General features: G+C 37.1%; 1 long non-coding RNA gene across 2 annotated transcripts; it reads right to left on the bottom strand.

Moving 5' to 3' along the window:
- Window positions 1–36,072: 36,072 nt before the first annotated feature.
- On the bottom strand, window positions 36,073–138,179 carry LOC128102228 (uncharacterized). Of its 2 annotated transcripts, none has more exons than XR_008215359.1 (4): window positions 136,241–138,179; window positions 130,294–130,420; window positions 101,252–101,408; window positions 36,073–37,738 (listed from the first exon to the last, which is right to left on the bottom strand). It is a non-coding gene; the product is annotated as an uncharacterized LOC128102228 (long non-coding RNA). The 2 variants fall into 2 exon arrangements; XR_008215360.1 differs by lacking the exon at window positions 36,073–37,738 and adding an exon at window positions 47,243–49,652.
- Between the last annotated feature and the right edge of the window lie 6,000 nt (window positions 138,180–144,179).

The raw sequence follows: 144,179 nt of genomic DNA, 5'->3' as shown, positions 1-144,179 counted from the left end.
CCTCTATGTTTAATATTGTGGCTACTCTGTTCTCTGACCCCAGATAAGTTTATTAGGGTGTACAATATTTTGGGGAACACAATATCACCACATTTCCCCTTTTTTGTATGAAATTTAAAAAAGCTTATAACTAATACAAGAAAAACTATATCCAATAAATATATACAATATATACAGTCAAGAATTACATTAACAATGTCTAGTCCATTAACATTTGACAGATTCAGATAAAAACTCCATTAATATATATTGACAATGTCCAGTCCAGTAACATTTGATAAACTCGGACAAAAAAACGTTTTATTACTTAGCCTATGTAAAACAAGTAGTTCCTTTTTAAAAGTATTTTTAATAATTGACCTTTTATGTTATCATATTCATATTCTTTTTCTTTTCATAATAGATTCAATAATCTACCTTTTGTCATTTTTATATCTTCCCCTTTTTCTTTTTAGAGTAGATTCAATTATCTACCCATTTATCTTATTTCTTTATCTTTTTTTCTCAGAGTAACTCAATTATCTATCTCATATCTATATTATTTTCTTTCTTTTTCCTTTTTTTTTAAAACAAAATCTCTGTGAGTTCGAGGCCGGCCTGGGCTACCAAGTGAGTTCCAGGAAAAGGCGCAAAGCTACACAGAGAAACCCTGTCTCGAAAAACAAAAAACAAACAAACAAAAAAATCTCTGAATCTAATCTCCATGTTCAGCTTTTTTCCTGACCATTAACAATTAACAACTTGTAACCAACCATCATAAACAATGACAATTATCCATAAGCCATTGAACGACCACAAAACACCCACCCCACCTCTTGGGAATATGGGCATTGTTTTCTTAAAAATACTTCCTGCACCGGGCGGTGGTGGCACACGCCTTTAATCCCAGCACTCGGGAGGCAGAGCCAGGCGGATCTCTGTGAGTTCGAGGCCAGCCTGGACTACCAAGTGAGTTCCAGGAAAGGCGCAAAGCTACACAGAGAAACCCTGTCTCAAAAAACCAAAAAAAAAAAAAAATACTTCCTGCTTTCTGAAGGTGAAGACATCTTTAGGGAATCCTGAAAAAATAATTGGGGGTTAATTGTCAAGTCCTGAGAGAGTTTGCTGTATCATTTGTCCAGTCTCTGCACAATGGGAAAATGTAGGGCTTGTCTCAAGTCCTTGCTTGAGTAGTCTATGAATCTGGATCATCTCAGCTAGCCATCTTGAAATTGTCCTGGGCAGTTTGTAGTCCAAAGCCAATCTTTCTATGGTGTTAATCAGTTTAATGGCTTTACCATAGTCCATGTGGAATCATCTTTGTGGGGTCCTATTATCCTTTTGAAGATTTCAAAGTTGCTGTTATGTGTGGTCATAGCACCCACGGCTGTCTCTCCAGCCACCTTATAGATATGATAAGATAAAAAGGTCAATTATTAAAAATACTTTTTAAAAGGAACTACTTGTTTTACATAGGCTAAGTAATAAAAATTTTTTGTCTGAGTTTATCAAATGTTACTGGACTGGACATTGTTAATATATATTAATGGAGTTTTTATCTGAATCTGTCAAATGTTAATGGACTAGACATTGTTAATGTAATTCTTGACTGTATATATTGTATATACTTATTGAATATAATTTTTCTTGTATTAGTTATAAGTTTTTTTAAATTTCATACAAAAAAGGGGAAATGTGGTGATATTGTGTTCCCCAAAATATTGTACACCCTAATAAACTTATCTGAGGTCAGAGACAGAAAAGCCACAATATTAAACAGAGGTTAGGAAGTGGTAGCACACGCCTTTAATCCTAGCATTCCAGAGGCAGATGTCTACCTGGATCTCTGTGTGTTCAAGGATACAACCAGGCATGGTGCCTCACGCCTTTAATCCCAGGGAGTGATGGTAGAAAGCAGAAAGGTATATAAGGCGTGAGGACCAGAAACTAGAAGCATTTGGCTGGTTAAGCTTTCAGGCTTTTGAGCAACAGTTCAGCTGAGATTCATTTGGATGAGGGCTCAGAGGCTTCCAGTCTGAGGAAACAGGATCAGCTGAGGAACTGGTGAGGTGAGGTAGCTGTGGCTTGTTCTGCTTCTCTGATCTTCCAGCATTCACCCCAATAACTGGCCTCAGGTTTGATTTTATTAATAAGAACTTTAAAGATTTATGCTACACTATATGATTAAACAAGCACAGACCCTCCCTCTATGGATTCCCTATCTCCCTTCCTCTGCTTTATCCCTGTAGTAATGTTGAGCCAGGCACACACTTATTTGTAAATCTTCCCCATTTCAGCTGAATTGAGACAATCCCCCAAACTCAAGTCATTCTCTTGAACTCAAGAACTCAAGTAGCCCATTTCTCTGCCTCCTTGCCTCCCCACCCGGTCAGAGAAGGCACAAGAAACTTTAACCTGTCACCTGGCTCCATTACTTTTCAATCACCTCCCCTAACCTTTTCTTTTCTTTTCAATTAGTGAATCTACTAAGGAAAGTCCACTTTTCAAACTACATTGTTTACCAATTAAATCCCACCTGCAGTTTCACAAAAGAAATGCAGTATGCAGTACATGACTAGGCATGGTTTCAAAACAGAAACGCATACATGAAAACTGCACTTCTATATCCAGACTTCCCAGTGTCATTGCCCACAAAGTCTTCTCAACATAGCATTCTACACTTACCTTCTCTCTCTTTTTTAACCTTTGTATTTATTCTTCGTATCTTTCATGTCATGCATCTCGATCCCATTCATTTCCTGTCCCTGTGTATCTGCCCTCTGTCCTTGTAGCCCCCCAATAAAATTTAAGGAAAAAAAAGGGAGGGACTCTCATCAAGGAAGCTGTAGTGTGACACAGTGAGTCATGCAGTAAACCATTTTGTCCATAGATCTTTACTTGCAAATGTTCATTGCAAAGAGATATTGGTCTGGTTCAAGGTCTCTGGTTTCTGCCACACTATCAATGCTGGGCCCTCACTGAAACTCCTCTTGGTTATCCTGCTCTTACCTTGTGCTGTGGATATCCTGCAGCTTTGGCAGGACCAGTCCCTTCACATGCTCCAGCAGATCAGCAACAAAAAGTTCTCTGCTTCCTTATAACCAAAGATGACTTTTCCTCCATTGCCAAGTGCTCCTCACTTCTGTTTGAGACCTCACTAGAATGATCTTTACTACCCACATTGCACTCACGTTGAATCTACCACCCGGTGGCCCGACTCTAAGAAATTGGAGCTTTTGTTGTCAATGATGGTGATGATGCTAGCTGCTTTGTATTTTTCAGATATAGTCTAATTGTGTACACCAGACTGGCCTCAGATTCAGAATCTTGCTGACTTGTTTTCTATCTTGGGCCTCACCAGAACCAGATCCTCTATTCAAAATAGATCCTTGAAACTTGAGGAGAGGCGAATGATATAGACAGAGCAGTGTTCTCTATCAACAATGTCTCCATTTCCAAAACTCTTTGTGACACCATGAGTCGTTGATTTATTCTCCCAGCAACTATTTTTGAGTAGCGTTTAATCAGACTTGTGTGGGAACTTCATATATACACCTTATAATGAACCTATCTTAATTAACTTACATTATACAGGATGCTGGGTTGGGGACCCAGAAGATTAATAAGTAACAAGTAAATGGCAGAGACCAGTAGCTATGGGGAAAGCATAAAGCATGGGAAATGGAGGGATGATATCAACGGGTGCCTTTGGCAAGGTACGGTAGAAAAATCCATGAGAGAAAGAAAGAGCAAGGAGATAAGCCCAGTAACTACATGTAGTTTCCTGAATGAGGGTCCAGAAGTTAGCTTCAGAGGAGCTTTTTATCCCATGGTTCACAAAGGATATCCTCCTTGAAGAATGTCCCCTAGATATAAAGACCCAAGTGTCTAGGAGATGATATTTACTGAGCTCTACTTTTCCCTCAGTGATAACAGCCAGTGGTCTAATACTGTGAAGAAACAAAAGCCACTGTCTTTTTAGATGCTGTTCATGCTCCAGTGGCAAGCAACCATTTCCTCTGAGCCTCTCCACTAAATTATAGCACGTCTCTGACTCCTTGGGTCTGGATCTGCTTCTGAAAGATGTGATCTGTGACAGAAGAAAAGAGAACTTCAGGTATGGGCATGCAGGTAAAAAGCCACAAAGGAGAAGTATCATTTCTATGTCTAAGATGACACGAAGAGGTATGGCTGAAGAGTTGATTCAATGGTAAGAAGTGACAGCATCCACCTGGGTGGGTGTCCATGCTGCTGAGTGAGACTTCCCTACTTTTCCTAAACCCACCAAGCCCTACCTACCCTCTGTGAACCTCAAGACAGTGGCTGTATCTTATTCATTCTACCAGTTCTAAAGCATGTATTTTTCATATTATTTATGATATGAAATATTCATAATATTTACTAATTTTATCCTTTCCCTTTAGGAAATGTCTCCATTACTCAGTTTTTTTGTTCCTATAAGAAAGTACCCAAGAGAAAAGATATTTAATCAAGAAAAGAGTTACTTTGGCTCACAGTTCCATAAGTTTCTATTGGTGGTCACTTGATCCATGTTTCTGGGCCTATGATGAAGCAGGATATCAGAATAGAAGAAAACTGTGCACATTATGGTACCCAGGAAATGAAGGACAGAATTGTCAGAAGAGACTGTGTTAAGATACACACTTCCAGGGAAAGCTCTCAATGACTGACTTCCTTGACCTGGTCCCATCACTTGACGTTTCCACAACCTCAAATAATGCCACCATCTGGAGAGTATAGCCATATCACAAGGACTTTATGAGGTATTTTGGGTCCAAACTATAATGATTATCTCATGGCTATTTATTTGAAGTTACTGTCTAGATTCTCATTCTGGTAACATCAACATTATTTCCCTTGATGCTTTATGAAATTTTACAGTTCTAATTTTCATAATTAAAAACATAAAAGACTGATAGAGTTGAAGAAATATACAGGCTTAATTTCAGTGTAAGAAGACTAATAGGTTTGATAAGGTAAATAAAATCTGAAAAACCACATACATGACTAGGGCATTCATGTTGTATAAATTAACACAGTGTTAAAAATGTCTTGAGTTTTCCAATTGTGAGTTTCTTTTTCTGCCCACTTAAAAAAAACTGTTAGGTTTTTATTGTATCTCCTAATCATTTCAAATTCATGATGCAATGAAGCAATATATAAATATTTAATTAATTATGCCTGTCTATGTTGAGGTTTTAAGAACAGATACTAACACTAAATATTTCAGCTCAGCTATGTCAATACAAAGTCACAGTTTAAAATGTTTTAGTTAAAAATAATTCCATTACCCATATACACAAAAATTAAAATATTTTCAAGACCAAAAAAGACTTCTGTGGGTGAACATGTCTGTAATCAGATAGGTAGGCTGCCATGGATAAAATGAATCATTAAATATTAATAACTATCAATTTCCTGTAGAGCTGTCCTGAAAACACTTACCATAGCTCATGAGCTCTTTGCCATTGCCAATGAGTCATGTCTAGCTTCTGGCTTGGGACCGGATCCCTTAATTGAGAACACAGCACTTTACCTTAGCGAAGCCTTATCCTGGACGTTAAATTGGATGCTTAGATAAGGTCTGTGAGATATTGGCTTCTCAGTGATGCTATTTGTTCATCTCTCATACCCGCCCTGTACCCAGACGTTGGCAGCTCTTCTAAATAAAATGTCAAGATGCATCATTGAGCATCATTATTAATAGCATATTGTATTAGTCTTCAGAACTGCTCTAACACACGACTGCAGGCTTGTTGCCTTAAAACAACAATAATTTATTCTCCCACAGCCTTGAAAGTCAGATGTACAAAATCAGCTCCCACAGCCAAAATCTAGGTAATGGCAGGACTGTGTTCTCCCTGGAGGCTTTACAAGAAATATGTTCTTTGACTATCTCTTTTTCTGATGGCTATTGTCATCCCTTTGTTTCTTAGCATCATTCTTACTTTTATTACATTTATTTGGAATAAAGGCAAGGTTGCCAGGGCATCAGTGTGGAGGTCAGAGGACAACTTGTGTGAGTCAGTTGGTACCTTCCACCATGTGAGTTCCAAGTATTGAACTCAGGTCACCAAGCTTAGAGACACTGGTTAAACCCACTGGTCTCTGGCTGTCTTTCATGACACCACCATCCCATCACCTTCTCCTCTGTATGCTTCAAAATTCCAGTCACCTCTATCTTTTGAGGATCCATGTGATAGGATGTAGATCATCCAAAAATACTGAATAAGAGCCTCCTCTCAAGATCCTTAATTTAATATAGCAGAAACTCTCAAAGCATAAACACAAATTAAATCCATTAGTTGTTGCTATCACTTCAATTGTTTCTATCAGAAAACTTAAGAGATGAGTACCAACTTGTCTTTAGTACAATGATGCATAATTATGTATTCTTAAATATGGTCAAATTGTTGTCAGAATGGAACAGGCTATTCTTTTTTCTGTTTGTTTGTTTGTCATTTACTTTCACATTAAAATAGATCTTACATATACTTTAAAAGAGAGCAGGTAAGAAGACACAGTTAGACATATTTTACTTAGGAAGTCTTGTACCTAAATAAGGTAATTGGTATATTTGCTCAGCTGAAAATGAATTGAAGAGAAAACACAGTAATTTCTAGTTACAAACCTGAACAGCATAATCTAAACTTATAGATCAACATACTTCCCTGTATGAAAAAAATGTAAGTTGGTACTAGTGCCATAAACCCATAAGAGAACATCTTTTCCATAAGGAAATCTGAACATAAAGCCATTTTCTCAGAATTTGAGAAGTAAGGTTGTCCCAACATCAGTGAAATATCATATTTTGCTGCAGGGGAACTATACAGTTCAAGAAAATGCCATTAGTGTACTCTCATGAAGGTTGCTTATAATAGTGTTTTCTTAGATCTAATAAAAACAAACTTCTTGATAAATCAATGTGTATATAAAAATTAAATATTTGTAAAATAGTCCACACCTCCTTGGTACCAGCTTCAATACTATGCTTTATATTTTTAATACACTTTACTGCTCTGGGCACTCTGTTTTCCTTCCTGGGTTGAGCGCTGCTACACCTTACCTCGGAGGATACATGTGGGCCTACCTCTGCAGGCAACACTTCTTTCACTCTGATACAGGATGAACAATGAACAGCACAGTCAAAGCGTGCGTCTTCAAACTATGCAAAGTAATGAGACTGAGCAGGATGCAGGAATTGACAAACTATGTTTAAAACAAATTTCTCATGTGATTTCATGATTGCTTTAAAAAGTTTTTAATCTGTTGTGTAGTGCTTAGGATTGATCCTAAGGACACATGTCTGTAGAGAAGTGCTGTACAGAAGGACTCCTCGGCCCTGCCATGATCTCTTAATATGGGCACTTGTCTTTTGACTGTGTTTTCACTTTTCTTCTCACAGCATAGTAAGGAGAGTTCATTTTCCCTAGTGTCCATCACAAGAAGCTATCCTGGACTATGTCACCAAGAGCTGGAACTATGCTCTTTGGGGGATCCAAGGAGCATATGTTTGTTTTCCAAAACATTTATTTAAAATGCTTAACGCAGGAATGGTTAGAATGAAAATGGAATGAAATGCCTGTTACAAAAAGGGAAGATCTCCAGAAGTGGAATAGGATTCATATATTATGCCAACCAAGGTCCCTATTAAGATCAAGTAGTGTGGGCATGGCCTCTGTACATATATGAAACAGACAGCTAAATGCAATGCATAGATATTTAGTGAAGTATTTCATGGTTAAGTCTGTAGTCACCTGCATTGGAAACTTCTAGAAAAAAAGCCAGTGAATTTTTTTTTAACAAAGAAAGGCAGTCTGTAGCTGTGGAATGATGTCAGTTAACCATGGCCCACTGAATTATTTAGTGGATATATCTACACACCAAGCACTTTGTACTAAGAGTGAGTTGGAGAGCATTCTTGTTTCCCCAGGACTATGTAGAACCTGAAGCTCACATACATGAGGCTTATATGTACAATAATTGCCAATCTCCAATAATGAAGAATAGTTATCTGCCAAAGATTTTGGTGAGTGAATGTCAGGATCTTGAAACAAAGCAAAATGACATGACATTTCTTCCCACGCACGACAAGGGTCACTTTTGACCAGCTCCATTCACAAGCACAGAGCTGGCATGGCATTGACTAAGACTCATCCAAACTCTGATCTTCTCAGTTGCACAGCTGGTCCAACACTTCCATCTCTTCTGCAAGATTTTTTGAGTCAGATTATTGGGCAAAAGCACAGGGCTTGAATTATTCTGAAAAAGTATCAGTGTTTTAGGATCTTTATTATAAAATAAGAGCAGAGTTTCTTAATCTCAACATTCTTAATGTATTAGGGGGCTCTTTGTTATTGTTGGTTTTGTTGATAACATGGTGTAACTTCTATAAGGTGGTTTTAGCTTCTACCGTCAAGATGTGAGTAGTACCCTCCCCTCTGTTATGACAGCAAAAATTCTCCAAACCATGTCAAATGTCCACTAGGGGGCAAAATCACCCCAGTTGGAAACCAATAGCAGAGCCCTTACTACATGGTTTAACTCAACATGATTCTAAGTTGCATAGTGTATAGTGTGAGCATTTTCAGAATAACATGTGAGCTACAAAAGTCATACAACCAGCTTTATTAAACAGATACTAGAAACGAGAAACACACTCTAGGGGAATGAATTACAAATTATTCTCCCTAAGAGGGAAAGTTGGCTGTACATAGAAATACGATTTTCAATATGCTACAGAGCACTGGCATTTCGGAGTCGGGGAATTAAGAGTAACACTATAGGTAAAACTTGGAAAAGAAAAATCATAGTTTCATGAGTTGTTTTAAAGCAAAGTAGGGCAGTTAAGAAAACTGTGCCATAGATTCAGCTAAGAAAAACTATTACTCTTACTAATGTGGTTTAAACTTTCATTATTAGAATCATAAAATTTTAGAGTTTGAAGGGACCTTGGAGATCACCTAATACCATCACCCCACCCCTGTTTCACATAAGAGAAAATTGATTCTCTCTTCACTTCCGTGCATTGCAAGCAGATGTAACAAAAATAAGCAAGAAAAATCTAAGTGAGTGTGAACAGCAGCAGACGGTTGTCCATTTATACATTACTTTTAGAGGGAATAGCATGAAGGCTGACCTCCTAAATTCAGAAGGAACGTCTAATAGTACAGGCTAGTATACTGCACCACAGATGAAAACCATATTGCCCTAGAGGGAGTATGGAAATCTTGAGTGGGAAATTCAGTGTATGGGAAGGCGTCTCCTAGTCCTGGGTCTTTAAACATACCCTGAAATATATTCGGGGCAGAGGGGAGAAAAAGAAAATTGTATATAATTATTTGCTCATCATACCCCCTCTCTAAATTTTTTATCATATAGTTCTTTAAAAAGAATGGTGTAAACTATACTCACCACAGTGTATTTTAAATGGTCAGATAATTTCCAGAGCAAAACCTTTCATTCTGCTACTTACAGCATGTGAGACCCACATCAGGCTGTCAATGAGGATGATAATTCCTCTGCTGTTTGCCTGTCTAACTCAGAACCACAGGTGGGAAAGCACAGGTGTGCTTCTTACAGAACTCAGGAAGTTGTGTTTCCTGGTTGTAAAGGTACCACTTTATAAAAAGCTTTTAAATATGCAGACATTAAGATGGGGGTTATGGTACGAGAGTTGAGGAATTTTGAGAATTGAGATAGAAAGGCATGTATTTTAACTTATCCATGTCATGTGACTGTGTTGTGTTGGTGTGTGCACTCGCGTGTGTGTGCATGTGTTATGTATAGCAGATGGCAATGTTAGGTGACTTCCTCCATTATTTCCCACCTTATTTCTTGAGACAGAGCTTCTCAGACTCTAGACCTCACCTCATCTGGACTGACTGGCCTTAAAGCTCAAGGGAAGCTGCTTGCCTCTCCAACCCCCCGGTGCTAGGCACACAGACATGCTCTGCCTTGACTAGTGTTTGCATGGGTCTGGGATGTCCATACCCAGGTACTTATGCTTGTGCAGAAAGCACAATGATGATTATGCCATCTCCCTAGTCCATAAATTATTCTTATAATAAAAGACTTTAAAGTGTCTATACTTGACAAATAGCATATTTACTAACTAGTGACCCCTTAAAAGGTATCTTCTAATATTTAAACCCAAAATCTTTTGCAATAGGATAATATTTTAAGTTATTAATAAGTTATTAAGTACCAGTTTGTGTTTGGGGCATTTCCTCCTTTTCTCTAGCAATTTTCTGTCCAAAGGAGTAGACAGTTTTCACTATCTTGAGTAAAGGTAAACTGAGAGAGAAGGAGAGAGATTGAACATGAGCACTGATTATTGGGTTAGAATTTCAGTGCTCCAGAGCAGTGAACTACTAGACTTTAATTTGAGTACATACACTAAAAGTTGAGTAGATTAGAGGCAGGTAAGATGGGTCTGACCTCTAGCAGAATAAATTCTCAGCCAAAATTCCACCACATACACCTCCACTTATCAGCAACCTGGAAATACACATCCAGGTAATATCACATAACTTCAGTGCATCATTCTGCTTCTGATCTTTTACGTGTATTCTGAAGGCACCACATATTGAGGATTTGGTAAGGCTGGTGTGACAATAGCCTACCATTATACAATCAGCTCTTAAGGATAAAACTTACAACTAAAACAGTCAAAACTCTTAATGCTATCATAATAATAAATAATTCCTAGTTAGAACTAGGGACAAAAAATTTCTACTCTGAGGTACCAACCCAACTGAGAAAAGCCCACACTGGACAAACTTGTATGAGAAACAGAAATGAAGATCTCTGCATCTTACATACCTTGCAGCTTGAGATGACTATTGTAACTGAATGGAAGCTGATTTGTTATGTTCTTACACAGGTAGGTCTGAAGAAAGGCAGGGTAGAGAGTCAGGGGAGGCTACTCACAGTATACGACTCACCACTCAAAGTGGGTGACATTTGGAAGAGTGAGACTTGCTATTATTAATGTCAACAGTGGAACAAAAGCAATTTAAGGTTGTCCCAGGCAAATATATGGTCATCCTAGCCACATAACTCTCTTTTATTCTGTGTCACCATATACTGTTTGAATGAAAACAGACTCAGACAAAATTCTACTAAAAACAAAGTCATATTTTTATAAGAAGGGAAGCCTGCCATCTTTGTTCCCAGATACTACAGCAAAGTCTTTATATAAACTATCTTTTCTTTTGAGTTAAATAAGACAAATTTCTCCAAATCTGTCTTTCAGTAAAGAATCTAAGAGTAGAATATATTAATTCTTTTTACATAAATGGAAATTATAATAGACATGTTTTGACTTAAGTAAAATCTCAGAATTATCTGCAGTTTCCAAATTAAAATATGTCAATTTAAATATTAAGAGCAGAACAGTAATTTTCCTTCCACAAGTTTTTAAGGTTATTGATTATATTTCACAGGCTGTGAAATGACCCTGAAAGTTTCACATATTTCTTCAGGGATTTCTTTTTACAAATATTTCTCGAGACAACTTTATTAACAAAGGGTAGAAATAAAGGATTGGTAGTTGGTTTTCACGGTCTCCACAATGAACAAGGGAGTAAGATTAATATTGTTGTGGCATTATCACCATGCAATTTTATTAAAACTAGTTTTGTGGCACCAGAAAGAATAACTGTTCTTCTGCAGCTATTGTGAGAAAGGAAACAACAGTGACTTTTTTTTTGCTATGAGACATTTGTCTTTGCCAGAAAATGAGGACAAATTTTTAAGGAAAATTACTAGAATATCATTAGTTGTCAGTAAGATCAAAATATGAAAAAATGGGTCCCCAAAGCATGAAACTTTCCATATGAAGTATGCTGAAGGAGATTTTCAGAAAAAATGGGATCTAATGTAATGCATTCTTTAGAATCTAACATCCTAGGGTAGAAACAGACATAGTTTGGTATCTATGAACTTGTACTGAGAAGAAATTGTATAAGTTCAGGGCCAAATGCACGGTAACTTGAGGATGGCCTTTAGGGACGTTGTGATGAATTCTATTCATTCAGGAATGGTACCCAGCCATGTGATAATCACCAATTATTTTACAATGAAAATTCATGCTTATCTCTTTGCATAGATGTTTGTTGTAGTATTTGAAGTATTTATGTAATTAACTTCTTTTTAATTCCTGGCAATATTTTAAATGCAAGCTGACTACCTCTAGCATATGTGAGATAATATTAATCAGGAAGTATTTTAAATTTATAAACATAAAGGCCATAATCCATCAATTCCAAAGGTTATCTCTGTTCTAAGACCATATCAATAAAATAAGTCCACTTCAGCCCATTTTCTCCTATGTTATAAAAAAAATGAAAGTCAATTACGACACCAAGTTATCATGCTAGAAAATAGAAAATATCATGTAGAAAATAGCACACAACCACTATTTTCTTCATGGCATCTGTTAGTATGAAGGGAGATACAAGCCAAAAATGGCTGTCAGGTGAAAAGAACATGAAAAGGGTTGCCCAGGGTTTTTGAGGAACACTGGGAGTCTTTTTTGATATGGAAGCTAAATTGTGGACAACAGGCTCATGTCAGGAAGGCCTTGATGTGACTGTTGTTTTTTAACAGTCAAACTTTGGGTTATGATTGCCTGTTGTATTCGGTAGCACCTCAGATAACAGTGTTTCCTTTAAAGCTTTGATCAGAGGCCAAAACAACAAAACCCCTTTTCACTTGATGGATATATAATTTCATAATTTCTGAATAAATTTATTTCTTATTTGGTTAACATTAAGTCGTGCTATTTTGGGGTGACATTCACTATGCTTCCTTCTCTCTAGCCTCCAGGGCATCCACAGCTTTTGGGCTTGTTTCCTTTGCTGCTACCTCTCACACACAGTTCTTCACTTCAGGAATCTGCCCCCTCTTTCATCTAACAATCTCCTCTGCTTTGTGAAAGCAAAGCATTCCTTCTGTTCCCATCAACACTTCACCACTGCTCCTCTGTGCAACCAAACACCACCAGAATTCTACAAACTTCAGCCCTGGAACAAGATGCACTCCTGATACCTTTTGTTTCATCTCAGTGCTATTGTCATGGTAATGAAAGAAATAGTCTCAGCTGCCATTAAACAGGAATTGGCTCTTCAAGGAGTTTAGATTTTATGCAGGGACTGACTCATCTTTGCACCTTCACTGAGTGTTTTGGAATCACTACAAACGCTTGTTGGCAGAATCTTTGAAACTTCATTGTTGAAGACACATTACTGATTCCTTAAATGTCACTTGTAAACCCCATGCTTCCAAGCGTCTTAATGACAGGACTTTAAGCTCTGTAATATGTACTCTCTCTAAAATCTACTCTCCCAAATAAATTGATCAGGCAGCTTAATGGATGTGCTATTTAAACTTGATTTAGCAAAAGTAGAACTAAGAAGAAATTTAAGGTTTTTTGGATATAATATTACACATACTAGGGTCACTATGTTTTACTTTACAAAATATCAAAAGGTTACTATGTTCAAGCGTGATTTCTTAAATGAACACAAAATTCTGCAAGGCTCAGAACTCTTCTGCCTTCCAATGTTATGTAAGACCATGAATAAGCTGGAAATTTTGAGAAAGCTTAGGCTTTCGAGAAAATTGCTGTTAATATGTATCCTATGTGAAAAAGCTTTTCTGATAGTTTGGATGCTTAATGGGTTTAGTTGAAAAGTAGACTAGTTTCATAAGTGTCAAAGTGTGTGGCAGGGAGTACGGAGCAAGAGGGAGTTTGCTATGGAATAATCCTTTTGTATACTGTAATGATTTGTCACTCAAATTGTTTAATAAAAAGCTGACTGGCTCATAGCTAGGCAGGAAGTGTAGATGGAACAACAAAACTAAGAATGCTGGGGTGAAAAGGGGTGGAGTCAGAGGTAACTAGCCATGAGCCATGTGGCAGAGGGTAGATAGGAAATATGGATTAATTTAAATGAAACAGTTATCCAGTAAGAAACCTGAACTATCAACCCAGAGTTTACAATTAAGTTTCTGAGTGGTTATTTGGGAGTGGCTGCTGGCACAGAAAACTCTGCCTCCAGGAGTCTTTACCTCCCTCCACTTTACTGGATCAGTTGTGACTTTTATTAAATAGTCACCCAGAGCCCTTCCCACCACTGCTGGAAGAAGGAACAGCCTGCCGCATTTGGCCAACAAAAAATACTTCTGATATTTTGGTAAGATGTCCTGCTTTTTAGAAGGCCATGGATAGCATGCAAAAAAAAAAAAAAAAAGGCTGCTCTAAACTCTCCAAAGAAAATGTTCTAATCTTTTAAAATGTAACTTATTCTTCTTCATATAAGACTTACATATATACAGAATTTGTTGACATATAATAAAGCACAGTTAAAAATCATACAGCTTGGAAATGCCATTTGACAAAGAAAGAAAATTAAGTCCCAGAAAAGCAATGCCTGTGGGAATGACTTCTAGAAATGGAGCTATTAGACCATCTCCAAAAGTGACATTTCCACTCATGAACAATGGGCTAGAGAAGAGGAGATGGAGCAGCAGTCCATGAAGAGGCTGATTATAAAATTGAGGGAATTTGTCATCTATAATTGGTGTGTGGAAGAGAAAGTATGCCTTATATGCTCAACTCACACAAATGCTTTAGAAGCTAATATAATGCCTATGTTCATAAAACGATGTATAACTGTAAACCTTGCAAACAAAAGTAATACACCTAACATCATTCAAAACAAAAAAATGAGTATCATAAGAAACAACTGCCACAAAGAGGTGCCAGGCCAGATTGCTCATCTCTCAAAGCCTCACTCACACAACAATCACCACTCTGTGCTAAATTTCATTCCTCACGGAAGCACAAACGTGCTGACAGTTATACATATTCTAATTGATATTATTTCTAGATATTTTTAAGCACTTCAGATGTCAAAGTTGTGCAGTAAATGTGGCATTAGATATTGTTAATTAGATGTCTTGGAATTAGTGTTGCTCTTGAGTTGAACGGTCAGACTATCATCCTGTGGTTGTTGGGGTTTTAGTGTATTGGTTAAAGGAGGGGAGGGGAACAGAAGGAAAAGCTACCCGTGCTCAGCTTTTACGATGAAATAACTGCTTTCCTACAAGCACTTGACCATTTTCTGTGTGCACTAAGAGTGTGAGTGAACTGGCAAATACCAAGTGTGTGAATAAACTGATAAATGCCAATTTTGTACAGCCTGGTCAGAGACGCTAAGAATTTTCTACCCCAAGACAAAAGGAGAAGGGGGCTGTTTTGTGTGATCAAACTTGGTCCTGTATTAACTGTCCCAAATGTAGACTTTACCATTGTTCTTTTAACCCAGTTCTAATAAGAAGCCTGCTCAATTTGTTTAGTGAGAGTCATTCATCTGTGGTATTTAATCAAATTCCTTACCTCAATTTGATATCATTCTGTAATGACACATCTTTAGCAAAAGAATCTGTGAAGTCAATTTATCCAGAATTTTCTTTACTTTGGATGTTTCCTCTTTTTAAATTCTGTATATATTTGCAGCAACCGCCTCCTCAGCATCAACCTTTATTACCTTGCTGGATTCAGGATTAAATCTGATCTCTCTATCCACTACAGAACCCATATGGAGTATCATCTCCTCTCCTTGACTGAAATCTGACTTGCTATTCTTTAACAAAGTAGAAGAATCATTTTAACAAGTGTATCTAATTTGAAAATTCATAACAAATACCAAATTCTGAACATTCAGACATTATGGTCTACTTGATTGTGCTAAGTGAGCAAAAGGAAGCATTCTGTCAGACTACTCAGTTGTTTTGTTTTGTTTTTATTGAAAATAGATTCTTCTCTCACGCAATTCATCCCAATCACAATTTCCCATCCTCTGCTCCTCCAGCTCCCCCCATGTCCCCTCTCCCTCACCTCCTCCATTTCTTTTCAGAAAAGAGCAGGCATCCAAGAGACAACAACCAAACAAGACAAAACAAGATACAAAAAGACAAGGCAAAAGCCTTTATGTCAAAGCTGGACAAAAGACACTTTCTATATTCCTGTCACAGCTACATTGGTGCAGACTCTCTAGACTACTAGTATAGTTAACAAACTAACTTCTTATTTTAAATAGATAGTCTATGTTAAAGTTAAAACATGGCATCTTAAAATATCTTTTAAAAAATTGTATATATATCAACATATAACTATGGTGCACCAAGTTCCATACTACTGGGCTTAGAAAGGGTAGGTGATTTCAGTATCCTACTATCTCTCTGATGGGAAAGTCTCTGAAAAAGAAATAAACAGAAAAACATTAAAATGAAATAGCATTGTACATATACCAAGGATAAACCAAGAAGGAATAAACAAGTTAAACAGACCCATAACAAATAAAAGATTGAAATAGTAATATAAAATCTTCTGATTTTAGAAAAAAAAAGTCCAGGTCAGATGGATTCAAGAAGAATTCTACCAAACTTCAAAGAACAATAACCATTACAACTCAAATTATTCTAAAAAGGAGAAAAAGAAACAGAAGAAACTATTTTCATGAATCTTTCTACAAAGCCAGTCTTACTTGAATACCAAAGCCTATAGACAAAGACACAACCAAAAAAATAGAACTGTAGGTCAGTCAATATTGCCATGAACACAGGTGCAAAAATGCTCAACAGAATACTTACAAACTAAACACAGACATATACTTAAAATATCATCCATCCTGACTTATCTGCCTTTATCAATGACATTCAGAAGTGTTTCAACAAACATAAACTAATAAATGTAATAAAACATACAACTGTACTTAACTATAAAAATCACATGATCATTTCAATGGCTGATAAATAAAATGACTTTTACAAAAATCCAACCTTCTTCCCAATAAATGTCCTAAAGAGACTAGGCCTGGTGGGAACATTTCTCAACACAGCAAAGACTATATATGACAAACCCATAGATAACATCATCCTTAATACAGAAAAGGAAAAAAACAGTCTCATCAAAGTCAGGAACAAAACATGGCTATCACTATCTGTTCCTTTTTCAATATTGTCTTTGTAATAGGACAAGAGACTAGAGCAATAAAACGAGAGAAATTAAAGGAATACAAATATGAAAAGAAGTTAAATAATCTTTATTTGCAGATGAGATGGTATTATAATAAGGGATTCCAGGATTCTACCAGAAAAATTCTAGAAAAGACCAACACTTTTACAAAAGCAGTAAGATACATCAACATCTTACTCAAATCTGTAGCCCTTCTCTATATTAATAACAAGCACACTGAAAAGAAATCATGGAAACCCCCATTCACAACAGCTTCAAACAAACAAAACAAAAAGGAACATCTAGGAATAAAACCAACAAAGGTTTTTGGCCCTCTGCAAATGAAAACTTTAATAAATCTCTGAAGAAAGAAATGAAGAATGACACCAGAAGGTAGAAAGACTCCCATACTCACAGAATAGCTGAATGAGTGTTTTGAAAATTACTTTCTTAACAAAAACAATTTGCATATTCAATGCAATCTGAACAAAAAACCATGTGACATTCTTCACAGAAATAGACAGAATAATCCAAAAGTTCAAAGGGAAACACAAAAGACCTCAGATTGCTATAGCAATCCTGAGCAAAAAGAACAATACTGGAGGGATTACTATATGGGATTTCAAGTTTTATTACAGAACTAGAGTAATGAAAACAGCATTGTGCTTGTGCAGAAATAGGTATATACGTCAACAGAATAGAGTAGAAGACTCAATGTAAGCCATTTGATATTAGACAAAGTTGCCAAAATAACCACCAGAGGAATGGTAATGAAAAAACTGGGTGTTTAGAAATTAGTCCCATATTTATTGTTCTGTACAAAAAGAAAAAAGAAAAAAACCTCCAAACATATCAAAGACCTCAATGAAAAACCTGCAACTTCTTTACAAAAACATAGACAGCATTTACCAGATAAAGATGCAGGAAAGAACTTTCTGAATAGAATTCCATTTGCTCAAGAATTAAGGTTAACCTTAACAACTGGGACTCCATGAATCTAAAAAGCTTCTGTACATCAAAGGAAATTATCAATTGAGTAAGTAGAAAGTCCACAGAGTGGAAGAGCATCTTTACCATATATATGTCTGATAGAGCATTAATATCAAGAATATATAAATAACTCAAAAACAAATAACAAATCAATAAAGTAAATGCACAAAAGTGGGGCATGGGATCTGAATAAAGAGTTCTTGAAAGAAGAAATAAAAGTGATTAAGAAATGTCTTAAAGGGTGTTCAACATCCTCAGCAATCAGGGAAATGCAAATTAAAGCTACTATAAAAATTCGTGTTAACCAAATCAAACTTACTAGGATTAAACTAATAACTGACAAATTCTGGTGAAGATAAGTGGGAAGGCAAACCCTCATTTACTGTTCCTGAGTCCTCAAACAATCCCCTATGGAAGTCAGTGTAAAGAATCTTCAAAAAGTAAAATGTAGATTTACCACATGACCCAACTATGCCTCTTCTTGGCATATGCCCAAAAGCAATAAACATCTCCCTTCACATAGGTCAGAGGGGTCCAAGACACTCAAAGACAACATAGACTATTGCCATTTTCTTTGTTTTCCTTATACAACTTGAAAGTTAGACACCACAAACTTGGATCACAGGTCTTGGAGGAATTCAGCTGTTACTGACAAGGATGCTTCCTCCCTGAGGACTGGCTATCATAATAAGATCTTATTCAAGCTGGCAATGGAGAAAAGTTATTAAGAGTCCTATCAAGTAAACCACAATGATGTGCCCAGGAAGTGCAATAGTGGTGTTTTTATCTTCAGGGTAACTGTTCTCTATTTTTAAAAAATTTTTCTCTATATTTAAAAATATCCACTCTAATATCTAATGAGTGAGAAAGAATTCATGTCTGGTAGTGTAAACCTGACCAATAATTGTGGCTCAAGAAGACATAAACCCTAAAACAGAACCTAATATTTCCATTTTCTTAAGTTATTGTAGCCTCCAATTATTCTAAATATTTTTCTCATACTCTTAGATAAATGTGGTTCTCACCCATCATTAAGAAGTTCTGTTATGCAACAGATAAAGCCTATTATATGAATCTATAAATGGAAAATGCATAAATAGTGACCATGAGATTATTAGCCCCAATTGGAACATCAACAAACAACTCTTATATCTAAGGCTCAAGGTAAATCATGTACTGGGGATGTCTTTCTGTATGCTGTGAATGTGTTGCTCTGATTGACTGATAAATAAAATGCTGATTGGCCAGTAACCAGGCAGGAAGTATAGTATAGGCAAGATAGGCAGAGAGGAGAATTCTTGGAAGTGGAAGGCTGAGTCAGGAGACACTGCCAGCTGCTGCCCTGAGAAGCATGATGTAAAGTACTGATAAGCCACAAGCCATATGGCAACTTATAGATTAGTAGAAATGGGTTAATTTAAGATATAAGAACTAGATAGCAAGAAGCCTGCCATGGCCATACAATTTATAAGTAATATAAGTCTCTGTGTGTTTACTTGTGTCTGAGCAGCTGCAGGAGCTGGGTGGACACAGAAATACATCAGCTACAATCATGGAAGAAGTGGAGAAAATATTATAAGATGCAGAGATATTGTCTTTTATGCATGGCAGGGATACTGTGCCTATGAAGTCTCAACAATATGGTTCTTCACATAAGACCTGCACAAGATCAAATGACATGTCAACATGGATGAGAAATTCTTTCACAAGCCTCTATCCCTAGATGAAAAGCTACAGGCAGTCAATAGCTGCTGAGAGAGGGAGAATATTTTTTCTCCAGAGATGAGAACCCTGATATGAGAGAGACTCATGCAGTGTTTTCTTTCTTTGAGATTGGGTAATGTCACTAAATATTCTATTAGGATAATATTAGGTGATAAGAAAGGACAGAATGCAGACAAAAGGATACATGAGTTACAAAAGTTAGTTGCTCCCCTAGTTGCAACTTTCTCATGATTTATTTCTTTTTTGTGGTAGACAAGTACATAAAAATGTAACTGAAAATGAGAGAGTACAACCCTAAGCAAACCTCCATGGCTTCAGAATGGCCATTCTAAGCTGTGTAGAAGTTAACTGTGGTATATGTGTAGGGTTTGGGATTGCGCAGGTATTTGAGTGACTACCTCAACTTAGCTGTGCAATGTTTTTCTTCGTTAGTTCATTACAATAAAGTGATTTTTATTTAAAATACAATATGTACTTTAAAATATTTCTAAAGTCTTTAAAAATTCCACACAATGTATTTTGATCATACTCACCTCCAGTTCCTCCTCTCAACTCCTCTCAGATCCAGTCAACCTCACTGATGCAACTAAGTTCGTGTCTCCTTTTTTATTTAATTACCTGTAAATTCCAATGTGTGCTGCCCATATACTTCCAGTATGGCACCATCCACTGGAGTGTGGTCAACTCTACAAGAAGCCACTTCCTCAGAGAAAATTGACTTTCCCTCCTCCATGCTAGAACCCTGACTGGCTTGATATTGGGCAGGTCTTATATACACAACGACGGCTGCTGTGAGCTCTGTGTGTTCATTAGTCCTGTCACATCTAGAAGACACAGTTTTGCTCTGCCCCTCCCCTGTTTGGGGCTCAAATCATCTTTCTGCCCCTATTCCTGAGGCCTGGGGAGGGATATCATAGAAATGTCTCATTTTGACTGAACATTCCAAAGTCACCTAGTCTCTGCACTGTCATCAGTTGTGAGTTTCTATTAACAACCATCCACTGCAGCACAGAGAAAGTTCTCTGATGATGTCTGAGAGCTCCACTAATATAAAATTTTAGAGAGTAGTTCGATACTGTGTGTCCATGTAGCAAAATTACAATAGTATGTTCACCCCTGGAGCCTGTGAATTCCCCAACCACAGGTTCCTGCCCAGTTTTTCTGTACCAGGCACATGTCTCCTTCTATGGAACAGGCCTTAAATCTAATCAGAAAGCAACTGTTTACTCCCGTAACGTTTGTGCCACTGTGGTATCCATGAGCTTAGTTTTCCATGGTGATTTTCATTTCAGTATTCAGCATTCATGGCTGGGTAAGGCCTCTGGGACTCTGTGTAGCTCCTTCCATCTCTGTGAGAGCTAGTCACAGAGAGGAGGATTCCTACTCAGTGGCCAATGTGTGTGGTGTCTTCCTCATTAGGATTTTACCCATCAAGTTCTGGTAGGCAATCAGAAGCAATGGTAATATCCTGTGTTATTTTGGGGATATTCCAGAATGTCTCTGACCAAAAACTTCTTTGTTTGAATGGCTAGCTTAATCTTGAGGAGATATGGCACACTTGGTACAGGGCTTTTAATTTGATAAACTATGGTGTCTGAGATGAATACGAGTCCCCAATGTATGGTAATTCCTATTAAACTTATTCATATATTATTTGAAGCTTATAGATAAAAGGCTTCCTTGTCGTGTTTTCAAACATCTGTCCTGTCAGTTACACTTAATCCTCCCCTCTGTCCCACCCTCCCATCCCTTTACCACTTAAACACCCTTCTCTATTATTGCCCTCTTTCCCCTTCCCATCATGCAGGTTTTACTATCCTCTCCTCCCCAAAGATCTTTCTTCATGTCAATATATTTTCACCAATATGCTTTTACATGATAAACTGCTGCAGAAGGGAAATCTATATTCATCCAGCAAAACTAAGGGAAGGAAGGAAATCACAGAGCACCCAAAGCAAAACTTCCCTAAGAAATGCAACAGATTAAAAGCCAAACCCAGTTCCTCCCTTAGTGTAGCCCACCCACTGGTCTTCATCAGCAGGGGAGAGACTGATTCTAAGCAGAGACAAGCACCACTTGTGGAAGGAGGAATAGGCTTTGGGGAACTAGAGAAGGGCTCGAAATAGGGCCTCTGCTGACATTTAAGATTAAAACTCTCTGGACATTCAATTTTCCAAAAATTCTTGAAGCGTTTCATTAATCAATACAGCTTCCTGGCCTGAAAGCAAAGCATTGATATGTGATTTCATTTGGGAAAACTAACCTAGGCCAGGACTCAGAGTTTCTTTTACTACAAAACACAGAAAAATTAAGCACTGCTTCTCTTTCCTCACTGTCTTGTTGGCAAGAACAAATGCTTGGTATTCTTGGCATTGGTAAGCAATCTCAATAAGGAAATTAGATTTCCAAGCATATGCCAGAGACCCCTGGAAGCTAATGAAAACCAATCTACTACTAATATGTGTGGTGTGTGACCTGTTTCATAGGACTTTTGCCCTTACACGATTTCAGTGCATAAAACTTAGGAAATTGACCCCTTGATTTATATGCTTCCTAAGGAAAACTTAGATACTAATTTATTAAATTTAGCAGCAGATTTGCTTCTAAAATGGTTTAGTTAATTTTATAAAAGAATTGGACACCCAATATATTTTAGTATATAACTGATGAATTGCATTGGTTGAGCAAAAGTTCAAAAAAAGAAGAAAGAAAAAACAAAACCCACGGTGTTTGCCATTATTAAAATGTAATTCTTTTGAACACTGAGCTCCCTAACCATACAGCACACAGGGAAGGCACTTCGAGCCCACGTAGATTTTATGTGAGTCATCTAAGCTGGACTCTCCAATACCCTATAAGTTTCATGAGCACATTTGCTAACACTGTTAAGAAAATTCAGAGTGAATGCTGAGTAATGGAAAGCAATGTCAGGAGCAAGAAATGAATATTGACTTTATTGCCTTAGCTCCTTCAGAGTGTCAGAATTCTTAGTGGTGGTACCAGTGCTCAACGTTCTGAGTGCAGTCAGTTCCTGGGACCTCTGAAAGAAGCCAGAGCTGATGGAGAGTCACTGTAACTGCTTTCCCACTTAAACCTACTTTCTCTTCCCATTGTTAAATCTACCCTTGGTTTCAATCTAACTCTATTTTTCTAAAGTGACATTTCCACCAATAATGCATTGACTCTAATTTCATTCTCCCTTTTTCTCATTCTGAAAACTGTCAAGTCATTAGAAACTAGATCAGAAAGTTTATCTATAAAACCAGAAAGCTTGGGCTCTAAAGTAAACAATGAGGAACTTGATCATATGAGTAACACTGAAAATTATGAATGTAGGTCATGAACTCATTGAAGATGCCAGTGAGGACAGATATTCTCGGAGAGCAGACATGTGACTTTTCCAGACAATATTTCTGGCTACAACTCAAATATCAACAATATTTCTCAGACTAATTATCTGTATAAGTGGTGATTGTTCTCCAATTAAAGAAACTTGGTTATCATTACCAAAATTACTCCAAAGGGGCTTTTAAAAATGTGAGATATCAAATAAACTTATGCTTTGTGCGATTTCAATTTCCTTCCTCTTTACTGATGAGAGACAAGGGAGCAATAAGACTTCAAATTGTGTATTTACTACAATTACCACCAACAATACCAACCTGATTGGTTTCTAAGAATCATTCATTTCATCTTGTCTGTGCCTTCTGTCCTGGCTCATTTTGATAATGAACAAAAGATTCCTTAAATTCAAATAATGTGTTTTGATAATCACAGACTAGTGCCTATAGCACCCTTTAAATGCTGAATTTCACCGTAAGTAATCTTTTCTTATTTATGCAACCAATTTTTATTGCTTTTCTTAGACATGGCATAAAAGCATAGTAAATGAGTGTCTGCCCTTCAAATCCAGAGTTCAGTAATAGGACAAAGACACTGTTATGAGGAAGCCCCATATATCTTTAAAAGAGCCATCATTTTTTAAAATTGTTCCTTGTATCCTACATGGAAAACCACTGTCATTAATTTTGACCCAACCCCTCTCTCATTTATATCAATAAATCCCTGACAAGCTCAAAAACTTTTTCTACCTTTATTGTCTGACGAAGACAACCCACTGTGAGAAATAATGATGCTCATAAATGGGAGGCAAGGAAGCAATAACAGCTTCACTTACAGATCATTAAACAAGAAACCTGCTCAGGGAGAAGATCTCTGTTTAAGGCTCTGGATGAGGCAAGTAGATTCCAAATGTGCAAAGTAAGAGAAATACCTCACCATATCCATGAGGAAATCTAGAGGAAAGTCTCATCAGTGACAATGATCTATGATGTTCACCAGCTATCAAGATGCTATGTGACTGAACTCTGCCCTTGGAAAGATCTGAATGTTTTCATTAAATAATAAAATACTTGTTTAAGTTACTTTGTCATAAGTCCTACATTGTTTTTAATCAATTTTAATGGGCAAAAATAGTCATGTACATGTTTTACACCCACATACATTCTTTCTTCAGAAAGAGTTGCTAAAGTAAGAAAAAGTAAGACTTTCCAAAATCTGTTACTACCATTTCTGATCCCATCAAATTCAAACAAATGTATTTTCCTAAAGTAACTCAGATATGTTGCCAAATCGATCACTAAGTTCTTCCTTCATCTCCTTCCTGGCTCTCACTCAGGATATCCTCTTAGGCAGATGTCACATCTTTAGGTATTTTTCTCAACTTTGCCCAAAATCCTGTCCTTTCTACAGCCTTTCCTCTCTCAGTAAATAACTAATTCATTTTATTCATGTTCACTGTAGATAAATTCTGCCTCTTCCACACTTTAAAAGTGTATCAAATACACACACACACACACACACACACACACACACACACACACACACACACACACACACGAGATCTGGAAATTGTGGCTCAAACATAGTATTTCGGGATTTATGTATATTATTATCAGAATTTTGTTTTCTTTAATTTCTATGTACTTTCTTATAATATGGCATCTCTGGTTTGGGATCATTAAACATTAAGTTACTGAAAGAAACATTATTTCTATAAGTCATCTTTTAGAGCCTTCTTTTTGCTACACTTAGATAAATATCTATGCATGCACGACATGGCTGCTGTGGCAGTTGTCCATTTAATTCTGCTCAGTATCAAATATGTCATTGACAGGTCTGCAAAACTGTCGCTGGCCCTGTACTTTATTCTTTGCTACCTATCATGATGCAAACCTTATCATTAGAAGGTATTATGGAAGGAAAGGTCATCCCTAGCAGGTGTATGGGCCTCTCCTAAAACTCTCAATGAGCACACAATTTTTGCATCACTCACTGGCAGTGACCCCATCACACCTTTCTATAAACCAGCAGTTCTCAACCTGTAGATCTTGACCTCTTTCACAAGTGTCGCATATCAGATATCCGGCATATCAGGTATTTACATTATGATTTGTAACAGTAGCAAAATTTACAGTTAGGAAGTAGCAACAAAAACAATTTTATGGTTGGGGAATCACCAAAACATGAGGAACTTATTAAAGGGTCTCAGCATTAGAAAGGTTGAGAACCACTGCTACTGACTGATACTTTCCCTACCAAGTATTATGGATGTTGTTGGAGCAATGTGTTGCAGCACAGAACTCTGGGAGGTAAGAGAGCTTCCCTTGACATTCCAGGATTCACACTGCCAACAAGTTCTTTAGCCAACCATCTCAGCTGGCTTCTCAGCATCCTGTGTTCACGCTCTACTACAGATCAAATTTAGTATCTCAATCTAGGGTGAGATGGGCATAGGCATTTGTGGCTTCATTTTGGCCTCAGGAGGAGTGCTTGGTCCCCAAGACACTGTTTCAACAAGATAGAGGAAGGAGCAGACTCCTGATGTTTTCTCTCGGACTTTCACATGTGCAGGATGGTGTGTGTTGCCTCTCCCTCCACATATCACACCTCATAAGAACAGATAGAAGAACTAATTAATTAGATGTTGAGAATTCATATTTATTCAATGTCAATTTCCACAAACTGTCTGTGCTTCTGATGACATGGGCAAGTGACTTTTTTCTCTCATATTACATGTTTCTTAAAAGTGTTTTGGTTATCCATGGTCTTTTTCATTTCCATATATGTTATTTTCATCTTGGCCATTTGTACAGAAAGCTCCCTGAAAGTGTTAGTGGAGTTGTTTTGCTTCTATACATTATTTGAAACTGGGACAACTGAAAAATATTGATTCTTCTAATTTATTAAAGTGGTGTATTTCTCCAATATTTCAAGTCATATTAAGTTTCTCTCATCCTCTCATCAGTGATTTTAAGTTTACAATGTACAACTCATTCAAATATTGCATGCTATTAAATTCAGAACATTTCTACCACTTTTATAAATAGCATTTTATTTGATCTTCAAAAGGTAATAATAAATATAGGGCAATTGGATTGATTTCATGGTGATTTTACAGTGTAGAGCCTTATCAAAATATTAGCCCTGATAATTATATATGTTTCTTAGAATTTCTGTAGCATACAATGAAATACACAGACAGTCTTGCCTTCTCATTCCGATCTGTATTTGTGCAACTTATTTCTTCCTCTCTTTTCCCTGAGGACGACTTCAGTGTGGTGTTACATAAACAGTGGTGAGGAGTCAATGAGGAACTTGTATAAATGTTCTTTACAGGGTAGAGAAACTCTCCATATTCTTAATTGTCTGGTATTTGTTCTGTTTTGCTTACACAGTGGGTCAAATCTGATAAATGTCTTTCTGCATTTGAGTTGATCGTATGAATTTCCTTTCAGGGCTGGAGAGATGGCTCAGCAATTCTGAGTGTGAACTGCTCTTTCAGAGGATCCAAGTTCAGTTCCCAACACCTACATCAAGCCATTCACAACCACCTGTTACTCCAACACCAGGAGATACAATGCTGTCTGTCCTCTAAGGGAACCTGCATTCACATGCGTCCATGTGTGTACACAAACATGTGCACACACACAAGTAAAATTAATTAATTAATTTTCTTCTTTGCTTTGTTAATATGGTAAATTATACCACTAGATATATAAGTGGGAAGCTAGAACAGCTTTATTCTTCTAGGATAAACTTTTCGTGGACCTGAAATGTTATTCTTTGTAAATGGTACTGAATTCAACTGACAGATAAACTAAATAATTTTGTGCCTGTGTTCCTAGTATGTATAGTAATAGTATAGTAATGTACTATTTATTTGTTTCTGTTTTTTTTTTAACTTGTTTTTCCTATGTTTATGTTCGGTATGGGTATCAGTATTGTGTCTCATAAAATGAATTGAGACATGTCCTTTGGGGTTTTTTGGGGGTTTTTTGTTGTTGTTGTTGTTGTTTTAGTTTTTGTGATATTGATCTCAGATCTTTTAAAATATTTAATATGAATAGGCAGCAAATTCATGAGGACCAGTATTTTTCCTTCCCAGAAGAACTCTTTTCTTACACATTCCATTGTGTTGATGACTATGTTGGACTGTTTGTTGTCAGACTAGATGATTGTTCCCAAATAAGGCTGGAAATACACATGGCACGTCTCTTCATGTTACTAAACTGGCAAATACAGGAAATGCATGAGCTATAGAAATGTGGATAAAGTGACCATTATTTACCTAATGAAGATGTTAGACAGTGTGGGTGAGGATCTCCTTGAGAGGCACAGTCTGTCTTGATGCTTTCTTCTAATCATCATTTCAACTGCCCATTAACTACTACCTAGGACTATATCAACAGCCACAAAGCCACAGGGGAGGAACCCAACAAAAGGCACAGCCACTGATCCAGGGTTGACTGTTTTGGAACACACAAGAGCTTCTGTGCAAGCAACAGATGCCATTCTTCTCCTAAGTTGCCCCTGGATGTCCCACCTCATAGACAGTCACACACTCCTTGACTTCCTGAGCTTTACCTCGGCCCATGCAAATGCCAGAGGATCTTCAGCACTCTCCCTGTCACCTCCATCCTCAGACCTCCCAGAGCTCTGTCTTCTGCTTCTGCCACATTTTATAAATTCTTTTCCTAAAGTCAATATTATACACTGATAATTTTAGTGTATTTATTTTCTGACATAATTCTAATTCATAAATTCATTTTGTGCATTTTAATTGCTTCTGTTGTATAACTTAATTAGACTTTTTGGTACTTTAGCACATTTCTCACTTGACTTTCTGTGGATCCTCACCAGCTTTGGCCCTTCAGTAGTTATCTCAGTCGTGATTACTGTAGATGCTGTTAGTGTGGACAACAAAATAACTCAGGTCCTCTTAAAGAACAGTAGGACCATCTACTGATCAAGTAAGCATTTTAATTTATAGTGTAGGTGATCTTTATCTCTCTCTAACAACTCAGAAACCATCCAACAAGAGAGCAAAAGCAGACTATATATATATATATATATATATATAGTCTGAACTCCATCTACATTTTGTTTACTAGAAGAAAGAACCAACACATGGGCCACAGTTTGTCAATTCAACTCTTAGATCAATGTGCAAAGCATGAAAATGTCTGTTCCTTGAAAGTTTAATATTACTAAGACACTTATTATAAAGACAAACTTTGCCCTGTTTTCTGTTTGTATTCTTTTATTTTTGCCTCTTCTATTTGGTAGATTTTTCTGTTTTGTTTGGGTTTGGTTTGATTTTTGAGTTTTGACACATGATCTTGTTCTACAGCCAAAGCCAGCCTGCAGGCCCCAGTTCACCTGCTGGGTTCACAGGTTGGCAGCATCACACACAGCCTCTTGTGCCAGATGCGACCTCATATTACTTTCAACCTCATTATACCATTTTGGACTTTTGTTGTTATTTATTTCTCCCAGTGTTTTTGTGTAGACAGTGTGTATTTGGATTTGTTTTTGATCATTATTCAAGTTGGGGGATATCTAATTGCACCAAAAGTACGAGATGTTTGATTATATTCTTTGAAGAAGTTATATTATGAATACAGAATGTAAGTGAGTACTAGATAGACATTTGTATTTAATAATATTGGACCAACAGTTATAGCCATTGTTAATAAGTAGTTAGCAGAAAAAGACTGAAAAAAACAAGTATAAATAGTAAATAAACACAGAGGTAATCCATGAAAGACAAGAGTAATGATTTTATTTCTGTTACTATATGAGTCAATAAAAATGATCTAAATTTTTCAACTAATTAGCGACTTAGAGTTGTGAAACTCATTTGTGTTTTTAATACCAGATAAAAATCTTCCCTTTCTTCTTTTGTACACATTGAGTATATTGTATTGGACTGTTCTCTTCCTATTTAAAGCTTTATAGTAACAGAGTCATGAGGGTGACCTTAAGAGTAATAGTGCACTCTAGGCACAGATTTAAATGCCTTAGTAAAAACATCACTTTTCCAAAACCAAGAACTAAATAACAGTCATACATGCATAATGTAATGTTTGTGTCACCAATAATAAAACATGATACCTTGGGCTTTACATTCTCCAGTGAAATAGGAAAATAATTATTCTTTCCAAAACTGCAAAATTATATAAATATAAAAATATACACATTAGAAATCCAACTTTACAATTATAAATTATCACACAAATATAAAATCTTGTTGAACTGAGTTCTCAGTCATCTGTTCTCACTGATGTTATTTCCAAGATATTTTATGATGATATTAGTGGATAGAACTATTTCTTCTTGGCATAGTTGAAGTTCATGAAGTATCTAATATTATATTATCTATTTTTACATGAAACTTCACTATATTTTATTTTTTATTTAAATAGCAATTTTTCATTTATTTTACATACTGACTACAGTTTCCCCTCCCTTTATAATATCCATTTCTAACCAGTAAAATAGCCATTAGGAAAAAGAATAATGGGAAAGGTTTATGAAGGTACTCAATTAGAACATAGAGGACTGACCACTTAAATAATGTATGTTTGTGAAAGAAGAACTACAGAGGGTAACAATACACTGAAATTTAACCTCAAAATTCCAATCACATAATAACAGAAACACATTCTTCACATCCAAGGTGATTCTGAGGAATACATGAACTAATTAGTGAACAACTAAATAAATGAATGGATGTATAACAAATAGAGACAAACCCAGAGACATCACAGTATATTTTTTTTTCAAAATATGCCACAAAGTTCTAGTTGCCAAAGCAGCATGGTACTGACATAAAAACAGACAGATCAATGGGACAGCAAGCAGACATCAGAAATTAATCCACACTCGTACAGCCAATTGATGTTTGGCCAAAAACATACTATCTAAAAAAAGAAAATATCTTAAATCTGGGAAAACAGAGCTCTTCCTTTCTCTGCCCAAAAACAACCTCAAAGTTCTTCAAAGACCTAATGTAAAATGGGAACCTATAAAATTACTACAAAGAGACATAAGACAACCACTTCAAGACACTGCTGTGCATAATGAGTGTGTTCCTAGTCAGGTCACCAAAGGTATAGGCGACAAAAGCAAATTATTTATCATAAGGAATAATGTCCAAAAATCATAATGAAGTAAAGACACTTATGGTGGCTTGGATAAAAAAGGCCCTCATAGGCTCATATGTTCATGAATTAACCCTCTAAAACTGTAAGCAAGTGCTCAGTTAAATAGTTTTTTTTACAAAAGTTCCCATGGTCATGGAGTCTGTTCACAGTAATAGAACAGTGACTAAGACACCGCTAAACACCAAAGAAGTGAATAATCCAATTTAAAACAGGCTGAAGAATTAGGTAGACATTTCTGAGAGGGAAACACACAAATGACCAACAGGAAAATTAAAACTATATACATTCTCATTAATCATCAGGGGAACAAATGTTGAAACCAAAATTAGGTATTTCACCCTAGGAGATACCACCCAAAAGACAAGATCAATGAATGCAGACCAGGGTGTAGAGAGGTGAGAACTCTTAGGAAGTGGGTAGGAATTTAAGCCACCACAAACATGATGAAAAACAATATGAAAAATCCTCAGCAACAGAGAATTAGCAATGATCTAGCAATTCCACTACAAGAAGTCATTATACTAAAAGGAAACATACTAAATATTATTGCAGTACTATTCATAAGAGATAGAATATGGAGTAAATTCTGGTGTGCACTTATGGATAAGAAAACATAAAACTACGCATGTGTGTTTATGACTATTATTGACAAAAAAATGAAAGAAATCCTAACATTTGCAAGAATACAAATAGGATGGGGGGTCATTAAACTAAGTGGAGTCTGACAAACAAAGAATGACAAATAGCATGTGTTTTTACTTCTTTGTGGAAACTCATATGTTTCCAACTTTTTTTACATCACTTTTTTGATTGGTTACTCCCACAAGCTTTGTGCCATCATTGCCTTAGCATATCTTTCCGGCAGTACTTCACTGTAGACAAAAGGCTTGGGGCTGGTTTGGTGTTTACATTTCTCTTTTGAGAGTGTGCCGAGTCTCTTTTTGTATCAAAGACACTGGAACATAGGGGTGAAGCCTCTACGTAGGTACCAGCTCAACATCTCCATCTTCAATTCAACAATAGGGCCTTGCTGTCAGTTTGTGGAGAGAAATCTATAGTTTTGGCAACAGCCTGTGTTGTTTGGAGATTCCCATGTTGTCCCTTTGCCAACAAATCAATTAGATGTAGTATTAGAAGTTTTGTTTGATGACAAGAGATAGCCAGGTGGGATTCTGTCTCCTCCAATATTTAGTGATTTCATTTAGATTCCCTTCATATAGATATATATTTTGGGAAGTTTCTACTGTATTAGGTTTCCAGCTACATCTCAAATGCTCCTTAATTTTAACTGTCTCCCTCCATAGTCTCTCCTACAAAGGCCTTTCTCCTCCCTCTCCTCACTTGATTCTTCCATTCCAGCCCCTATATCCATCCATAAATATGTATTCTATTTCCCTTTTCTAATGAGACCTATCTGTTCCTTCTAGTCCCTCCCAACCAGTGATGGATTTGACTTAAGATCCACTCCAAGAGTTGGAAGCCACACATGACACTGCTTGAGTGACCAAGAACATGAGAATAGATTGCGTAGGTATCTAGAATAAAATCAAATAACACTGGTCTAAAATCATCAAAAAAGATGTATTGATAAACTGACTCCTAATGATATTCTGTTATACTCATACATTAGTGCTGTTTTCAGTCATCATCATAGAAGCTTCCTCCTGTATCAAATGAGAACAAATAAAGAAACCCACAACCAGACATTACATCAAAAGTGAGAGACCTTATAACACTCAGCACTAAGTGGAATATTTTAATCAAATCCCTCCACTCAGAGTTCAAGGAACCCCACAGAAGAGAAGGTGGAAAGAGTTTAAGAGCCAGAGGGGATGGAGGACACTAAGAAAACAAGGCCCTCTACATCAACATGATCAACGCTAACAGGAACAGAGACTGAAGCAGCATGCATAGGGTCTTTACAGGTCTGCACCAGGTCCTCTGTGCCTATATAATGGCTTCCACTTTAATGTTTTTATGAGATTATGGAGTATGCAAATGAGTAGGTCTTTAATTCTTGTGTCTTCTCTTGTACTGTGTCCCTTATGTTGGTTTGTCTTATCAATCTTAAATGTGATAGTTTTTGTTTTATTTTATCTTATTATATTTTATTTTGTTACATATTTTTAAATGAATTAATGAACAAAAACCTAGCCACTACGGTAAAGGCTAACAACTGAACTGTCACTTATACCTGCTGGGAGAGAGAAAACCAGTTTTTTCCAACTGGGTATATCATCCACTCAAGGATGGGCCTCATGTTCAGGAATAGTTGATCAACATATAATGGACTCCACAGGACTTTTTATGTGTGTTTTTATTTGGTCACAATTTGGTGGTGGTGTTTTTCTTTTGTGTTGGGTTTGATCTGTTTTTTTTGGTTTTTGGATTTTGTTGTTGTTGTTGTTGTTGTATTGGGCTTTTGTTTGTTTTTTGAGAAAGAACTTAAAGTTGGGTGAGTGGGGACAAGAGAGGACCTGGAAGAACTTGTGGAAGGGGAAGAATATGATAAAAAAAATTTAAATTTAAAAACTGTTTTAATTAATAAAATATATATTAAGTTATAAATTACTTTTCTATGTACATGTTCTGTGTATACATATGTGGAAGCTGAAATACAACTTGATGGAGTCAGTTCTCTTTCCTACATGTTAAGTTCAGGGGTCATATTCAAGCTGTCAGACTCCTTTATGGGTTGACTCATATTGCTGGGCCAAAATTAGCAAACCAGTCTTATAGCAGAGTGGAATAGAACAGTAAAGTTGAGGGACTGGGGAGGAGGGTGTAGAAAGAAGTTCAGTAAGGAATTCCAAATCACAGGAAGGGCACAGTTGAATGGATGTGGGATCAAACAATCTCTGATAGATTCCCAAATGTCTAGAAAGTGAAATGTTCAACATATGAAATAACTAAATTTTAGAGATAAAAATGTTTACTACCCCTATTTGATTATTTTATGTTTTATGCTTATGTTTAATTACTAGAGCATACTCTGTAAAGATGTACAAATATTACAGCTTCATAAAAATGCCATGTAGAAATTCCAAGTAAAATGTCTTTAGTTGGAAACCTGAGTTATTACTGAATAACAAGATATATCTACAAAGCATTCCAAAATCTAAATTTCAAGGAACATTGCAGAAGATAGTACAGAACGGTGTTAAGAGCCAGAAGATCAAGAAGTTTGATTTGAGATTTTATCTCCTAGTAAACCTAGAAGCTATGCCCATCAAGTATCATCAACATAACTGTCTAAACAAGACCTCAGCAAGGACTACGCCAACAGACTTGACAAAATGGAAGGGTGAAAAGCCTATGAGTCCTCAACCCTACACAAAGAACTACAGGCAACTAAAGACTGTTGAGAGCAGGAGAAATATATTCCCCAGGGAAAATCACACCAATTGGCTATCTAATACTAAATTGTCAGCCTGACAATATAAATACATGAACATTATACAAGCTGAGCAGGCTATATTTAGGAATATATCGGTATATGCGTGTACATACATGCAGTTAGTAACAATTAATGAAAAGAAAGCCATGACTTTGAAAGGGAACAAAGGGTGCTGCATGGGAATGGTTGGAGGGAGTAAAGGGAAGGGAGGTGTAATTATCTCAAAAATAAAAAGATTAAAAAACACAATAAAATTTCCTTAAAGAACAAATCAATATATTCAAAAGTGATCTACCCCTTCAATTGCAATGCATCAATGTTTTCTAAAATGAGTTATATATAATGACATATGATCACTGTTCAAAGGTTAATAACAAGGAAATGAAATAAACTTCACTAGGATTCTGCCTTTGTCCATCTCTCTTCTCCTTCTGAGATTCTACAACTCATCATCTTCATAGACAATGTTTCTGTTTTATGAAACAGACTGCTACTGAATACACCTCCTAAAATAACCCCTAGCCATAACTGCTTGAATCTTCAAACTTACCTTTCATTTTCCTTAATATTTACCATCCATCTAAATTTACAGTGCTGTAGGAAGATGAAGATTAGAATGACTCAATTAATGTCTCTCATCATAACAAATGACAGATGTTTAAGCCTCCCCATGAGTTTTGCATTTGTAACATGAAGCCAAGAATTCTCTGATGATTCTGCAGCAAATACTGTTCAGATATTATGACTAAGAAGAATTAGGTTTCTAATTAAGATTAAGAATTTGGGGTGGGGATGGTGAATGTCTATCACCAACCATTTAAATTATGAACAATAAATGTGCCTGCACGTCCATATTTCTTATAATGGTCATGTGGACCCTCCCTCCCTGCATTTGACTTGAGCTTTATGAGGTAGATAAAAGTTTAGATTTCTTACCTTCAAATAACAGAGACAGGTAAATAACTGACTGTTTTGATCTGGCCCAACACATATCTCCCTGCAGTCTTTAAGACATGTTTTTTAATCAGTATACACTGTGCTGAGGAGTGACTGCATTCTGGAACATTTACATCACTTGGGAGCAGTCAGTTAGTCAGGGCAAACAGTACTGCATACCTTAATGATTCTTAAGGGCATCTTTCTAATACAGTGGAGTACACTAACCAGGGTTCATTATGATAGGTCTGAGTCATCCAGAATGGGTAAATTATGCTCTCCATGCTCTGTTTCTTGAGGGATGCTCTTCTAAAAAGATGTGAAAAAAAAAAACTTGTGTAAAGCAGAGAGAGAATCTATCTTCTTTGTTTCATTACTCTTAGCAATACTTTCAAGTTCTTTTGGAATAGGGCTTGATTTAGGGACATGTCCCTGATCATTATGAGATGATTTCCATATATGCAACTTAACACATTCCAACATAGGACAGAGACTAACAACTCTATCTTCAAGAGCTACAAAAAAAAAAAAAAATGTTTCCTGAACCAGCAGGGCAGGCAGGTATCAGGGAGAATAAATTTCCTTCAGATCTATCAATAGTCAAATAAATGGAACTTGGGGATCAAGGTGAAAGTGTTTGAAATCTCTAATCCCTCTCCTCTGCCAGCCCATTTTCAGCAGGTGTGCGTAAGCTGAAAGGTACAGCAACCAACCAGAGGAAGAGGTTACATTAGTATCTGTGTAAAGGTGCTCATATCTTTTCCTGTGTTTTCTGACTCATGATACACACAACCACAGTCAAGTCTCTTTAATACTGAACGCTTTTCAATAACAATTAGCTTCTTTTATAATGAATTACAAACATTACAAACAGAAGTCTTCAGATATTCACAAGTATTACCTTGTGGGGAAAATCTTAATTTTTTCTGAGAAAGAATCGTCTCTTTGCTGTCTGCAAGCTTTAGCTGAACTTTAACCTCATTCCCAGCTTTTTAATCAAAAGAATAGTACTGATAATTTTCAATGTAAAATTCATTTCTAAAAAATATAAATAAACAGATAAGGACACCAAAATGTTAAGCAAAAAAAATAGTGTTTTAAAAAAATCTTTAAAGAATTCTCTGTAGCCTATAAAAAATAAACATTGTATAACTTTGACAAAATAAACTTCAAACAACTCATTAAAATTCATGTAAGATTAGAACAATACAACAAGGTACAAATCTAATATCTGTGTGCTATAAAATAGTAAAAAGGCTAAATTCAAAATCAGTCTTCCCCTTTTTATTTTGTTTTTGAGATTATAATTTAATTACATTTCTCTTTTCCCTTTTCTTCCCCCCCACCCAGATACTCCCAAATACCCTTTACTACTATCCTTCAAATTCATGCCCTCTATATTTTTTTTATTAATTCTTATTGGCTACATATATATATATATATATATATATATATATGTACATATTTGCATTCCTAAATATTACCTATTGAAAGCTATAATACATATGCACAGGACTTGTGAAGACCAGTGTATGCCCCGTGCTTGCTGCTTTAGTCTCTGTGAGTTCATATGATCCTTAGTTGATTTAGAGGGCCTTGTTCACCTGCTATCCTCCATTCTCTCTGCCCTGTCACTATTGATACTCCAGCCCTGTGTCCCAAAGCTCATTCTCCCACAACCACTCAGGTTTCTTCTGTGCTTAGAAGTTTCCTCAAAATTGTCTTAATTGAGCCAGTAGTAGATGAACAGTCTTATTGAATAAGAAAAACAGAGCTAATTGCAGATTTAAAAGCCCAAGATGTCAGAGCAGTAGCTGAGAGCTAAAACTTAAAACTGCCTTTCTTACCCTTAGCTGCCGCTGTCATCCTTCTCCTCAGAAAGAGACCTACTTCCTGTGTGTCTGTCCTTTTATTGACTTTCTGTTATGCCTTCTCATAGACCTCCTCGTCACTGCCTGTCTGTACAGACCTGCAGGTCTTCTGTGGTTGGTATTGAGATTAAAGGCATGTGTCTCCATGCTGGCTGTATCCTTGAACACACAGAGATCCGCCTAGCTCTGCCTCCCAAGTGCTGGGATTAAAGGCATGTGCCACCACCGCCCAGCTTCTGCTATGGCTTGCTATTAGCTCTGACCCCTAAGCAACTTTATTTATTAACAAACAGATAAAATCACATTTCAGTACAAATAAAATATCACCATAGCCAGTTGATACTGAAGTCTTGAATTAAGATAGGAATGATAAAGAAAATGATAACCCCCAAAGTTAGTCTAAATTCTAACTCTAAATTGAGATATTTCTAGCCTGCTTCTCCAGCAAATAGGACAGTGGCTGGTACAAAGTGAGTGCCCAGTAAATACAAGCTGCCTGAGTAAATGACCCTTATTCAGTCATTAAAACAATGATAGAAAAAATAGGAACAGTAGGGAATCCATTGTATACATATTTGACTATGCATTCCTTCTTAGAAAAATGTTAGATTTTTACATGTAGCAGGGGTGGTGGGTGATTGGAGAACCCTACCTGTCATAATTACTAACCACGTGTAGGGTTCTATCATGTCTCTGTTGTATCCACTCTCAGCAAACATTTTACTAATGCTTTCCAGCTTTTCACAACTTTTCAAAATATATATCAACATATTACAACCAACAACTATATGGTATTATACATTGTGATTTACTAATGGTTAAATGGACATTCTAGACATCTTATGAAAAATCAAGTGTCTGTGGTTGAAATTTTAGGTAGAAGAGCACATGTAAGAACCATATTCAGGAATCAAAGCAAAGAAAAGCAAGATGCTAATGGAGAACTCTGATCAGTCTGGACGTCCATCTCAGCGGCCGTGGGCTGAATTACTCTTTTTCTTACGTTTCTCTTGCACATGTAAGTGCTTATTTCTTCCTTGAGGTGATGGTGACTCGTGGGCTCCAAAGCAAACGTCCAAGCCAAACCTCTCTTCTACTGCTTTCTATCTCATCTCCCACGTTAAAATGAGTTAGGTTCAGCATACTTCCATCTCCTCTTCTACAAAGCAGGGCTGATAATTGTGGCAATCAGAGACCATTTGGGGAATCAGCACAGCAGCAGTCAGTGCTCACAAAGACTCATTGCTGATACACTGTGAACTTGGCAGCCACTGTTCTCTTGTATCTAACAGAAAAATAAAGTACATTTTCTTCTGTAAGCCTCATGCCTCTCATTTTTAATATGTCCTTTCCCATTTTGTTCTATAGACATCTTAAAATATGTACAGTGTCACCTTTTTCTTGTTTTATGGCATATGGATGCAATTTTGTATGTTATTCAGGAAGAAACAAAACATATATTCATAAAGCAAGATGAAATTCTGCTAAATTATAGACAATGTTTGGATATGTTTGAAATGAATTGCTTTTGGAAATTCTATTACCATAAATAAGTATGGTTAAGAGGAAAGTTCTAAGGGGCCAGATAGATGACTCTGTGGTTAGAAATCATGCTGTTCCTAAAGAGGATTCGAGTTTGGATAACAGGTATCCAAATCTGACCCTCAAAATCACTGGAAATTCCAGCTCCAGAAAAACCAAATACCCTTTTCTGGAATCTGTAAATATCCATATGCTCATGCACATACAGAAATACACACATACAGTTACATAAAATAAAAACAAAATACAACTTTCTTCAAAATTTTACAAATTAAGCAAGTTTAGTTGAAATCAATTATTTAAATTACAATGTGCATGAAATATGTGGTGAGGGAAGGTATCCTATCAGTGTGGAGAGAGTATTCAAATAATGCATAAAAATAATACAGTGAATTCATACTAAAATAGTGTATGTTGTGTATCATTGTCACCAAAATGCATGCAACCATATTTGCAGTTAATCTTCATGGAAATAGCTTGGTCTTCTATTGGTACTTGATAATCTGACTCTCTTCAACAAAGGCAAAGAAAATTTGTATAATTAACAAGGCATATAACTGTAATTGTAGGATTTTGCTAACCGTGAAAAGTTACATATAGAAAATTAAACAAAGCCCTGATTTTAAAACTGGATCAAGAAAGAAGTCAAAGGGATATCTAAAAATTGGAATGATCTCTATGAAATACTGGAATCTTTTTAACAGAAGTATAAAATATTCATCCTAAAGCAAATGTGATCATATAAAGGGCTAGACATTTTTGAAAAAAGGACAATGTTGCTGAGAGAAATAAGCTCCTTCCAAAAAAGTTATTCCAGTTAGCCTTAGAAAAGACTATGTATTATCTGAGTTCCTACTGTTAGTCTTATTATGATTATTATATTTTTCATGAAAATAATAGTTGAAATTTTACACAATAAGATCTACAAACTAAAATTAAAACTCTTATCCATGTTTCACCAGACAAAAACATTATCTGACAATGTTATTGAGACTTTCTGTGGTGTCCTCACAGGGTAGAAAAGCTGAAGAGACTTTCTGGGGTGATTTCTAATAAAGCCACCAGTCTCATTTATGGTGGATCTGGCCTCAGGACCTCATCTCTTTCCAAAAAGTCACTTCATAATACCACTGCCTTGATAGTTAGGATTTTGACATGTGAATTTTGGAAGACAAACACTCAGTCCATTGACCCATGAGTTATATTGATATACGTGCATAAACTTCTAAACATATAACTTTAAACATTTTAATTCTGACTTATAACATTCATTGTGCTTTGGATGTGGTCTGTGTATCAGTTCTTTGAAATTTATTCTTATCTTGAAAATGGAATGTGAAAATAAATCATTTAATTTTTCATTTTAAATCCTTCAGAGAATTCTATCTGGTTCATTCTTTCCTTCTATGTATGTATAGAAGCTTGACTGTAGTTACAAAGACAACCAGAATCCATAATGGAACTCCATCCACAATTTTTAAAACTATTTATGGAAATGGAAGTTTTCATTTACTAAAAGGATTGTATACATATAGAAGACGGAAACACTAAGACTAAGACTTGTAGGTTAAGATGAACTGTTGGAAGCTTTCTAGGGCACTGATGTGGGGGAAATATGCACTAAAATGATAAGGACTTACCTGGGGTTTAGGAGGCTCAAACTTATTTCAAAGTTGGGCAAGAGATCCTCTGAGAATTTAGCTGGATTCTGACTCCAAGAAACTTTGGACAAGACCTCAGGGATGGATGCTCTATTAATTGGCAGATATGACCAGATATAAGGACCATGCCTACTTTTTAACTGTCACACTTACACATCAGGATGCTAAGGCTGACTGTGCACTCATTGAGGTCTGTGGAACAATCACAGTGGCACCATCCACTCAAGTCTGAAAACCAATAGTGAGAGAGGACTGGCTGCCAAGAAACCTAGGCGACCAGGAAAGGCACACTTCAAATCCAGAAGCTGCCGTTGGAGCAGCACAAGAGAGGCCTCAGCATTGCCTGCGAGCTCCTGTACTATGCTTTCTACTCTCAAGCATTTACTAAAGTAGCTGATCCCAAACACCACAGATACTAAATGTGACTGAAATTTCATAATTTTTTCAACTTTCTTGAGGCTTCAGCATGGTCTAAAGAAAAAAAAATTGTCCTATTATTTTTATAATCCTAATTCATAAACGTATACAGTCAGTGAAATTTTTAGAGGGAAAATGTTTCAATGGAATATTATTTAACTGATCTGTTAAGAAATTATGCTGTAGATTATGGGATACATGAGAGTCTTTTATTGGTATAAGACAGGGGATGTTTTTGTTCACACATTCTTTTTGTCTTTGAGAAAAAGAAAGAAGGAACAGTAATTTCAAATTTCTATTTCATTTACAATTTTACTCATAAAACTAAACATTATGATCTTTAATGGCTTGCTTACTCTTAATACTATCAATTATTTTTAACCTCATTTCTCTTGCCTGTATATGTACACATGTGTTTACATGTTTGTGTGTGTGCTTGTGTGTATGCAGATACATCTGCATATGTGCAGAGGTGGTTATTGGGAGTATTCCAAAATTTCTCTTTTCTTATTTTCTGGGACAAGCTATTTTACTGAACCTACAACTGACTGATTCAGGGATACACCTGCCTCAGCCTCCCTAGCACTGGGGTTATAAGCAAGACCAGCCTTTTTTTTTTATATATAATGAGTGCTGGAGATCAAATATAGGTCCTTGTATCTGAGTGACAAGCTCTTTGCCAATGGAACCATGCTTCTAGCCCTTGATTTCATTTTTGAAGAGTAATTATAGAAGAACGCAACTGTTCTTTCTACATTTTGCCATCATAAGGAAAAAGTACCATGCTGCTATTTTTATGTGCTTTGGACCATTATAAACTTCAGTGAAAGGACTAAAAAGTTGAAGTCTGCATGAGAAATTAATTACAAATGTACAGAAAAAAGGTTTGTCCAAAATTACACAATCCCAAATGCCAGATTCATTATCTCATTATTTATAATACATGCCAATCAACTTCTAATGAGAAAATAAATAAGCAAAATTTTGGTCAGTCTCCAAGAACTGAAATAATTATCTGAATACTGAACAGCGGCCATTTTGAAGGGTGCACACAGAGCTTATCAAAAACCTAATGGTAAAGATAATGGAAATCAAAGTCACCAAATCTATTTAAAGGTGAATTATGTATAAGCCATCTTTTGTCCAGCTCACTGTGGCTTACATTCCAAGCCTACTGAAATCACAGGGCAGAGTGATGAAAATTAATTTATGGTGTAGATTTTAATAACAGCTGGTGCACTATAGTGTCAGCTGTGTTTCATCCTTTGAAAAGGACAAAACTTTGTAACCTCTAGTTCTGAGCCCACCACTGTAGTGCACAGTGCTGCCACCCAGTGGCACCTGAAAGTAGAGAGCCTTTCATTGTACCTTGTACAAGGGTTCTCCTTTCGTGGTAGATGAATTCTAAACCAAGGTTGAAAGTATTTTTTGTCTTGGAAATATTTCTTCTGTCTTAGGTTGCTTTTAATTTTGTCTTACAAGGCGAAACAAGCAAACATATAAGCTTTCAGGTCATTGCCAACATTCACCATCCTTCATTCACATCAGGAGATATTCTAGAGATTTCTATCCAGAGGTACTACTGGTAATTGGCTATACATAAGAGGAAGGGGAGAACAGTAGACAGCATCCTCCATGTTTGCTGAGGCTGGACCTTTCCTCCTTTCTGTCAATGGGAACGCCTCTTTGGCAGCTTCTTGAAAAATGCACCACACAAATAGGATTAAAAGAAATATGTGGAGACAATCTATAGAGGAAACATCATGGTTTACGAAGCCATTGCTGTCATCTGGTTCTTCACTATCACTGCCTGATGTCTTCTCCCACGTATGACCAGCTTAGGGGTGCTCCTCTTCAACCAAAAAATACTTAATAAACTTGCTTACAATTAAGGTCTGTGGGATTTTATTAATCAATAATCTATTAACAATCAAATGTATTTTTTCTCTATTTGAGTAATATGTAAGTTTTTTTTTCCTCTTTGTTCTTTGGGGACCTGCCACCCAGCTCCCAAATAAATACACAAAGACTCATTCTTTCTTCTTCTGAAGGCGCAGGCTTAGCCTGGCTTATTTTTAGCCAGCTTTTCTTAAATTATCCTGTCTACCTTTTGCCTCTGGGCTTTTACCTTTCTCTATTCCATATTCCTTTTTCCCTTCTTACTCTGTGGCTGGTTGGGTAACTGGGTGGCTGGCCCCTGGGTGGCATCCTTCTCTCCTTCCCCTTCTTGCTCCTCCTTTCTCTTTTGCTCTTCTCTCTCCTTCTATTTATTCTCTCTGTCTGGCAGACCCTCCTATTCCTCTTCTGCCTAGCTATTGGCCATTCAGCTCTTTAGTATACCAATCAAGTGTTTTAGGAGAGCAAAGTAACACAGATTCACAGAGTTAAACAAATGCAACATAAAAGAATGCAACACATCATTGTATCATTAAACAAATATTCCACACCATAAACAAATGTAACAAATCTCCAACTAATATTCCACAACAGTAATACATCAGAATAACCTGGGGTACTGTATTATACATACATATAAAATAAGTGGATTACACATATAAAAATATGTGTCCTCAGTATCTCTGATTTGTTTTCAGGATGAGATTAAGGCATTCAACTTTTGAAAGGCATTTTGACTAGATGTGTTAGTGTCACAAGCCATAACTGTGGGGCTTGGAAGGCAGAGGCACAGAGATGTGGAATTTGAGCCCAGACTGTGTTATATAGAGAGACATCCATCTCAGAAACAAAAAAGGAAATAAATACATAATAAATACATAATAAAAATCTTTCCAGTTGAACTTTTTTCAGCTATGGTTAAGAATCTAATCCAAAATGTATCTCCATCTAGTTTATTAGGTCAGAGAAAATTATTTCCGAGGAATGTATTTCTAAGACGATTTCCAGCTGTGAGAAAGACTTTTTTTTTAACATTGAAAAAAAGATGGTTTTAATCATTTTAAAGACATACAAGTACACAACATTTTAAGAATATATCCAGGGTTGGGTATTGGTGAAATTATTAAGGCCATTCCACGTAGTTAAAAGGGAGATTTATTGAGTGGCGTAACTTACAAATGAAGGGATAAATTATAGGGTCTGGGAAAGACGCAGCGCAGTCCGATGGTGTTCTCTGGAGAACTCTGCTAGGTCTACCTCCAGCATCCAGGGTCTAGGAAACAAGAGAGGGCAGTGCATCCTGATCTCGGGTCTTCAGGGCCCTCTCTTGGCCCCGCCTTGTAGGCATGATAGTTACCAAAGCCTCAATGGGGGTTGGAACTTCCAGACCAAAGCTGGAATGGTTAACCACTCCAGTTGGGGATTTAGCTCAGTGGTAGAGTGCTTGCCTAGCAAGCGCAAGGCCCTGGGTTCGATGCTCAGCTCAAAAAAAAAAAAGAGAATATATCCAGACTTGGTAGTTGTTATGTAGATGTGAAATCATGTTAATGAATTTGACAATTGGAAAATGCTCACTAACTTTTACATATGTTTAAATAGCATGTTCCATATCATAAAACTCAACAATCAAATGCCTGCATATCACTACACAAGTCATAAGACTTTTGTGGTCACATTAGTTGACATTCTCTAGAAGAGCACAAGGGTCTGGAGATAAATTTGGTTCATAGTCCTACTCTGAAAATTCCTAGTTTGAAAAATTCAAGCTATTTCATCATCTTGCTGACTTGATTTTCTCATGCAGAAAACTTCTTTGGTGTCACCCATCTTATAATGTGATTTAGAAATAATAAATTAAAAGCCTATGAAGTAGCAAGAATTCATTGCTAGCTCCTTTTCTAACATTAATCATTTGCTTACTTGATAAGTAATTAGTGAGGATCTACAGTACATGCATGCTCTGTTCCCTCAAATAAGTTAACCTTGACCCTCTCAAAGATAGTACACAAAGCCAGTATGGTGAAGCATGGTTGTGATCCCAGAACTTGAGATAACTGAATATGAGAGCCATCCTGAACTAAATATCAAGCTTTGGGCTAGCAGGGGCTAGGAGATGCTGTTCTAAAAAGAAGTCAATAAAAAAAATCAGAGGTATTTATTATTTTTACTTTTCATATTCTATTAAATCTCCAATTAATTTCAATTTATTCTCTGCATTGTGTCATCAGAACAAATCACTAAAGATATCATTGACATAAATGTTATCAAACCAAACCAATCAAAATATCCTTATCAGCTGGGCAGCAATGGTACACACCTTTAATCCTAGCACTTGGGAGGTAGAGCCAGGTGGATCTCTGTGAGTTTGAGGCCAGCCTGGTCTACAGAGCAAGATCCAGAACAGGCACTAAAACTACACAGAGAAACTCTATCTCAAAAAATCAACAACAACAAAAAAGATCCTCATCTTTCTCAGCCACAGCTGATTTCTCAAACCAGCTTCTCTTCTTCATCTTAGCATTTTAAATTTTTTTAATTGTTTAAATTTTCAGGATTTTACCTTGATTTTCCTACCCAGTTAACTTTTCCTTTTGCTTGCCCTAATCTACATATATTCATCCCATCCTCAAATGTGTGTAAACAGCATCCTGTGTCACACCAGCATCTTTGGGTGTTATAAAAGAGTCTCAGTCTCCACAGGTGCAAAACTGTGCTCATCCTCCTTACTTAGCTGGTGTGCCATTTTCTCAGGCCCCAAACTAGGGAACTCCCTATTGGCCTATCACTCTCTGTCATCTTATGCTCCAATAATTTTTTAGTCACTTCAGTTTATTTCCTAAATGTTTTTCCAACACATGACTTCCCTTCCCTCTCTACTGTCCTTCTCCTTCCCTCCTTCTTTACCACATTCAGCAAAGACCAGGGAGACATCTACTGTCTGAGGTTCCCATATGAAAATACTTGCTGGCATTTTAAGATAAACAATAAAAAAGTGATAGACCAAAATATTAGTTACTTTACATGCTCAATAAAAGCAACTTGGGAACGGGAAAGGTGTGCAGTGAGAGCTTGAGGTCATGCAGGAAGCTTCGTAGAAAAACAGAGAGAAGAAAAACTGGTAGTCATCTCACTTTCTCATTTTTATTTAATCCAGGGATCCAACACACAGACCCATGCTGCCCACAGTTAAAATAGATGATCTCACCTCAATTAACCTAATCTGGATAACTCCTCACAGGAATGCCCAGAGGCTTGTCTTCTAGGGGATTCTAGATCCTGTCAAGTTGGCAGCCAATATTAACATTTGCTTCCCATAAGGAAACCATTTTCTTTTTTTGGTGGACAATTTTCTTACTGTCAGATTCTTCAGCCTTACCACACATCATTCTTTTCTCACTCCCTTCTTTCAGTTCTTCTAATTAGATGATCCCTGTCTACCTCTAGGTCTTAAATAATGAATTGCTTAAAATTATATACTCTGTTCACTCACTTCTTCTGCCTGCTTATACTGTAATTGTCTTTCAGATGTCAGTTCTGATATAACCTCTTCTGATAAGACCAGGTTCTTTCCCCCATTTTATGATCCAATGTACTCCATGCATTTTCTTCTTTTTCTGTAGCATGAATCTTAGAAGGTCTTATTAATAAAAACAAACCTGAAGCTGGGTATTGGGGTGAATGCTAGAAGATCAGAGAAGCAGAACAAGCCACAGCTTCCTCACCTTGCCAATTCCTCAACTGATCCGGTTTCCTCAGACTGGAAGCCTCTGTGTCCTCATCCAAATGGATTTCAGCTGAATGGCTGCTAAAAGCCTAAAAGCTTAACCAGATCTAGTCCCTGGTCCTCAAGCCTTATATACCTTTCTGATTTCTGCTATCACTTCCTGGGATTAAAGGCTCACTTCCTGGGATTAAAGGCGTGAGTCACCATGCCTGGCTGTTTCCAGTGTGGCCTTGAACTCACAGAGATCCAGACAGATTTCTGCCTCTGGAATGCTAGGATTAAAGGCATGTGTTACCACTGCCTAATCTCTATGTTGAATATTGTGGCTGTTCTGTTCTCTGACCCCAGAAATGTTTATTAGAGTACACAATATTTTGGGGAACACAATACCACCACATTTTTCTTCACTACATTTTGCCAATGTACACTTATCCATTTCATTGTTTTAGTAATTTTTTCCTTTGTAAATTTTGTTAAGGATCTGTCTAATAAATTGATAACACAAAAAATGACTCATAAAAGGAAGTAAGTAGAGTTTATGCTAGAAATGAATGGACATATGGGAGAATAAGCTCTAGAAATATATAGAGACATATTTTATAATATATTAATAATATGAATGATATATTAACATTATTAATATATTGTATATATTCCTAGGGATTCTTGTATTTAGCATGCTGTAAACTGCCAAATGATCTAGACAAAATCAATCATTTGATTAGCTAACAAGACATGCAGAGAATGAGAGAGAGAGAGATACAAACAGAGATAATTCTATACTTTGAACCTTACCTGTACAAGAACTTTTTCTATTTGCAGTAAGTTACCACTGGTATTTGTCCAGTCTGGGAAGTAAGATTGATCCTTCAGATAACTTTGTGCTCAATGAAACTAGGAGGAGATGTTTTATTTTGATCATATTGATGTATTTTGCTTTTGAGTCAGGGTCTCACATGTTGAGGCTGGCTTTAAAATCACCATATAGCCAAGGTTGGACGTGCCTTCCCATTGTCCCACCTCTATCATCTTCCATCATCCCACCTCTATCATTTTCCATCATCCTACCTCTATCATCTTCCATCATCATACTTCTATCATCTTCCATCATCCCACCTCTATCATCTTCCATCACCCTACCTCCATCATATTCCATTGTCCTAACTCCATCATCTTCCATCATCCTACCTCTATCATCTTCCATCATCATACTTCTATCATCTTCCATCATCCCACCTCTATCATCTTCCATCATCCTACCTCCATCATATTCCATTGTCCTAACTCCATCATCTTCCATCATCTTACCTCTATCATCTTCCATCGTCCTACCTCCATCATCTTCCATTGTCCTATCTCTATCATCTTCCATCATCCTACCTCTATCATCTTCCAAATGGTGGAAATTACAGGTGTGCACTACCACAGGCAGCTTTATTTTTCAAACATTTATTTGCAAGATTGCAGTCACATGCATGTAATGATTTCTCCAGCAGTCAGCTGGGCATTTTCAAACCAGTATATCCACCCACTGTAGAAGTGTTTTCCATAGTACATTCCCCAAGAGAGTTGTAGAAGAAGAGTAATGCTTCATTCTTTATCAATTGTGGAAGCACAGCATTTTTTTTATTTTTAGAACAAAACAGTTGTATTTTTATTGGACTACCTTATACAGAAGAGAGTGTGGCATGGATGGATAGTAAAAATGACAAAGGGACAAATATATTTCATTTGAAATAAACAAAACTGCTTATATAGTTTTCATTTGCATGCAAACTCCAGATTGACTGGATTAATGAGCAAAAAAAATTTGAAGAACCCACCCCTCTGTTTCAGCTTTTATTGGGGGACAGGAAGGAAAAAAAACTACTGGAGTTATTTTTTTAAACTGAAATTCCCCTAAGGTCTGGCCATATAAGTTTAAACAATGTAAATAAATCCACCATTGCCAGTTGTCATTGATCATATTGGCAATTTTTTAATGTTGTAAACTATATATTTCTTTGTGTTGTTAACAGCCAATATTTTCTTCCACCCCTGATAGTTTGTATTACTCTGTCTATTTCCTAAAACTGGTTTCTAGTTTTGGAATTCTCTTTTTAGAAAAAAAAAGTGATGGAGGGAAAAAAATTAGGTGAACAAGTCGAGATATTCATTCCACACCAAAGGTAGATCAAGGACAGAGAAAAGTCAAGGAACTCTGAATCTATTAGCCCTGAGGACTTAGAAAGTAGATAACCAGGGACAGGAAGTTGACAAGGAGGAATATTAGTTCATAATCCTAGTTTTGATGATTGCAAGTTCTTACTGGAAAGTTTGGCTCTAAATCCATAGGCAATTTATATACAAATGGTATGCCTTAACCAAGAGCATATTCTCATCAATCATATAGCTTCACTAATAAAATGATTATGCCTGAGGAGGAAATCAACTGAGCAACATTACGGTCACTGTACTTAAGAAGCCGCTGATACATTTCAAAGAAATACTCCACAAGTCTAAAAACAGTAGAAGGTAGCAGTTAGAATCTGATATAAGCAACATTTTATTTGTGTATTTTCTAGTGCCTTGTCAGTTGCATATGTATTATAAATATGAATTATAATTTAGTGCATTGGTATTAAATAAATAAATTACACATATTAATGAGTCACATTGTTAAAATTTATACATTAAAAATGACACTGTTACAAATGGAAAAAATAAGAGTGGAATTTTTGCCAATCTTCTTCTGAAGTTTTCACTGATATTTATTTTAGTCTTAGCTTCAAACTTTGCTTCAAGGTCTACCTAGAATTAAACACTTTTCCAGGATCAACAAATTCAACCACAGTGAAATGTCCAGAGATTTTGGACAGGTATTCAAAACATAAGTATTAATACAAATATTGACTTTATATTTTGTTGAACATCTAGATTTATTATCTCTCAGGGCAAATATTGACTGTATCTTCCAGGTCGATAAATCTCTATGTTCACTGGAACAAAGTCAATACCTGTATCATATCCATTTTCCCAGATGATAACTGCTTCTATTTATGTTATACTGTTTAGTGTTTCAAAACTTATGTTTATTATATGGGAAAAACATTAATAAAAATGTTAATTGGTAAATAAAAGCTCAAATTTTGTTGAAAGTGCATATAAATAATCCTAAAATTAATGAAAGATGCCTGAGCACTCATAGCAAGAAGTTATACTCATAATTATTTTTTCATAGGAAAATAAAATCTGTTAGTGATTAGTAAATGGGGAGGGGAATGAAATATTAATTCTCTAGTCTTGTTTTTCACAAATTGGTTATTAATTTTGTTTGGCCCCAAACAACAAATCTCTGGGAATTTTTTTCCCAGCTGTATATCTTAGAAATAAATTTTTGTTAAGCATGGAGAGTCACTCCATATATCCAAAATAATGGATACTGTTTTGGTGACTTTGTATAATTTTACTTTGAGTCTTTTGAGATTTGATACTTTAAAATAAGAAAGTTTGTATTATATATTCTGGGAGGAAATCAGAGATCCTAATTTTTTATAGACGGAAATTATCGAAATGAACAGAGATCCTAGTGGTTATGTTCTTTTTAGAGAAAGGAAATTTGAATGGCCCCTGTGACCAACAGTACTTTCTTGCACAGGAGACTGCTGGCATTTTCAGGGAATGCCTATTGTGAAAGCTGGAACTGTTCCCTGATATCTCATGTCTAACACTGTGGACACAGGTTGGACCTTCACATCCAATGTGCTTGGTGTGGGCAGTGACTCACCAGGTATCACAAGCAAAAGTCACTCTAGTTGTTTGATTGGTTTTGTTTGCTTACTGCTTCAGGCAGCTTTTACTTTGTACTCCATGCTAGCTTGGAATTAATTGCCAGGAAGCCCAGATTGGCCTGGAACCCACCATGCCTCTGTCTCAAGTCATGTTGTGGTAGAACCAAAAGGTGTAATAGCAGAGTGTCACTACAAAAAAAAAAAAAAAAAAAAGATAGCTTGACTAAAGGATCACCCAAAATCACAACATACTTATTCTGCTGAGATAAACCAACGTTACATCAAGCAATTGATACGGTGACAGGATAATACTTACTTCTGCAGTGTAACTTGAGCTGTCTACACAGCCACAAGATCTAGTGAAATGATCAAAAAACTTCACTCCAGGCTTCTTACTAGATCACTTCACACTCAGAGTGCACCAAACCATTGAGAAACATTTGATGTCATCGACTCAAAGTAAGATAGAGGACTGGAGAAACAAGTGTATGGCCTCATCTCCTCCCTTTTAATTTACTTTACTATGCTACTAAATTCTTCCTCACTCATCTTTAAAAATTGCTCTTCAAGTTGCCCTTCACTTGACTTGGCCAAAAGCCAAAAGCTTCCAACTGTGATACTCATTAAAATCTCAAACATGAGTATATCTATTGCTATCTAATTAAACTAGCTGCTTTTTAAATGTATATTCAGCAATTATGCATCACTTCTCTGCATATTCTACTGACTAAAATCACTTGTTACTTTATCTAGAACATAGTGGACTATAATTTCTTTAGCCGATTTTACAAGAATTATGGTTTGAGAGAAACTCAGTCTTGAAGGGATTACCCTGTGTCATCATTTGCAGCTCTCCATTGCAATATATAATCCTATCATTGAATGACAGTACGCAGGGATCCCAATCTTCAGCTCATAAGTTAGAGGCAACCAAATTGGAAATGGCAGCGCATTCACCTTTCTGGGTGATAGCACTAATACAGCTGCTTCTCTTCATTTGTGCTCTAGAGACTGACTCCAGGATAGTAGGATGAAAACCCAGAAGGGAGTTAGCACAAAGCAAAGAAATGAAGATTCCTAATGCAATGGCTTTCCTTCCCTTGCAACATATCATCTGTTTTTTCTCTCCTTGCAAGAAGACTTCTATATTTTAAGATGCTAAATCGGAAGGGAAAACTTCAGATTTTACTATCTGCTTGTCCTTGCCATTTTAACTTTAAAACCTGTAATGTGGGAGCCTTTCGACCTTTAATAATTTTCGTTACTTTTCCACATTCGTAATTGTTCTCTGAGTTTCTTAGGTTTTAAAAAAAAAATTCTCATTAAAAAAAATAGTACTGAACTAATGAACTCATTCCTCAGAATGTATAATTTTCCCTCAAGCAAAATAAATTGAACTGAAACTTTTAACAAAATAAGTTGCTGAATTTCTCAAGAAGTCAATGCTTCTTTGCACATGCATGTGTGTGTGCCTGCCTATATATGCACTCGTAAACAAAATCACCTAAATACCCAAAACAAGTTGGGAACTAGTGGTCTATATTTAGGCAAATGAGATAAGATTTACTGTTATTATTCCTTGTATCATTTTCATTCCTGTGACTATACTACAAATGTGGATTCTGTCTACACACAATTACCCATTGGTAAAGGAAGTGAATCATTTCAAAAGAAGCAAATATGTCCCAGAAGGTGAAACCTTCAGCTTCACCAAGGGGAGAGTTGGATGTTCACAGAACTCTCAAGTCTTTCAAAGTACACAAGGAGTGAGGCTAGGTACTAGCTCTCTTCCCTTTTGTTGCTTCACTTTTCTCTTCTGGTGTTTTCAACACAGATGGTACATTGTCCAAGTGCATGAGAACTTTTCCTTACCCTAACTCTGCATTTCTCCGTTCAATGTTCACTTCCAGAGACTTTAATCCTTTCACATTTTGGCCCTAGGCTTTATATTTGCTGTGTCCTTAGAAGAGAAAATTTAGTTTAGTAAAAGACATATCAAGTCAACCACTGTTCCTGATCTTTTATGAACTCACACATTGTGAGAACATATACAAGTTGTAGTCTTTCAATTCCTAACTGAGCATCCAAGATGTGCTATCATAAACCATTTCCCATTTCCCAGTTCTTCCCAAACTAAGACCATACCTTCCTGTGCACAAACTTGTAAAGCCAAGCCTAGTTCCTGGATTCATCTGGAAGAATGATCTGCTGTGTGGACTGGGCCCACAGTCTCTGGGAGATATTCTCCCAAAAGCTTTCTAAATATCCTCTTTGTGATTACATCTGATATTATCTGCCATGCCTTCTCCCAAGGCCTGACACAAGCTAGAGTCATCTGGGAAGGTGAAACATCAACTGAAAACATGCCTCCATCACATTGACCTGTAGGCAAATCTATGGGTTATTTTCTTAAAGTGTGTTTGATCTGGAAGGGTCCACCCACTTGCTGATAGAGACATTTAAGTTTTAGGCAGCTGAGGAGATAGCTCATCCATAAAGTGCTAACCATGAAAGCATGAGGACCCAAGGTTGGATCCCCAACATTCATACAAAATGTCAGGTATTGCGGCATATACATTATAACCCCAGATCTAAGAAGATGGGGACAGAGGGATTCCTGGGGCTTGCTTGCCAGCTAGCCTAGCTCATCAATGAGTTCCAGGTTTAATGACAGACCCTGGCTCAAATAATAATAATAGTAATAATAATAATAATAAATAAGAGAATGATACAGGAAGAAACACAACCTTTGACTTCCACACACACCTATACATCATATAAACACACATTCTTGTACACATACACACACTTGTATACACACCTACACATTTGCACATACACACACACCAACAATAGCACTTTTAGCAAAGTAATCTGATGGAATCCTATATATAGTTTTAATGCCACATCGATTCAATTTTGGTTAATGTTATTTATATGTCTCTAATCTAACTGTGTACCTAAAGTACATGCATTATGGATAGTTATTCTGATTTTTCTATGCTTCTATATGCCAAACATACCATAAAAAGTGTTTAAGAAATGAGCATGTCACTGAAGGAATTTTCAGTAAGTGGCCATACCCAAGTAACTTGCACTTACATCCACAAATCTCAACACCCTCCCTCACCCAACTACTTTGCAAGCATGCCATCTCAACTCAAAATGGTTTACAATCCTTTGAACTCAGTTAGTGAATTTTCTGTGTCTAAAGTCTAATCATCAATTTTATATTACTAAGGAACCTGAAGGGAAAATAATGAAGAAAATGAATACACTATTGTGATCCAATTACTCAATATTTACAATGTTATTTCATGTTGAACATAAAATTAGGTTCTAGAATGACATACTGGGGAAAAGGGCATGCTCTTCTGTCTTAGTTAGTGTTCTATTGCTGAAGAGACACCATGACCAAGGCAACTCTTATAAGAGAAAATATTTAATTGGGGTTTGTTTACAATTTCAGAGGTTTGGTTCATTATCATCATGGTAAGGAGCATGATAGTACACAGGCAGACATGATGTTGCAGAATTACCTGAGAGTTCGACATCTGAATCTGGAAGCATCAAGAACAGAGGTACACTGGGTCTGGCTTGGCCTTTTGAAACCTCAAAGCCCATCCCTAGTGACACACTTCCTCCGACAAGGCCACAGCTTCTCCAACAAGACCACACCTCCTAATCATTCTCAAGTAGTGCCACTCTCTGATGACTAAGCATTCAAATTTTGAGCCTAGGGGGAGCATTCTTATTCAAACAACCACACCTTCTAGTGACATCTTTATAAGATTGACCCACTTAGTCTGCTCTGCAATTTATGCAACTAGTTAGAAAAGCAAGATTGATTGCAATTACTTGAAAGAGGATAAATACAGATAAGATCAGAAGATTAACTTAAAACATATACTTGTTATCATAGATAATGCCACTAATATTATGACCCTAACTTCTAAATGCCTTCAAACCTTCAACTTCACCAGCAACTCCACTGACATGACATATACTTCTTTAGGCTCTCTACTTTCCATGGAGAAATACCCAGGACACATGCAATGAACAAAGAAGACTAATCTATTCTTATTTTGAATCTTACATAATTTTACCAAATTAAGAGCTTTATACCATCAGTCTTTTAATCATATGCATATATGTATATATGTTTAGGTTCATACATAAATGCATGTGTGTGTGTGTGTGTGTGTGTGTGTGTGTTTACAGTAAGATGGAAATAGTAAGGGTGGTGAGATGATTAGGTAGTTATTTCATATATAAATGCATATACATTAACGTATGTATTCTCAACTCTTGCCTTTCATTGATCACTAGTATGGCATTTAAGATATTTCTAATTTTAAAAATTTAAAACATTCATATTCCTCTGGTTACCATTTTACTCTTTTCCCTGCATGATCATTCTGGGCCCTTTTCTATACTTGTTTTTACACTGTCATCCACTTTCACTTCTCACACAATCATTCCGGTTTGGAGTCTGTCTTGTCACTACACAGTTTAGCATGTCTGTTAGTGGCAGTCACATTGCTAAAACTGAAGGGAATGTTTTAGTCTTTGTCTTACCATCTTTTACTAACTAAACATTGATACAGAATCTTATCTGTTGTCTAAAAATTATAGGACAAATCAACCATAGTTTGTCTCTGCCCCTAAAATACCATTTATTATTAAGCAAAAATCTTAATAATAGTTTTTAAACATCTTAATAAAATCTTATATTATTTTTAAATTATTAAAAATCTTAATAATAATGTTTTTAAACATTCCTCTTAAGTAAAGGAAGGTAGGTTACGGGAGATATATTTTTCTGAAACTGAATCTAAAGACCATGGCAGAGGAAAAAGTCATATGAGAGTATTTATATGTCATTGCAAGTGCTTATGTGGCAGCTCTAGGTTAGATCCTCATAACTATATAAATAAAATGTGGATACTCAAAGAATATTCTGAATATGGGAGAAGACTGTGACTTTTTCTTATCTTACCACATAAAGGACTATAAGGAAGCCAAGGTGGAAGCCGTGAGGACACATGAAAGACTACTTTTATAACAGACAAAAATCATTGTGAGTTCAGGTTAGGATGGAAACAGCGAAGGTCATGAGAGGATAGTTTTATTTTTAAGATAAAAAACTAAAGGATTATCTGGGTGATTAGATGCATGTGGGATAGGAAAGTAAGAGTCCAGACTGAAACTATTCAACTCGACACCTAGAAAGAGGCAATGGATATTTCAGAATGAGCGGGTTTGGAGATGGAGACCATGAAGATAGGCATTCACATGAGGAGACATTTATGTGCCCCTCAGAAAAGTAAGAGGAGATGGCAATCTGGCAAAATTAAAGATTTGGGTCTCAACTTAGAAAAAAAGTCGCTGACAAGATTTAAATTTCAGAGTCATCAGTGTAGAAGTGATTTTTAATTCATAAACCTGAAAGATAACACTAGAGGAATGAACTAAAAGCAAGAAACAGGGAAGACACTAAGTTGGAGACTGTTTCATCAAAAAGAGCTGGAAAATGAACGGGGTAGAAAAAAGATTTAGGAAGGAAGGAAGGAAGGAAGAAAGAAAAAAGAAAGCAAAACTGTCCAGAGTTGGTGTTGAGGGATGTAGCATTTTAAGATGGAATTTAAAAAATGCTAGCTCCTATTATTACAAAATGTTGACAGGAAATAAAAATATAAATGTGTATTCTCCTGTTTCAAGAAGGTATATACTACTTCCTGTATTTTTTCTGTTTATCAATTTTCATTTAAATTGAAAACATAATCCATTTCCAATATTATGTTGCTATTACTAGCTAGCTATATTGCCAACCCTCTAGGTGCTGGCAAACAAAAATTATCAAATCATTAGACATAGAAAACACCTTTCCCAAACTGAATTCATGGTCACAAAGTTAACAATGATTGCTCTGGGTAGTGGGATCACTGTCAGGGAAGAACAACCGGCGGGTTGATACACAGCAGTTAGTGCTAGTGCGCAGAAGGCCGGCAGAGAAAGCAACGCACTTCAAAGTACTGGTTTACACCTCATAGGGCCTGCAGAGACAGCTGTGCATAGGTCATGCTGTGAGGAAGAAAAGATTACAGCAGGTCGGCGCCCACTGATGCAGGAAAACCACAATAAGAGGTCTTCCTCATCCCTCCCCATCTGCTTCTCCATTCAGGGATATTTTTAATATTTTCCAAGTGCTGCAGTCAGCCCCATCTATCTTCTTTACTTAATGTTACCTGATTAGGGCCTTTAATTGCATCTCTAAAATCCTTCCTCAGCAACAGCTAGATCAGTGTTTGGCTGAAGAACTTGGACTGTAGTCTAGCCAAACTGACCCAACAAAAAAGCTACCAGCAAGTAAATCTTCCAAAATCCATTTTACTTTATTCTAGCTAGGGCTGAGAACTATAACCTTAATCTTAATTTTTAAAAATTCCTTTTACACTGCTTGGAAATATCTTACCATTGTAAAGGCTTACTTATAATAAATACTTTTTTCCTAATTGCACTCTCTGTTTAAACTCCAAATGCAGAATTAGGATTCCTTATACAAACTCATGATTAATAATCATCCAACAGTAATTAACCTCTCTTCTCTCAGAGTTCATCTTCTTTTACTCCTCCTCCTTTGAGAAGAAACTATGTTTTGGGGAAAATAATTTTTGTTCTAAAAAGTACAACACTGCATTTTTAAAACCACTTTGTGCCAGCAATGTGGCAAACTGCATAGCTTTAACTATTGTACAAATAAGAACAATAAAAGTACTATGCAATGAATTTAAAAAAAAAAAAATGCTGCTTTCTAAAATGCAATGCTTTTTTTGGCATGAAAACAGAAAAACTACAAGGACAAAAAAGCCCCCAAACTCATGAAGGTGTCCTGAAAGACATTCAAGTGACAACACTGATATTCTCCCTAATGCTTTTGCCAGAATCCAGACACTCTGGGAACACATCTTCAGCCTATGCCCTTGCTCAAAGCAAACATGTGAGATGATCTCCCACACAAACGGAAACCTAGAAGATTAACGCACCTAACAAGACTAAAAGAGGGCAAGAGCGGAGCCCACTCACAAAAATTAGACGACACGGGAATCTACCAGGTCTGACTTTAAACTGGGTGGGACAAATTTTTCTCCAAAGAATTCTCAACGATAGGTACACAGAGACTGAGTTTTAGTCTGAAAATTCAGTGATTGTTTGAACTAGAGAAAGAAATCAACCTTCAAACAGAGAATTCGGAGTGGTTGTAGGTTAGTGGTACCCCCAGGTGACTGTCAACACAAATAAAAATCACCTATATCTTAATTTCAATTGTGGCTATAAGTCAAAATTTTGCAGAGGAAAAATAAGACACATATGGACTCAAGATATTATATGAAAGAGTTAAGATATATGAGATTATAAAACAAGAACTGAAAATAATTACGTTAGAACTATTATACAACTAATGGAGCTCCTCAAAAAGCATTGAAAATTATTATGCTAATGTAGATATTTTTAAAAGAGGTTAATTTCATCGTATAATTGTAGCAAATGCAGCTTCTGAATGCAGGTAAGTCTGTGAAGAGGATTAAAATTAAACATAAGAATACAGCGGAAGGGGATTTCTAGTCCCAGCCTGATAGAGAATTCTAGCAACAGCTACTCCCATGCCATGTGGCTGGGGTGGGAGGGACTTAAACAAATGCAGCCCACGGTTTCTAGGCCCAGCCCATGCACCTCTGCACCAACCAGGAGTCCTCCCAGTGCCAGAGGTGCCTGGCAGTTAAGCACTACTGTGATCTCTTTGTGATGAAGATCATGGTCCTGCCCAGTGCCATGATGACCCACACTCAGGCCTGAGGTGGTTTGCTCTGGACTCCAAGGAGAAACCTCAGGCTCACAGGGCAGCTTGCAGAGCCAGGCAGACGGGCACTACTACAGTGAGCAAATGTATGATATGGTATGGGAAACAGAATGATTCATGTCCCATGGACACAGGCATATAAGAAAAGGCAAAAGCGGTGAGGAGTGGGCTGAGGTGGGTGGTTTGATTGCCACCCAGGGCCATGGTGATATCTGGGCCTGGGATACTGTTGGGGCTCATGTCTAGGTCCATGGCCCTGATTCAGCCAAGGCCTCTGCTGAGGTCTGTGACTCCTGATATCACTAAAGGCAAAGAGGATAGGCTTTACAGAGTTGGCCTTGCCCCTCATTGGCTGCGATACTAGGTAGAATTGGTCCTGCCCCTCACTGGCTAAAGCACTCAAGAGAGAGTGTCCTACATCTCACCTCGGCAATACAACAGAACTGACCCTGTTTGCAGCAGCATGGGCAAGCTGGCTCTGAGGGAGTGAGAATGGGAGAGCAGGTCGCGCCCCTCTCCTATGCCATGTGGTGGCATGAGTGAGGGAAAGATGCCCTCCTCCCCTCATCCCTTGTCATCTGCAGCAAGTGGGAAACCTGACCCAACCCCTCACCAACTGCAGCACGTGGGAGAACAGGCCCTATGCCTCACCTGGGCAGCACAGTATAGAGTTGAACCTGTAGACAAGGATGCAGGGGGACCAGTCCAGAGGTCATGAGAGGGGCATAGCTGGTACTGCCTCCCTCGTCTGTGGTGTGGTGGTAGCAGTGAGGGAAAGATGTCCTCCTGCCTCGTCCCTACCACCTCTAGCTGGCTAGGGAGCTGACCCTCTCCTTCACCAGCTGCAGCACTCAGGAAAGTGGGTCCTGCGTTTCACCTGTGCAGCACAGCAGAGCTGACCTTATTGACAGGCCGGTGAACCAGCCCCAAGGTGGAACATAAGCATAGGCGATCTGGCCTCACCCCTCACCTGCCATATGGTGGTGTGGGCACGGGAGAGATGCCCGACCCCCATCCCTAACTTCCTGTGACCAGTGGGAGAGCTGGACCTGAGGTCATAAAAGTGAGAGAACTGTCCTTGCCCCTCACTAATTGCAGCCCGCGGGAGAGTGGCCCCTGCACCTCAGATGGGCAACACAGTAGAGCTGGCCCTGATGGTTCAGGTGTGGGAGTGTGGACCCTGGGGGTGTGAAAGCAGGAGAACTGGCCCTGCCCCTTCTTCACTCATTGCTGCAAGGGGTGAACTATCCTAAGCAATGCTGGAGAGGTCACCATGGTGGTGAGGACAAGGGAGAGCTGGCAGGCTGACCTATCCTGCAACTACTCAGGCCCAGAATCAGGGTTATGAGGTGGCCCACCCCAACATACACCCCATTTATGATCTTAGGGAACATGTGAAGGGGCTGGTCCTGCAGACCTGAAGCTGCAGGATCTCCACAACACAGGGCAACAACAGGAAATGCAAGAGGAGTCCCAGTGAGGGCCCAGGATCAATACTGTAGCAGAAACAAGAGGCCTTGAACCAGACCAAGAACTCTTTACAGTGAACATTTGCAAGTAAAGATATATTGACAAAAGGGTTTACTGCCTGACTCACTGTATCACATTACAGCCTCCACAGATTTCTCCTTTCTTTTTTCTTTTTTGCTCTTAAATTTTATTTTATTGTGTCGGGGTTGTGGGGAGGCAGGATGCAAGGGCAGAGGGCGTACGAAGGGACAGGGAAATGAATGGGATCGAGATTCATGATGTGAAAACACAAAGAATAAATAAAAAGAAATTAATAAAAAAAATACAGCAGAGAAACAGGGAAAAACTCAGCAGAGAAACAAGTAATTTTTTCAAAACTATTGAATAATCTTTGTATCTATAATGCCCAATGAATTCCTAAATAAGGAAGAACTCCACACACAGAGATATTACAGTGAAATGATGGAAACATAAACAAAAATCTAACCTTAAAATTGACCAGAGACAAATCCAATGATGGGCAATTAGGTAGACTGGGGACATCTAAAATACAACCCTACTGAGCAAAGTTTAAAACTTAAAACTACTTTGCAAGAACAAAGATAAAATTAAACTATGTAATGTGAAAAATAAAAATTTCATAACTATTAGACAATTCTAAAATTGTGTCAGAGGAAGATGTCAAATGGAACATTGAGATGACATGGTAGCAAGCAGATAAAATGCTAAGTGTGTATAGATACATCTGAATAAAGGTTGGTTGTGTAAACTATCAATAATAAGTAATGATTGAGATTTAAAACAGACAATGCAGAAGTTCTCAAACTGTGTTCAGGGACTCCTTTCTTAGCCTTTGAGTCTTAGGTAGTCTGTGAGCAAAACAAACTAAAGACAATATGTTGTCTGTATTTCTCATTCCTCATATTCTCACTGTGTGGCTCAGTGCAGGGAACCATGGAGTTGAATTGGCCTAGCTGCCTTGAGCAGCATGGCATGCATCATAGGTTTTTCAGGTTAGAGTCCATGGCTCCCGGGGGACAATGTGCCTTCCAGTTCCTGAAAAACCAATGCACTCCCTCAGACAGTGAAGTGTTCAGGCTGCTTTGTGTTCCTTTGTATGTTCCCTTAGAAGTCAAGAAAACATGAAATGATGACACCTAAAAACAATTATGCCAGAGCTGAAAAAATGGCTCAGAGGTTTAGAGCATTTGTTGCCCTTGCAAAGGATCCAGTTCAATTCCCAGCAACCACATAGTAGCTAACAACCACATGTAACTCCAGTTCCAGGGGGTATGATGCCTTCTCTGGCCTCCGTGGGCACCAAAAATACACATGGTGAACAGACATTAATGCCGGCAAAATATTCATACTTACAAAATAAAAAAATCACCAAATAATTAAAAATGAAAAATTATGCCATGACCCCATCTTAAAATCTTCCCTTGGCTTCTTGCTCCAAGCTTAGGAAAAGGAAATTAAAATGCCAATCCTTCATGAGTAACAATACCCCCTCTATTCATCAGAGACTAACAAATAAAAAGTCCACTGCCAGGAATGGATGACTTATTTTGAATCTTTTGGCCAGTGATTTCACAAATCCAGTAAACATTACAGGTTATTGCCATTGACCTTGGTTACCCTCCACAGCTTGACAGTAAGATCCTATTGCTGGCAACACCCCATACTTGAGTCATGGAACATGGAGAAATCAAACTGGTACTGACCGGAGAGCCTGATCACTAATGGACATCTTGTAGTGTTGGAAAGTGCTATGTATGCTACCAGAGGAGAAAAGTAATCATCAATCATACCCAACTGTGAACCTGCCAGCTCTAATAATGACTGGCTTGGCAAGACCTTCCCACTAGTGCAATATTGGCACAAACGTCATGAGTAATCAACCACTTTCTGATGGAATTTAAGTCTCACCACAGGATGAATGTTATCAGGCCAAGAACCAATGGATAGACCGGTCATAGGGCCTAGAAAATCTAATGTTACTCTGCTAAATGAACATAGTATTAAACGGATTCATTGCGATTTATTGTTATACGCATTTATTGAAATCAGTGCATCTTTCAACTCTCATCTGAGAAGCTTCTAGTTTCAATAGATGATGATTAACACACAGACCCACTACTGGCAAAGGTGCAGAGAATGCTTTTCTAAATGATGCATATATAACACATACCCTCACCCAAAGCTTGGGGATCATTGTGGAGGAGGAGACAGAAAGACTATAAGAACCAGATGCAAATGAGTAGAAGAAAACAGTGTCTTCTGAACACAGCAAGGCAGTTACACAAAGCAACTCACAGTAGTTGCAACACATGCACACAACCTATGCCAACCAAGCCAGACCAAATGTCGGCATGGAGAAGAGCATTAGACCACCAAGAATATTTGAGCAGCACAAATTGGGTTAGAAAACAGCAACAACATAAAATTAACTGAGTAGGAAAGGTGCAGTGGATCTAGGAAGTATTGGGATTATATCACTATAAATCCACAAAGTCTGCTTAATGATCAAAGGAATTTATGTGGGGGTTAACTCACAAGATAGAATAAAGGAATTTGTCACAGGATCCTGGCAGGGTGAGGCACGGTCCAATGCTCTTCTCTGGAGAGCTCTGCCCTGATCCATCCCAGCATCCAAAACCACAAGGTATCGAAGAGAGAGCTGCCAATGGACATCCTAGGTCTTAAGCCCCCCCACCCCAGTGGCCACGCACAGGGGCATGTACCTCAAGGTCATAGGCTGGTGTAACAGTTACCTGCTACCTCACTAGGGGCAGCGCTTCAGGGCATGGCTCAAACCGCTCTCACTATAAGGAAGAGCTGAAGGGAGAGTGAATATAATCAAAACACATATGAAACTAAAAAAAACCATAAAATATATACAAACAATATTAAGAATGCATCTGTAAGCTTTGTTGATCAAGTCATGCTCTAACTTGTCACTTTTTCACGACTCATAGCACCCTATACAAGAAAATAAATTGAGTGTATTTTTTAATTCAGTCTAGTGAATTGATACATTTCAGGAAAATGTGAATATTTCTGAACTCTAAAGAAAATCTCTGAAGAATGTAAATGTTAGTCTCATATTTACTTATAGCAACTATATTTTTCTCAAGGAATAAGTAATGTTTAAAATGCAGCTTACTTAAGTAAATGAATATCAAAAAGCATTTGTGAAGTAGCTAAATGATCACTTGGGGAATTATCTATATTCAAAAGAAATACCTGTAAAAAAAAGTGGCACTTATCCCCCAAAGCTTCTCCATTCAAAAGGAAGTTCCAGCATCAAGTACAGGAAACTTATATGTCAAATGTCAAATTGTGACAATTCTGAGACCTACATGAAGAAAATGGCTTGAAAATCTATTAGCTAACAAAAGCTATCTTAAAATCATATTGTAAATCATGGTCACAATATGAACAAGACAGGCTTGACAGGTCTATATTCTTAGGGTGCTGAAACATGGAATACCCAAACCACTATAATCCTAATTATAACCTGTGGCAAGTGCTATGAAGGAATATGCCAGAAACACATGATGGCAAATAACTGGAAAGAAAAATATCTGTTTCTGTAATCAATGTACTTATTTCCCACTGACAGATAATCACTGTAAATGGTACTGGATTACAGTAAGATTTCCATACAGTTACACAATCCTCTCCCCGCCATGCCTGTATCCCCCTACCTCTTCAGCTTCTCTACCTCCATTAGTCTCCTAGACAGTTTAATTTTTATTTTCACAATCTAAATACATGATTTTATGTATCTACATAAGACAGAGGAACCATAAGTAAAATTGAACATTCAGCACTTATCTAACACTGATTTAATCTTTTTCATTTGATTGACTTCTTGTATAGATTTTCTTGAAACAAAATATTTATGTTCTTTGTGGCTGAAAAACATTTCTATATAAACTAAATTTTCTTTATCCACTTCTCTAATGATGTGTTGGTTGATTTTAGTCAACTTGGCATGAATCTACACTTATCTGGGAAGACAGACTCTAATTGCCTCCATAAGATTGGCCTGTAGATAAATCTCTGAGGTGTTGTTTTGATTAAGGATTGATGTGGGTAGATCCAGCCCACTGTGGATGGTGTCACCCATAAGCAAGCGGTCCTGGATTGCATAGAAAAGCAGGATGAGCAAACTATGGGGAGCAAGGCAATAAACATCATTCTTCCATGGCTGTGCTTCAGTTCCTTTATCCTGGGTTCTGCACTGAGTTCCTGGCCTGACTTCCTTCAATGATAGGCAGTGATGAGGAAGTGTAAGCCAAATCAACTCCTTCTTGTCCAAGTTGCTTTTACTCATGGTGTTATATCACAACTATAGAAACCCTAATTGAGTCAGTTGATAAACTTATATGTTGGTTCCATAACTTAGCTATAATAAATAGCTCAGTAAATATTGAGGAGAAGTATGCCTATGATCTGTTGAGTTGGAGTATTTTGGATAAATATACATGTACAACACTGTTGGGTCATAGGGTTGACTTATTCTTAATATTTCAAGGAACTTCTACTGACATCCACAGTGACATACTTTTTAATTTTTCCTCTTAATTTTTAATCATAATTTTTATTCCAAGAATTTCATGCATTTGTACAATGACATATGATAATAAACAGATACCAGTTTATCTCTCCAATTTATCCCATATTCCTCTAATGCCATATACTCCTTAATTCTTATCTTATTTTCTTATAACCCACTAGATTATACTCTCACCAACAGTATATAAGTGCTTCCTTTGGTCTTCATACTCACCAATATTTGCTTTAATGTGCTTTTTCTAATAACTGGTATTTTGACTGAAATACTATATTTTAATTTGCATTTCTGTGATGGCTAAGTGAGGTTGAATATTTTTTTCATCTTCATGGCCATTTGAACCCCATCTTTTGACAACTGTCCATTTCATTTCATTAGTCCATTTACCAATTCATTTGTTTGGTTTCAAATTAGGTTTTCAGTACTCTGTGTCTTCTAAATATGAATCCTCCGTCAAGTGTATAGATCGCAAAGGTTTTCTCCTATTCTGTAGACTGTCTCATCACTTCATTGTATCCTTCGCTGTGCAGAAACTTTTTAATTTCATAAAATACACCTTACCAATTATGGGAATTATTCCTTGAATGACTAGAGTCCTATTAAAAAAAGTCATTGCCTATGCCTAAATCCTGAATGATTTCTCCATATTTTTCTTTTAAAAGTTGAAAAGTTTTAAACTTTCATTAAGGTACTTGATCCACTTGAAAATTTTTTTTTTCTACAGGGTCAGAAATATTTCCAGTACCAGTTTTTGAAAAGACTGACTTTCAACATCTATTTCAAAAATTAAGTGGCTGTAACTTCATACATATATATCTTTTGCTTCACTCCATTGATCTACACATCAGTTCTGTGCCAGGGTCTTGCCATTTTTTTTTTTACTAAGTCTTTGCAGCAGCCTAACTAAAAATCAGTATGGTAATACCTCCAGCATTGCTCTTTCTGCTCAGGAGTGTTCAATGAATGCAAATCAATAAATGTAAAGCATCAGGCAAATGGACGCAAGGACAGAAATCACACGATTTCTTGAATATATGTAGAAAATGCTTTAAAAAAATACCCCCTTAATAAAAGCACTGAATGAACCAGGAGCAAAAAGAAACATAATTTCAACAAAATAAAGGCTATAATCAGCACATCTCTAGCCAATATTAAATTAAATGGGAAATACATTACACTCTTTTTGCTTGCATATCAGTTCCCAAATCTCTTACATCTTAGCCATCTTTAATAATAACTAGATAATGATTTTTTTCACTAAGAGAGTCACCCATTATGGCTTGACTTACAAGTTGGCCCTCCAGGTCAACTAAGAGAGGAATCTGCTCATAGCCAGGTGAAAGACTCTATCAGGCCTTCCTCAGTCACTGTGTTTTGTCAATGCAGACAATGTGCATTTTGTTTAATACTCACTGGTAAGATCCCAACTGTGATTCATGCTGTTCTAAATAATGACATCATGGCAAGTACTATATGGAAGAGATATGAAAGCCCTTCATGCTATGTTCAACCAGGGCTTAAAAAGGAAGTATCTTGTTCCTGGGACCTGGTTAACAGAGTAGTTTTTAAGTCTCTTATTGGTTTATTTGTTCACTTGTTTTATACTTTTCACCTCTATCCTTAAGATGAAAAGCTTGCCACACTTCGCTAATTCTGCAAAATGGTTGTATTCTGATGAAACATAAAAGATGAAGAACAAATAGATGTAGGTGGAGTTATGAGAATCTGTACAATTCAACTTTTAGATTTCAATTATTTTAAATAAAAGAGTGTCTTGGGGTTTCTATTGCTGTGAAGAGACATCATGACCACAGTAACTCTTATAAAGGAAAACATTTAACTGGGGTGGCTCATTTACAGTTCAAAAATTTAGTCCATTATCATCACGGCAGGAAACAGGGCAACATGCATGCAGACACAGTGCTGGAGAAGGAGCTGAGAGTTCTATATCTTAATCTGAAAGCAACAGGAAGGAGTCTGAGACACTGAGCATAGCTTGAGCATAGGAGACCTCAAAGCCCACCCCAACAGTGACACATTTCCTCCAACAAGGCCACAGCTACTCCAACAAGGTAATGCTTCCTAATAGTGCCACTCCCTATGAGCTTATAGGGGCCATTTACATTCAAACTACCACAAAGATATTTATCAAACTGTTTTAGAAATGATCCTGCTGGACATTTTTAATTATTATTACATCTAACACACTGATTTTTAACAGTTCTTGAATTGTTTAATCTTTAAAAAAATGACAATTTTTGGTATGAGCTTTGTAACATTAATGGTATTAATGTTTTATAACAATAATGGTATAAATGTTTCATAACATTAATGTAACACTAACTGCACCAGAAAAGAATCCATCTCTTGTTCAAAGAATACACTGTAATCATATGATGCAACAAATTTTTTTTTCAGATTGTTTAAGTTTGAAACTAAAAATGCATTGACATAATTGTCCCTATTTTAGGTGGAAATTTCTAATAAACAACCAAAACAAAAATATAAATTAATAATATTAACAAAATAGCAGAGAGATTCTTCATTGTGAGCTCCATGTAAGAAATAAGATTTAAAATTCCTCTTGACAAATTTTCTGATTAGAATTTATGAACATTTGGGAAGGTATAAAAACTAGTCCTAGTAAAACCCTAAAGGCCACCATTGAAACAATTTCCACACAGTGTTTGTATTCTACTAGGACAGTGTGGGCAGCAGCCAGACTCTTGTTTAAAGGGAGAAAACAATTTTCATACGCAGTACACTCGAGCATGTTGTATTAGAAACAACGAATAAAAAATCAAAAGTAGGCAAATTATGAAAATATTTTGGAGCAAAAATTGTGATTACCATTTATAGTGCAGAAATTTCATTAGTAAGATTAATGATGATTTACTGAAATCGTTAAACCATTACAATTTTTGAGTAAAAGCCTTCCCCTACTGTAGAGCCACCTTCCTGAGCGGAATATTTTAGGTCACTGGCTGAACTAGAAAACATGAAATATGTAACAAGGCGATGTCATTTCCAGCTCTTATAAATGCATTTTAATTTATTTTCCTTTGCTGCATGTTAATTTAGTGGTTACAATCTAATTAATATTAGCAGGCAGCAGTGGACAGGGAGAGAAAAAAACCTCAAGCAAAGGTCTCTATAATTCAAAAACAGGTTTAAAAGCATTAGGTAATTAGTCAAACTTACTCATAGAATTGTGAAAAGTAGCTTAATGCCTGTCAGACTAAGGGAACAAATTTATTTTGCTACACACAATTAACATTGTATTTTTTTAAAAGAAACTTTCCTCAGTAGAATAAGCAGGTATTACTCTATTGTTCTAATGAGAGTATATATAATGAGAAGACAAAAATATCTTTATTTACTCGAATTGTATGTTTTTGCTGTGAGCACTACCTTGAATGTGTTTCTACTTGTTAAAAATAAAATGCATCAACAGACAAGCAATAAAATAGCACCAACAAAAACAAGCAAAATAGCATTAACTGTGAGTTTCTACCTTTTTATGGCCACAACCTGAACCCCTCTACCACCATCTCTCTCTCTCTCTCTCTCTCTCTCTCTCTCTCTCTCTCTCTCTCTCTCTCTCACACACACACACACACACACACACACACACACACAGACACACACACACACACACACACACACACACACACACACACACATACACCATACACATATACACACATACAATTTTATCTTACATGTGATCATATTTACATGGATCTGAACTTGACTTTCTCACCTAGACCACAAGAGTTGAAGTCAGCAACACCTGGCAATCCCACTGACTGGAGCCAGCACAGTCAGACCTCTCCAGAACTTATCCACTTGAACTATTTGGGTAAGAACATTGCTTCTATCAGAATTTCAGTATGAGAAGATATGCAGGTTGATGCCTGTTTGAAAATTAAAATATCATGTTTGATTTCTTAGCATCAAAGGGCTGTTGGAAGCAGGTGTCCTGACTTATAAACAACACTCGTGCCCATGGACAGAACATCTACTGTGGAATTTGAGAGTGCTGTTTGTGGATAGGGAAGTAGAAGTTCTGCTAAGTCTGCACTTGGGGCTTCCCATTGCCTGACAATTATGGTGATATTTTATTTTAAAGGAGTAACAAAAACCCCCAGAAATAGACTACATAATGCTCTATTAACTTTGAATTTTCTCAATGCCAATGAGAAAGGAACAACAGCTGCAGAGAGACATTGGATAATAGAAAAAACTACAGAATTAAATCAACCTATATACTTTAAGGATGTGCTGACCTCAGAATAGAAACCAGGATATGTGTTACATTGGGGACGAGGTTTTGCTTTTATTTCTACAGGAGAAGATAAGCTGTGGGTACCATCAAAATTGATAAAGGTTCGATTTGAACAAGAGAGACCTCTTAATTAGAGGAGGTGATAGTTCATCAACTATCGTAAACATCCAATTTAAACTAACTTACACCAGTAACACATGCCTTTTCATTTAATCAGATAACTTGTCAAAAAGGAACATCCCCAAAAAACCTTGGGGAAAGGTTTTTGTTTTTGTCTTTTAGGAGAATGAAGGTTAAGGAATTTGAAGAACACTGGACAAATGAGACAACTGAAGAAAAGGGACAAATCATCTATCCTAAGAAACAGAGTGAAATGGCGTATGGGTATGTTATCTAAAAAAAATTTATGTCTTCCTAAATGTTTGTTTCTGCTTTTCTTTAAAGATTTAACACTATTTAATTTCTAATAGTCCCAGTTCAATTAAAATTTAAAGCTGACTTTGGAGTTGGAGAATGGCTCTCTCCTTCTTTAAACTCAAGCATGTTGTTAAAAGGAAAATGCAAACTCCCTGTATCATGCCAGAATAAAAGAGCCATCTTCTGCTATGGGACAGGAGAAAAGCCAAATTAATTAAGGGACTATTCTATTACGAATCTCAACTCTTTGATTCTATTCTGATTCTTTAAACTTTTCTTAAAGTATGAATTTTATATCAAAATTTACAAGATCAATATATATAGATATATATACATTTTAAACTTTAAGATATAAATGGTCATATAGAGTACTAACAAATTCTAAAAAGTCGCATATATAGTCTTTGTGTTCGAGTCTCTTATCAGTTTTTTGCAGGAAATCACGGTTAGGCCTAACATCAACTGAAGTCTCCAGGAAGAAGATGGGGCCCCACAACAACAACAATTCCACGTGGACAATAGTAACATCACTAAGCTGACAAACATCATCTACAGATCAGCTTTGAACTATAAAGTGCTCAGAGCAATTTTGAGAGAGCTAGCTGAGATGATCCAGTCTCAAAGACTACTTGAATAAGGATTTGAGATAAACCCTGAATTTTGGCATTATACACAGACTGGATAACGAAGGATATATTTACCTTTCCTAGAATTTGACAATTAACCTAAAATTTTTCTTTCAGGATAAAGATACCTTCGCCCATACCCAGCAGGAAGCAATTTCAAGAATACGACGCCCACATTCCCAAAGAGGTGGTATGGGGCGGTTGGTTTTTTTTTTTGGTCTTTTAATGGGTTTTGGGTCTGGGATAATTTTCATTGATTAGGGGGTTGGTTACAAGTTGTTGTCAAGGGTTAGGAAAAAGGCTAAGCAAAGGAGATTAGATTTAAGGTTCTTATTAAAAAAAAGAAAAAGAAAAGAAAAGAAAAGAAAAATGTAAATACTTTACATTGGATTGGATTGTTTTATATTGTATACAAATTATATATATTGAAATTGATATTGTTAGAAAATGTTATATATATTTTTTTAATTGTACCGTTCATCTAACAATGTAATGCAATTTTCTGATCCTTGAATGTTATTACCAACTATTAGGATATAAAGAAATGAAAGTTAGTAGTTAGACATTATAATAGAACTTGTAGTTATATTAGGTATGTTTTCAAGATTGAGTAGATATATTTTAGATAGACAGGTTATCTTCAAACCCTTCAGAGATCTACAGAATATGGCATTTAAAATATTTTAATAACTTAGAAAAATTTTCTTTTTTGTTATGACTATGAGACATGTCGGCTCCTGGCAGTACCAATCTACTTCAGAGAAAATATGGGCATTGAAGAAACTGTATATGGAGTTAGCTTTCATTGTGGCAAAAGTTAGCCACTGGACAACAAAGTATCCTCGAATCAACAGGACAAAATGAACAGACAGGACATGAAACAAAGGACTACTGATTCTTGCCAAAACAAGTGTGGTTATGGCTTTATCAAAAGGCATCTTCAGAGGCCAGGACAATATGGCACCATCTCTGAAGTGGCCTTCGCAATTCGGAAAAGGTACAGTGCCCTTTTCTTCGAAGGCAGCTGAACAGGCAGTGGGCCGATGGCCTCTGATGTGCAATGGAACAGCAGCTGAAACAGTTATTCTTGAAGAGTAACTAAGCTCACGCCTCTCAATAGTAGACTGGCATTTGATAGAGGGATATGGAGAAGAATGGGATGCTGAGATGAAGCCATATATACACAGCCAAGAAGAATGGACAGCTGAATTAAAAAACCATCAACAATTTCCAGAATTTAAAATCCTGAATCATGACATGACACTACTGGAATTCAGGTGTTTCTGGTACATGGACTACTCTCACTCAATGTGAGGTTGAACTGTTGACCTTGTGTACATCCTACTTCACAAATGAGTCTGTCAGATATGCTAAGCCTATAGGCTGAAGATGATGTCCCAGCACTGCGGAGAACCCTCAGGTGACTGTCCAGACAGCTGGCTGTTTCTGTCAACTCACAAGTTTTTTGGAAGTTGCTTGCATGCACTTCCTGTTTTTATTTTTGTTAGCTAATATTATTTCCTTCTTGGGTCTCTGAGGGAGTTGAAGATTAGTTAGTTATAGTTGAAGGTTAGTTAGTTATAGTTGAAGATTAATTAGGATATATTTTGGACTTACCAAAATAGGATAGATAATGAAATTATTTTCTCTGAATTTGTCAAATACAAATGGACTAGACATTGTTTAGGTATTTATTACTTGTATATATTGTATATAGTTATTGTACTTTTGTATATAGTTTTTCTTATATTAGTTATAAGCTTTTTCTTTTTTTTCCTTTTTATTAAAATAGAAAAGGGGAAATATGGTGATATTTTATTTGTATTAAAATGTTATTTGTTTGTTAATAAATAAAGTTGCCCGGGGGTCAGAGCTATTAGCAAGCCATAGGAAAGCAGTGATAGCGTACGGTTGTAATTCCAGCACTTGGTAGGCAGAGCTGGGTAAGTCTCTGTGTGTTCAGGGATACAGCCATTATTGGATACACATGCCTTTAATCTTAATACCAATCATGGAAAACCTGGAGGCCTATACAGACAGGCTGTGAGGAGGCGGTCATGTGGTTGGGTTTACAACCAATGAGAAGGCAGGACAGGAACTCTATATAAAGACTTTAACACAGGGGTAGCTCTGGTTCGGAGAGGTAGGACCACCGCAGGAGGAAGGGTAAGGTTTTAGCTCTTAGCTCTGACCTCTTGGCTTTCTTCTTTGCATTGGTTCTGTGTTTCTTATTTAATAAGAAGGTTGGATACATCTACAGACAATACTTAACTGTAAACGAATTTCTAAACAGTCTTATTAAATAAGAAGCACAGAGGCAAATACAGGGGTAATAGCCGAAGAGATCAGAGAAATAGCAAATAGCCACCAACTCACCTTAGCTTACCACCTTGCCGTACCTTCCCAAGAGAGAGCTTCTTCCTGTCTAACCTGTGTTTTTATTGCCTTCCTGTTCTGCCTTCTCTTTGGCTCTAAGCCCTGCCACATCACTTCCTCATCAATGCCTGTCTATACAGACCTCCAGGTCTCTATGACTGGTACTGGGATTAAAGGCTCATGTGACCATGCTTGGCTATGTCCTTGACCACACAGAGACTCTGCCTGCCATGTGATTGGATTAAGGGCGTGTGCTACCACAGCCTGACTGCTGTTTATGGCTGACTATGACCTCTGATCTCCAGGCAAACTTTATTAACATACAAATAAAATATCACATTTCAGCACAAATAAAATAGCACCACACTTAACCTGTCCTTGCAAGCATGCTGAGGTTATCTCCTGTGAAAAATCCTAAGGAGTTCAAAACCTCTGTCACTCGTCTCAGCCTGTCTAGAGGCTCTCTCAACAACACTTTTTTAAAGAAAACATTCTTGTGTAATAAGAAAATGCTCCTGCAGCATTTCCCACCTGTTTTTTATCTTTCTGCATTGCCATTTTTCTAACCTCATGCCCCTCTGCCCTATAGAGACAAAAGTGTAAAAACTTCTACCATCTTCAGGGGGTTCCCTAGATTCTTGTACAGAATTGTTTTATGAAGACACTATGGCTGTTTCTTCCAGGACTGGCATAACCATAGTCATTATGAAACAGAGCTGAGGTGGTGATCTACAGAAGTCTTTGGTCATGGCAATGAAATAAACATAATGATGCTGAGGATAGCTAGGTCTGAGGCTACCAACAGATTTGTAAGAAGCAGGGATGGTCTGGGGACCCAGACACTATGCTCTTTTGTTATAATTGTATGTAATCCTTGTTCTGGCTGTGTGTGGTTTTGGGGGTGTTAGTATTCAGAAAATAGAAGGTTGCTGTGGGGCAGGCCTTCTTAATTGTGTCACAGCCCATAAGTAACCCAGAAAACTGTACTACAGCATATCTGCCTGTGAGTCCTGTAAGTAACGCCAATAAATTCACACTAAGCTCAACATTTCACTTAACTGGACTTTTATGTAGACCTCTCCTTGGACTATTAGCATTCTTTCCATCTGAATCAAATAGCCATTTCTTTGCATTGCCTCAGAAGAAGCCACATAGTAAATACATATTCAATTTATATTAGTTGAATATTGAGTATAAATAAGCTATCATGTGCAAGTATATTTTAACATGGAGTATTAAAAGAACATGAAAATCACACCTTCCATCTCAGCACCAGCAAGGCTGCCTGGCCCTGCTCCCAACTCTGGTGGAACTCCAGTGCGCTAGTGCAGGGCCCACCAATAAGCAGGCAGGTGAGTGACCTGCTTGCCAGCTAGACCACTGCCACCCACTTGATTCTGCTCCCCCAAGACCCACTCTGCCACAACCCCATCTACATCATCATCCTCCTATGACCAACCCTTCTCTGCAACTCCAGCAGACTCCATAGGCACAGGTGCAGCCCATACCAGTCAGAACAGGTGAGTGACTGGCCTCCCAGATGAGCTGCCTGAGTGTCCAGACCCTAAGCCCCAGAGCACATCCTGTGAACCTCCTCCTCCCATCTCAGCACCAACAAGGCTACTGGGTCCTGCTCCCAACCCTGGTGGAAATCCACTGCTCTGGAGAAGTCCCCACCAGCCCTTCCCTGCAACTCCAGCAGACTATACAAGCCCAAGTACAGCCCACACCAATCAAAAGAACAGCACCACCTTCAACAAGCTCCATATTCTGGTTTACAGCTTTTGAAGAAGATTTCAGCTTTACAGGAGGCCAAGCTGAATCTGGGCACCTAAGGCCCCACAAACATCAGCAGAGACACCCTACTGGACCTGAAAACTCACCAGTCATCAGGACCATTGGCAATTTAGACCAGAAGACAAGAAAGGAAACAGAAAAAAAAATAAGAATAAAAGACTCATCCAACAAATACTTATGCAAGAATCAATACCTAAATCATCCCAATTCCAGATGCCTGAATACCAGTGTAAGAACACATCAATGATAAAAAGGGGTATATGGCATCACCAGAACCCAGCAATCCTATGACAGCAAGACCTGAACATTCAAATGCAGCTGAAGCACAAGAAAATGACCTTTAAATAATTTTATAAAGATGATAGAGGCCCTTAAACAGGAAATAAAAAATTACCTTAAAGAAATCAAAGAAACAACAAACAAAAAATTGGAAGAAATCAATAAATCCCCCCAAAAGAATGCCAAAAAAAGCTAAGAAAAAAACTATCAAACAGGTAAAGGAAATTGTTCAAGAAGTGAAATTGAAATAGAAGTTATAAAGAAAATACAAACTGAGGGAATTCTGGACATGGAAAATCTGGTAAGCGAACAAGAAAATACTAGCATTACTGACAGAATATAAGAGATAGAAGAGAAACTATCAGGTGTTGAAGATATGATAGAGGAAATAGAGTCATCAATCAAAGAAAATGATAAATCTAAAAGTATCTTAACACAAAGCATCCAGGAAATCTGTGACACCATGAAAAGACTAAATCTAAGAATAATAGAAGAAAACTTTCCCAATCCAAAGAAGGACATGCCTATAAGGGTACAAAAAGCTTAGAAAACACAAAATAGACTGGATCAAAAAAAATTCCCCTCACCACATAATCAAAACACTAAGCATACAGAATAAGAAAAGAATATTAAAAACTGCAAAGAAAAAAGGCCAAGTAACATATAAAGGCAGACCTATCCAAATTATACCTAACTTGGCAATGGAGACTCTAAAAGCCAGAAGAGCCTGGATAGATGTCTTGCAGATTCTAAGAGACCACAGATGTCAGTCCAGACTAATATACCCAGCAAAACTTTCAATCATCATAAACAGAGAAAACAAGACATTTCATGACAAAACCAAATCTAAATAATGTCCATCCATGAGTCCAGCCCTATAGAAGGTACTAGCAGAAAAATTCCAACGCAAGGAAGTTAGCTGTGCCCTTGAAAACATAGGCAATAGATAATCTCACACAAAAAAAAATGGGTACAAATTTAAACAGATAATTCTCAACAAAAGACTCTCAAGTGGCCAAAAGACATTTAAGGAACTGCTCAACATCCTTAGCCATCAGGGAAATGTAAATCAAAACGACACTGAGATACCATCTTACACTTCTCAGAATGACTAGAGAATGTAGACTAAGAGGAACACTCTTCCACTGCTGGTGGGAGTGCAAACTTGTACAGACACTCTGGAAAGCAGTATGGCAGTTTTATCAGAAAATCAACCTACCTCAGAACCCAGCAATACCACTATTGGGCATATACCAAAGATGCTCAATCTTACAACAAGGTCACTTACTCAACCATGTTCATAAGTAGCATTATTCATAATAGCCAAAACTTGTAAACAACCTAGATGCTCCTCAACCAAAGAATGGATAAGGAAAATGTGGTACATTTACACAGTGGAGTATTACTCAACTGTTTAAAAACAGCAACATCAGGAAATGTAAAGGCAAACAGATGGAACTAGAAAAAAATCATCCTGAGTGAGGTAGCCCAGGCCCAGAAAAACAAACATGGTATGTACTCACTCATAAGTGGATATTAGCCACAACACCAGCCCCAGAGAAGCTAGGTAACAAAGAGGATCCAAAAGGGGGCAGGGATGTATGGACTTCCCTGAGAAGGGAACACAGAAGAGATCCCCTGAGTAGACTGTGGCCTGGTGAAGATGGGAACACTGAGGGATTGGGATAGGGGGTGGATGGAGGAGGAGAGTAATGAAAGAGACAGCTTAATGTGAGTGGGGGCATTTTGTGGTCAGGTAGAAACCTGGTACAAGGTAAACTCCCACAAATCTAAAAGGATGATCCCAGCTAAGACTCATAGCAACAGTGTTTAGATAGCCTGAACTGACCATCTCCTATAATCAGATTGGTAACTACCCCAATTGTAAACAGAGAACCTTCATCTAGTGACTAATAGAAAGAGATGCAGAGATTCACAGCCAAGCACTGGGCTGAGATCAGGGAATCCTGTTAAGAGAGGGAGAAAGGATTGCATGAGCCACGGGGGGCAAGGTCATCACAAGGGAACTCACAGAAACAGCTAACCTGGGCTCATAGGAGCTCACAGACTCTGGACCCACAGCTAGGGAGCCTGCATAGGACCGACCAAGGTCCTCTACATACGTGTAATAATTGTGTAGTTTGATCTACTTGTGGGACTCCTAGTGGTGCAAGCAAGGGCTGTCCCAACGCTTTGGCTGGTTTCCGGGAACCTATTCCTCATACTGGGTTGCATTGCCCAGCCTTAATACAAGGGGGGAGCTTAATCCTACCTCAACTTGATATGCCAAGCTTCGTGGACATCCATGGGAGACCTGCCCTTTTCTGAACAGAAACAGAGGAATGGATTGGGGGAGGGGAGGGGAGGAGGGTAGGAAGGGAAAACTATAGTTGTGATGTAAAATAAATGAATAAATTGAATTAATAATAAAAAAAGAGACTATGAAAGTCAACAGGTCACTAAAATAACTGTGAAACTTACAGATGAAAAATACCATTAACCTATTAAATGCAGAATTGGATTTCATATTAATTCTAGTCTTGGTGTATACTGGTAGAGCCTTTCTCTTCAAACTATGTAAGGTGCTATAATAGAAAGAATGGCATAAATTTTGAGTATTGAATGTTATATAATTAGTTATCGTCCATTAAAAAAAAACAGCAACCAATGGAAATGATATAATTGATAAAACAGAAAATAGAAACTAGGAAAATTAGGAATACAAAAATCTCTGAATTATAATTCTTAATTACTTATACCCCAGTGTCATTTGATGACCTTCCTGAACTTTCTACCACCTGGTTTCCGTAGTTCATGGTCACTTCCTGATATTAATCACTCTGACCACCACTCAATGCCATAATCTGTCACATGCCAAGAATTAAATGTTGCCCATCCCTTGGCCAGGTTAGTGAACCAGTCTTTATTCATATATTTATCAAAGCAATATATGATACATGAAAAGAAAATGCTATTGCCTTTAATTTCCTGAATTGAACCGTAACTAGAAAACTGGCAAAGAGAAAATGAGAATGGTGGATATAACACAGAATAAAGTTCCTATAAATTCTTTGGATATGAGCCAGTAAAAATTCACATGCTGGACATATTGCCACAGAATTTAATAATTTGAGAATTAATTTATAATTTTAACAGTGACTTAGCTGATTTCACTAACAGTGCTTACAATTCACTGGGCCTGTAAATGCCTGACTGGTTACTAAAACCCAACAAAAGCCTAGCATCTCTGTCTTCATGTCTGTATCATCACCTTCATTGCCTCAAACTTCAGGGCAGATGCCTACATAACTCTGCACCCAAGCATTTTCATCGGTTTTGGAGTGCCTGTCTAACAACTGGTGTTACAGTGCTTATTAGCTCTGTTTCCCTAAACTCTCTCCTCCCCCTTCAAAGCTAAAAATAACAGGATAAGAATTACTAAGATTTTTCAAGATTCAAGACCAGTGAGTCTCTCAGACAGATTGACTTGCAGTAGGGAAAACCAACCACCTTGTGACAAAAACCCAGTACCCCTCTGTTCCCCTCAAACAATAATGATTGCCCAGATGCCAACAGGACCCCACAAATCTTAACCTGGAAATAAAAACAATCAGTCAGACTACAGACTGATCAAGAGAGTTTAATGGTATATCCTTCTTGCCCATCCTACTTTTGCTCTTCCCATATATAATTCTGGGGCTACCTTCAGTGCCCTGAAAACAGGGTTTCAGACCCTCATGAGCCCCTGTTCCTCCAGGTATGTCCACATCAAAATAAAGTCATTTCTTGCCTCCCTATCATTCGTCTCTTTGATTGGATTCTTGAGGTGGCAGGTTACCAAAGCTGGTCTTTTGGGACTCCCAGAAGCAGGCCTCAGGCCAAGAACTTTAGTAACAGGTATAATGATTTGTGGAAGTCTTCAACTTATTAAATGTACGACACATATAAAGTAAACATCATCTAAGATGATTGGCTTATAAAATTGTACACACCAAAATATGCAGTGCTCTAGAGTGCTGTAATGATTGACTGTACCTAAGTCAGTAATGAAGATAAATAACCTTTTGTTGTAATTCCACAGAGCCAAGCATTTTGCATCAGGTATCCTTGGTGATAGTGTGACAATGAGGCACACATTAAGGATTGCATTTTCATGTTTGAAAGTAAGAAACAGAATAGATGAAGTGATTAGAGTATTTGAATGTGCTGGCCAGCGTAACTTGACATTCATTTGAAAGGTAGTAAATTACAGTTTCTGTGAAACCTATTGCCACGTTAATCTCTCCCTGGAAAATGTTTCTCTTGTGTAATATTTTTAAAGCTTTGGATTTCTCATTCCAAACAAAAAGTAACAAAGAAATGTTTAGGTGTCAGAACTGGCCATTGTCTGAAGGAATTTGAACAACTCAACAATTCTCTAAATTACCAAAGTGATGGAACATCCCCTCCATCACAGGGAAAACAGTGCTTTGAACTGGAATTGCAACAGCCTTAAGGGAAGGATGTGAAAGTCAGAGAATTGCTCCTAAGGTTCACTGAAGTCTGTGGTAATCTGTCTCCTAGAGCAAAGAGAAAATAGTAACCACTGCTTTCCTGAAAAGCATTTCCACCAGAATTTGTTTAGCAGAGAACTGAACTGTGAATATACAAAGGATTGAAGGGGAAGACAAAACAGCCTTTTCATTTTATGGTTTCTTCCTGGAGTTTACTTACTCATGCATTTGATAATGTAAAAGTATTTGTATTCTAGCTCCTGAACGTTATAGAAGCTGCCAGTGTCCTTAAGGAGTCAAGGGACTGAGCCTGGAGCCTGACAACTGCAGTGAGCCAAGGTTAGCCCCACATCCTTAGCAGGCCATGTAAACCACAAATACTAATAAAAGTGATAAAAAAGATTTCTTCAACGGTGTCACTTTGAGAAGAGCAAAAAGTGATCCAGTGACAACTGCCAAGTTCATCTTAACAGTTCTAATATTAGGTTCACTTTCAAATGGAGGGCTGGAGTTACAATGTGTAGCTCAGTTGTCCTGTCCAGTTGTGGTCTTGCTCATCAATGAACTAACAATGTCTCAGATATAGTTTCCCCAGCAAGGTAATCTGACAGGTTATAAATCTTTTTCTGGGAAACAAGATTCCCATCTGGCCCAGGGTTTAGACATTTTCTTTTCCTGGCATACAATTCCTGACAGAACTTCAATTTCTTGGGGTCCACTGTTTTAAAAGACTGATAGCCAAAGAGAGGGCCACAAGCGCCTTCTAGAATATCCTCGTTCTTGCACAGATATCTTGTTACAATGTAAATAAATATGACTGATCTGATCAAAATGTACATGATTAATATAGGGGAGGTGTAACATGAATCTTAAATGGCCTTATTAATTAAAAAAAAAGCCCTCAGGAGCCAGGTGTTGGGGTAAATTCTGAAAGATCAGAGAGACAGAACAAACCACAGCTAACCTCATCTCGCCAATTTCCCAGCCAATCCTGTTTCCTCAAACGGGAAGCCTCTGAGTCTTCACCCGAATGGATCTCAGTTGAACTGCTGCTAAAAGCCTAAAAGCTTAAAAGCCTAAAAGCCTCCAGTTCCTGGTCTTCATGCCTTATATACCTTTCTGCTTCCTACCATCACTTCCTGGGATTAAAGGCATGTGTCTTTCCCAAGCAAGACATGAGATCTCAAGTCCTGGGATTAAAGGTGTGTCCACCATGCCTGGCTCTGTTTCCAGTGAGGCCTTGAACTCACAGAGATCCAGATGGATTTCTGCCTCTGGAAAGTTAGGATTAAAGGTGGGTGCTACCACTGCCTAGCCTCTATGTTTAATATAGTGGCTGTTCTGTTCTCTGACCCCCAGGTAAGTTAATTGGGGTGCACAATATATCAACCACAGGGAGGTGTGCTCTATGAGACAACAGCAGTAAGGCACAGCCTCATAAAAGACTGCAGGACAGCTCTCTCATTCCTCTTTGTCACACACTTAGATTCCTTTCAGCTGTAAAGATATTTCATCTTAATTAATGAACGCATACCACTATTGCTGCCCTTTAAATTTTTCAGGTTTTTTTTTCCATATTTCATTTTGCATGTGATTTGGCCTTTGCAAACAGATTTAAATTTAAAATCTGAATGAAGTTTTGATAAATTCACTCATTTCCATTCTCTCCCTAACTCCACAAAATCTCACTGACTTGAAGGGATTTAGACCCTTTCTCAAACCTTGGGTCCAAAGTAGACATTCCTGGAGTCTTCCTTTCCTCGTTTTGAAATAACATCTGTCTTCACAGATACCTTCCCCTCTCCTCACACGGTTTCGGGTACCGCTCACAGAATACTGGTCCTATTTTAGCCTCTGTAACTAGAACCTTTCCGTAAGCATTCACATAAGTTAAAAATCTCTTACCTTAAAGGAAAATAAGATTTTTACTTCATACATTTTAAATCATACAATCTTTTTCACTTCATGTCATTGTTTTTAAAGGGCATTTTATAGTGGCCTGAATATCCAGTCTATAGAATATAATTAATTCTGTCTAGTGTAGAATTTTTAAAAGTTTTCATGGGTAAAATTTAAGACCCAAGTAGAGATTTTCAAGAAGGATGGGTGGGTAGGAGATGAAATATAAGTGAGGGACCATGTGGGAAACACAAGGGAATAAGAGAACATTCTAGCAGAAGACTTGCTCTATGGTTCCTTGATATGAAATAAGGGTATGTGTATTTATAGGCATACATATAGATGTGTGACTTTGTGTGACCATGAAGCAGATATAATATTAGAAATGCCACTTTGTGCTCGCATCTTAAATAGCTTTTAAAAGTTAAATTTAGACTGGAATAATTCGTCTATAAAGTGATGGTGAATAAATGGCCATATTTATATTTCAGAAAAAAATAATTTCTTTTGGTGGTTTGTCTCAGGAATCTGAAATAAGATTGTTCAAACTCAATCTCTAGCTATATTACTAGTGATTTAATATCTCTGTACTATGTTTTTTATGCACCTTGAAGAGAGTCATCAGCAGACATATTTCAGTTACTAAGATTAAAATGTGGCTGTTTTAATCCCTTAGCCGCCTCTATAGGAAGAATCAATAAATGCTGGTTATTATCTGCTATTACTCTGTTTCTCAACATTTATCTAGACAAACAACATGGAAAGAGAAATTTACATGTCATTCTCCAGTGCGTACAGAAAGTTCACAGAAGCACCATTTACTGTTACAAAACAATAAGAAATGGGGGAAACAACTGAGAATTCTTTTAAATGTTTGGATCTATTCTTTACCAAAATACAATGCATCGGCTGCTGAATTTGAAACATGGATTTTGAATATATAACAATATGTAGTTCATATAGAATGCATAAAACCCCCTTTGAGAAATGAGCCAGGATATGTAGCCACCCACACAGGGACACACTCTCCCAAGAGCATTCAAGGTAACATCTGAACACCTTGAACAGGGAGGGAAGCATCCCCTAGAATGCCTGAGGCTGAGGAATGCTAAGAGGCACCCATGACTACTTCTGACAACAGTGTTCTCTCAAGAACTGTTGAAAACCGTCTTGTCTCAGAAGGGGTTTTCTGACTTATAATCATGCAAGATCATGACAGAGACTTCCAAATTGTCTTCAAGTGAGGTTATATTTTTTAATAAAATTTATTTATTCTATGTGCTTTTCACATCATGTATCTTGATGCCATTCATTCCTTATCCTTTTGCATCAACCCTCTGCCCCTGCACACACACACACACCTGAATAAACAAAATTCAAGAGAAAAAAATGAAAAAAAAATAAAGGAAAGGAATTTAAAATCTCGTCATGGAAGCTGCAGTGCGACCCAACAAGTCGCTTTATACTTCTTTGTCCAAACATCTCTACTTGCAAGTGTTCATTATAAAGAGTCATTGGTCTGGTTCGAGGCCCCTGGTTTCTACTACACTACACGTTCAATGCTGGGCCTCCATTAGTTCCCGCTAGCACCCTGTGTTGTGAAGATCCTGCAACTTTGGGTCTGCAGGTCAGGTCCCTTCACTTGGATGTTTGGGGCAGGCCAAGTCATAACCCTGGGGCTGGGCCTGGGTAGCTGTAGGGTTGGTCCATCAGATGAGAAATAGGGACAGCTCTCCCATGGTCACAGTTTCGGGCCTGGTTCACCCACACCTTCGCTAACGGGGTTGGCTCAATTATGCTGCCCTGGCAGTCCTGGCGAGGTACAGGGCCTGCTCTCCAGAGTGTTGCAGCTAGTGGAGGTCAGTGACAACTCTCCAGCTCTTATGACCACAGGGCCAGCTCTCCCACCTGTCCCAGGCATTGATGGTGGAGGGGGGCATCTCTCCCCAACCCATGTCACTATGTGGCAGATGAGGGTGGGGCTAGGTCTCCCATGCTCCTGTCCTCAGGGTTGGCTCACCTGTACCCTCAACAACAGGGTCATCTCTGCTGTGCTGCCCAGACAAAGTGCAAGGCTCGCTTTCCTGTGTGTTGCCCCTGGTCAAGGTGTCGGCTCCCTCACAATCTCAGTCCGCTCCCTTCCTCTCTAGTCTCTTCAAATATGCCTCTGTCCACAGGAACTGAACCATTCATATTCATTTTTTTTCTCTCTCTCTCCTCTCTCTCTTCTCTCTCTCTCCTCTCTCTCTCTCCTCTCCCTCCTCTCCCTCCTCTCTCTCCTTTCTCCTCCCTCCTCTCTCTCCTTTCTCCTCTCTCCTCTCTCTCTTCTCACTCTCCTCTCTCTCTCTTTCTCTCTATCCTCTTTCTCCTCTCTCTCTCCTCTCTCTCTCTCTCTCTCTCTCTCTCTCTCTCTCTCTCTCTCTCTCTCCTCTCCCTCCTCTCTCTCTCTCCTCTCTCTCTCTCTCTCTCTCTCTCTCTCCTCTCCCTCCTCTCTCTCTCTCTCTCTCCTCTCTCTCTCTCCTCTCCCCCTCTCTCTCCTCTCTCCTCTCTCCCTCTCTCTCCTCTCTCCTCTCTCTTTCTCCTCTCTCTCTCTCTCTCTCTCTCTCTCTCTCTCTCTCTCTCTCTCTCTCTCCCCCTCCCTCCCCCTGCTGCCTGAGGGCCCGTGATTGTGATTTTTCTTCGGATGGGCAGCTCCAGGACCGCATGTGGGTCTTCCAGTATCACTCAAGTCTCCGTGAGGCAGGGCTAAGCCATGCTTCTTTATCACAAGGAGATCACTATTAGTGCTCAACCACCCAGAGCCATAGGCTCTGGGCAGGCTCCTGGTTGGTACATTTGGATGCTTTCCATCCAGTCAGGCCACTTGGCGTGGGGTGGGGGTTTGATTAGAGTTCCACTGCAGGCCAGGATTAGAAGAATCCCATGGCCCTGTTCAGCTATGTTGTGACCATCACTAATTCAGGCCTGGCTTGGGCCTGCAGCTCCTGCTTGAATTCAAGTACACAACCTCACCCCACCCTCGCAGACCAGAGCAAGGTTATATTTTTTAAAAAAATCTAAAAGCTGAGGATGGAGAGATGGCTCTGCAATTAAAGGCACCAGTTGTTCTTCCAGAAGACGAGGGTTTGATTCCCAGCACCCACAGGGTGGCTCAAAAGCATCTGTAACTTTATTTCCAGGGGATCCAAAGCCCTCTTCTGGTGTTTGTGAGCCTCGTGCATACACGTGGGGCATAGACATGCAGGCAAACACCCATACACATGAAAAATTAAAATAAAAAGTCTAAAAGTAGGCTAGGTGTTTAGAGTTTCTATTTTAGTCTGTTAAAAACAGCGAAATTAATCTGTATCATGGATTAAACAGATTTGATATTAGTATACACATTTACTGAAAAGGTGTCTTACAGATTCAACAGAAAAGTGAACAGTAAGTGTCATATCTAGTATAATGGAAGAATATACTAGAACCTGCATTATAAATGCTCTAACTCATGGACGGATTAAAAACAATGTAGTCTTTGTGATAGAGTAGAAAATAATTACACTGTATAATTGTTACAACAATTATTTTTGATTACTAAAACTCCAACGTTAATGTTTTTACCTATTAAACAACATTCTACCACGGTTGAATTCGTCTGTGCAATTCAAGGTGGCATATCTCTCTCTGAGAAAGTAAATTGAGTTCATTCATATAATAAAGTGTTGCTTAGTCAGTTATAACATAACACGTGTAACCATTTTGTTGAGGAAGTTAGCCCTGACAGGAGGGAGCAAGTAGATGAAACATCATCCCGCCCCCTCAAACACGCCCTGTTTTAGTGCCCCTCCTTGTGTTGCAGCAAGTCCCTGATCCACATCCCTGAAAGACATCACAAAGCTACACCTGTCACTCTTAGATATTAGCAGCCTTTTTTTCACAGAAGTTAATATGTCCGCTCAAGTGAAATATAAAGCTTCCATTTCACAAAGCACAGATCCTCTCCTAGGGTTGTGAAACCTGCCCTAAGAAGTGCATTTTGATATGCTTGAGCAAGCTTCAAGTGTTTTGGTTTTCGTTTTGTTTGTTTGTTTTGTTTTGTTTTGTTTTTCATCGTGAGGTCAGAAGCAGGCAGTCTAGGCCCAGGTGGCTGGTTCCATACATCATCACAGACTTGGGCTCCTTCCACAGCTCATCCATATGTCTAGTTTATAATCCCAACTTTACCTTATTAGCATAATTGGAAATACATCTATAATCTCCCTAGCAGGAGGAAAGAGATGAGGAGTTCTGCCTTACCACGTAAGCACATTACTCAGAACTCATGAGTGACATTACTCAGAACTCACAAGTGACATGGTTGCTTGATCATCTGCCTTTCATTCCAAGAAAGGAGAATAGAAGTATCTGCAGGCAGCCATACACCCTGAAAAGATAAACGATGCTAACTCTTCCTCTTTGCAGTGCTTTTCTAGATACTACTAAACAGCACAAACATGACCCCCCAGATTAAACACTCTGATTTCAGTTTCCTGAAGTGGGTGATAGCCCTACAGCTCCTTATAGACAGCCTTGCTTTTTCCTTTTTTCTAAACTTGGGTCAGTCACCCTGTAGCAGAATGTATCTAATGGTATCATATTCCACTACAGATTTGTGGAATCAGGATCCTTCAAGACAACTCATGGCCACCTCCTTTCTGCGAGGTTCAAGTTTGGAAACAGAATCATCCCCGCCCTTTATGGAATGCATCACTCTCACACTATGGCCCTTCCTCCCTGGTCTGCTGATAGGAGAGTGCCCAGCATCTCAGCTCTGGCCTTTGATAATACAACAATCACATGGTACTCTTTGCCTGTCTGGGCTAGCTCTGAAATTCATAAGTCATGTCTGCATAATTCTTATTTCTAAAAACTCCTGATTAGAACACTGATTTAACATGACTATGATACAGCGGCCCAGACTGACCAAATCAGCTGCCACCCAGGCACACACCCAGGACTTTGAGTTGGCACTCCCCAACATCTACCCCATCTGTGACCTGCTGGAGCATGTGAAGGGACTGGCCCTGTGGAACCATGGCTGAAGGGTCTCCAAGACTCAGGGCAATGGCAGGATATCCAAAAGGAGATTCAGTGAGGGTCCGGTATTGATGATGTACAAGCCAGAGAGGCCTTGAACCTGACCAACAACTCACTACACAATGAATATTTGCAAAGAAAGCTGTTTGGACAAAAGGGTCTACTGCATGATACACAGCAGCTCCCAGTGCCACTGAGATGAATGAAGAGGTGATGGAGAGGCAGGAAAGATAGAAAAGCAAAGTGGTTTTTTTTTTTGCTTGTTTGCTTGCTTTTTTGTTTGCATTTGGTTTTGTTTTCTTTTTTGTTTGTTTTTAATTAATGTTCTTACTTTTTTATTTTTTATATCTTATTTTAAATATTTCTTATTTTTATTATTTTCCTTTGGTCAGGGTGAAGGGTGAATATATAGAGACTGGGAAATGGGTGGGATTCAGGTGCATGATGTGAAATTCCCAAAGAATCAATAAAAAAATTATGTCTAAAAAATGACTATGACATAGTCTCCTTCTGTGTAGAATGGGAAACAAGAGTGGAACGCCCTAACAGCATTCTCTGTAAAGAAACCCTGATTCATCGGCCTTTCCTGCTCAAAATTTAAGGCTTACACTTCACAGACTGTCATAATAGTAAATGGGAAGAAGTCAGCCAGCAAAGTTGAGGTCTCTAGCAAAGTAGCTCAGTACACATATGACCTGACACCTGTCTTGAAATGACACACAAGCTAACCTGTTTGTTTTTAATCCTTAGAGTATCATCAAAACTAATGGGAGAAACTACTCACTTTTTTGAAAGCTTTTCTGAAGTATAAAAAAAAATTCACAAAATGAATGTGTGTGATTAAATCCTGACATGAATACACCATGGAACCATCATCACACTCATTCACACACACATCTCTGACACCCCAAAAATCCCATGGGCCACAATGTCATCCTGATTCTCCTGCTTGATCAACCCAACTCCTGTCCCCAGACGAATACAGCTGTTTTCTCTCTCTAAATTCATTTGTATTTTCGAAGATTTGATATGAATGGAATAAGACAATATCTACTATTTTTATTCTGGCTTCTGTCACTTATAATAATGTTCTGCATCGGTTGTGTGCCATATAGCAATAGTTTATTTTTTTATTGTTGCATTAAATAATGTTCCTTAAATAAGCATATTATATCCTATTTGTTCATATATATGTGCATTCAGTGAATGAATAATGCCAACATTTCTAGTTTAAGACTGACATAAGTGCTGGTGTGAACAATGTTGTACAAGCCTTTGTGTAAATGTTCTTTCATTGGTAAATATCCAGGTATTGAATGGTAATTTAATGGTGGATTATTAAATCATTAGGAACTTGCAGTTTTTCAAATGGCTGTACAATTTGGTACATTTTGTACATTTGGTACAGCTAGCAGCACATATCAACTGTAGCTCCTCTACCAAAATCTGGTCTTTGTCCAAATTCTATGATTCTAATTTTAATTATGGTAAAATTTACTGTAATGGAGACTTACTTGGTGCTTGCCTTGCATTTGTTTCATGAATGTTGATGTTAAGCAAATATGCATGAGGCTATATATCACCTGTATTAGTTTCCTACTGCTGCTATAACAAATTACCATGAAGTCAATGGTTTCAATAGCAGACAGTTATCATGATGGAATCCAAAAGTCTGAAATTCAATGACTAGACTGAAATCAAATCAGCTGAGAGCTCTATAAATGAGATCGCCTGTGTTCTTTCTGGATTTTATTCTTTTTTTTTACTTGACAGTTTCATGCACATGCATAATGTATTCTGATTGCTTTCTCCCCGCCCCCCCCCCCCATCCTCTCTTATCTTGTTCTTTTCCTTATTGGCAGGCCTTCATCCCTACCAGTCTCTTATCCAGAATCATGACTTTGGGGTTTTGTTTTGTGATACTTAGTTTAACCAAGGCCATCAGTGTGACTGTTGGATTTGAACTGCCCGTTAGCACCCGGCTCAGTTGACCATCTACCATAATTATATCTGTTACAAAGCCATATTTGGTGGCATGTGCATAGGAAGTGGGCAGTGAGATAAATACATCTGTGAGATGCCATTACTCTGCCTGCTGCCCTTTTCATGAGCTACATTTAGTAACATGTCAGTTCAAACATTTTCCCTGGTCTTTTTTATTAGATTGTGTGTTTTCTTGGATGTGGTTCAAGAATCCACATACTACAAGCTTGATCTTCAGTGTGGCCACACTAGGAGATGGGAATGTTAGTGGGTCGGACTTAGCAGCAGATTCTTTGAAGGTGCTGCCCTTGGAAAGGAGTACTAGTCTCTTCACATGAGGTTTCCTAAGAGTGAGCTATTACCAAAATGCTATTCTAACTTGCTGTCAAAATTCCATGTTCCTGCTGTTTGCCATTGGTCCCTCACCAGTGCCTATATCATATCATATGAACTATCAGCCTCCCAAAGTCTGAGCCAAATACTTTTTTTTCTTCATAAGTAGCTTTCCCCCCAAGTATTTCATTATAGCACTGAAGTTAATTCATTGAGTTGTAAGATTATTTTCTTTCTGAGTTTTAGTCCACTAAACAATATATGATGTACAGTCTGTCTATTCCTTGTCTTTTCATTCATTTTTAAGTATCTTTCAAAGAGCAGAAGTTTTACATTTTAGTGAAGCTCCATCTATCCATTTGTCCATTAATGTCTCATGCTTGGGTACCAAAACTAAGAAATATTACGAAGATGTTTCTCCTAGATTTTTGACATAAAAAATTGATAGATTTAGGATGTAACATCCTGTTGTATGATTCAGTGGAGTTCATGTTTGTGCATGACATGAGATATCACTTGAAGTTCATATATGGATGTTTGACTGTCTACACAGTTATTAAAAGCTAAACTTTTTCTTGCCAGATTGAATTTACTCTTTCATTAGAATTCAATGTATGGCTCGTATTCCATGCAGCTATTATTGTTTATTGATCTATTTATCTATCATTAGGCAAATAACAGTCTTGCTCACTATCACTTTAACTGAGTTTTGTAGTCAAGTATTATGAGCCCTCTATATTTATTTATTTGTTTTGAAAGCTAAGGATATTGGAATTTTAGAATTAGTTGGCTAATCTCAAAATTTTGATAGGATTTTATCAGAAATATATTCTTATACATCAATTTGGGGAGAATTTTGAAATTTTAATATTTGGCATTTTGATATAGAAATGTGTCCCAGTTATTTAGATTTTTCTCTATTTTCTTGGTACTGAAGAGATGATTGAGTGGTTAAGAGCATTTGTTGCTTTACCAGAGATCCCAGGTTAAATTCTCAGCACCCAATCATATGTTGTAGTAAGTCACTAAGTTTTTGGTGATTTCTATGCAACTAGAAAACTAACATAAGGGTATGTTATAACATCCCTATTATTCTATCTTTCTCAAAAGTAGAATAAATCATTAAAAACAAACATTTTAATATTTCATAGTGTAGTGGGTAGCCATTCCAGCTTTGATCTGGAATTTCCAACCCCCATTGAGGCTTCGGTAACTGTCAAGCCTACAAGGCGGGGCCAAGAGAGGACCCTGAAGACCCGAGATCCGGATGTGCTGGCTCTCTTGTTTCCTTGACCCTGGATGCTGGAGGTAGACCGAGAAGAGTTCTCCAGAGAACACCACTGGACTGCACTACACCTTTCCCAGACCCTGTAAACTATCCCTTCACTTGTAAGTTACCCCACAAAATAAACCTCCCTTTTAACTATGTGGAGTGGCCTTAACAATTTCACCAATATCATAGCAAATGTTAATGTGAGTGTTTCTGGCATTAGTAATCAGTCTTTTTTGAGTTGGAAAAACAGCTTGTAGAAGTGCATCCCTATGGTTTCAGCAACAAATGGCCACAAAGTGGGTGCTTAAAACAGCATAAATGTATTTCTTTTTAACTGTAGAGACAGATATCTGAAATCCAGGTGCCTACAGCACTGTGCTCTCTTGGGAGGTTTTAGGGGAGTATTCTTCATTGTTTCTTGTAGATCTGGTAGTTTTCAGCAGTTTGGTTTTGGGCTATATTATTTTAATAATACCCTCTATCCTCATATTACATTCTCCTATATGTGTCTGTTTTTCTTTTGTAATCTTTCTTACTTTGGGTCTATTCTCAAAGTATATTTGTCATTGGTATTGTTATCCATTTGCAAAATACAAGTTATCTCATCATCTCACAAACATCAATTATAGCTCAAAGGACTCTTTGCTTTTTTTCAAATAGGATAATAGGCACCAGAAAAGAGAACATGCTTATGTCTTTTTAGGAGGCCATTATGAAGCTCACTTTGTGATATTATCATGTTATAATATCATCATGATCAACATTCACCCCTGTCTTTTTAAAATATTCAATGGAATCTTGCGCATTCTGTGTAGACACACATTGGTTGGTGTTAATAATTATATTATCACACATTGGACCATTCGGTGAAATGGAACTCACAAAGATAAAATATGAAGAAGACAGTTTTAAGTGTTTTCATTAGAAAGAAATGGTGTTTGAGGTGAGGAATATGATTGCTACTGTGGTTTGGTCATTTAATAATGCACATATTATTAAGGCATTAAACTGTACCTCATAACCACAAGTAAGTTTTGTGTCACTTATAAAAGCTATAAGCTATTTTTTTATTTTATTTTAAAGAACACCTGAGAGATTTTCTAAAGAAGCATTAAGGACAGGAGTGTCTCAAGGATACCTGCACATGTTTTCTAATCTAGAAAATTATAACCATAGAGCACAAGGGTTAAGTCAGGAGGACAGCTCCACTGCTGTGAAGATCTTCTGATTGCCCACACACACCCTGCCATGCAATGACTCGCTAAGACAAGGGACCAAGAATGCCAACTACAATCTACAGTTTATGTTTGTGTGCAAAAAAATGCCTTGGGAGACTGCAACATCCTCCACCAAGAAGTACTCTGTGCCTAGAAGTTACATACTACAGCAAAGGAAAATAATTAAGTAGATGATATATTTATTTTGGTAGATATGTTCACAAAAATAGGCCTCTTTTTCACAGGCAGCAAGATAAGGGTTCTTAATTGTATCAAACACATTAAAAATGAAACTATAAATAAGAGCGATTGATGAAATCTATAATCTTTTTTATCCAGGTGTTGAATATCTAGCATATATACTGTGACTTCACCTGGGAAAATACATTGCTGAATGATGGTATATTGTTGTTTATAAATATCCCTGAAATAAAAACATTCTATCTTGGAGGAAAGCATGTTAAGACAGGGACTGTTACAAAGATAGCTGAAATTCCATCCTGCAAGAAAGCTCATTAAAACTCAGATGTAAGCAACTAAAGAGCTTCAGGTAGTCACTGAAATTTATTAGATTTACCAAGTCCTTCCTTCCCTAAGGTGATGTAAAATGTAAGGACTGCTAAGAAACATTTTCAGGTAAGCCCAGCTACAAATAAGAGGCTCAAACCAACACATAGCAGCCTGGAAGAAATACTCTCCATCCTGCAAGTGGTACCATGAGCTCTGGGTTTACAGTTTTTGTTACCCATTGTGGGGCATACCTTTGGTGATGCAACTGCCTTACAGTTTTTCCTGTTCCTGTAAGTAATCCCAATCAAACTCATTGATTCCCTAAGATGGGCTTCAGTGATATCCTGAGTTTGGTATGTTGGTTTCCTACCTAGAGTGAATACCTGTTTGCTCCTATCTCCCAAAGAATAATGTCACAGAATACACACATACATAAAAGATTATCTATAGGCAATATTTGAATTTTAATATTTCTCTTGGGCTTTGCCTTTCTCAAATTTGCTCTTTAGAAGTAGATATTTTCATCTAAAACTTAATGTTTTTTTTAGCAAAAATTGTAAGAGCTTACGAATGACTGATGATAGGGGGAAAGATATAGAATGCAAATGACTGGTACAAAAGACTGCCACTATCATTCAGTGCAGAGTAGACTATATTACCAGGCAAATGGAAGAAGAGGTTTGGTGTTGTGGAATATTATTTTAACTAGACAAAGATGTTACATTTGTTTATGCTGTGGAATATTAATTTAACTATGTGGAGGTGTGTTACATTTGTTTCTACTGCCTTACTAATGGTGTAAAGATGCGTTACATTTGTGCTGCATTTGTTTAGTTATGTAAAGATGTGTCGCATTTGTTTCACTTTGCCTGCCTAAGGCACCTGGTTGGTCTAATAAAGAGCTGAACAGCCAACAGCTAGGCAGAAGAGGGATAGGAGGGGCTGGTGGGCAGAGAGAATAAATAGAAGGAGGAATCTAGAGAGAGAAGAGAGTCGAGGAAGAAAGAACAAGGGAGAAAGAGAGGAACACTCCCCCGGGACAGAAGCCAGGCAGTTGACAGACAGACAGACACGAGAATCAGTGAAAGTAGGACATACAGAAAGAAAGGTAAAAAGTTCCAAGACATAATGTAGGTGAAGAGAAACAGAACAACATAAGAGCTAACGTAAGACTGAGCATTCATAGCTAATAATAAGTCTCCATTTGATGATTTGGAAGCTGGTTGGTGGCACAAAAGAATGCCTGCTGCAGATTGGACTCAGGACAGAGGAATAAGATGTGGTGACCATCTGTGATTGACAGGTGACAAAGGAGGCGACAGTACAGGTGAAGTCAAATCCTACATGTGGATTTATGCACAGGTTTTAAAATGAAAAATTCTCTTTTGTGGATAACTAGTTTAAGGTCCTATAGTACTCCCTTATATTTGGTTATTTCCACTTCATTTTGACTGACTTACATTTTTAAATTCTGTGATTAACTCTTTATACACCTTCTCTTTTAAAATTCACTTAAGCATCATTTCACACTTCATTTAAGCATCATCTCATACACACAGAATCTTGGGCTATCGGTGTAATTCCACATTATATTGCTAGCCTCGTCAGCATGAGGCCCTTTATGAAGAATTTAGATTTAGAGGGTAAGTAGACAAGATTCCAGAGCAACAGACCTAACTAGCTGGAGCGCATATGGACACTGGAAGCAGAGTTGGGATAATGTGAGTCTTTGCTAAAGGGGAGACCCTAGCCAGTATAGGTTTGCTCACCCATTATTAAAAATGTTTTTAGGGGAGGGAGAGTTGAACTCATAAAATAATAATACCTGTTTATTATAAGACAGATGCAGAAAGATATCAGTAGGAAAGGTAGCCACGTTAAATGCTCGAAATGGGTGACACAGCAAGGCTGCCATTAGAGAAAGGATGCTGGGTTTCAAAACCACAGTAACTCTGTTCTAATCCCCCTTTCCACTCCATCTAAAGCTCCCAGGTTGTAGCTGTTCTTCTATACTCAGTATTTTTTCAGTCCTTCTACTCCTCAAAAGTTCCCTTGACACAACTATCCAAACTCCCTAGCCACAAGCACCACAAAAGAATTCCTGAGTAATCTGTTAGTTAGACTGAAGTCTAAGCTGTTGTTACCAAGAAACTGAAAACATATTATTTGAAGAACACGGGAATTAATTTTTTTCTTTCTCACATAACAATCCAGGGCAAGTAGATAGCAGCTCTAAACAGCCATCCAAGGACCTAGACAAGCCATACAGTTTTCCATTCACAGATTAGTCAAAGTCAAAGATATTTCCAGTTGTTGCTACTACAGATATTGATATCCGTGGTAGAAATACAAATTAATTGAGCCACAAATTAGACACTCACATGTTGTAATTAAGAATATAGTCACAGGAGCACACTGACAAAAAGGAAAAGAGATTAGGGGTTCAACTAGCAGAAAATACAGTGGCTAACTTCATTAGTTCAACTTCCCCTTTCCATCTACACTGTAGCAGAGGAACCATAAAACCTCCATTATAAACAATGGTGCCAGCAGAAAAGTCTTTCATTAGGTGTGTTAATGTCCCATCAAATCTAGAACATGTAGTTATCATAGACTATGGGAGTGAGAGTCACAGCCTATTATGTTACACCGTGTCTCTAGGTGGCAAATAGGATTCAAATTTACTTTAGTTTGCCTTCCTTCAGTATTCACTGTGCCAATCTGAACAGTTGAAAAACAGTAATAAGTCCATAACCATTGTGAACTTCTTTCTCCTTAATAATGTAAATGAATGAATTTTAACACAGACTTACAGACTTCAGATGAGTCTGAACAATAATAAACGTCAAGATTTATTGCTTTAAAAAAAAAAGAAGAGGAAAAGCCACAATAAATTCTCCAAAGTCAACAATGAAAAGGTCACATTCGACACTTTTAAAAATATCACCCAAACAAGAAATCCCTGGTATTAAAATTGATTCTAGATATGAACAAAATCAATTGCAACTCATCTAGCTATGAAATTAAATTATCATAAAGATAAATCAAGTAGTGGCTTATTGTAATTGCATATAAAATAACAGTTACAGCAAAGGGTTACATGCATATGTCATTATACATTATAATCAGGTAGGAACTAATGCTACGTATTATAATTAGATCAATGTATTAAACATTTAAGATTAAAACAAAGTATATTACTGGTCAGATAAGGTTATAGACAGACCCTAAGTGTTGTGTGGGTTGGAGAGTCTGGAATATTGCCAGTTTGCTCTACAATCTGCCGCAAATCGCATCTTGTTCCTCCTCCTGTTAGGTTTACAAGCTTGTGTTTCCTCCTACTACTTGGGAAAGTGGAATAAGGCTTACAATTAAGGATAGATCAGAAACAGCGAGCAGGGGGCTCACAGTTGAGCTATAGCTTGAGTGGAGGAACTTTTATGCTTCTCAAAATAAGCTAATAGCATGTATTCCGGTAAGAATAAAAATTAACCATTTTTTGAGACCCATGATCAAACATAAAACGTAAGTCTTCACCACCAATGTTAAGCTAGTGCATTATCACTGAGATATACTACTCATTAAAAAAAAAATCACCTTTAAAAAGTCCTTTAATCTTTTGATGTCCTCTAAGAAAATTCCAAAGTAAATCTTCATGAGAAAAAGAGCTATAGGAAGTGCCTGGTGCTGTCAACAATGAAGGAGAGATTTGGTAGAAAGGGGAAGATTTCGTCCACCCCCCCACCCCCAGTGTGCGTGTGTGTGTGTGTGTGTGTGTGTGTGTGTGTGTGTGTAAGAAGACCAGGCTGATCTCAAATTCAAATTCCCTTTCCCACCTTTTGAGTGCTGGAATTACAGATGCATCCCACCACGCCCAACAAAGGTGAGCCTTTTTCCTTTGTAAAATGGAGCTGAAACTGTGGTGCTAAGAACACAATTGTCTGTGTCATTTCCTTCAGTGATGAATGACACTAAAACATCATAGCCTAGAGTTTTACTCCCAAATCTACTGATGAGACTCACCAGCATAGACCATAATTCCCCAAATTGGAGAATGAATTTCACCCCACACAGTGCTTTGGCATGCCTGGCCCTGACTTTCAGTCTTTTTCATCCATTCATAGGCAATATCTGCTACACATACCTACATCTGTAAAGCACACAAAAAATCATGCTTATGCTAAGTATATGAAAAGTTTAAATGGGTAAATGTGTTTCATGTTGAAGCATAAAAATAAATAATAGAGTTACTGAACACATATGAAGATTTTCCATAAAAACTTCTCTGATATTTCTTTTTGGTAGGGTGACACTGGGATATCATATTCTTATGGAAAACAGCAGTAAAAATTCTACAACACTTTAAATGCTAACATACACACACACACACACACACACACACACACACACACACACACACACAGAGAGAGAGAGAGAGAGAGAGAGAGAGAGAGAGAGAGAGAGAAACAAAATATGCCAGCCAAAGTGTTGTGTTAGACTTATCAAATGGAACTCTTTGATATCATGTCTCCACTTAGATAAAAACAAATATTTCCTGTATTCTTGCCAAATCCTCTTCTACGATTGTTCCACCTATACTGAATTAACATTCTGTGCTAGGTCCACTTAGTTCAATAAGGGTCTTGTTTTGTCTGAAGGTGTTTGCAAATCTTTGTCAGTCTTTTTTTGTTGTTGTTGTTACTATAGTTTGAATGCAAGATCAGCAGCAGCAGATTAAATACACGCGAAAGAAACTATTGTCAAAATAAGTGCATAGCTTTGCTTTCATACTGGGATGGTTTTAAATTGTGATTCTTACTGGCATCTTGGTTAGAGATGAAATGAATAATATTTACATTGATATTTAGTTAATGACTGTTCACTCTAGTATCAAGATATTCATGCATGTGTTGAAAGTTTACAAATCAGAGATTTGGGTATAAATATGAATATTAAGGTGATGTATATCATTACGTTCATATGTATAAATATATACTTTATATGTCTCATAAGCAATGCAGGATTATCTACCCCCTAATATCCTATTTTCCTCAGCTCTAAGAAAAGAAGCAGCCGGGCAGTGGTGGCTCACGCCTTTAATCCCAGCACTTGGGAGGCAGAGCCAGGTGGATCTCTGTGAGTTCGAGGCCAGCCTGGGCTACCAAGTGAGTTCCAGGAAAGGCGCAAAGCTACACAGAGAAACCCTGTCTTGAAAAACCAAAAAAAAAAAAAAAAAAGAAAAAAAAAGAAAAGAAGCAATATTTTCCAGTAGGGACAATTGCCTTTAAACTATCAAATATTAAAACAATAATCTTCTATTTTAAAAATATCATTATTAACATTAGATATCATTTCTATGATAGAAATCAATCAGTGATAATTGAAATAAAATTTATGCTAACAGACAAATGAAATGTTTTGGAATGCTTAGGTGTATCACAGGCTGTCAAAATATAATTACAACAATTGAAATCTAAAATCAATCCAATATTATGATGCAATTAAAAGTGGTAAATAATAAGTGATCAAATAATAATGGTGATTATAATAATCCTCTATAAAGGAATGCATGAATAGATATTGAGGTCACTATAAATGGGAATTAATCCAAACAGTACAATACATAGAAGGTGGATTTTAAGACCAGAGAACAAATGAACATGTGAACATAGGCACATGGTCATCCTGACTTCCATTAAATATGGAAGATAATATACATCCAGATAAAGTGTTCCTAAAAGTAGACAGCCACAAATAGATCATCAGTTCCAGGACAAGATCATTTTCAATGTCAACACTACTATTTGCAGGAATCAATAAGCCACCATCATCTTAAAACATTACTGTAGTTCAATGCATTCTAATAGTTATTAATAAGTGAGTGGTATAAGGGATATAAGTTTTAGAAATATATCTACCCCATTTTAAAAGAATACTTCATCCTTAAAAGTATAGGTAAATATATAATTTCTTGTAATGTTTTGTATTTCACAGAAGAAAGGGTGATATAATGGCAAATTTTATGTGTCTACTTGACAGGGTCAAGGGATGCTCAGATATATAGTAAGACCTTATTTTCAGGTGTATCTATGAGGGTATTTCTAAAAGGTATTGATATTTGAAAAACATATTTAGCAAGGGTCTCCATCATCCATGTTGGCCAGATTTATTCCATCTATTGAGGTTATACTAGCATATTACAAAAGAGAAGAGAACAAGAGAGACACAGAGAGGGAAGATTATCTCTGAGCTGAACATCTATCTTCTCCTCCCCTTGGACATGAAACTCCTGGTTTGGGGTTTTCGTTTACCATGACAATGTAAGTATTTCCCCTCTCTGCTTATCATTGATAGCACTTGCTATTTTCCAACTCTTTGACAGTATTAACCCTACTAAGGTGTGTCATTGCATTTTTGCATTTCCCTCATGATTAGTGTTATTGATATCCATGTACTCACTGGGCAATTTTATGTCTTCTTTTTAAGGAATGTCTTTTTAGCAGGGCGGTTTATTTGGTAAAATATTTGTCATAGACATATGAGGAATTAAATTCAGATCACCAGAGCACATGTAAAAAATTGTGTGTGCTAGCATGCATTTGTAATCTCAGTGCTAGGGAGGCAGGGACTGCAGAGTTCCTGGGAATTGCTACTCTACTTGTCTGCTGACTTGCTGAATTACAGTTTCCATGAGATATCCTGTTTCAAAAATGGACTGTGATCAAGGAAGACAACTGACATTAATTTCTGACCTCCAAATGCACATGCACACTTGTACACACACAAGAACATATATATACACACAAACATTTATCTACAAAACATGTCTAGATCTGTTGGTCTATTTTGGGGTAGTTTTTTTTGGGGGGGTTCCTGTATTTTTCAAGAAAGGGTTCTTTGTGTAGCCTTGCTAATGGTCCGTTTTTAAGGAGGTAATTTGTTTTTTGTTATTGAACTTTTAGATTTTCTTGCATATTCTGGATATGAGCTATGGTGTTAAATTACATATTGCAAACATGTTTACTGATTCTATAAGTTGTCTGTGTATTAGGCTGAGTGTGTCTTGTGCTACGCCAAAGGATTTCAGTTTTTGGTTCTTTAGTTTTTGTTGGTTTGTTGGCTGGCTGGCTGGCTGGCTGGCTGGCTGGCTGGCTGGCTGGTTGGTTGGTTGGTTGGTTGGTTGGTTTTTGAGACAGGGTTTCTCTGTGTAGCTCTGATTGTCCTGGAACTCACTCAATAGACCAGGCTGGCCTTGAACTCACAAAGATCCTCCTGCCTCTGCATCCAAAGTGCTGCAATTAAAGGTGTACACAACCAGTGACTGGCTGCATTTAAGTTTTATGTAGTACTATTTGTCTTCTTTATTTTTTTCCTATGAGATGCCCCCTCCCCACCCAAAAATGCCTGTTTCAATACTCTGAAGTAATTGCCCTGTTTCTTCTGGTAATTTCATAATTAAAGGTTATTCTTGCAGTTTTAAATTCATTTCATGTGGATTTTATAACTGGTGAAAGACAGGGAGGGGTCTAGTTGCATTCATCTGCATGCAGGTGATCAGTTCTTCCAACAGCGATTATCGAGTAGACTGTCCTTCTACAAGAATTTACTCCCATCTTTCTTGACCCTCCATTGCTGTTGATTCCTTCACTTCCAGGATTTCTTGTGGCTTATGGCTCTGTTGGTCTGCATGTCTGTTGTTTTCTTTAAATTAATGCTAATCCCCTGTTATTTTCTTTAAAACAGCTCTGTTCTTTTTAAAGTCAGAGAGCATAAAGCTCCCTGGTTCCTTGTCTTCGTTCAAAATTATTTTTAGCTATTTGCAGGTTTTTATATTGTTCCATATCCTGCTTCCTAAACTAAAACCAAAGGTTGTTACTTGCCCAATGACATGTTAATACATTGCTTTTAGCAAAGGGTTTGGGAAAATGTGTTTACTCTATCTTCTTTCTGAAGTACTTTAATTAAAAAACCTATTCACTCATGACATTTTAGAAAGGAAAATTGACTTAGTGCCCTTAAACTGACTTAAACATGGAAGTATTTCTTTATTATGAAAAATAAGTTCTTCTCTGTGGATTTCCAGTTAAGGGCAAAGAATAAAAAAATATTTGCCGGGCGGTGGTGGCGCACGCCTTTAATCCCAGCACTCGGGAGGCAGAGCCAGGCGGATCTCTGTGAGTTCGAGGCCAGCCTGGTCTACAGAGCGAGATCCAGGAAAGGTGCAAAGCTACACAGAGAGACCCTGTCTCGAAAAACCAAAAAAAAAAAAAATATTTTTTGTTCTGAAATTCTAAGACTCTTTAATAAGTAAATTTCTGAACAAGAAAGTATGTATGAAAATTCCACAATGAAATATATTGCTTTGTATGTTAATTTAAAACAAAGATGAAAAGAGGACTATCTCCTTATGAATGGCACTGTTCTCATTATTTTTATAATCTATAACCCTGTTCCTGAAATCGTGCTGCTTTTGAAACAAGGTAGCAGCCTTCACATAACATAGGAAAGATACCATTTTCACTGGAATAACAGAAAAATCTTTAAAAGAGAGGCATCCAACTTCGTTACTGTTGTTCCCCGGTATGAGTTATATGATGGCAGTTCAATGATAATGACCCACATGCATTTTGATTAATAACAATGTCAAAGAATCCATTTTGGGTAAGGAACACTAAATCAGGCATTCAAAACTTATCAGAATTCTATATTCTCACCTAACTTTTATTTAATTAACAATTTATAGTAACAGAGTTTCATGATATAATTTCAATGATTGCTAAAGTTCAATACATATTAATTACATTTAGTTTCAATTATAATTATAGTAATAAATCCAAGTCCATTAGAATGATGATTACTTAAAATCAGCTTTATGCAGGTGGTAAAGAATAGTTGGAAATAATACATTATCCTGCAAATTCATGTGTGCTAGTGAATCAGTGACTATTCACTATACATGTTATCTGTACCCTGCCCCATAGTTAGGTCTCATTTGGTCTGGATTCCACACATGAGATTAAGAAAATCTCCAATGTGGAGTAATAACTACACTGATAAGAGAAGTGACAGGTGTTTTTGAAAGAGAATTATCAGTCCAGTAATATAAAGGATGCAATAGGTAGAAGTGGAGTCATGACAACGGGCAGAGATACTCTTTAACAGTAGATCTGGATAAAGATCTAAAAGAGGGTAATGGTGTTATAAAGACCAGTGAAAGGACAGGGCAGAGTTATATAGTGCTCTTGAGACAGACCTGATGGTGTTTTGTTAGGAAGTATATTGGAGAATTAAGGAGAAAAGGGAGTCAAAGTTGTTAGCTAGTTTTTAGATCAAGCAGCTATCTGACCTAAAACTCATCCTTTTCTCTGTCAGTCTGCATCAAAGATCACTAGATTTGGAACCATCAAAAACCTGAATAAACTTTGTAACTTCACTTGCTTTTAGCTACTTGCTTTCATCGCTAATATTAGAGGTCACCTAGCTAAGCCATATGTTCCCATTATGTTTGCACCCCTGGCCTGTGGATCACAGTAATAACTCTTGCTCTGTTTGCTTTTTAGAGATTTGGAGGTGGCTTGAACCAAATGAAAATGTTAACTCTTCATTTGGGTCTGGGTGAGTGTCAAAAGTTGACTCTTTTTATTTCACATTTTTAATCTTTCAATTAAAACCCAGTTACATCATGTCTCCCTTTCCTTTCCTCCCTCCAACTCCTCCTATGATTTTGATCTCAGAGGTCCAACTCCTACCATGTTTGACATGACAGGATACATATTCAACATAATGGGAACATCAGCTTTATAACCTCTAATATTAGCAATGAAAGCAAGTTGATCATACATGTGCACATAATTAGTTAATATCCCTTATCTCCAATTGCCTTTCTCCATGCCTCAGATCACTTTGCATCTATATTCCATGGTACCTCCAAGCTATTATCAGGAGCTAAGATTGAGATTCACCCTTCTGTCTACATATATGCTCACATCATAATTTTGGAACCTAGGGCCTATGCTGAGACATTTTGCTCAGCCTTGGTGTAGGGAGGAGGGGACTGGACCTACCTCAACTGAATCTACCAAGCCAAGCTGAATCCCCAGGGGAGACCTTGCCTCACAGGAGGTGGGAATAGGGAGAGAATTGGGGGGGGGCTGAGGGGTGGGAGGAGGGAGGACAGGGGAATCCATGGCTGATATGTAAAATTAAATTAATTATAAAATAAAAAGAAAACTAAATATCTTGGTAGGAGTCACCTATACTTTGGACTCTCCTAGAAGCCAATATGGAAGACACTTTATTTTCCTGTTGGTTGAAGTTCTCTTAATTCTGTCACATGCATTTATAACCTTATTTACGTGACTATGTGTACTGATTTTCCCATGAATAACCATAGCCTCTCAGTAAATAAATGTATGTATAATGAAGAAAGCCAATGCTTGGTTTACACAATTATACTAAAATGTGTGGGGTGAAGGAGTGATCAAAACTAGTCATCTATTTTATCAGCTACCTATGTGCTCACAAGGACCCCAAATTACTTTCCTTTAGCACATTTCATGCCCCAGGACCTGAGAGAAATATCACTATTTGATGAAGTTTCATGTTTGTAGTCACTTAGTAATGAGTGCTTAGGCAACCTCATTCTGCAATGTGCACCATATGAACTGTATCATAAACTATGCTGCGAACAGATTTTTGTCATGTTGTATATGAAATTTTTTGATCAAACTTTTAAATACCTATAATAGCTTGATATTTAGACTATAATGTGCAAGTTGAGAAATTGCTGAGTAAAGCTTCGCTAAGAAAAGAAAACTTCATTTTATAAAATTAATTCATTTGCCTCAAGTTATGGTTATTTATTATTCCTGGATATTAGAAAGTCTGGAAGGCTACAATTTTTTAATTATTTCTTTTTTAAGATTATAATATAATTACATCATTTCCCCTTTTGTCCCTCCAAACCTTCCCCTATATCCCACCTTTCTCTCCTTCAAATTAATGGCCTCTTTTTCATTAATTATTGTTACATGATATATATATATATATATATATATGTATTTAATATATCCTAAATATATTAATACTACATCAGTCTGTACAATGTTGCATATATATATATATATATATATATATATATATATATATATATATATATATCTTTAGTTGCCTGTAGTTCTTTGTGTAGGGTTGAGGCCTCTTGGGCTTTCCCAATCCACGTTAGCATGTCTATTGTTGATGCCCTTCTTCAGCTCATATTTAGGCAGTCATGTTGATGAGACTTTATGGTGTGGATTCTGACATATTAGGAGACACAATTTCATACCAAGCTCACTGATCCTCTTGCAATCTTTCCTAGCCTCACGTCCTCAGTATTCCCTGAGCCTTAGGTATGGTAGTTGCTTTGTAGATGTGTCCACTGGAACTGAGAGCTCCACAACTCTGCATTTTGATTGATTGTAGTTTTCTGTAATGATCTCCATCTGTTGCAAAGAGAAGTTTTCTTGGTGAGAAGTAAGGACTACACTTATTTGTGAGTCTAATGACAAATATTTACAATACAATTAGTGATTATTCTGGCTTAATAAAATGGTGGTTGTAAGTTCTCCTCCAAAATTCTTTTTTCTAGCCCTGGGTAGTTGGCTCTGTTTGCACTACCAGGCATGCCTTTCCTTAAGTTGAGCTAGTGTTAAGCCCTGTTGTTTGTTCCCAATCTTTCCCAACATTTGTTTTCAGTTGTTTTGTTGATCTTTGGGAAGGCTAGAGTTTTGTACAAGTAAATATGTACACAAATGAAATGAGTAATATGGTAACGTGCTGCTTCTTAGTTAATTTGCTGCTGCATAAAAGTTCTTGAAACAGAGCTTGCTCAAAAACAAAATTCAGGACAGAGTGCACTTCCTGGAGGCCAATTATATTATAATTAAGCAAACATTCTCTAAAGGTGATTCTTAGCCTTGCCTAACTTTCAGAATTATTTCTTTTTATTCCATATCTCCAACCATGACTGAGATACATCTATTCCTCATAGAAATCTAGGAGAGAGAGAGAGAGAAAATTGACATTTACAGCATCTCACAACCCTCTAAAGCACAGAGGTAATTAAGAAGTGATTGAAGATTTTACTTTGAAACTACTGAGTGTTTTTAAACAGTTTGGTGGTTTGCAGTTCTGAGATGCTTCAGCTTATCCCCGAGTTCCTAGTTGGAAAAAGTGAAGATTCCAGGAAGTGTTAGCTCTGAGTTACTCATGTTAGTTTCCTCCTCAAGGCTTAACTTAGAGATTTCTCTCTAGTCTTTTCAAAGGTTTGGAAATACCCTTCTGACACTAACCACCTTTTGCTTAACCTAACTAATATAGCTCTGTATTTGCAACTGGAAGCTGGCTTCATCTTGAATTTGATAAATTATGAATCTAAAAAGAACAAATAAAAAGCCTTAAAGTATAAAACACAAGTAACTTATAAACAAGACCTTTTAATTGAGTGCTTTATCCTTCAAGTCTCATTTTCACTAACTTAGTTGAAATTATTCTACATTGAGCATACTATATAATTTTTAAAAAGCATATTATATTATTTTTAAAATGCTCAAGTCATTACAGAGTTGAAGAAAATCATTGAGTGTGTTGATTCTACAGAGATACATAAACCGTTATTTGTATTATCCTATAAAGTTGTGTATTAAAGACTTAAAAAATGGCTTTTTACAAGAGAAAATCCCAGAGAAAGCCTGTTATTTTTCTCTTACAAGCTAGGGGAATTATTGTAACTGATAGTATTAGCAAGTCAACATCATTAAATATCCTCACCAGAAATCTGAGCAACAGAGAAAATTAAATTGGCTTAGCATAATCTGTCATATTTATAAGTGGTCCTTTTCCAAGAACACCTCACCGATCCTTAGAGCCCTGTCACACTAATCAACACTTCCCCTTTAAGGTTGGTAAGCTTTATTCCCAACGTTTTTTTCAAGCATTCAAAGATTAAAAGGTGATGCACTATGAACTCTATAAGGGAGTAAACCTTTTTCTTTGTAACAACTACAAGCACCCTGTACAAATTTATCTATTTTCTTTGATGCAGAACCCCAAACAGACACCCACTGCTCAAACACCTAAAAGATGCAAAGGCCAATCTTTGCCCCACAGCACTTTTCCACACCAGCCATCTCAAGACAAACATAGCAATAAGCATGTGTACCTATATCAAACCATTATTGCTGCCTGAGGCTCAAGCCCTGTGGGGCTAAGATCTTCTACTAAGGAAGTGTGCCAAGAATTTAAAAATAGAAACATCTGTGTTTGATCAAACTGCTTTCTATTTTTAAAGACCTACTCACTGTAGAGACTTTTAGACAGTAATTTGTAATGTTGTGGTCAGGCCCTGATTTTATATCAATTATTCATGAAGTATTTCTTTCAAGTGAGTTTTGCCTTTGAATATTTAAACATCATGTATTTTCATATGCTATTCAAATACTTAACAGAGAGCATCCAGCAGGTTCAATTAAAGCTCATGTCAGAATAAAATAAATTGGTGTGTATGGTAAGCTGTTTTAAAGAATTTCTCAGCTATATTCTTTCATAACTCTAGACCAAGGAAGATCTAAAATTAGAAACATGAAGGGTCTAAATCAGAAGTTATTCAGATGAAAAAGTTTTAATTGACTCACAGCTCCTTGGATAACACTTAATGTTTCCCCATTTACTACATATGCCTGGATTACTATCCAAAACAAGTGTTTCAAAAGGATCAAACATAATCTTGAAACAATGAGCTTCATAGCAAAAGCCTTCCTTGCCGAGAGGTGCAAATCCTACCATGAAGTTTTGACCTGCAGATGAACAGTGCAGAACCACACAACAAAGACATATGTATCAATAAAATCAGCTTCCCTAGTAGAATTACAAGTGTGAAGGATGGCTTTTGAACAACAATTCGCTTATTTTTTTAGATATGAAAATTTTGTGGTGGGTTCTGGTATAATAAAAGAAAGTTTCTTTGTTTTTGTTATTTGTTAAAATCTAGAAAGAATTTTTGAAAGGAAGGAACAAATCCAGAAATATAGTTCCAGTAGAGAGAAAAAGCTTCCATAAGGAAAGGCCTAAAGATTCACAGAGTAGTCATAAAGGGGATAAGAAAGGCAAAGAACAGCTTCCAAAGATGAAGCAGTTGCCCATCAAAACCAGTATCTATTCTTGGGATGGACAACACTGCCCTGGGATATTACATGATTTTGTTTTGGCCATAAATAGTTTGAAAGGATTTTGATCTAGGAAGAAAGGCCCTGTGTTGAGAACAACATAGAAATACCTGCATGGCAGGAGCCTGAAAGCAGTTCAAGGGGAGAAGTTATAGCGCTTGAAGATGTTCAAATGGGTGTTATCACACATGCATCTCCAACATCATCCTGAGAGTTAGGGCAGCCATCACTGTCAGTTTCCAACAAACACTCAGAGAAAGGAGGCATCATCAAGAGCCATTGTCCTGAGACTCTGGAGTGACCCTGAGCAAGTCAACTGACACTTCGGGAAGGTCATTTCTTCATTTATGGAATGTGAATGAAACCAAATAGCCAAGGTGTCTTACAATCTGCAAATCCAACCACTCCATAGTGTTTTTCTATTCACCATGCCTTTTAGGGTTTTGTGTGTTTATTACTGCATATTGGCAATTCAGAGTTTCATTTTTTTTTAGATTATTTTGAACTAATAAAGAATTTATGTCTCAAGAGAGAACAGTTATTCCCACTCAATAATCTACTTCTTCCTACTTGAAATCATTAACATCTGGCCTCTGCAAGGTATGGTGATAAGGCTATTTGAAGCATACAGAGGAGCAGAACATCATATATCCCATCAAGAATATTAGGATATGAAACCAAAAATTACTTAAAATAAAGATAAGTGAATAAAGTTAATTTAAGACACCAGAGAAGTTACCTAATCATCCTTCTGCCAGATTATAATCTATAAAATGACACTAATAACCCATATAATAACCAAAATTAAATCTTGCCATAAAAAGCTTAGAACAAGTGTATCAAAACATAGAAATATTATACCCACAGTTGATATATAGACAGATAAAGATGATTTAAGTGGACTTTTATCAAGCCATAGGTTAACACACTCAGTATACATTAGAGGTCAATTAGATTAACATAGATTTTCCACAAAAACATTCTTTATAAAACTTTCATTAATAAGTTAATAAGTTTTTGAATGCAGTCTAGTCAATTCTCAAAATAAATTACTCAATTATATTTAAGATTAAATATTTACATAGCAAAATGGATTCTAATATTACTAATAAATAATGTTTATTTTCTATTAATAAAGCTATGCATTGAATTTATATAAATGTAAATAGTTTTATAATAAAATATAAAAGGAGATACTATTTATGAGAAAATCTCACTTATAAAATGTTTCTTTAATAGTCATCTTATAATTTATTTGTAATGCTAGGGACAAGTATAGAATAATAGTTCTCTAGAAAATTTATAATTAGAAAGATGAAAATTTTACAAAGTCAATCATTCTAGAAAAGAGATTCTAAGACAGATTCCTGAACATCATTATAAAAAATTGTCAGCTTTTAAGTTAGCAGTATATAATGTGCCTAGAGATAATTCCCAAGAATGACCAATGCCAATTCTGTGTGAACAGCATCCAACCTAAGATGCAGAACACCAGGGAAAGCCATCCCATTGGACAGTGTACTGCCTTGGTAAGCATGCTGGAAATTGGGTCCCAAAGAAATAGCCACTTTTAGTGGCTTAGCATAATAATTTCTTCTTTTGTTTTTTTTTTTCTCTCTTTACTGAAGACAGACAACCCTTAAAGTAAGAGCTTCTAGTCTTAGTTTCCTTCTAGTCAGTGGCTCTGCTCAGAGACTTTTAACTACTGCCTGGATACAGTAAATTGATCATTCCAGAAGATATTTTTGCTTCTGTATTCTCCTTCTCCTTTCCATACTAACACACACACACACACACACACACACAGAGAGAGAGAGAGAGAGAGAGAGAGAGAGAGAGAGAGAGAGAGAGAGAGAGAGAGAGAGAGAGAAGATAGAAAGAGGAGAAAGAGGAGAGAGAGAGAAGAGAAAGAGAGGTGAGAGAGAGAGGAGAGGTACAAGGAGACAGAGAGACAGAGGCAGAGAGGGATGTTGACGTACTGCAACCCCAGGAATGCCTGAAAGAGCCAAAAAACTGCTGCCATGCCTGGGGAGAGTCAGTCATGAATACTTCCTACAGCCTTCAGTAGAAGCACATTGGCAATACTTTTGTTTTGAGATCTTAACTTCCAGAACTATTGGAAACTAAATCCCTGTCATTTTGCCTACCCCTTTGTGGCACTTTGTGAAGTTAGCCCTAATAACCTAACACCCTTCAATACCCATTCCCTTCCGAGAATTTACCTTTGCCTCTTGCTTTGACTAACAGAAGTGTCATGAAATTAAGCTCATTCCCAAAATTAGAGAAATTAAAATCTACTTCACAGGGAGAATTTCACAATATTTGATGGATTTATATTACAACCATCACCATAGTCAATACATTCGGTTTGGACATCTTCATCTGGACTGTGAAAACATTGTTTGTCTTTAAACTTTCAAACTCTCCAATAGTTTTACCATCTTTGGTAGACCTATACCGGTTGTTATAATACCATGGTATTCTAGTGGAGACTTTCTGTTTTTTCTTCACTGAGTCTTCTCATTAAGGTTGGCTCATTCTTTCATGGCTATTTGTGTATTTGTTCCTTAATTACATTACTATGGAACTTAATATCTTGTCTCCTTTGAATTATAATTCAATGTGATCATTTTATTGTTGTTCAAGTTATTCTAGTTTTGGTCACTGTGTCCTTTTGACATGCTCTCTTCAAAACTTTTCTTGAAACATTCTTATTCCTAGGTGCCAGACAATGTTCCAAACTCATCTTCCATCTTCTTTTGTCTAAACCTAGAGCTAACATCTCTCTCTATAACCCTTTTATGATTAGAATATAGTCCTAAGGAATCATGTTGCCAGGATAGCTAAAACTAAAGACATTCTAAAAATTACATGGAAACCTACTACTGTAGAAGCTTTCTAAAAATAATGCATATATAAAAATTTAAATGAAGATAGTTTATAATGGGTCAACAATGGTCCTACTAGATACTACAGGCAAATAAATAAAAAGCCCAATGACAGGAAAGGGTTACCTCCTTTGGAGTTGTTGGCAAGTGAGGCACCATAGATCTTCAAACATTATAGGTCATTGTCAATGCTATTGGTTACCCTCTAGAACTTGACAGTAATGCCCTGTTCCTGAATACACCATACATTTGAGTCCTGGACAAGGAAGTACTAAGCTGGTGGTCATCTATATGCTTCATCCCTACTAGCTAGCTTTCACAGTACTGGAGGCTGCTACTTACACTACCAGAGGACAAAGGAAACACCACTCTTACCATGATGTAAATCCTTTGAGCCACAACAATAACTGATTTGCCAAGGCATGCCCGCTGATGCAATAGTTGCACAAATGTCATAGGAATAGCCAACCACTTTCTGATTGAGTTAAAGTCCTACTCCACAAGTTGAAACCCATACTTGGCACCATTATTGAGGCCAAGAACCTGTCCGTAGATAGATCATAGGTCCTAGTAGAGAACCTACTACTATTACTCTAGTAAATAGACATACTAAATCAACCACTACTAGCTCATCATAATACCCATAGATTAGTACGTTGGTTAACCTTCATCATAGAAGCTTATTTTTGCAATAGATGATGGTTAACACATAGACTCACAACAAGTCAAAGTGTAGAGAATAAGAGATTGTACAATGCCAGTCTTCCACTGCTCCCAAGTCTCATGGACAATGTGATAGAAGAGGAGGCAGAAAGATGGTAAGGGCAAGTGGCAGCTAATGACTACAAGGAAGCAGTGTTGTCTGGATAGAGCAGGGCAATGGCTCATGAGTTCACAGCAGTTGAGCACCATGCACAAAATCCAAGCAAGCTCAGGACAAAGAAAATTCCAGCCTAGAGAGAGGATGCAGGGACAAGATCCCACGCCTAGATAAAAAAATCATTGAGTGTTGATAGCTGCGTGGCAAGGGAGTGTTAGTTTTCTTTCAGGGTTCAGTCCCTGGTCTTTATACTACTTACCAGTAAATGGCGCTTATATAAATGAGCCTAAATGAGCAGCACAAATGGTACTTGGTAGGAAATTATTTAAAAAATAAAACAAGATACAAAGTTGACTGGGTAAGGGAGGGGGAATTCATCTGGTAGGAGTTGGGGAAAGGAGTATGAATATGATCAAAATGCATTGAATGAAATTCTCAGAGAACTAATCAAAAATTTTGAAAAAGAATCATGGTATCAGTGCTAGTTGGGCTTATAGCTGCTAGTGTTTCACTTCTATTGTAGGAGGTGTGTGTGTGTGTGTGTGTGTGTGTGTGTGTGTGTGTGTGTGTGTGTGTGTGTATCTTAAGCATATACTGACATTGTTTATGAATATTATTTGCTTATAAAATGAATGTGACTTTATACTGGTGTTCCAGACACAAATATATTCCTTCAGGTATTAAATGAATTATCCATCTTCTTCCTTTGAGTAAGTAAATATGACTGTGTGGGTGATGTCGCTTCTATGCTTAGGTAACAAAAGATTGTGACTTCCATCTTATTAACATACTCCATTGTTTTCCTAGTTTGCTTGTTTTGATGAAGCATACATATTATTGGTGATAGTTGCCATGTGACAAGGAACTAAGTGTGACCTCAGTATGTTAGACCAGCAGCTTGTTGGAAACAGTGTCACAAACAATCATTGAATGGCTACAGAAGTTGAATTTTCTTCTCCAAAATACCCTCAGACCAACCAGGGCCAATGCCTGACTTCAGCATTGTGAGAAACCATGAATATAAGGATGTCATGGCCAAATATGACTCATAGAATCACAAGGAAAATAAATATATATTGAGTTAAGCTAAATTCTGGGTTAATTTTTTATATAGTATCTCTCTATATAGATAGGTAAATAATATCACTTGAATGTTGACTAATATCACTGGAAGTGTATTTTTAAATGTTTTGTTTCTTTTAAAGTTTCTTCAATAATTTTGACTTTCATAATTTTTTAAACAAATGAAAATTTCTATTTTGGAATAGCTATTTACTCCTAAGACTAATCAGGACACCTTTATTATACCACACTTTCATGAGCAGTCAAGAGGCACACAGAGACTTGCAGCTTCTGGATTGTGCTCCCTGTAAATGCTTTGTGCACTTGTAACTGACTCTTTGTCCATTTCCAAATGAACCTGTGCTACTGTGTTTATATTCTTACACTTAACTCTTTTACCTAGCCCTCAAAATAGAATGCCTGTAGACATATCACATTCCTTTCTTTACAAATATATTCAGTTCTTTGTACGAAGTGTCATATCTAAAATGTATTATTGGAGCTCTCTACTAAAGAAACCTCATACTTGGAGAATGCAACCAAGTGTAGAACAAAAACAATTGTTCTAACCCATCTTCTCTAATGATATTTATTATCATTTTCTCCATCCAACTGGAACTCATTAAAATTATAGATATCCCTACTTTGACTTGCAAATGTTCCAGATAGCATTTTCAATACTTCAAAACTTTAGTCAATAAATTTCATCATTTTGACCTCCTTTGTGGAAACTAAGTGATATAAGTAGTAAATAAATTTGAATCTTTCTCTTCTATCCAGACAAACATTACTCCACATACCTGTTTACCTAATATATCGAGTTATGGCAACTGTAATTTATAAGCATAGAAAATAAATGTGTGCAAATGAACTTTTATTAGAAAAGAATCCGTATTTATAAATCACTGGTGTAGCTTTGAGTTGTGTCAACTTAGCTGGACTGAAGGCTTTTCCTTCTGAGTTTGTATCACTATGGTTCCAAGTCACAGCAGGCCAGAGAGGAAAATATCATGAGGCATGGAGGGCAGGAGTGAGGCAAGCAGCAATGTTTTCTCTTAGAGCACACTGTAGAACTGTCGGCTGTTGTAGCTCCTGTAGGACCTCAGCAACCTACTCATTGGCCTTTTTTCTGTTTTGCTTCAGTCAGGGGCGTCTCCAGATCCCATCAAACTTCCATTAAAGTCCTGGCCTAAGTACATATGAATCTCCAGAAACAAGGATATCAGTTTGTTCTCCAGATCACTGACATGGCTGAAGTTGGAGGATAGTGATGCGTACTACTTTACCACAAAGTGCTTTCCCTCGACTTTGTGGATTCTATTTCATGTTTGCCCTTCTCCACTTCATATGCTCACTTTCTGCTGCCTGACTGCTCACTGCAGGCTCAGCCCCAAATGCAGCAGAAATAGGCTCACCAGGAATGGCTAACCAGATCCCACAATCATAGAAGATAAAACCTGTGAAATAAATTCCTTATGCCCCCATAATGGTTTTGCTCCTTTGTTCAAACTCAGTAGTTTTTATTCCATGCATAGGATAAAGGGCAAAGTATAATAATGCTTTGGACCTTTAAGGCCAGAACTTCCACATATTTTTCTTATAAACTAGGACTTATTGTAAAACTAGGCATAATAAAACCACCTTGAAATGTTATGAGAATTAGAGATAATGTATGTAAAATCCCTACACATAGTAAACCCTAAACAAATGAAAGCTATTATTACTAGTATAAATATTTTATATGATTTTTAAAGTCAGTACCCAAAATAGCATGTCATGAGATATAGGAAGTGATATACATTATACAGATGAATAACTAGTGAAAGCTAGAATATTTATTAAAATATATATCATGCCAATGAAGAGTACAAATAAAAATATTAAAATGTTGAGTTTAGGTTCAACAATCTCTTCATGGTGGCAAAAAAATCAGTTAACAGCAAGTTCTTTAAGATCAAGTTCTTAGGGAAACTGAAGACTAGAGAATCCTACAGAGTCCCCTGAACAATTTTATATTCACTGAGAAAATTTAAACAAAAGCAACTTACCAACTACTAGCTGTGCAAGGGTCCTGTTAGGTATTTAAAAGAGCAATAAGGTATAACTCTCTGCTGTGGGATGTCTTTCTATACGCTGTGAATATGTGTTGCTCTGATTGGTTGATGAATAAAACGCTGATGGGCCAGTAGCCAGACAGGAAGTATAGGCGGGGCAAGTAGATGAGGAAAATTCTGGGAAGAGGAAGGGCTGAGTCAGGAGTTGCCAGCCAGACACAGAGGAGGCAAGATGACAATGCAGAACTGAGCAAAGGTACCAAGCCACATGGCTAAACATAAATAATAATTACTGGTTAAATTAAATGTAAGAGCTAGTCAGTAATAAGCCTGAGCTAATGGCCAAGCAGTTATAATTAATGTAAGCCTCTGTGTGCTTCTTTGGGGGATGTGAGTGGGAGAGATTTGTCCCTACCACCGGCTGGCTGGGACACAGGGAAACTTCCAACTACAACTCTCACTTGATTTATTTGTGTCACAATTCCTCTCTGGAAACAGGATCAGTATAACCCGTTTACCCCCCATTAGGAATTCAACTCATACACCTGCCCCACTTCATCACAGATCTGTTTAATAGACATCTGTGCTCTGTCTAAATGCTGAACTGCTTCTGTCTTTATGAAAGAGGTAGTAATTCTACCTGCTGCAAATTCTTTATCCATCAACACAATCCTTTTCCAAGCCTTGCACCAGGATGAAATATGAACATGGCTGGAAGGTAACAGCTTAATTTTCCTCATTCTCTTCATCTTTCTCAAGGTCCATGACACATTCTTCATGCCTCTAGGATCTCAGTGCTACTTTAACTTCCCCATCTGCTATTATTTTTTTCTTATTTTCTCCAATAGGACTAATCAGAACTCTGCATAATTAAGCACCTCTGTGTTGGGACCGAAGTTTAGTGGTCTCTCAAGTTTTTCTTTATACATGAACTCAAGTGGCTTCACATTAATTGCAAAAATAGCTTAAAAGAGTGTGCCACCGGTATAACACAGAATAAGAAGTGTCCTAGAGAGTGACCTATTATATTGTCCTTTCTTCACAATTTTGCCCAAGTTTCAGGTAGATTGATATCCTTTATATTTAGGTGACTGTTCCTAAGAAATAAAATAAAAGGACAGAGCAAAAATTAATTATTTATTGTGGAACATGTTATTTTTTGACTTTTATTTTACATGATCACGGTGATTATTCTGGTCATAATATTCCTCATTTCAGGTAAGATAGAACTTTGTAATATGAAGTGTCTTGTACAAGGCTAGACAATTGTTAACTACAGCCCCAAAGCATTCAACACAATAGCATCCCTTCTTCCATCTGTAATGAGCAACAAAGCATTACCCTCACTCTTCATCTCACTCTAAATGGACTGACTGATCAGATAAAGAAACGACACAAATGAACTTAACAATATTACTTTGACAATGCATAGTAATGACAATGAAATCTAGTAATCACGTTTTGTTGCATGATAGCACTTCAGTGTGACTTAAACACACATATTTAAATCTAGTCACTGATAAATTCTATGTATCATTGTGTCGTTGCCAGAGTTCCTGTCCTGGGCAATGTTCCTCTGATTCCTATAGTTCAATGTTCTTGATAATGGTTTGAAGCAGTCCCAATTCTACTTGGTACCATCACTTTGTCTTTAACCTGAACTTGTCTTTAGGGATTTTGGCCTTAGCCTATCCCTTTGCCAGTGCTGATTACTTGGATTTATGAAGCACAAGCAGACTTCTTAGCAATGTCCCCTTTAATTTTTTTCTAAAAATAGCATCTTTTCTTATCAGAATACTTTTATTTAAATAAAAGTTTTCAACAGGGATATTGTGGTGGTATAATATTTGCTAAGGGCATCCATTCTCTCTCCTACATAGTTCTATACATTAGCATAGCTAGTATAAAACTACCATCTAGATTATACATTAGAAAGGGTATAAACTTGATATAATACTTTTATGATAGACTTTTTAATTTGTTGGATTATTTCCAGAGACACAGTGTCACTATGTAGCCCAGGCTGGACTCCAACCTGAAATCCCCCTGCCTTAGTCTCCTAAGTACTAGGATGCCAGGAATACATTATAATACCCAGCTACAACATTCTATTAAGGTACCTCTGGTAATATTATGTGTGAGGGATCTATGATTATCATCTACGTGATCTTTCACAATGATGAAATGTCCATTGTAATTCAGGTGAATTTTTAAAAGACTTTAATCAATTGTCTTAAGAACTGTACTCAATTATTTGGAAAAGTCAACTTCTAAATGATCAAACTGAACCTGAATTCTAAACTGTTTCATGCTGAACTATTTTTTGTTAGGAGTAACTTAAGAGTTTTGTCACTTAGTCCTATTATTTATAATACCATGGAGACTGACATTGAAGAGCATGACTCACAATATTCCCAGTGCCACTGTCATTCAAGTGTGATATTTATAATGCTGCTGAGATCACTACTGTGGAGCTGTGCATTTACAAGCCTGCTGACTAGTTACTTAACCTCTAGCTTTCCCACTACCTTCAAAGGCAATGCTGTGTAGTCTACAGAATTAATAACAACCTGACAGCACTATTATTTTACTATTTGCCAGCCAATATTTCTAGACCTTATGACAAAATTTGATTGGCTCTACAGAGACTTAATAATTCTCATTCAGACGTCATTGACCCTGTCAAACAAAAATTGCCACTCTATGACTAAAAGAAGAAAAATAATTGTATCATTTTTTCTAAAAAAACTTTTAGAAAGAGCTTTTATGTTCAAAACACTACATTCATTCTTTGCATTCATTCACTCACTCATTCATTTGATACAAAAGATCTAGGCCGGGCGGTGGTGGCGCACGCCTTTAATCCCAGCACTCGGGAGGCAGAGCCAGGCGGATCTCTGTGAGTTCGAGGCCAGCCTGGGCTACCAAGTGAGTCCCAGGAAAGGCGCAAAACTACACAGAGAAACCCTGTCTCGAAAAACCAAAAAAAAAAAAAAAAAAAAAAAAAAAAAAAAAAAAAGATCTAGAAGTCAACCTAGTTTACTATTCCAACTGGTAAAGTAGGCATATAATTAAAGGTTGATAAAGACTGTTGTGTTTTCAATCTAGTAGTGGTAATCTCTTAAAATTATTTGACTAGTTACAAAGCCTACATTTTACAGCTAATTAGCAACTTGGAGGTATTTTAATAGAAAAATTTCAAAAATATTTCTCAAATAACTATAATTAAAAGCAAGCACATGAAAATTATTTTTTTCTCAAAGAATCTAGCAATCAAAATTTGAGGAATATTTCTTAAGTCAATCCTGCTTTCTTGCCTAAATTTAAAAAATCACTCTTTAATGATGAACAACTGGTTTTAAGATGTTCAAAAACATTATTATTTGTTTAATTGATCTCGGTGCCCTTACATGTAATTTTTATTCTGGAAATGCATCAGTATATGGATGAGTCAATAATAAACAATTTATTTGGCTAGATGCTGTGAAGATTCATAACAATAAACAAAGAAGCACAGATGAGACTTCTGGATTCTACCCATACTCTGCAAAAATGAAGAGGTAATTTTTCTCATATCTATAGGGATAAAATGACTATTCCAAAAAATAATCTAAAAGTTTATCATTTTCTTGACCCTATCAGATCTGAAAAATATCAATTTCTGGCTAATCAACTAACAAGCCAAAAACCTAAAGAAACAGGAGCCCCCCCAAAAAGAAAGGAGATGGGTGCCAAATCTAAGCCCAGGCCTCTGGATGCCAGTAAGACTAACTCAGGAGTTCTTTCCTTAGTAATCCCTAACCTCTGAATGGGAAATGCTAAGAGGATCTGAAATCCCTGAGGGCTCTAGGGACCACAATGCACAGCCACTTGCAGGCTCCGCTCTTCAGACCTCACCACGAGTTCACACATGAAGGAACTTGTGTGTGTGCTGAGGAAGCCTTAGGGGAATGAGCATCTACATGCGGAAAAGACACAGAAACATTACCTGTCCACTACCTTAGACAGCTTGGGGAGGGGAAAATTCCCTAAATAATGCTTTCAGTTGAGGAAGAGTACAGAACAGAGAGGATTTTCTGAGCACAGTACAGAACAACAAGAACAACTCCCTTCCAATACCCAAGGAAACACTGCCTGCTTGCAACAGAGGCTTAACAAAATCAAGCAAAAATTGTCTTGTCTCGGTGCTCTGATGAGGACCCTTACATATTTGGAGGCTACTGATTACAGTGAGACAACCACTTGGAAGCTGAACTTCTCTAAACTACAGCACATAACAAGAACTTAAATGACATAAACCTGAATATGAGGCATGAGGCAGAAACAGGACAAATCTTATAGGCAAGCAACTCTCTATTTTGTAAGCCTAGAAATTAGTACTTTCACAGACAATTTTAGCTGCCCTTGTAAAGGTATATCAATAAGCCAGATGATGTGCGAGTCTCTAAGTTAACTACAAATGTCAAGTCTGATGAGTCACTTTCCTATGCAATTACTAAAGAGGACTGATGGCAAAGTTGAGTACCAATTTAATTTTTGCAGGACTATAATGATTCTAACATCTAAAGTAGTGTAAGATGTCTAAAGGATTTTCACATTTTTTAATTCTAATCTAAAGGGTAAATTTTCTGGAACTACTATAAATATAATTTCTGATCTGTTCTAATAGAACAAACTAGTGCCCTTTTATGGAGTCTGTACTTCAGAAACAAAAGGCATAGTGGATTTTCAATGGAAGAGTGATTTACCCTACATACATACCCTTAAGAAAAAAAGAACTAGTTTCTCTGAGCTTCATTAATTCTCAATCAAATTCGGGTTAAAGCATGCTTTTCTTTCTTATCCATGGTTTGTGACCAACCATTGTGCAGTAGGAAACAGGCAATGGGACACAGGGTATTGATTCTTCACCCCTCTGGAGATAAAAATAAAACTCAACTCACAGTTGCTTTATTTAGTTTATCCCCATATTGGTAAGCCTTCCTGTACTTACCATAGTTCAAGAACTATGCTCAGACACAAAACCAGGAAAGTCAGAATCCTTGTCCTCAGACTGGCTATTAAAATCTACATGCCAAGTTCCCTTATAAAAAATCTCCCAAAAAAATTCCATGGGGACACAGAGAAGAGAAATTGAAAACCAGACAGGAGGTTTCAAAGGGCTTCCCAGTATGACCAATGTTTGAACTGAGCTAGTTAAGCAGAGAGAAACAAGGACTAAGGCTGCGTGCTTGTAGATTTTCTGAGTCTCCCCATAGGAGTGCTACAGATTGCAGAAGGAGAAAAGACACTGCATAAAAGACTAGGTGTCAATTCAGAGTCTGAGCCCAGCCCTGAACGCTGTGTATAGCCCTTTTAGATTCTATGATTTCGTGTGACAATTCCTTAAAGCCATTGTAAGGGATTCACAGGGGTTCAGGCCAGAATCAAACCTGAATATTAAACCAGAGAAGGGATCAGAGCTGGTGTATTTAAAAATGGAGGGCAAACGACTCTAAAAGGCTTCAAGGCAGTAAGAGCTCCCTTGTTTGGCAACTTGCTGGCTGTTGAAGTATGCCATGGATGACTTCCAGGTTTGTGAACTCCATAGCAAATACAAGTGGCTTACTTCCTGAGATAAGGAGTAAAACACAGAAATGGGTTAGTGGAGAAAGGAATTCATTCACTTTAGATCCACTAAATTTGAAATGCTTTGTAGGGCAGGGGAGCAGACAGGTTTTGGAAGTACTTAGAAATACCTATTTTAATATATGGAATTAGAGGGAAAAGAGCAACAATGATATGAATACCAGTGCCAGACATAGCAAAACGCATTCTACCCTGGTTCAAGTTCCATCTTATGCTGTGTGGTGAAGGTATTATTTTCATCTTAGAGATTGCCAGGGAACCAGTGTTGAGGCCTAGCCCTGACCTATTGAAGAGTCCCTTGAAGTGGGAAGTGAGGAATTGATAAGTGCAAGATAGGAAATATAGAAATAGATGAGATAGAAAAGATAAGAGACACAGGGTAGCTTTAGGAGGGTCCTAGGTCAATATCCATCAGTCTTGAGTTTATTTCTAATGGGCTTTTTATACAATAGCAAGGGGAGGGTCAAAAGACCACCCCCTTTCAAGATCAAGGTACAATGTGCAACCAAGTGTAGAGCCTTCAAAGCACCTGGTAACCACACCCCAGGGCAAAGCATCTTGTGATTAGGCCTTGAATTATAAGACAATTTTGCCTTTGCACCCTATTATGCTGCCTTGGAGAGCAACATAAACTCTGACTCTCTGACCTTGAGTCAAACCACAAGCTGGAATCTTTGTGGGCTCCCACAAGAGATAAATAAAGATTAAAGAAAGTAATTTGCCTAATGTCACTAGTTGGCACTTGAGAGAAAGCAGGATTTGAACTCACATGATGGACTTCCAGAGCCTCTATTAGTGATGCTGGCTTTAAGTTGTAATTAACACTACTACATTAAATCAATAGTGTTTTTGGTATTTTACCACAGTAACAATAGCTCAACAAATAACTGTGGTTCCCTAATTCCATCTGCAGCTCTGCACTCCCCCATGGTTTACTGCATAAGAACCAGGCTTCCTGCCATGACTCGATTTGAATCACTTGCTGATATCCCTGATTTGTTGTTCCTTACCATTCTAAAAGAAGAAAACCAAGTAACCAGAGTTTTTCTCACCAGCAAAACTATCCATACTATATATAATGAGGAGTTAAGTAAACATTAAAAACTAGCTCATTTTAGAGCACAAGCAGATTAAATTTTACAAAATGTATTTCACAACTTAGTTAATTAGAATTAATGCAGCATACAAGAATAACAGGCTATGCATTTTCAAGCTTTGTTTCTTCTAGTTAACTATCAGTAAATGCAGGGTAAAGATCCTGGAGATGATGATCCTAATAATAATAAAGACAATAAGAGCTGACACATATTGTATGCCTACAATATATCATACTGTGCTTTAAGGATTTTGCACACATCATTATAACAGTGGCCATTGTTTTACAAGTTGTCCTTTGAAAGCTAAAGTTCTTTCCTCCTCCTGTTCCTTCTAAATTCTAAAGAAAAACTACACCAAAATACTTAAAATGTTAACTATTAAATAACCTTTATCTAATTTATAGAGCTCAAACCATCTAGTGACCTTCAGATTATATCAGAATGTATAAATTGATGCTTAACTTGCAGAAAACTGATGTATTTATCTAAAGAATTGTAAAAAACTAATGCCAGAAGGTCAAGGTCAATTGCAATGATCTAGCCAAAAGGAAAAATGCTAAAGGGTTTTGAAAAGTCAAAGGGACGATGACCTGATTTAGCACATAGTGTCCTTGCCCATGACTTTGCTGTATTTCCCATGGCTCCCTATAAAAGCCCTCTCTGAGGTACCAAAGATCCTCAAGCTGTTCTTTTCAGGGTATGATAGAATGCAACCATTCTTTTCAAAGTATCAGCTCTTGAGTAAACCTGATTTCTTTCCTGCTAACTCTATGTATTTATTTACTTATTTATTATGCCTCTCCCCTCTCTCTCTCTCTCTCTCTCTCTCTCTCTCTCTCTCTCTCTCTCTCTCTCTCTCTCTGTCTCTGTGTCTCTATCTCTTTCTGTCTCTGTCTCTCTCTCTGTGTCTCTCTCTCTGTGTCTCTCTCTGTCTCTTTGTCTCTGTGTCTCTGTCTCTCTGTCTGTCTCTCTCTGTCTCTCGCTCGTGTGTGTGTGTGTGTGTGTGTGTGTGTGTGTGTATGTGTGTGTGTGTGTTCATAGGGGTACCCATGCCACAACAAGCATGTGAAAAGCAGATCTCTACTGTGCTGAATCCATTTTCTCCTTCCACCTTTGTGTGTGTGTCCCAGTGACTGAACTCAGATGGTGAGGCTTGGACATCAAGTACCTTCTGCTGATCCATCTTGCCAGCCCTTTCCTGGCAAGACACTTCTTAGCTCAAGGATTGGCTTTGTAGTGGTGAGTACATGGACTTGAATGCAAAGACGCCAGTTCCTGAAAGTCTCACAACTGTCAATCAATATGGACTCAGACATTGCAAAAATTAAAAAAAAAAAAAAAAGATTTCATTTGTGGAGTCTTAGGAATTCCAATTCAGGAGACATAGGTTCAGACAGCTCAAAAAAGTAGATAGGCCATCAAGAGAAGAATGCATAAACAGAATTAAAATAGCCAGTAAAAAAGCCCCATAACCTTGTGATAGTTGATATTATGGCATAGTGTGACTGGTTGTTCATGCTGATAGATGCCCGTAATGAAAGAGTGAAAAGATGGCCAGATATTAGGTATGACCAAAGGTCACATTTCAGGTGGGGTTTTGCAGCCTGTCTCCTAAGGGCCTCTAGATCCCATCTTTAAAAGCTCCTCCACTGTTGCTTCCAATGTTATTTTCTTGGTTTCGTACATGTCACAGGTGAGGCAACTGAGAAAGCAGTTAAATGAGTTGAAAAAAATTACTCGGCAAATTTATGACACCTGGGCTTAAATGCAGGTGACTTAAACATCAAATACATGAGTAAATATGAATTACTATTAACAGATATCTGTGGTAACTGGCTTTTTTAAAGATATTTCTTTTATTTTTTGAGATTATAATACAATTTCCCCCTTCCCTTTATTCCTTCCAAATCCTGCTATTGCTCCCTTTCAAATCTATGGCCTCTTGTTTTATTAGTTGTTGCAACATGTATACATATATATGCATATTCTTCAATACATAAATACAACCTGCTCAGTCTCTATAATGTTATGTAAATGTATATTGACCATTTAGTACTGAATATGCCTTTCCCTGGAGAGAACTTTTCTCCCACTCACAGCATTCCTTAATTGCCCATAGTTCTTTGTGTAGGGTTGAGGTCTCATGGGCATTCTCCATCTATAATAACACAACAATGACTAGAATGATGCAATAGCCATAAGGATGCAGTAGTGGTACATGTACCTTGGCAGTAACCGACAGCTCTCCAATTGAATTTAAGGTCAGCTCAACAAGAGGGAAGTCGTACCTTTTACTAGAAACCCAGCCAACAAACTTGGGCTAGTAGTCATGAATCTCAGAGGAGAACCTACAACCACCACTTTACTAAACCAGCATAATCCCTAACTACATTCTAAATATGTTCTTATGTACACAGATAAGTATAGTCTTCACCTCTTATCAAGAAAACTTTTCTTTGCAACAGACACCATTTCAGAAAACCATAACCAGTCAAAATAGTTGTAGGTGTCAGTAGCAGTGAACACATCTACAATACATGTCCCACACCTAAATAAAGCTCATTGGGGAAGAGGGAGTAGAAAGATTTTAAGAGCCAGAGGATCATAGAGTTTGCTATGAGATTGTATCTCCTAGGATAACTGGCTTTTTGAATAAGAAACGGGTAGCTTCTAGAATGTAAATACATTCTAATCTTTCCTTTCTTACCTTAATTAACAAGCCCCAGTAAATCTTATTAATATGTAAATTTTAATCTTATGTCAAAAACCTTCTAGTCTATTACAAATCACATATACAACTGTGATCCCTTTGGATTACAGTAGAACTGGAAATGTCCTGTTGTCAATGACATCCTATGCATCATAACAACATATCAAAGAAGGTTTCTTATGGATTTGTGGTGACTCTGATGTAAACAAACCTCCTGTACTACCAGCCACATGAAAGTATAGAACACACAGGCACATGTAGTATGGAATCCTAGGTGGTAAAAGAGGACCTGACCTACTTCTATATTTATTATATGCATCACTTTATAATGTTCCCCTTTTTATAATAAAGCTACCCCAACATAACCACCTAAACACGAGCAGAACAAGGACAGCAACAATAGACATGCCAAACCGGATGGAGGAAAGACAAGAAGGTCTCAACCCTACATATAGAATTATAGGCAACTAAAGAATGCTGAGTATGTAAAAAATAGTCCCCCCATGGAAGAACACAGCAGTTGGTTATCCAATATCAAATGGTCAGCCCTGAAAACATATATACAAGGAACATTATACAGACTAAACAGGTAATATTTAGGAATATATACATATAAACATATATTCATGAAATAACAATTAATGACAAAGGAGGTCAAGAATTTGAAAGTGAGCAAAGAGGGGCATATGGGAGGGTTTGGAGAGAAGAAAGAGAAGAGAGAAATGAAGTGATTATAACCTCAAAAATGAAAGAATTTTTTTTAAATTGTTTACTGAAAAAGGACAAGCCATGCCATGTCAGCCACAGCCTCTTATGTCTCAGGTCCCCATTTTTAAGCATCACAAGACTATTCTATGACTAATGTCAGGGAGACAATTCAAAGGCCATGGTTCTTGGTGTAAACAAACTGAAAGTTTCAATTATTTTCACAAATAATAAATGCACTTATTTAAAATAAGCACTTTAAAATAGTTCTGCCTTAAACCATCATTTTGTTTCTCCAGTTAGCATTGTTGAGGACTGCTACTGTGCACAGATCAAATCACCCTCATGGAAAAATGAGCCATGATCAGTAAAAGCAAAATGAATGTGAGTTGATGTTCTACAATTAATTTTGTCTCATTTTAAAATAAGATAAATATAGCTAAAACCCTAGATATATTTTCCTTCTGTTCACATAGTGAAAATAGTTTTTTATATAAATAGCATATACTTGTTGAAAATTATTCAAACAGTATATGCAAATGTAAGAAGCAATCAAAAGTTATTTGGTTTCCCAAAAACTTACCAAACCGTGCCCGTTCTCACAGTCATGTTTATTCTCATTTGTATGGGGATCTGTATTCAGGCATTGAGAAAGCACCATATTGCTGTTGTTCATTTTAACTCTTTTGGAGGGCCCATCACCCAGCTCCCAAATAAATTACACACGAAGACTTATACTTAACTATAAATGCCCAGTCTTAGTTGGGCTTGTTTCTTGCCAGCTTTTCTTAACTTAAATTATCTCATCTATCTTTTGACTCTGGGCTTTTCCCATTCTCTTAATTTTGTAAATCTTACTCTTACTCCATGGCTTAATGTGTTGCTGGGTGGCTGGCCCTTGGAATCCTCCTTCTCTGGCTCCTCTCCTTGCCTCTCTCCAGTTCTTTCATCTTTTACATATTTTCTCTGCCTGCCAGCCCCACCTAACCTGTTTCCTGCCTTGCTATTGGCTGGTCAGCTCCTTATTAGACCATCAGGTGTTTTAGACAGGCAAAGTATCACAGCTTTACAGAGTTAAACAAATGCAACATAAACAAAAGTAACACAGCTTAAAATAATATCCCAACACTATATGTTCTAATTCTGTTGAAACTACCTCTACCCTTCTCCACCTCCTTCCATGAGAGCACTCACCTTATGTGTTTGCTTACCCTATGCCTTCCTCAAGCTATAGAAAGTCATTAAAAAGCTGTTTCTTCCTTATTGTTTTCCTTAATCGTACATAGACTATAAACCATTGAGTGGCTGCTAGAATTCAAATGATCTCTTTTTTGGCTTGGCTGCCTGTTGTCGAACCATTCCTCTCTGATACTGTGTCTTTGTTACCCTCCTGTGCTGCTGAATCTGGGCAGTTGACAGTGAGCAACAATTACTAACTCAGTCTTCTGGAGACTCTGGCCCAATACCTGACAAAAACTGATGAATATCTTATCATATGGACAATGGAATGTAAATTTCAGCATGAGCTAGGGAATGAGACAAGCCCTGTTTTAGTTTGTGTATAATTCTTGTGACTAACACAATGCTATGTTGACGTTCTTCTGCATCTCTTTCTTTACGATGTACTATATTATTTCTCCATGTTGTCAGTTTCTAATGGTTGAATTACTGGTTTGAAGGATTATGCATTATATATTTCCACACTGTCTTCCAAAAATGTTGATGTGCCTTCTATTTCTATAAAAAAATAAACCAGGACCTATCTACATATCTTTACACTCCTTCATTGTGAGATAGTCTGAAGTTATTCAACATAGTAGATACAAAGTAATAGCTCAATTACTTTATTCTGTCACAAATTAAAGAATTATTGAGAAAACTGATATTTTTGTTAAATATTTGGACTTGTACTTCTTTGTATTGTTTGTGCGTATTTGCTTATATTTATGGTCTTTGTTGCATTTCTATAGATTTAAATACTCTTGTCAATTGGCAAGAGCTTTCTACCCATTAAATACATATCCTATACTAGTCATCAGTATCACAAACAACTTGAGTTTTTTTATTTCTTTTCTATATAAGATCTGTGAAAGACTTTTGTTTACATTATTACAGTTGTCAATGTTTAATAGCATCTTGGTTCTTAGTCTTACTCCATATTTCCCTAGAAATTTTTCAAGATTCTTTTTTTTCTAATTCCTTAACTTTAAACTTTATTTTACATGTAGTAGTTTGTGTGCATTGTAAAATGAAGTCTACTTTCATTTCCTTCTGGGTCATAATTCATTGAGTCTGGATCACCAATTAAATACCCTGTCCTTTTCTCATTTCATTAAATAGTATTTTATAAGCAGGATGTTTATTTTAATTTTAATTTTATATATCCTACATCACATGTTCTTATGTGGTTGTGCCTTTTTTGTATTTTGGGTTTTGTATTACTAAGCAGTTCAGACAAACCAGGAACTTACAGTCTTTCTCCTGGAGCTTCATAAGCACTGTAGTTTGAGAAACAGACATTCAGAGTATTTTGCTAAGAGTTGCTTGACTTTTACATTGATTTGTTACTGGGCATTCAAACACAATGGTCCAGATTTTACCAGACTATAGATGCCATTGAAATTTCTCTGACACTTAGATCTCAGTATTTGCAATCAAAAAGAAAAATATTTACAATAAAAAAAATCAAACTTTTCAAGTTAGAAAAATAAAATTATCAGAGACCTAAGTCTAATGCTCTAAGGCTCCATGTTCAAGTGGGAAGTATAAAATTTTTATGAAACCTCCTTTCCAAGTATTCACAAAAGCACCCAGGGGAGTTTCATACAATTGTCTGTAGCAAGTATTTCTTGATGCTGGTAATGTGGCTTCTGAGCATATAATTCACCTCCTTTGCAACTTCATAGCTTCTTAAGCCAGAAATCTGCTTCCAGTAGCAAAGTTACCAACACTCCCTTAAAATAGGACTATCAAAAAAAGCCGCTGATCCATGTTGATGACTGCAGAACATAAAGCAATGGGGATTTTCTTTCATGTGTTTATGCAAAATGTGAATGGTGAGGAGAATATGGTAACTTTGGCCCTAAAAGTGATGCAGAATTTATAAAAAAACAGCTTTTTAAATTCAGATGTGTCCTTCTTTTCTTTCTTTTCTTTGCAAGAACATACACAAGCTATCTGAGTTTCTATATAAGAATAACTCTCAATATTAGCTGTTAGGTTAAATACTGTAGTGGTTTGAATAAGAATGGTCCCCATAGGCTCGCATATTTGAATGCTTAGTCATCAAGGAGTAGCACTACTTGAGAAAGATTAGAAGGTGTAGCCTTGTTGGAGTGGGTGTGGTCACCACGTAGGAGGAAGTGTGTCACTGGCGGTAAGCTTTGAGGTTTCAAAAGCCCAAGTCAGGCCCAGTGTCTTTGTCTTCTTGATGCCTATGGATCAGGTTGTAGAATTCTCAGCTACTTCTTCTGCACCATGTCTATCTGCATGCCACCATGCTCCCCACCATGATCATAGTGAGCTAAATTTCTGAAACTGTAAGAAAGTCCCAATTAAATGTTTTATAAACACTTTTGTAAGTGTTCTGTGGGCATGGTGTCTCTTCACAGCAATAGAACTGTGACTAAGACAGAAGTTGGTCTTCTGTCTTACTAAGGAGCAGGGTATTGCTGTGACAGGCCTCACCATGCTGCTTGTTTGGTGGAATGTGAACTTTGGGACTTTGGATTAGGAAAGCAGCTGAATGCTTTAAACTTGGCTAAATGAGCCATACTAGTAGTAGCATGGAAGACAGTGGTGCTTCAAGCAACGTAGATTATTAAAGCCCAGCTCAAGAGGTTTCAGAGTAGAAGAATATTAAGTGACTTAGAAACTATTCTTGTGATATTTTGGTGAGGAATGTGACTGCTTTCTGTCCTTGTCAAAAATAATCTCCCTGAGACAAAATTGAAGAGTTTTGGATTTCAAGGCAGAGGAGATTTTAAGGCAGCTTAGTACTAATTCTGTTGTGTGGTTGTTAGTTGTCATTCTTATGTAGATCTATAATGAAAAGGAGCAAGCTGAGTAAGGAAAAGTACAAAATGTACAGTTTGAGGACAAAAGAAGCACTAGGAAGTTGAATAGAGCTAAGTCCAGTGCTCAAGGATACAAAAAGTTTTAAAAAGCTAGATGGATACTAAATGAAATAAAGGGAGGGGTGATGTCAGGGTAAGACCACACCCAACTAAGCTTCCAAGTTGTAAAAAGGAATTAAAGAAAAGCTTAGGCATTAATGGAAACCATCAACAGCAGAAAACAGATGCAGATGTAATTGAATTAGGGGGCCAAGTTCCAACCCTATCGAACAGCAGAACTTGGCAGCTTAGGCCATGTAGTTTTGGCTTTAGAGTCAAGGATAAAAAAAAGGGGGGGGGGTGCAGAATCTCCCTTTGAGACTAAGGAAAGCTGCTGATGTCAGGTATGTGTCACGGGTGTCCCTGCATGGACACCCAGAGAGTCCATTGTGTCAATCTACAAACGCAAGGCCTGTATTGTGTTGGAGACCACAAGATGTTGGAGACAACAAAGTTATGGTACACCTTCTCAGAAAAGCTGCAGACCAGAGGTGGAAGCAGCCCAAGAGAGAGAAGTGTGTTGTAGGCAACAAACCTGGAAGCAGTTGGAGTTCTGAAGAGAATTTTGACATCAGTCACAGAAATGTACAGTTTAGAATTTGCCCTGCTGGTTTTAGCTCTTGCTTTGGTCTAGTATTTCCACACTATGCTCCCTTTCCTCCCTTTTGGAATGATAATGTATATTCTGTGCTATTATATGTTGTAAGTATATGATCTGATTTTTTTTATTTTGATTTTACAGGGGGTTACAGTTTAGAGATTGCCTTGAGTCTCAGAAGAGACTTTGAACTTTGAACTGTAGTAGACTATGTGGACTTTTGAAGTTGGACTGAATGCATTTTTTACATTATGGTATTGTAATGTAGTCCTACAGGCCTATAGGAATCAGGGAGTAGAATGTGGTAGTTTGAATAAGAATGGCACTCATTGGCTCATATATTTGAATGCTTAGTCATCAAGGAATGGCACTACTTAAGAGAAATTAGGAGACAGAACCTTGATGGAGTAGTTGTAGATTTGTTGGAGGCAGTGTGTCACTGGGAGGGGAGGTGGCTTTAAGGCTTCAAAAACTCCAGCTAGATCCAGTGTCTCTCTCTCTTCCTGCTGACTGCAGACCCAGATGTAGAACACTTAGCTACTTCTCCAGCACCATGTCTGTACATGTGCTGTCATGCTTCCCTCCATGACAACAGTGGACTGTAAGCAAACTCCCATTAAATACTATTTTTTTAGTGAGTTTCTATGTCCATGGTATCTCTTCACAGCAGTAGGGCACTGACTGAGAGAAGTACCAAACAACCACTCATTTGAATACACAATCCCAGCTCATAATTTTTTCTCGTCCTATGATAGACATCTAATATCTCAGTGATCTGGTTTCTGTCAACTTTGTGATCAGTCCCACAAGTCCAGTAGACATTTACATAGATGCTGCCATTGTACACATGTAAATCTTGGGAGAAAGATTTGTTTTTATTTTTCTTGTCTAGCACATTTCAAACATCAACCATTAGAAGAGGCATATAATGAAAACAGGGGCTCCTCCAGGGGAATGACTGTATCTTGGCCTAATTTGCATACTCCTCAACATATGGAAGAGTTTTTGCTACAAAATGAATGTGTACTTTGAACTGATTGACTGGCACTAGAAATTCCTATTTAAGCCGACAACTAAAAAGACACTCAGTCAACTGGTGTTGGACAAATAGCTGAGGAAGAGTTTGTCGATCTATTTTTGTAGAAATTGCAGAAGCCTAACTTCCCAGAGGCCTTTCAAATTTCTTTACTTGTTGAGTCAATTCATGCCATATGGATTCTAGTATGAGAGAGATTCCCTTTGAGTCAAGGTATTTTCTTAATTTGTTCAGGGTTTCATTTCAATTAAAAATAGCATGAGGGTAGAAAACAAATAAGAGAAAGAAACACACTTGTAAGTTATATCAATGCAGCACACCTCTACAAAATCCAGCAATAGCTGGAAATATTTTTTACAACAGAAGAGACCTTAATTTGCAAAGCTTAAAGCAGTTGAGTTTTTGCTTCTCAGAACTGAAGATTCATAATTCAAGATCAGACCCGTACTCACACTAGTACTTCAGAATGCTTTGCCCATGGTCCAAAATGATTAGTATGTAAGAGTAAATTAAGTCGTGTTATTGAATATGGCTTCAAATCACTTTATCATCTTAAAAAATGGATTTTCCTCAGAAACAGAGTACATTTGAACAGTCTCATAGGCCTCTTTTGATGTATTTTGACTGATTCATTTTTTTAATTAACCTCATAAGACTTTACTTTTGAAAGTCAGTATGGTAATTATAAAAAGGAACTGCAAAGCAAGATTGGTATGTACCATTCTGACAAAACCAAAGCAAGTAAAAAACGCAAGAAAAGAAATGATGATATCAGCGCCTGGTATCTGAAATAGCCTAGTTATTTCCCTTCCCTCATCTTTGTTTTATTTTCATCAGCATCTACAAGCTGTTTGCAATTGCTGCAAAACAACATCCAGAAATAGTGTGAAAAGAAATCTCTTCAATAGGAAGAAAAGTTGCTTAAGCTGAGTCTCAAGTTACTTCACTGTTGGGGTATGTTTCATTCTGTCTTTGCTTTTGAGAAGTCCTTTTCCACCACTTGGAAAATTTAATAGGTTTTTAATTTAACGGTTGTCATGTTGTCCTCCAGCAACCTCACACCTTCATTTTTGTAGCTAACCTTACCAATAAAACCACCTGAGCACCTCAGCTACACATTCATTTAGCACATCACAAATCCAGCAGACCTTGACTACCTTCTCAGCAAGGCAAATAAATATGTTAAAGGGCCATCCTAATGTTCTCATTTGGAAAGTCAAGAAGCATTTGGTCTAACAGCTATCTAATTTATCACACTGTAAGGGCATGTGCCCTACAGAACTCACAGCTGACTTGGTCCTGCTTGCCCTCTGGGAAGAAGAAGAAATGGAGTCCTGCACCAGATCAGCTCAGTTATCAGGTGTTAGCTCCATGTGACATGACACCAAGTAAGGGTCAGGAATGAGCATGTTGTGCCTGAATTTTCCTGCAATGTTGACTCCATGCATAAGCTTTTACCTTGGAAGACAAACTTGGGGACTTTGGACCTTGGTAATAGGATTGTCTTACTTCTATGAGAGAATCTACAAAATTAGTAAATGGCACTGGGGACATGTCAACAATGAAACTTGTGTCAATTGGGTTCTAGTGATAAGACAAAATTATATCTGCAATTCAACAAATAACAGTGTAAAGAAGTGTCCATTTGGTAAAAGAGCCTTTGACTGGTCACTTCGCCTAAGTAGACTGTAGCAAGAAACCTACCTGGTGGCCTTAAGGAAGAAGCAGACAGTCACTGTAGGCAGTCCATGGAAGCACTGCAAAGCAGAGAACTGCTTGTGGCCTCTAGACACTGTTGTGCAAAATAATTGGGCCCTGAGTCACATAACCATAAGAAATAGATTCTGCCAAAAGCCTAAATGAGCTTGTAAAATGGCTCTCCCCTAAGCAAGCTTCCAGATTAGAACACAGTCCTGCTGATCCCTGTTTGAAGGCCCCTGATATCCAGAAGAGAAGATCCAAGCAAACAATGCCTGAATCCCAGCTCTGGGAAACAGAAATAAGAATGTGTTGAGTAGCTAGATTTTCAGTAGTGTGCTATGTAGCAGCAGAATGCTAATATACACTTCAACCTAACAGGAATCCAAACACAGGAAAACTAAAAGCTTGAGAAACAGATGCCCATCAAGGTCGAATCTCCTCCACCTTCCATGAAGAAGATGAGCTACTGCTCTAATAAGGAAGGAACTCAAAAAAATCACTCACCACCATGGACACATGCAAACAGTTATTACTGTCAGGATAAACTTCATACTATTAGACTTGCCATAACATTGTAAAATAAATAAATAAATGATACATAAATAAACAATACAGAAATGGTGGCATGACCATCTCTTTACCCTCTCTCTCTTTGTTCTCGTCATTTCCCTTGTAGTCTCCCTTTTCAGCAAGGTGTTAACTCAGTCACATGCACAAAATAGATAAAGACTAAGGATCCAAATTTATTACTGAAAAAATAGGCACAAGGAGAGAGGGTTTCAGCGTAGAGTCAATAAACAGAGAGTGCACAATGAACTCCCAGGATCATCTCTCGAGCAGGACCACATAACCTGGCAGAAACCACAGCAGAAAGGAAAGGGGTGTAATTTCATGTTTTGAGTTCAGAGGTCAAGGTCAGGGAATGAAGAACAGAACTTCCTTTCATCTGCTAATGCAAGAGCTGGAGAGAGAAGATAGGGCTCAAGACTCTTCTCTCCTTGGTTGTAAACTGTGCTTGACAAAGCAACATTCCAAAATCATGATGTAATCAATCTCATGATGCCGGGAACATCTGTACATAGAGCATCTTATGAGAGAGTTTGATTAGATTCCTCCATTTCATTATTTTATTTCATTGCTTAACTTTTTAATTACATTCAGTTTTTGAAACACGCAAATTTCCACTATAAGTCAGTTTTTAAATGGCATCAGCATTATTAGCATTTTATTTCTCTCATGTACCACACTTTCACTGCAATTATAACATCATTTCTACTATTCATTAAAATATAACCAAAGCCTCTGACCTTAAAATTAACCATCAAAGGAAACATTAGAAACTTCACAGCACTGTGCAAATATTCTGTCTTGTTTAGCTACCATTATCTTGTCAAAAAAATCTATAGCACTTTCAAAACTTTTTCTCCCTTGGGGTTCAAGTCAGAGAAGACTTAGAGAGACTGCAACATTGTTAAGCTATTAAGCTATAAGTTAACGAGTGCCCATGAGACAATTTACAATATAGTTTAGAAAGATTAACCTTCCTGTTCTTGCTAACATTTCTCAGAGATATTCAGCCTTTCCTAGGTTCACAAGTGCAAAAATGTGTATTCACACATGACTACACTCAAACTCACGCCCTGCTGTTTGTTATGGTCCAAAACATAATTGATTTACTACAAAACTCCCAAATGTATTTTGCTAGAGAAGACAGAAACTGCAGAGACAATAACTTTTAAAACATACATACATTAGCTCTCGTGATGAAGTACATGGTTTGCTGACATTGTTGGCTCTGGTAATGACATCATACTTTTCTTCTCCACCTCTCTGCTCTGCCATTTCCAGAATACTATCTTCATTCTCATGTAGAAAGGCTTTCTCCACGTGGTGGTAATAAGTTAACAGAAAAGACAGGAAGATGGAAGTGTGTTTTCAAAATAATGTTGATCACATTCTGTAACTTCAGTATAGTATCTTATCCTACATCAAAATTGATTTAATCATTATACGATCTATATACAAATAAAAATATGCTGCCTCATCAATTTGTACAATTTTCTTATCAATTACAATTATTTTTTAAAAGAAAAAATACCACAGTAAGTCTGTTTTCAGTCCAATTTAGTTAAAGTGTCCAACCTTGAGTGAATTTCTGAGCCTGGAGCAATGAGATATTAAGATAAGTCAAGCCTGACACATTTTTGTATTCCTAGGTAAAGAAATGGCATATTTAATTGGCTTCTCAATCTAAATCAGTGGAGAGGAGAAGAGATGAGGTATTTTAGCAGGAAATGAGAAGAAATACTAGTTCAGCGAAAACAGCTAATATTCACAAGAGTCCTTCCTTGGCATAGCAGTGGTAAAAAGGCCACTTAGTCCACCATTGTGGAATAGTCTTCAGATTGTTTGGACAAACAGAATCAAAACATTTTCTTCCATTCAAACCTTGGCCCTACAGCATTGTGGTGTGATTGCTCATTTGTACAGTGCCTAAAAGATATAACTGCATCCCAAGAGTCAGAGACCAGGATCTCAGAATACTCAACTGTAAAATAATCAGCAGGTGGAGACAAGTGGTATTTCCCATCTTCTTCCACTTCACTTCTTATATCAGTTATCTAATAATTTCTCCATGGTAAGAAAGCATCTTTACTAATCATAACTCTGTCCATAGCACGTGACAGTCAGCTGAAGCCTCTGAAGTAATATAGAAATGCCTTTCTCCATGTACCTGAACATCCAGAAGTAGATATAGATCCAGCCTGTCAAATGCTTCTATAACTGCTCTCTCTCATTATCTTGTTTCCCCTTTCCTTTTCCCTGGCTTCACATTCAGTAAGCTCACTGTATGGTGAGAAAATTGACCACTAGATGTTTAAGATTCCCCAGGCTTCAGAGACTGTGATTCCAGAGGCAAACAGCATGTTTTTTAGAAAGCAGAGTTTCCTGGGTCCCAGCTTGGGTTACAACAATCCATACAGACCAACCACAGTTCAGCTATTTTAATCTCTAACTGTTAGAGTGCCCATCAGATGGGTTAGTTATAGGAAAAAAATATGTACCTGAAACATGGATATTTGTTAGGCCACATTAGCCAGGACACTGGCAGGGAAAGAGACATAGGATCATCATGTTGTTGGATACAAAGAAGAATATTTTCCCAAGACTTATTTATGTATCTATTTATTTAGTAATTTATTTCATTTCTTCTTGCCACGCTACATATTGGACTCAAAACTACCACTGATCTATGTCCCCAGCACTCAAGATTATTTGAAAATAGATCATTTTTATGCAGTTATTCTGATACAGCATCCATTTGGGGATGAATAAACCTCAAAATAAAAAATATGCTGATTCATACACAATTTGGAAATAATTTAAAAACTAAAATTGTGGTCTTTTAGGCAATGTTCAGATGTCTTGATATATGTATTTAGTCATATATGTATGAATGAAAACATCAGAAAAATTCATGCAAACAGAATGTGGTAATTAAATATTTGAGAACTAATGCACATTCAGGATATTCCTGAAAAAGTTGTATCCTAGCACCCATCTTTCTAAACATCAAAAACTAGGTGACAAATCCAATGTAGTTACTACAGCACTATATCGGAATGGCTAAATGATAATTATTGATTAATATTCAAACTGATAAGGGTATGTCTCCTAATGCCTTCATCTTAGAATATACCATAAAAAATCAATACTTTCAATATCTTCAGACCTCTGGCTTATACTCAGTCATAATATCATTACTCCTCTGCTTAGAATAAATATAATGTGATAAAATATAATTTGCAGATATAGTATTTTTATAGGTTCCTAGAGATATAAATACCTGTGGAAAGTATGATTATAATATAAAGAGAGGGTACTTTACTAAAGACACATGTGTCAAAAAGATTTATTTTAATTCTAGGAATTCAGACCTTGTATTGGCAATTTAAATAGAAAAGAAGCTTATTTGTATACCTAGTAGTAACTATGGAGAAGACAGCACAGGATTTGACAGGATTTGTAGAGAGGTAGCGTGATGGTGTGGATTATCCATGCTCTTAGTTTATTGCTCTATTGCATGATTTTCAATCTCTCTCTCTCTCTCTCTCTCTCTCTCTCTCTCTCTCTCTCTCTCTCTCTCTCTCTCTCTCTCTCTCATACACACACACACACACACACACACACACACACACACACACACACACACAAACACACAAACACACACACACACATACACACACACACATTTGCCAACTATATGTTCCACCAAATAGTGACAAAACCAGTCAACATGGAGATTTTGGCTGATGAAGAATAGGTATTTAAAACCAGTAAGTTTCTTTGATCGTTTTCTTACCATTAATCCCAAGGTTATAGGAGTCAAGCATTAAGCATATTTCTAAGTTTGTATACTACAATTATAAAAATGAGAACCCATAAAAGAAGACATTATTACAGTTTTTCTATAATTGAAACTTGTTAATTTACATTTTCTGTTGTATTTTAACACTGGCAACCAGGGTCAACAAACTCATTAGAAAAGATTAAACAACTGATATCCTTTGAAGATTTAAGGCTACCTTTTCCAGGACAGTTTGTTTTTTATTAGAATGAACATAATTTAACAGTAGCTCTTTTTTCACATAACTTGCAACATGAACTCATGAAACATTTGAAAACACCTCAATAAAATAGTACTAAGTTCTTCAGATGTATAAGAACAAAAATCATTAAACTATTTGGAGAAAACTGTAAGTTTTATTTACTGCTGTGACCTTTCCAAATGTAGTTGTCCTTGCTAGCAATTCTGTTAGCCACATCTATTGGAACAAACACAGAAACTATACCAGAATAGTATTTCCTTGAGAAGCTTAACCAGCATTTCCAAGTCAAGGAAAACCCACTGGAGCTGACTTTTCTTCAGGGGGCACATATATAATCTCTTTCTTCAACAGCCTTTCACTCAAATTTGACCAAAATGCTTACTTTATTTAAAGAAAAATAGATCTAAACATTTTCCATGAAATCTATGCTAAAATAAAACATATTTCTTAACTGGCCAACTGGTGGTTAGAAATCAGAACTTGAGGGAGAAGACCAAAAACCAAAAAAAAAAAGAGGAATGAAATGACCTAAACGACCTAAGACAAGTTCTATCTACATTATATAAATTACAATATTACAATGGCAATAACAAGATTAACTATTAAGATGACAACGATTATGGGGGCTAGAGAGATGGATGGCTCAGTGGTTGTGTGCTGCTCTTGCAGAGTAACCAAGTTCTATTCCCAGAATCCACATTTGGCAGCTCACAACCAGCTGTGACTCCAGCTCCAAAGGAATGTGATGCCTCTAGCCTCTGAGGACATGCATACATTCTTACAGACAAACATGCACGTGTGTGTGTGTGCATGCACACACACATAGACACAATTAAAATTTTCAAATGCATGTTTTATTTGGAATACCTATTGAGGTCAGGAAATTAGTAAAGTTCCATTGGGGTGGGGCTTTAAAGAAAGGAGAGATCCAGTGGTATAAAGGCTTAAAGGGGATTATTGAAACAGAAAGGGTTAAATTGGAGTTGGATGGAAGGATAGGGTAGAGGAATGAACACTGGGAGGGGTAAATAATACTAAAGACCTTTCAAAAAAATGTCATATGTAAACCTATACTACCATAGAAACTTCCATATGTGTGTTTATATATCTGCATGTGTGTGTGTGTGTGTGTGTGTGTGTGTGTGTGTGTGTGTGTGTGTGTGTGTGTGTACACATATACAGAGTTTTAAAAACTGTTAAAAACAGAGTTAGCTTATAATGGAACAACAATGTCCCTACTAGACACCATAGATTAACAAATAAAAAGCACTGTGCCATAAATGGGCTACTTTTTTATAATTATTGGTCTGTGAGGTCCCATAGATCCATGTACATTACAGGCTATTGCCAATGCTACTGGTTAACTTCCAGAATTGGATGGTTAAGAGCCCATTACTAAAAATAACATTTACTTGAGTAACAGAATATGGAATATCAAATTGGTAGTGACTCAGAAGCTTCACCCCCCACTGACTAGCTTCATAGCACTGGAAAGTACTAAGAACACTACAGAGGAGAAAAGTAATTAATCCTACCCAGCTATGAACCCCATGAGACACAATAATGACTACCCTAGAAAAACATGACAATTGTTGCAATAATGACACAAACATCTTGGGAATAACCAAATGCTTTCTGATTGAACTTAAGTCCCACTCCACAAGATTAAACCCATGCCTGGCATTATCAAGCTAATAACCTGTGGCTAGACAGGTTATAGGCCCTAGAAGAGAATCTACTACCATTATTCTGCTGAATGAATATACTATTAAACTGACTCTTGATGATTTACCATTATGTCTATAGAGTAATGCATCTCTCAACTCCTAGTAGAGAAGCTTCTACCATAGATGGTGATTGTTACAGGTTCCATAGTGCAGAGTGAAGACACAGCAGAATGTTCAGGCCTAAATGAAACATATATATCACATCCCCTCCTCCTAAGGTTCAAGGGTCATTGCAAAAAAAAAAAAATAGAGCAAAAGACTGTGAGAGGCAGAGGTAGAGGCAGAGGCAGAGGCAATTGGTTAAATTCAAGTTAGCAGTTTTCTCCAGACACAACAGAGCTCAGGAACTCACAGTTCTGACAGCATACACAAGACTAGTGCAATCTCAAGCCAAACCAATTTCCAGTGTGGAAATAGGAGTTGGGCACAAAGCTCTATCCCTCACTGAGGAGCTATTGGCAAATGAAAGTTTCTAGAAGAATGAGAGTCTATTTTCTCTAAGAGTATAACGTATGGTAAGTCAACTGTCCTCCAGTTGAAAGCCATACACCCAAGTATATATGGATAGCACAAACTGGATTTTATGGGTGAAAAACTATAAAAATAAATAAATGCTATTTAAAATGAGAATACTATAAACAACTGTAAAAATAAACAGCAATTTATGGATATTTTTGTTAAGATTTACTACAATAAAAATCACATTTTCATCCATGTTAATGAATTTATAAAATAATTACAATGCATTCAATAATCTGCTGTGGGATGTCTTTCTGTATGCTGTGAATATGTGTTACTCTGATTGGTTGATAAATAAAGCTGCATTGGCCTATGGCAGGGCAGGATAAGGTTAGGTAGTGCATTCCAACTGAAGACAAGATGAAGAAGGGTGGAGTAGGGGGAGACACCAGCCCACTGCCCAAGGAGCAACAAGGTGCTGCAAACCGGTAACACCATGGCCATGTGACAACATATAGATTAATAGAAATGGGTTGAGTTAAGTTATAAGAGCTAGCTAACAAGAAACAAGACTCATAGGCCATACAGTTTGTGTGTTTAGTTGGACTAAGCAGCTGCAGGACAGGGTGGGAGAGATTCACCCAATATTGGGTGCTAGATAATGCAATAAATCCACAGGAGTCTGCTTAAAGAGTACTAGGGTAAATTATTAGGATAAATTGAGGAAATACACTCACAAATGCAGAACAGACTAGACAGCTGAAGTTTTCCTCTGATCTGACCAGGAGCGAATCCACCTGGCACTTCAATCAGACCAGGAAGCAGGCAGCAGGGAGAAGGGACTTGTGACCCTTCTCCCTTACCTTTTAAGAGGTTACATACAACAGCAAGATATACCCACCTCCTTCAGCCATATAGTCCAAGGTCATGGGCAGAGCAAATACCACTACAATAATCACCATTATTCTGATTATGGAAGAAACACATAGAATGTCTGGAAGATAAAAACAGAAGAAAGAAAAAAATAAATATGTAGCACGCATTGTTAGGAGGTCTTCTTAATAAAAACAAACCCGGACCCAGGTATTGGGGTGAATGCTGAAAAGTCAGAGAGACAGAAGAGGCCACAGCTAACCTCACCTTGCCAACTTCTCAGCCGATCCTGTTTCCTCAAACTGGAAGCCTCTGAGTCTTCATCCAAATGGATCTCAGCTGAACTGCTGCTAAAAGCCTAAAAGCTTAACCAGGCTAGAGTTTCTGGTCTTCACACTTTATATACCTTTCTGCTTCCTGCCATCACTTCCTGGGACTAAAGGCATATGTCACCATGCCTGGCTATTTCCAGTGTCGCTTTGAACTCACAGAGATCCAGACGGATCTCTGCCTTCGAAATGCTAGGATTAAAGGTGTGTGTGCCACCATTTTCTGGCCTCTATATCTAGTGGTTGTTCTGTTCTCTGACCCCAGATAAGCTTATTAGTGTGCACAATATATTGGGGAACACAATATCACCACATAAATATTATCTACATTTCTGTCACTCACAAGTTTCTGTGATAGAGTGATCAGTAGACCAATCACTGCTAGAACCTTGTATCTCCTTAACACTGAATTTCTGTATATGGAAGAGCAGGGCTCCTACATTAGTCATATGCTTTTATGAAATTATGTACTTAGCTTGAATCTTTAAAGTTTTATTCCCAGTTTGGCACTATTGGGAGGCTATGACACCTTAAAGAACTGTGACCTTTAAGGAACAGTTGACATCAGCCAGTTCCTAATCCTTTCTCCTGCTCCCTAGACAAAAGGTAAGTGGATTTGCTTAGCTACACCCATAGCCATAATGTAGGGCTCCCTTACAAGCCCCCAAACAAGTGTCAACTGACAATGCTATAAAATGTCACTAAATCTTTTCTCTTTAAATATTGATTATCTCAAGTCTTTATTATAGTAACAGCCCAAAACCTTGTATTGATACACTGCATATAACTTTTACTCTGAAAGCAGACCAAGAGTCAACATAGCTATACCCAGAAGTACACAGATTGGATTTCCCACATTTTTATATGTAATTTTATTTGTATGTATTAATGATTATAGCAATAAACTATATATTGCTATATTATATTATATTAATTATATTAGCACATATTTGTGCTAATGTCCCCTCTGAGTACTATTGGTTGAAAGCAAAAGTTTTAACAATTTTGTGGTAAACTCTTAGAAAAACAAAACATTTAATGCCTCATTACATCTTAGTTTCATTTTTCATTGCTTTTATAGAATGCTATGATGAGCTCATACATAAATATTTGTGTGCATCATTAGGTTTTCAGATGAATAATTAATGAACAAACAAATCTGTATATATTAAGGCTCCTGACAAAAATTGTTTTCCAAAAAAATTTAAGCAAATTTTATTTCCACGAGAAAGTGAACAAAACTACAAATATGGATAAGTATAATTGTATTTACATAATGTATAATGTACTTGTAAGTATCCTTATACATTATGAGTAAGAAACAGGATGAGAAGGAAAACATGAAAATGTTAATGCAGATTTACCTAAATGGTAGAACTGGAGGCCAAAACCATAAAACATGTGTTGTGTTTTCCCAAGTTTCTAAATTCATCATCTATTAGTTTATAACAAGACAAAAACCATTAATTAAAAGATACAATAAGCTGAGGGCTGTAGAGATGGCTCAGCAGTTAAGTGCACTTGCTCTTGCAGAAGACCTGGGCTTGGTTCCCATCACCCACATGGTGGCTCACAACCTTGTGTAACTCTAGTTCTAAGAGTTCCAGCACCGCTTCTGTCCTCTGCAAGCATTGGATACACATGTGGTGCACATATACACAGGCAGGCAAAACACTCATACACATAAAAATTAAATAAAGAAATACTTTTTAAAGGGCATAATAAATAGATATTTTTCTTTAAAAAATTATTTAATACTAGATATAATACCTCATTGACAACTTATATCACATTTTCAACCTAAAGTTAGTTAATAATGTCCTCCAATTTACATAAAATTAATACAGAAGGCTCTAGGAAACTGACTGGTAATTTCTATTTCTACAGTGCTGAGTTGGCAGATAGTATCTTACAAGTGAGTCATTTCCTGAGTATATTTATTAAGCAGAAGTGTAGTAATAAATTTTTGCAAACTTTTCACAAATAATCTTATAGACCAAAAACATCATTTTGTGGTGCCTTCTCTTCCTATGTTCTTCCTAGATCTTAGTGATTATTTTGGTAACTATAATTATCATCATAGTAGTGAGGTCGCTGTCATGGACTAGAATTACAAAAACAAAATCTATGCGTTCTGCCTCGGGAAGGGCAATTAGGAAGAGGTTTGAAAGAGTGGAATTGCTTTTACATTTATCACAAGTGACATTGTCATTGTCATTATTAATCTCCCTTGGTTATCACAAGTACCTTCTTATGTTTAATGATCTATTTCTCATTCATCTCCACTCTGCCTCTGTGCCATCCTTTGTTAAGCAAGTACTAAGTAAACTCTCTCTCTGAAACTGAGTTCTCTGTAGTAAATAGCTCCATTTTCTCATTAATTTTCCTAACCTTATGTATAGCACTACATTCTACTCACTATTAAATTAGTTACAAAGGACTCATATATCTTTGATTAAACACTTTTTTCTTTTTGTTTAAATAGTAAATTGCAAGTCATTCTTCTGTACTCGTGTGTGTGTGTGTGTGTGTGTGTGTGTGTGTGTGTGTGTGTGTGTGTTTATTCATTACTGTGAACATAAACATCATTTTCCTAACAAGGCTGACTTTTTTCCCTCTGCTTAGAATCTAACACAGGGACTCAGGCATGCTAGGCAAGCACTCTTCAATCCAGCTATATCCTCTTCCTCATGAGAATTTTGTAATCCTTTTTTTATCAATAATGACTTAAATCTGCTTTGATGACTATGAAGGGTTGTAGGTGGATGGCTAGAAATATATCATTTATTTTTAAAAGTGTTACATTATGCTAGATGATTCTGAGAAATAATTAACAGAGACTGTGTTTTCCTGCCAGCTACTTATTATAGTTGTAGGTACATACTGGTATACAATAAAGGATATATATTTAAACTGTATAATATAAAAAGCTATAGCACAAAAATATGTTGGCAGGCATTACTACAATGAAAATAATGAGTATATGAATATGTGCATTGCTCTAAAATTTCTCCTATCCCCTTCCATCCCTTTGGCCAGGCAGTCATTGAGCTGAGTTCTTTCATAATAAAGTAATATGCCTTCTTCATATAGTGTACATGTCATATGTGTGTTCAGTCTGTTTTCATTTGGCATAATTACTTTGAGATATACTAATACTGTTACATATTAATAGTTACTTTGTTCTACTGATGAGTAAAATACATCTTATTGCATAGACAGGTGTGTGGATTATATGCAGTTTGGTATAGTTACAAGTAAAATGCTGTTGAGATCCACAAATAAGACTTTCAATGAGTATAAACTCACCTCTGTTGAAGTGTAGCATTAGATGTATAGCAGATGCATGGTAAACATAGACAGTGAAAGCATTAAACATAGAATAAAAACTAAAAGCTCATGAATAAAACTTTACTAAAAATTAACTCCTCTGGTCTTCAAAAGAAAAGGCAAAGAGAAACCATAAATGACATGAAAATACTTAAATACTTAACATCATATATCTGACTGTACTCATTTCAGAACTATAAAATGTACTCTCAAAATCCTACTCTTAAGTGTCTAATAAAAATAAATGCACTGAACTTTTGAGCATATAATTCCCCCCAAAATACTTACAGACTGCAAATGAGAACACAAAAAAATGCTCAAGCTGGCTGGTTATTGAAGAAATATGATAAAACACCAATGAGAGTGACCACTAGAGTCTTAAGAATGGTTAAAATTAGGAGGACAAAACATCACCAAGTGTTGATGAGGATGCAAAACGAGATTGTTCAGCTGTTGGTACAAATATAAATCTACCAGAAGTTCCCCTGAAAAAGAGTGTGACAATTTATTATGAAGGCATAACTTTGTAGCATGTATTTAACTACAAATTTCAAAAATTCAAAGGTATTTGGACTACTTGAACCTTCAAACTCTTTCCAAAGACCATACTATGTTCCTATAAGCACGAAATTTAAATAGAATCATAATGTGGACTAGCTCCATCCTAATGGATGTGTCTGACTTCCACTTTTAGACTTTGCATGGATGAAGCAAGATTTTTTTTAACTCAAAATTCCTATTCCTGTCATATACCATGTTTTACCTACAGAAGTCTTGTCTTACTCCAGTCTAAAAGCCAGTATTCATAATAAAGAAGTTAAATGCTTACATAAACAAACCAAGTATTCGCATACAACAAAACATCTTTAATCTGGTCTCTACTTCTAAGAATTAAGATATCAATTTAGTCAGAATTTTTAAATCTTCACAAATTCCTAAATGCAAAAAATTATTCTGTTTTAAATAAGCTACAAAACTGCAATTCTGGTTCTAATGTCAACTCAAACTAAATCCCTTCAAAATTTTCAAGTCCTTTTGAGCATCACTCTTGTGATGGATCCTGTGATAGTCTTTCGATACATAGATGAATGAGATGGTGCATCTGCCCTTGATGGGGCTCAAAGTCAGCAGGTTTATGATGTTGTCTTGGCTGGTGATGATTTACCCAAGGAGATCCTTTCATTAGTGAGTTTTATGACTCCTAAAGCTTGATTGTGGCAGCTGAGCTGCCAAGAGCCTGTCACCAATTATCTATCACCTATTACTGGGGAGCTGCAAGGGGTGCACAAAAATTCTTCCCCTCTGAACAGCCCACATCCCTTCAATCCAACTGGCTGCCTCCCCTACATTTAGTCTTACCATGTGATTGAGAAAAAAACAGAAAATCTAGGAAACTCAACCTGAATTTTGGAAAGCCTTCCCTTTTTCCCACAAGTCTTGCTAAGTTCACCAATAACCTGCTCATGGGCCACTCAGTCGTCATCAGCCTTGTTGACTGTTCTGAGGAATTTTTCAACCTGATCTCCCCTTCCTTTTCTCATGACACAGCCTTTTCTTGTTCTCCTTCCAAGTCCCTGAACATCTCTTCCCAGGTTTCATTCTATCCTCACCTCCCATCCTCCCGGAAGTGTCAAGATTTCTCAGATTTACATGCTTGCACTTCTTTTGCTCATGCAAAAAAAGAGTAATGCAATCCATATTCATGTCTGTAACTACTCTATAAGTTCATGGTTTCTGAATCTAAATCCTATAGCTACTATTTATGGAATGCCTACTATGTGCCTGTTATGCTAGTGACTTTGCATAAATTATCTAATGCAATTCTCTACATTCTGGCTTATTTTTCAATCCATCCCATATGTCGAGGATATAAGCCCAAACCAATTTCTCTCAGTACACAACAAAACCTTTTACACTTGCAGCAGGGTTTTAAGAAAATCTTAAATTTCCTATTCCAAAAGCCACTTTGAGAAGTTTTAATTTTAAAGACATACAGTAGACAAATAAAAAAACCACTTAAGAGCACTCAAGTAATGCAGTCTTAATATACAATACATGCAAACATTTTCTTTGCAGAAAAACTAGATAACCAAAGTTACTTCTTTATAAACGAATTTAATGGGAGGGACATAAAACTAGGTGTAGCAACTAAGCCCAAATGATTATGATAGCCATGAAGGATTCAGCCTTTGATACTCTATGTTTTCCAGGGAAGTTCGTTTTCATGGTGACTCAGTAAAGCTGCAGCTGCAGATGCTGGAAGACAGTGATGTCAAAAGCTTAAAACATGCCAACTGACACCTGTTTCATGACATACTGCCTCACTCCAAAAAATCACAAGACCACGTATGTCCAGTGTGGTGTTTTCCTGCAGCCCATTGGTGCCTCAAGGCTCTAGTTTCTCATCAGCTCACATAAACTACTGTTATATCTTTTGACTGTTAATGTTTCCCTCATGCCAACCTCTTTCACACCTCACCAATGAAGTCTTTCTAACACCTACATTTGATCATTTAGAAACCAACTGACATACAGCATCCTTCTGCCATTGCTAGAGCATCCCTCTGCCATAGCCTGGTTTTACATTAGATTAACAAATTCTGTCTTCTCTTGATAAATGGATATTTTATAAATTCATATACAATAATACTCATGATCTTAATTTTATTTTTTGTTTGATTAACTGGTATATTTGAAAACCACAAGAAGGAATATAGAGAATGTACATTAAAATGTGCGCATGCAGAATCTAACGACATGTCATCTAGAGTACACCAACACAGAAATACTGAGAAAAGCACAGTTCATCACTAGTTCTCCTAAAATCAGTGTTCTTGTGAACTGAAAGAAGATTCACCTCCCCAAAATAAACTCACACTAAGTTTACACAGACAAAAACGCAAAATCACACCAGTTATTTAAAAATAGAGAAAATGTTACTAGCCAAATCATTGTATGTGTGTAATAAGTAATTATTAAACCTTTTTAAATAATCACTTGCTCAGGACATGTAAAGGTAATTCAGCAAAGAAAGCACATGCCAATAAATATTTAAGATTATTCATAAAATTTATGTATATGGTAAATAATTTCCAATTCAATAATCCAACACAAATGTGATTATTACTCTCCAAAAACAATGTTTTGAAGTTGTCTTTAGCAAAATATTAACAAAGTAAACACATATAATGAATATGACCTCATGATTGTGTGAAACATATACCAAGATTGCAAGTTCAGCAAATATTAGAAAGTAAAGAAATTCATCATACTTACCAGGAAAAAAAATCACAGGACCATCTCAATAACAGCAAAAAATGCATTTAATAAAGTTCAATGCTTATTTTTTTTTTTGCATTGGAGGGGGCAAACTATAGAAGCAGGAGTATTCTGAATCTGATAAAAGATAGATGCACAGAAAAATAAATAAATCCTGCTGCTGACATTATATTTTCTGAGCAGAAGCGTTTACTCCTAAAAATAGGAACAAGAAAGATAACCACTATGAAAAAATTCTAAGCATTTGAACACAGGACATAGCCAAGGTGCTAAGACTAAGAGAAAAACTGACAAGTATAATAGATTTGAAAGTATATTTGTCTGTGGTCATGACTGGTTTGGTTTTGTTTTCATTTTAACAAAAGCCCAAAGGATCTAACAAAAATGCTACTGTAACTGTTGTATGACCATATCAAGACCTATGTTAGGAAACCAATCCAGAAGATCAAATATATTTCTATATACAAGCTACAAATAATTGAAAAGCAAATTTTTTATTGAAACATTTTTCAATAACACAAAATAAGGAAAAAAAGTAAACACAAATGACTTCTGTGTTGAATCTATAAAATGTTGAAGAGAGGAATAATCAAATCTGAAGATGATGGGATTTATCATGCTAAAAGATAAATATGTAGTACTGTTGTAAACAAACTACTGGTACAGTTACCATGGAAACCAGCATGGAAAATTCTCACAATGCTAAAAATAAATCTACCATATGACCCAGCTGTACCACTCATTGGCAAATGCCTAAAGGACTCACCATCCTCCTCCACAGATAATTGCTCAGCCATGTTCACAGCCTCTTTATTCACAATATCTATGAAACGGAAACAACCTGAGTTTCCTTCATCTGATGAATGGCTAATGAAAACGTGGTACAAAAACACAATGGTACACTATTCTGCTGTAAAGCAAAATGAAATCATAAATTTTGCAGGTAAATGGATAGAACTGGAAAATATCTGAGAAAGAGAACCCAAGCACAAAAAGAGAAATGCCATAAGTGTTCTCTCATTTCTGAAT

This window comes from Peromyscus californicus, unplaced genomic scaffold (assembly GCF_007827085.1).
Source record: "Peromyscus californicus insignis strain IS unplaced genomic scaffold, ASM782708v3 Scaffold_7__1_contigs__length_154581171, whole genome shotgun sequence".
NCBI classification, from domain to species: domain Eukaryota; kingdom Metazoa; phylum Chordata; class Mammalia; order Rodentia; family Cricetidae; genus Peromyscus; species Peromyscus californicus.
The sequence above is the reverse complement of the archived record's forward strand: the minus strand, read 5'-3'. Positions and strand labels throughout refer to the sequence as shown.